Source organism: Phragmites australis, chromosome 2 (assembly GCF_958298935.1).
Source record: "Phragmites australis chromosome 2, lpPhrAust1.1, whole genome shotgun sequence".
Lineage (NCBI taxonomy): Eukaryota > Viridiplantae > Streptophyta > Magnoliopsida > Poales > Poaceae > Phragmites > Phragmites australis.
In genome coordinates, this window is record NC_084922.1 from 40,921,025 (window position 1) to 41,045,345 (window position 124,321).

General features: G+C 43.4%; 13 protein-coding genes, 1 non-coding gene and 1 pseudogene across 18 annotated transcripts; 5 read left to right on the forward strand and 10 right to left on the reverse strand.

Moving 5' to 3' along the window:
• Positions 1 to 7,072: 7,072 nt before the first annotated feature.
• Positions 7,073 to 11,427, reverse strand: LOC133908883 (4-hydroxy-tetrahydrodipicolinate synthase, chloroplastic-like). Its single transcript, XM_062351093.1, has 3 exons — positions 11,117 to 11,427; positions 9,790 to 9,870; positions 7,073 to 8,194 (listed from the first exon to the last, which is right to left on the reverse strand). Exons 1-3 carry the CDS (start codon positions 11,227 to 11,229, stop codon positions 7,267 to 7,269), a joined length of 1,122 nt encoding a protein of 373 aa, XP_062207077.1. The 5' UTR covers positions 11,230 to 11,427; the 3' UTR covers positions 7,073 to 7,266.
• A 5,810-nt stretch (positions 11,428 to 17,237) lies between these two features.
• LOC133908884 (vacuolar protein sorting-associated protein 28 homolog 1-like) lies at positions 17,238 to 18,219 on the forward strand. Its single transcript, XM_062351094.1, has one exon. The coding sequence runs from the start codon at positions 17,429 to 17,431 to the stop codon at positions 18,068 to 18,070; it is 642 nt and encodes a 213-aa protein (XP_062207078.1). The 5' UTR covers positions 17,238 to 17,428; the 3' UTR covers positions 18,071 to 18,219.
• A 2,510-nt stretch (positions 18,220 to 20,729) lies between these two features.
• LOC133907023 (putative disease resistance RPP13-like protein 1) lies at positions 20,730 to 22,129 on the forward strand (annotated as a pseudogene).
• A 199-nt stretch (positions 22,130 to 22,328) lies between these two features.
• On the reverse strand, positions 22,329 to 32,583 carry LOC133908885 (sphingosine kinase 2-like). Of its 3 annotated transcripts, none has more exons than XM_062351095.1 (10): positions 32,104 to 32,577; positions 31,764 to 31,886; positions 31,245 to 31,345; positions 30,727 to 30,799; positions 30,556 to 30,642; positions 30,383 to 30,460; positions 30,217 to 30,287; positions 29,545 to 29,823; positions 23,286 to 23,408; positions 22,329 to 23,004 (listed from the first exon to the last, which is right to left on the reverse strand). In XM_062351095.1, exons 1-10 carry the CDS (start codon positions 32,414 to 32,416, stop codon positions 22,798 to 22,800), a joined length of 1,455 nt encoding a protein of 484 aa, XP_062207079.1. In that variant the 5' UTR covers positions 32,417 to 32,577; the 3' UTR covers positions 22,329 to 22,797. The 3 variants fall into 3 exon arrangements, 2 of the variants coding, with proteins under 2 accessions (XP_062207079.1, XP_062207080.1); XM_062351096.1 differs by having other exon boundaries at positions 22,331 to 23,004; positions 32,113 to 32,572; XR_009908278.1 differs by lacking the exon at positions 22,329 to 23,004 and adding an exon at positions 26,713 to 26,841 and having other exon boundaries at positions 32,104 to 32,583.
• Positions 32,584 to 35,173: 2,590 nt separating this feature from the next.
• On the reverse strand, positions 35,174 to 35,245 carry TRNAD-GUC (transfer RNA aspartic acid (anticodon GUC)). The gene has a single exon. It is a non-coding gene; the product is annotated as a tRNA-Asp (tRNA).
• Positions 35,246 to 35,572: 327 nt separating this feature from the next.
• LOC133908887 (probable 1-acyl-sn-glycerol-3-phosphate acyltransferase 5) lies at positions 35,573 to 39,571 on the reverse strand. Its single transcript, XM_062351097.1, has 4 exons — positions 39,169 to 39,571; positions 37,320 to 38,053; positions 36,928 to 37,058; positions 35,573 to 36,191 (listed from the first exon to the last, which is right to left on the reverse strand). The coding sequence occupies exons 2-4, from the start codon at positions 37,940 to 37,942 to the stop codon at positions 35,749 to 35,751; spliced, it is 1,197 nt and encodes a 398-aa protein (XP_062207081.1). The 5' UTR covers positions 37,943 to 38,053; positions 39,169 to 39,571; the 3' UTR covers positions 35,573 to 35,748.
• Positions 39,572 to 46,522: 6,951 nt separating this feature from the next.
• LOC133910114 (external alternative NAD(P)H-ubiquinone oxidoreductase B3, mitochondrial-like) lies at positions 46,523 to 53,402 on the forward strand. Its single transcript, XM_062352632.1, has 10 exons — positions 46,523 to 46,743; positions 49,464 to 49,725; positions 49,926 to 50,132; positions 50,578 to 50,828; positions 51,198 to 51,414; positions 51,491 to 51,595; positions 52,108 to 52,377; positions 52,502 to 52,623; positions 52,890 to 53,009; positions 53,131 to 53,402. The coding sequence occupies exons 1-10, from the start codon at positions 46,649 to 46,651 to the stop codon at positions 53,216 to 53,218; spliced, it is 1,737 nt and encodes a 578-aa protein (XP_062208616.1). The 5' UTR covers positions 46,523 to 46,648; the 3' UTR covers positions 53,219 to 53,402.
• A 469-nt stretch (positions 53,403 to 53,871) lies between these two features.
• LOC133910115 (cyclic nucleotide-gated ion channel 4-like) lies at positions 53,872 to 54,541 on the reverse strand. The gene is given in 3 exon segments (XM_062352633.1): positions 53,872 to 54,268; positions 54,270 to 54,373; positions 54,458 to 54,541. Coding segments are annotated over 3 exon segments (570 nt in total). The 5' UTR covers positions 54,527 to 54,541.
• Positions 54,542 to 66,801: 12,260 nt separating this feature from the next.
• On the reverse strand, positions 66,802 to 67,327 carry LOC133910117 (uncharacterized). Its single transcript, XM_062352634.1, has 2 exons — positions 67,228 to 67,327; positions 66,802 to 67,111 (listed from the first exon to the last, which is right to left on the reverse strand). Exons 1-2 carry the CDS (start codon positions 67,325 to 67,327, stop codon positions 66,912 to 66,914), a joined length of 300 nt encoding a protein of 99 aa, XP_062208618.1. The 3' UTR covers positions 66,802 to 66,911.
• Positions 67,328 to 70,999: 3,672 nt separating this feature from the next.
• LOC133908888 (pentatricopeptide repeat-containing protein At1g09900-like) lies at positions 71,000 to 73,744 on the forward strand. 2 transcript variants are annotated; one of them, XM_062351100.1, is made up of 3 exons: positions 71,000 to 73,189; positions 73,264 to 73,348; positions 73,516 to 73,744. In XM_062351100.1, exon 1 carries the CDS (start codon positions 71,164 to 71,166, stop codon positions 73,186 to 73,188), a length of 2,025 nt encoding a protein of 674 aa, XP_062207084.1. In that variant the 5' UTR covers positions 71,000 to 71,163; the 3' UTR covers position 73,189; positions 73,264 to 73,348; positions 73,516 to 73,744. The 2 variants fall into 2 exon arrangements, with proteins under 2 accessions (XP_062207084.1, XP_062207082.1); XM_062351098.1 differs by having other exon boundaries at positions 71,001 to 73,348.
• Positions 73,745 to 74,258: 514 nt separating this feature from the next.
• LOC133907029 (diacylglycerol kinase 1-like) lies at positions 74,259 to 80,307 on the reverse strand. Its single transcript, XM_062349010.1, has 4 exons — positions 80,161 to 80,307; positions 75,418 to 75,468; positions 75,123 to 75,242; positions 74,259 to 74,875 (listed from the first exon to the last, which is right to left on the reverse strand). Exons 1-4 carry the CDS (start codon positions 80,305 to 80,307, stop codon positions 74,561 to 74,563), a joined length of 633 nt encoding a protein of 210 aa, XP_062204994.1. The 3' UTR covers positions 74,259 to 74,560.
• Positions 80,308 to 81,108: 801 nt separating this feature from the next.
• On the reverse strand, positions 81,109 to 84,136 carry LOC133908889 (uncharacterized). Its single transcript, XM_062351101.1, has 4 exons — positions 83,671 to 84,136; positions 83,344 to 83,552; positions 82,521 to 82,628; positions 81,109 to 82,217 (listed from the first exon to the last, which is right to left on the reverse strand). The coding sequence occupies exons 1-4, from the start codon at positions 83,966 to 83,968 to the stop codon at positions 81,525 to 81,527; spliced, it is 1,308 nt and encodes a 435-aa protein (XP_062207085.1). The 5' UTR covers positions 83,969 to 84,136; the 3' UTR covers positions 81,109 to 81,524.
• Positions 84,137 to 84,270: 134 nt separating this feature from the next.
• LOC133908890 (universal stress protein PHOS32-like) lies at positions 84,271 to 88,277 on the reverse strand. The gene is made up of 2 exons (XM_062351102.1): positions 87,317 to 88,277; positions 84,271 to 84,737 (listed from the first exon to the last, which is right to left on the reverse strand). Exons 1-2 carry the CDS (start codon positions 88,083 to 88,085, stop codon positions 84,730 to 84,732), a joined length of 777 nt encoding a protein of 258 aa, XP_062207086.1. The 5' UTR covers positions 88,086 to 88,277; the 3' UTR covers positions 84,271 to 84,729.
• A 10,417-nt stretch (positions 88,278 to 98,694) lies between these two features.
• Positions 98,695 to 101,193, forward strand: LOC133908891 (frataxin, mitochondrial-like). 2 transcript variants are annotated; one of them, XR_009908279.1, is made up of 6 exons: positions 98,695 to 99,200; positions 99,675 to 99,747; positions 99,864 to 99,911; positions 100,016 to 100,110; positions 100,573 to 100,754; positions 101,057 to 101,193. XR_009908279.1 is itself a non-coding variant. In XM_062351103.1 (5 exons), exons 1-5 carry the CDS (start codon positions 98,950 to 98,952, stop codon positions 100,700 to 100,702), a joined length of 597 nt encoding a protein of 198 aa, XP_062207087.1. In that variant the 5' UTR covers positions 98,695 to 98,949; the 3' UTR covers positions 100,703 to 100,859. The 2 variants fall into 2 exon arrangements, 1 of the variants encoding a protein (XP_062207087.1); XM_062351103.1 differs by lacking the exon at positions 101,057 to 101,193 and having other exon boundaries at positions 100,573 to 100,859.
• Positions 101,077 to 101,462, reverse strand: LOC133908892 (calcium-binding protein PBP1-like). The gene has a single exon (XM_062351104.1). It carries the CDS (start codon positions 101,460 to 101,462, stop codon positions 101,130 to 101,132), a length of 333 nt encoding a protein of 110 aa, XP_062207088.1. The 3' UTR covers positions 101,077 to 101,129.
• Positions 101,463 to 124,321: the final 22,859 nt, after the last annotated feature.

The following is a 124,321-nucleotide window of genomic DNA, read 5'->3' on the forward strand; positions in this document are numbered from 1 at the left end:
GGTTTTCCTCGGTCCGGCAGGGCCACGCCGGATCGCCGCGTAGTAGACCGGCGGGCGTGCCCGTTGCCCCGTCAGGGGGCTTGCATGCAGGCGGGGCCGCGCACCGGCGCATGCATGTCAAACTGCTTGCTGGGAGTGGGAGGAGTGGGCGTCCGCGGTGGATTTCGCGCAGCGTCTTCACCGTCTCGGATGCACGGTAGGTACTCCATCGTGGATTGGGAGTTGCGACCGTGTGGTGGTCGAAATTGGTATGTGGAGACACTTGTGCCTGCGCTATTCGGAGCCACTGGAAATCCGCGCGCTACTATTGGGCCTGTGTGTGTGCAGTACCAGGGCTCACACGCCCGGCGCAGCGACTGACGCATGAATATTATGCAGTAGGGACCAACTTTTACCTGACCTTCAGTACTTTGATAGTTTAAATCATATTCAATTTTATAAGAACTATGTAAAAATAAAAAATATAGAATTCGACATAAAAATAATAAATTTTTACTAACATGAACTCACAATTCTTAAATCACTCATTAAATGCCTCTAAAACTTCAAAGAACCAAGCAATTACCTTACAAGAATAAAAATGTATGAATTCATATGCTAATTACAAATAGTAACTATAATAAATAAGATAACATTAGGAATCAAACATATACAGTTACAGAACAACACATAATACAATACTTATCATAGATAACTAGATACCTAGAACTCTAGATTAGACAATCAGTATTGAACTACGCCAATTGTGATAGGAACTTATTATTCCAGCGTCAGTGCATGAGGACGTGACATTGGGTGTAGGGGGATTGAACGACATTATGCAACACAATGTCTGAGCTCTTCTTCATCGCCATCGAGAAATCATGGCTCGGCGCCGCGCCAGTGCCACCTGCTCGAGGCTCGGGCGGACAGGATCACAGCCTCACAGGAGTCACCGCCTCACGGGAGAATAGGGTCGCAGACACTAGATACTGGATGGGCTCGGTCACTCGAGGATCAAGCTATTAGAGTGTCAGGCGGATCGGCCGCCAACAAACTGTGGATAGACACCAACGTGCCATGCCGCACCGCCACCTGCTAACTGTTGTCTAACTTAGTCTGGAGAGCACGCTGAACGCTCTAGAGTCAACAAGCAAATTGAGCCTCACCTCGAGAGCATGTTGTAGTGCAGACCACTCGAAAAGCAGAAGTCTAAACGTCTAGAGCGTTGGCCCAGGCACCCGGACGGGCCGCCCCTGCCCGGGCGTCCATGCTTCGAGACACAACCACGGCGAGACAAACGTCGTGGAGGCGAGTTAACAAAACAGACCTAAAAAGGTCGCTGGTGCATGGTGGCATGGAGTTTGAGAATCTAGCTACTATGGTGCATAGTACGCGCGGCTCTCTTTTTTACCAATGTTGTAGGGACATTTTTTAACTCATTGATAAGATGCTAGGAGAGGAGGCATTTGGTACACCAAATATTAGATCGAAGACACAATCTGACAAGGTTTCAAGGCTGTACGTTCCTCGTGCCTCGTGGAGTGTAGAACTGCAAGTGTGCACGCAACCATCCTTTTGAGCTGCCTAGATTATTACGCTACGAAACAATGTCGCATGTTCTTCTGCACAAAGATGCTTTGCGTCAACGAGGACAGAGTTGAGAAGGTATGCAGTGATTAGAGCTAAATCCATATAGTAGTACAGTACAATGATAGGATAGAAGCGAAGAGTTTTTTTTTAACTTCTCAACAACTTCTTCCGAAGATGGTGCGTGCGCGCCAAAATGAGAACCTAAACGCAATAATTGGAGTGGAACCTGTTAGAGCGCCGCAATTGCGATTGATCGACCACGATTTAAATCCGCTGCCACTCCAAGACCGGTGCGTAGATCGGGAAAGCTACGCGCCGGGCCACCACGCTTCTGACGCGTAGGCGTAGCGCACACCGCCGAACGGCCGCACAAGCAAAAACGTCGGATAGCAAACCACGCCACCCAGCGCCGACGGCAGCGGAGCCGCCGCGCGCGCGGTTGGACGATTTGGACGTGCGCGTCCCGTTCCCTTCACGATCACATGCGCCCGCGTGCGCCGCAGAAAAGATCGGCGCGACCACTGATCTTTGCCCAGCTCCGCACGGCAGGGCGTCGGCCGAGTGCGGGGAAAGCGCCTTCGCCTGCGGCCTGCAGCGTGGTAAAAATGCACGTCCACTTCAGTCTCCGGCAGATTTATGTCCACCAGGACAGGACCACCACGCTTTCGTCGTCGTCGTCGTGATAGTTACGAGCAAGTCATTGTTGGTATTCAGTGCCATATTTACTACCGGACGCTCAGGCATGGTATTGGAGCCTCTTTGGTTCGAACCCTACTCCGCTGCCTGGGCCTCTCAGCTGCCTATGAGTTGACTCAGATGTGTTGCAAAATTGCGGCACATGTGATCCCGTGACGTTTGCTTGAAGCCTGAGGCTAGATGAGGAGCTACGCTCGATATGGACTAGCCTGGCTTCCCACGCGATCGGTTTTGTCGAGTTTTTTTTTTATATTTTCTAATATTAATATTTAAATAAATAGATTTTTGATAGAAAAAATTATAAATATAAATGCCTACCGCCCTCTAAACTGACGGTTAGTCTCTTATCACCATCTCAGAGGACGGCAAATAGTCCGACGCGATGTGCAGGTGCTAACAGCCCTCCTCCAGTGGGGTGGTTACAGTGTGTATAAACAGTGTTTCATTGAAATAGTTGTTTACAGTAATATTTCCCCTCCTATCTTTTTTATATAAAATTGTGGTCTTCTATTATTCTAAAAATCTTTAAATTTTTTATACATGTTTCATAATTCATGTGCAACCCATTTTAATTGGATTCACTAAAAATCATGTGTAGAATTTAAACTAGAATTCTTAAAAAAGATTACTTTTATAACTTTTAACAATTGTTAGGGCATCAAATAAATTTCCAAAATTTGGAAAAATTCACTAATATTCATCTTATGTGATGGACTAATTTCTAAAATTATTTCCAGCTCTAGTATATATGTTAAAAAAGTGAGTTCCTTTGTAGTACTCTATTTATATGTATTTTTTTTATCATTTCATGTGAATAGAGCATTACAAAGGAACTCACTTTTTCACCATATAGCTCAGGGTTAGAAATAATTTTAGAAATTAGTCCATCATATAAAATGAATATTAGTGATTTTTCCCAGATTTTGAAAATTTATTTGAGATCCTAACAATTGTTAAAAGTTATAAAGTAGTTTTTTTTAGAATTTTAGTTTAAATTATACACATGATTTTTAGGTGAATCTAATTAAAATGGGTTGCACATGAATTATGAAACACGTATAAAATTTTTAGGATTTTTGGAACAACAGAAGACCATAATTTTATATAAAAAAGATAGGAGAGGAAATATTACTATGAATAGTGGTTTCAACGAAACACTATTCATACAGGCAAGAGGCGGGGTGTTTTCACTATCTGAGAGGACGGTAAGAGAGGGTGGTAGGCATATATATTTGTAATTTTTTTATTAAGAATTAATTTATTTAAATATTAATGTTAAAAAATATAAATAAAAAACTCCGGTTTTGTCAGCAGGCCTGGAGTTGCTGCTTGGGCTTGGGAAGCCAGGGCCCTGACAGCTCCCAGATTGCTCCAGGCCGGATATATTTGTCCAAGGTTGGAACCAAAGAGGCTCTTAGAACATCTCTAATAGACTAGTCAATATTTTCATATAGAGGGCCATTAAAAAAAATTACTCCTTTATATTTCTTTCTACTCCAATTGACTATTCATATTACATCCTTCTATATTTAGTAATTTTTTAACTAACCATATACGTATTTGTAATGGCTACAAGGACGCACGCCGGACAAGCAAGCATACGCTCATGGCGATCAACACACACGGCACACGTGCGGCGGCGCTCGGACACCCAGCCGACGATCTTCGTGAGTCGGCGACACTCCGACACCTAGTCGGCGGAGCGCTGAGGTCTTCGCGAGTCGGCGACACTCCAACACCCAGCCAACGGAGCGCATCTCTCAGCGCAAAAGTACGACACACCTCAACGCTGGCGCGGCCAGACGACCATGCACTCCACGGCAGAGCTCAGCACCGGAAGAGTAAAATAGGGGGAAAAAAGATCTCAACCGCACAGTAAGAGTCCGACCAGAGCATGCTTCGACGACTCGATGGCCGGAGCACCACACATATCATCACAGCGGAACATACCTCGCTGCCAGATACGGGACATAGGCACACACACCGGCGCTCAACATGAACACCTCGACGGCGGCGATTGCAAACCGGGGCACATACCTTGGCAGCGGCAGCATACACAGATCGACCGGCGCCGGCTCAGAGGCCTTTTCTCGGCGACAGCACAAAGGCCAGCAGCGCTGGCAGCGGGTCCTCGCCCTTATCCGTATCTGAGGGCGGCGGTGGCTATGGAGGCAGGCAGCAGCAGTGGCGTCGCCGCTCTTCTTCTTTGTACACAGGGACCTTGATGAAGCAGCCGAAGGGACAGGGATGGCCAAGGAACCAGATGCAACGGCACACGCGCACACCAGATCACTCTGAAGGAGTAGAAGAAGGGGAACACATGGATCAACGCACGACGGTGACGACGACATACCTCGTCGGACCATCGAGCTCCATGGGCGACAGCATGACGGCGACTGGTCTCCATGGGCGACGGCGGCACAGGGACTCTAAAGGGGCCAGCACAGCGTCGCTTCACCAAACCGGCTAGGGGAAAATGGATCAGGATTCAGGAATGGCTAGAGGGTCCTTAGGCCGAGGGCATGGTCTTGGCCTGGCTGGCGGCGGCGCTCGATCACTGTGGAGACCCGCGCTGGCGACAGTCTAAGGACAAATTGAAGCGCACCAAAGTATGGTGGTGAGTCAAAGAAGCTCATCGAGCACTTGATCGACTGGAACAAGCTCTGGAGCAGTCGCTCGTCAGTGTTTGGAGGAGGATCTCGCCGGCGACGGAGAAGACAGTGGTGTGAACGCCGATTCGCCAGGAAAACGACCGGATCCTCACGGCCTCAGCTCGGGATGCTCCTGGGTCCTCTTTTACTTGCTTCCGGGGTTCGAGCTCGGCAAAAATCGTCAGCGACATGTTGGATTTGAGCTTAGCGGCGGCTACGCTTTTGCTTTGCTTTGCTCTCTGTTCTATTCGCAGGGCGAAGAAAGAAAAAGGGGTGCACACGTGAGGAGGACCGTCGCGGTGGGGATGAATGGGCCACTGGTCGATGGTGAAGGGGAGAGAGGAAGACGAGGAAGACGGGAGGGAAGGCAGCGGTTGCTTGATGGCGTCCTCGGGAGGACGCGCTATATTTGACGTGCGGGGACGACGATTTGAAGAGTTTAAAAATAGCGTATGCGATAACATTTCTGTTAAAACTTATTTTTAGCGTTGTGCATGCTATTTTAACGATGGAGTACGCGATAGTTCGTCAGTTAGGATGCTCTTACTTCGCTTGTTCGTTAGACGGCATGGCACTATCAAAGAACTGCATGACTTGACGTCCCGTCGAGACTTGTTCGCTAAAACAAAGTTCACGACTAGGAGCCCTTTTGGTATCCTACATAAACTAAGCGGACTAGATTCCATGCAGGCAGCAAAGCGGATAAACAAGTCGTGCTTTCCAAAAGAGAACCCGAATAAGTTAACCACTCATGTTCCTGTCCTCCCCATTTTAATTATTAGTACTCCTTCCGTCTCAAAACAAACGACATTTTAGCTTTTTAAACAATTTTCAAAATATACGTCATTTACAATTTCGAGTAACTTTAGTCTAGTTTTTTTTAATCTTACTCTTCCATTAAGTCTCTCGTTCCCAACACAAATTTTATTTTTCAGTCATGCTACACAAATACCTATGACCTAGTCTAAAACGTTATTATTGTGAGACATGGGGAGTATAAACTTAAGTATTGGTTAGCGGCAATATGCCTATGCTTGTGTTTGCCAATGTGTATTATTTTTTTATGGAAAATCTACTTTCATAACGCTTATCCATTGATGCAATGAAAGAGCTTTTATCTGGAGTACTAGTATTTGCGTCTTTCACTTCCTTCAGTGCTGAAAAAAAGATCTCATGGTTGCAATGTGGAACTTACACACTGGAGGTATGTATGGTCCAATTAGGCATGAGCATTGCTTGCTTAGATAGATACTATCACGAGATGAAGGAAAACTAGCTTATCAGTATTTCCCTCGTGCTGTCAGCAAATTCTTCAGACTGTCATGACTCGCGGATGGCTGGCACGGCACCCTACCCTGCTGCAAAAAAAGGCTTACGAAGTGCTACTGCCTGCTAGAAATGTTCCGTTAAAGAAAGAAAAGGAAAAGGAAACTTTAGTAGCCATAGCCATGCATGCTTTAGCTTACGCCTTTTTTTTTTGGATTTTTAATGGCTTCTGCTTTTGCCCTTTTTGTTTGGGTTTTTGAAACTAGAAATTAAAACAATAGCTTATTTTTAATAGCTTACGCCTTTTTATTATAAAAATCTGAAAAGCTAGAAACAAATCTAAACATACTGGTACGAGAAGCCACAGCTAGAAATTCAAACAAACAAACAGGCATAGTGTCCAGTGTTCATCTCGGCTAACAGTACGTGCTGCAGGCCTCGAACCCCACACGTTTCGGGCTGTGGATGGATGGTAAACGGGTAAACGATGAGTTTTCTATTTTCGAGAGGATCAACGATGAGCTGTTATGCTGCAAACTCGGTCCAAACCTGTCCTGCCTTTTGGGCTTCTTTGCTGCCACTACTTTCTAGGCATTTTGGGCCTCCAATGGTAGAATTTGTGTACTAGTTGCCGTACCGGTTCGTAGTTCCAGAAAAGGAAAGAAAATCGCAGCAACGCATACTGCAAACTATAGACAGGTACAAGAGTACAATGCTCGACTCTCGTTGCTCTTCCACCCCTTATGATATTTCATGGACCTGATCGGACAGTCTCCAAGCAGTGGATTATGTACCACAGAAGATTTTGGTAGCCGTTACGTGGTTGTGTTGCGCTGTGTCCAAAGATTCCACTCGGCAGCAAGCTACCAGAGTTCGGGCACCAAATATAGTGCTAGTACAAGAGCCTGATATATGCCAAGGAGCCAACAGTGTAAGATTTGTCATGATACAACGGTACCCCATTAATTAAACAGATAAAACCAACGACTGATGAACAAATGTCTCAAATGACTAAGTGCAGATTCTCTTACTACGACACCACTTTTATTCGTCAGGATACATGGGACTGACGAGACTCACACTAGTACCTACTGATCAACACGAAATCATCATCATCCAGAACTCGCGCCTCTTTCTGTCCCACAAAGTTTTCCCGTCCGATAGCCTCGACAATCCGAACAAACTCAATCCTCTTTTCAATAGGAAGAGGAACATACGGTAATCTGAAAACGGGCCTTGCCACCCCAAGCTGAGCCAGAGCGGTGTTGAGAGCAATTGGATTCGGCTGGCAAAACAACCATTTCATCAGAGGCAGTAGCTTCTCGTTCAGCATCGCATTCTCTCCTCTGTACATGAGACTGTGCATGAGACCAGGAACAAGGTTGCTAGCTACCGAAATAACTCCAGTAGCACCATATTTCCACCTGGAATCATGGCATTCATCGTCATTACCGCTCCATATTGTTATACCTTTGTCAGTGTAGCACTTAACCCTCTCATGTCCAACACATTCTTTCACACCTGCCATGTTTGAAGAGCCTGAAACTGCCTCAACAACTTCAGGGGGGATATCCTGGCCACTCCTGGATGGCACGTTGTAAATGATGGTTGGGCCCATCGGGAGGACAGCCTCGAAATGAGAGATCAATCCTTCAGTTGAAGTCTTCCCATAGTAAGGATTGATGTGGAGAGCTGCATGCATGCCGACAGCAAATCCCTGCTCTGTCGCGTGAACAGCCTCTCTGGTTGAGTTACTTCCCGTGTTGCCTATCACTTTAATCCTAGTGCCAAAGCAGTTAACGGTATGCCCAATGAGCATGATATGTTCATCCCAACTCATAAGGTGACCCTCTCCAGTTGTCCCCCCAACTATTACACCTTCAGCACCACCCTCTATCTGCATATTTATCAAAGAATCATATGCTTCAAGATCGAATCTTCCATCTGGCAAATAGGGGGTTTTGACCGCTGTAATTAATCTGAGACTTGTGATGTCACCTGTTGATGTCCTGCACCTCAGACAGAGGAAGGTCAGACCTCAGCAGCAGATAACATCTATCAGAGCACTCAAATACTTGTGTGCAAACAGTAAGATCCATGTGACTACTAAGCTGTAATATCACAAAACTGAAAAAAAATAGCAATTGTAGTTACCAAATATTGTACAGGATCATTTCATTAAGTAGAACGACCTCAACTTGCAATATAAGTACCACCTAACCAAGCATATAGCTATTTAGATATTGTCCAGGCAAGGCAGTTCACATTTGAAATTAGATATTGTCCAGACAAAGCAATTCACATTTGACATTCTGACTAAATTCTTCTACCTACAACAATTTCCTATCTTATAGAGACAAGGGGAGATTCACCATAATTAGGTTTAGTCTTACAGAATTGACTTAATGAAAATAGCAAGAACATATCCCATTTCTCTATTGAACAAACTATTCTTCGTGCCCAAGACTTAAACCTATTATCATTCACCAAGCATGACATTGTAAAGCTTGAAACAGACCAAAGCTTCATTGAAACAAAAAAGATTACTTTTCTTGAACCTACCCAACAAATACAACAAGGATTGATTTGTCTAAGTTCTACAGGAAAGGGATTTGGATATGGGAAAAGGTGGCTTCCAGGTTCCAATCGGTGACTATTGAAAACGGACTATTTCAGGACATCTTAATTTTTCAATGAGACAAGTTCAGAGTAGAAGAGGAAAAAACATTGTTCAAAAAATCGGTGATCGGTTGCTGCTCGGCCAGCCGGGGAGTAGGGATTAATCGGTTAATCGGAGACTAACTGAATTAATCAGCCGACCATTAATCGGTTGGTCAGTAAGGAATATACCTTATTTTTTATGTAATCTAGCAATATAATATACTAGAATAGACATGTATAAGAAGGAAAAATACTAAATAGACATATCTCTCTCTGGGTGGGCCTCTTTCTTCTTGGGCTGGTGGCCCACCTCTCTCCCTCTCTTATCTCTCTCTGCCTCTCCCTTAGCCCCTTTCTCGATCTCTCTCTCACTCACACGCACATAGGACGGCGGTGGGGGCGGATAGGGTTGACAGGGCGCGGTGCCCTTCCAGATCCGGCGACTTGAGGAGGGACGACAGCTTGAGGAGGAGGCGACGAAGCTAAGCAGTACCCGAGCTGCGGTGGCGCGAGGGGTGGGCACCCGAGCGGCCGACTGCTTGGGCTAGAGGAGGGGCGGTAGCGCAAGGGGTTAGCAAAACTGCGCGAGACACTAGAGCTACTGAGGCTGCGATGCATTTTGAGGGAGGAGATTAATCAGTGGTCAAGTCAGACCGATTAATCGGCCAGCCGATTTCACCATAATCGACTCGTTCGCCTGCCGATTAGCGATTAATCACTGATCGGCCGATTTTTTCAACACTGAGAAAAAATAGCCACAGAAAAGATGATAAGTACAATCTCAGGTACAAAAGCGACTTTGTTGTTGTTAGATTCAAGTTTTTGGCTAATTTCACTGGAATTAACAGCTAGTTCAGTGGCATCAGGCTAAAAGTGCTAGCAAGTCTACGATAAAATATGTTAAATAAGAAACTCAGCATTCATTTTGAACCAAACAAGTTACCGATTTTTCACTTCAGAACTTCGCATTGGAAGATAATCATCTAGAGTGATGGCTGCCAATGAAAACTTCCCTTTGCCAGTCCTGCACAAGTACCACCTGTGTTAGCATGTTAAGATTGGAAGTAAGGAGAATATAGGCAGAACAAGTAAACTAAAAACTCAAGGCCACTCCTTGAAAAGATGGCAAGAAAGTTATAGATATATTCGGATAATTGAACACCAATTAGACAGATTTGGATGTTGGGAATACAATATCAGTGGTATCTGGAGCAATTGTTAACTGTGACCTCATGTATTTGCGCAAGCTCATGCGTGAGCTAAGCGTGTCTTATGTGCTCAATAACAATGTGAATTATGTTACTTCTCTGAGAACAAATATGAGTAAATCTGTTTGAGTAGGAACTGATGTGGTGAAAAGAAAAGGACTATCTTTGTTTATCAAACAAAACATAAAGACATAGTTTAAACTAAAGAATAAAACGCAAAGCCAGAACGCCAGCCTGTTTCCTGACCTGCAGGTCTTTGTTGATAGGTAACTCTAGAAGGCTTTGTCAGTCCTAGCAGTACAAACTTTTTTTTTTACTCTAGATGGTTTTTCTATGTGAACATTGTTCTCTTGCATCTACCCTACAATATCACTCCCACCGATCACAAAAACATATTGTTTTGGACATCCACATGGTCTCCAAAACACAAATTTGACCACTAATTTCTATTATAATATATTTATAAAACATAATAAATCTATAACAATATGAAATACTTTCTTAAGACAAATTTATGGATACGATTTTTCATGTTTCCAATGTAAATATATAAAACGACTTTCTTATTTGTGATTTGTCAGTTGTCACTAAGGGACACCCATTTTCACTTTGCCACAGAAAGTTTGCATGTTTCGTATTGCCACTATTGCGTCAGGTGCTAGCAAAATTCCAATAAAAATCAACAGCTCGTTCAGTGGAATCAAGCTAAAAGTGCTAGCAAGTCTGATAAAATAAATTAAACACGGAGCCAATCACTTTCAGGCGTCAGCATTCTTTTTGAATTCAACAAGTTTCCAATTTTTCACTTCAGTACTTCGCATTGGAAAATGACCAGATCGAGTGATGGCTGACAATGGAAACTTCCCTCCGCCAGTTGCGCACAAGTACGGAACCAATTACAGCAACGAAAGTTACAAAGGCAAGCTGAAATATCTGGAGAAGTACGGAGATACTGAAGCAAGGCAAGGTGACAGTGTCTGTCGGAAAATTAAGCTAGATAAATTGACATCGGCCACCAATTCATTAGCATCGACCTCTAATCAAATCCCAAATAATCATCACCTGGTCGCCTGCAGCGCAGCATAGGACGGAGGAACCGCGACGACGGGGCGCGCGGGAGGGATCGGATGAGGGGAGGAGGCGAACAGCTGGGGCGCAAGGGCTCTGCACGCCATCGTATCGTCTCACCGGTAGCCGCGACCCCCGAGGCAGAAGATCTTTTCCACCGACCACTACGGTTAGAGGGCGGGAAGCCTGCAGCGTCGTGGGCGACGGCGAGGGCGGTGGCGGCGTGGCCGCGAGGGCGAGAGGCGGCGGGGGGCGAGGGCGAGAGGCGGCGTGGGGCGAGGGCGAGCGATTGGGCGAATCAGGCGAGGCACGTGCGGGAGTTGGGCTTTTTAGGTTTGCGGGAGTCGGGGGCTGAGCGTTTGGGCCTGTGCCACGCTGGGTTGGGCCGGTTCGCCACTGCGATGGGAAAGGATTTGGGCCAGGTGCAAAAAAATCCTAAAAAGAAAGGCGCAAGACCTTTCGATCCATAGGCTCGTTTTTTTATATTTTTTTTCAAATTTTTCAACATTACACGTCTGTTTAAAAATAATGAAGTCTACCATACCGTCACCTATTTAACGGTTGATAACCAGGTTTTGCCTATTGAACAGGTGACACCTTGTGGACTCCGGTTGGCAGCGCATTTAAAAATCAAGAAGAGCAAGGTTCTCGCCCGTTCAACGAGTGATACCTTCCTCTCACCCGAAGGTCTCGCCTATTCAACGGGCGAGACCTTGTTCTCGCTCGTTCAACAAGCGATATCTTCTTCTCCCCGATTTTTAAATGCGCTGACAGCCAGGACCCATAAGGTGTTGCCCGTTCAACGGGCGATGGTAGGGTAGACTCCATTATTTTTGAAGCGGGCATGTAATCTTGAAAATTTTGAAAATATATATATATATATATATATATATATATATATATATATATATAAATTCCCATAGGCTCTAACACCTAACACCGAACTATTAAGGCCTTTACTCAGAATCATAAGTTGAAATAAATATGCTGATTCTGAGCAAAGTTGGTTTTATAACTAGAATTCCAAAGCTGATTTGAATATGCTTTTGTGGATTATGAGTGATGATCCGAGGCCGACAACATGATATTATAAAGGAACAAGTTTAATTTGCCACCCTGAACTATGCTATCAGTCTGTTTTCCCCCTAAATTCGAATACCAAGAATCTTTCACCCTAAGTTTTCAAAACCAGGCAAATGACCCCTCTGACCCATTTTCAAAGCAGTTTTTATGCCTAATTGGACAACATGTCAGCTCATCCTTCCACCGGGATGATACATCAGACTCCCTCCTTCCTTCTCTCTTCTGTCTTCTCCCCATCTGCCCCTCTCACACTGTTGGCCAACCTGCACCAGTCCATGCTCTCCAATCATCCCTGTCGTAGCACTGCTTCTTAGCTCCTTCCAATCTCAATGAGGTGGAGGTGCTTGTGCTCAGCTCTGGATGGGCATGACGGGGTCGCGTTGATCCCCAAGGGTCTCACCATGGCAGGCTGCAACCTGCACACAAGTGGATGATGCCATATGACGAGGGGAAGCTAGCATAGGCCAAGGGAGAGGCACGATATCTGGAGCAGCTTGGATGGCTGGGTGCCAAGGTAAAGGAGTAATGAGTAGAGACAGGCTACCATGCATAGAGGTCGGCTGGCCATGGCCTCATCTTTTTCCTCAACTTCGGCCGCCACACCTCTCCTTCAATTATTGACACTCCCGTCGATTCGTCGAGCAAAGTCTCACGTCATGGCAGATGAGATGGTCGATTCAAGCCCCACGCCATCCCTCGCGCTACGCACACCATTGCCTCATAGCGCCCCGTTCCCCCTCTCACCATGTCCCCACTTCGGCCCTTCGTGTGTTCTGCGCGCTCCAGGAGCCACCGTCCGCTACCACAGGGGCCGACGAGCGTGGCCTCGCCATGGATTGTGTTGGCACCGGCTATGCTATGGATATCATCGCGCTACGTGTTCACCATGCCGGAGTCCACGACGCCAACCTGCGTGTCCAACTCAAGTCCTGTGCTGATGCAAGCCACCTGCTACGGCTCTACATGAGCCTCATGCTTGTATCCAGCTTGCGCTTGTAGATCCACATGGCCGCCGTGGTCTCGTGCTCATATCCAGGCTGCAGCCGTAATCTCTTGCTCGCATCCAGGCGCCGCCACCACTTGCTCACATTCGAGTGTTGCCTGCTCGCAACCTGGGCCTAATCGAGAAGCTCTACTCCTCACTCCAACACGTTGCTCAGATCCGTCGCGCCGCATGGACCACAAGAAGGCCTCAAAGTCCCTTCCCGATGCACGACATGGCGAGCTCTCCCGCGCCATTTCTCTGTGCCGCCTTATGGCCTCACCGAAGCGACCGTCGCGGGTGGCGAGTAAGGTGAGAAGGAGGCAGATGTCAGTGTCTCGTGTGGCGTCCCCATCCCTGTCCCCATCGTCCAGCATGCGCGAGGCGGCACGAAGGAGTTCACCAGAGAGCGGGCGTGCGTGGAGCAGCATAGCAGAGCAGCAAGGCCATAAGGGGGGAGGGGAAGGGAGAAAGCGAGAGAGAGAGGTGGGCCATGTGACGTGGCATAATATGTAGGCTCCTACATACCACATATGAGCCATATCAGCCAAAACCACCTTTGAAATGGTGGAGGGGGTAACTTGAACGGTTTTGAGAGATGATGGTGTAAGATTTCTGGTTTTCGAGTTAGAGGGCGAAAATCGGACTGACCGGGAAGTTGAGGGGGTAAATTGGACTTTTTCAAAATCAACTTTTTAAAATTCACAGAATTAGCTTTTTCAAAAACCATATAGTCACCATTCTCGAATGGGAGAATTGCTCTAGTGGCCCCATCTTTTCCTCTAATTGATAGTTTGCCCTCATTTTTTTAAAATATTTGCATCATTGCCCTCATTTTTTGGAAACTAGACTGACGTTTGCCCCTGTTTTGGGACACCATTTGAGACTGAAATAAACGTATTAAAAGAATGAAAAAGTGGAAAATGGACTAAACAGTGAAAATGACCGAAATGCCTCTGGATACCTCTGTGTTGTCTCGTTCATCTTTCTTCATCTCGTTCCTCTCGATTTTTTAAAATATTATTAATTTATTAAAAAAATTCAAAAATATTATTCAAATATAGGAAATTTGTAAATTTTGAAATAGACACATATCCGCAATCGAAGTACCGATATCCTATTTGGTACACACATGGAGACATGTTGGCACACCGACTGCCGACAAGTCCTGTGTCTTGATACGATATTAAAAAAATTATAATTTTTTATATGATCTCGGATATAGATGATGTTTATATTAAAATTGTTTATGATAGAACACTTTTTCTAATAAAATTATAACTTTTTTATATTCAAAGAGAAATCGTAACTTTTTATATTAAAAATTTGTAACTTTTTTATTTCTACAAGTACAACACCTTTTCATTTGAATTTGTTTAGATGCCTAGATAGTGACTAGAAATTCTATATTCAGTTAGAGCATCTCCAACCGACTACTCATATTTGACCCCCTATTTCTCTTATTTAGGGGCTTCTCATCCAGATTTTATCCCCTATTTCTCAACGCGTTCCAACCGACCCCTCATATTTGACCCCCTATATTCGAATCACCTCTATTTTATTAATATATGGTAACTCTCTCTCCTCTCTCTCCCCTCTCGCCCCCTCTCTCTCTCCCCTCTCTCCCAAATGAGGGGTTGGATGAGGAGCCCCTAGATGTAGGGGGTGAGGGAGGAGATTTGAGGGCTCCTCAAATAAAGGGGGTTGGATAGGGAGTCGGTTGGAGATCGATTTTCATCGTTTTTTTCTCAAATATAGGATAGAGGGTGAGAAGAGGGCTCGATTGGAGATGCTCTTAGATATAGTTTTCTTAGATCTAAAATTTATAATAACTTTTTGGAGCATCTAAAGTAATTTAAATAGAAAAGTATTCAACTACAAAGTTGTAGAAATCGTTGATAAGTATAGTTTTTATATAAAGATTATTTACATCTGAGATCATATGGAAAAGTTATGACTTTTTTTTAGTATCGTCTGCGAGATACAAGATGTGTCGGCTAACCGGTTGTTGACAAGGAACTAGTCTACATTCTGATTGCCGATAGATGGCTAGTCAGCAATTGGAGTGCCGACTAATATCTATTTTTGCGGCTTTCATATTTTGAATATCATTTTTGTAATTTTCTAATATAATAATATTATTTCAAAAAAGATTCATTCCGAATTTTACTCCACCCTAACCCTGAATCGATGGCAAGCAGTGTGTGGCGTAGACAGCCAGCGACGCACAATGCGGGGGTGAGCTATTGAAACAGTGTGATGTCATGTGAGGCTGCGGGGTATGATCGTGCAGGGTTGCACGGGGCTGCGCAGGCAAGCATGGCCAGGTGGGCGTGGTACTGCGTGGGTGAGGCCTATCAGAGGCTCAGAGCGGGCGCGACGTGCGTAGGGTCAAGGAGGGGTCGACTGGAGGAAGGCTAGATGAACGCTATAGACCTGAATCCTAGAGAAATTGGGTAAAATTTTCAATCTCCCTTATCTATGATGTGATAGGCACTTCGATTTTGCAGAGTGCATTTGTATTTCAGCTTGCCAGACATGGGGCCAAAGATATATTACAGGAGTAGAATCTTGACTAAAACAGTTGACATTTGGTCTCATGCATTTAGTAGATTACATTGGTGAAAAATTTGTTTAGGGTCCCAAGCAGTATATTACTTTATGGCGTTCGCTGGAGGATGTCTCTATTGAGATAAAACCGATGAACAATTGCTAGAGTGGTTTGACCTAAACCGAGAGGAGGGGTAGTGCATATTGATGCCCGGATCAATGAATTCTCTGGCCCATTACAATGCTCTCCCATAAAACTTTGTTACATATTCATGTTTACTAGTTTTTGCTCATTTGCTATCAACTTATTTACCGATGCAATTTTACTCTTTTCAAGTGCTAGTCCAAGTCACATGGGAGGAAGACCACCAACTCGGGAGGGGTAGAGGAAAGGAAAGAGGAAGGCTAGCTGCCTGGTTCGGTGCTTGATGTGATGTATGAGTATTTATGTGCTATCTAAAATACTCTATACCAGTAAAAATACTTTGTGATGTCTAGTTGTTGCTTTTGTTGTACCGTCGAAGAACTCGAGTTATATGATGTCACTATGTGATGGTTGTCATATGTGTTGTGGTTGTTTTTGTTGGACTTATTTCTTATGGGATGTTTACATACTTTGTTGGAGAATTGCCCTTTATATATTATTTGAGTTAAAACATATATTTCCCATATTATCATTACTTGAAACATATATTTCTGATGGTACTTTTTTATGCTATAACTGCAATGGACAACGGTCATACTGTTAGAATAGGTCCATTTATGCATATTTCAACTATTTCAAGGGTCATTCATGCCAAGTATGTGTAATGGTATACATGCATTTTGCCATCTAACTTAACACCTTCAACACAACATAACACATTAGGAGAAAAAGAGTGCTCAGATTAAAAAAGAACAGGGACAATGGTGCAAAGATGAAAAAAAACCGAGGGTAAAGTATCAATTAGAAGTTAAGGTTAGGACAAATATGCAATTTGCCCTTCTCTAATATTCATCGTTCTAATACTAGACAAAAAAGTCGAGAGGATTAACAAAATTGATATTAGTAGATTTATGATGAAAACTACCTTTATTTCATTATATTTTCGACAATTCTTTCTAAGACATAACTATTAAAAATAACGATCAAACATACATGTTGGATATATGGAGACGGTATCAATATCCTACAATAACAAGTAAACAGGAACGAATGTTTAGAAAACAAACTGAATTCTGTAACCCGTACAAACCAGAAAAGTCAGTTAGCGGGTTCAAGTTCGTATTCGGCTCTCGGGCTATTTTTAGCATGGATCACTATGGAAAGTAGCTGCTGAAATCAAACCCTTCGCTTTTATCCTAGTTGAGTACCCCTATCGTAGCAGTAGGGGATTTAGCTCTAATCGAAGCTGCCGTGCAATTTACGTCGCGTTTGGACTGGTTCGCGTGGAGTGATAACTTGAGAAGAAAGGCAAAACGAACGCGCGCATCCTTTCCGTTGCCTTCGCAATCGCATCGTTGTCGCGGAAGCCTTCAAACTCCCTTCCATTGCAATAGTGCAATTTACACGGAACCCCCCGCACTTCCTAAGCCTCACGAACCCTTCCTACTCCGGTCCCCACCCGCTTCCTCTTCCCCCAATTTCGCTCGACGCGAAACCCTAGCCCCCGCGATCCTCTCGCCGGAGTGAGGAGGGCTCGCCGTTGCCGATGGAGGTGAAGCTGTGGAACGACAAGCGTGAGCGCGAGCTCCTGGAGAGCTACGCGGACCTGTACGCCATCATCAAGGCCACGGAGAAGCTGGAGCGCGCCTACGTCCGCGATCTCGTCTCCGCCGCCGACTACGAGGCCGAGTGCCTCAAGCTCATCTCCCAGTTCAACTCCCTCTCCTCCTCGCTCTCCGGCGTTGTCACCATCCCGCGCTTCGTCCAGGCCTACCGCCTCGACTGCCCCGCCGCGCTCAACCGCCTCCTCCAGTCCGGCGTCCCGGCCACCGTCGAGCTCCGCGCCGCCGCGTCATCCTCCGCTCCTGCCTCCACCGCTGCCTCCGCTACCGCCATCGCCCAGTGCGTCCAGAGCTTCATCACCGCCATGGACGCCGTCAAGCTCAACATGCTCGCCAACGACCAGGTCCGCCCGCTGCTGCAGGATCTCTCCACCTCCATGGGGAGGCTCGGTCCCGTGCTGCCGCCGGACTTTGAGGGGAAGGTCAAGGTGAACGAGTGGCTCACCAAGCTGCATAAAATGGGGGCGGCAGATGAGCTCACCGAGCGGCAGGCCAGGCAGCTCAACTTTGACTTGGACTCGGCGTACAGTGCGTTCCTGGCTGCCCTGCCCACTGCCGGCCTGTGAGCAAGTATCTGCCTGCTTGGTTCCTAGTTGGTTTGTTCGTTCTGTTTTGTTACGCTTTTGACTGTGCATCGCAACTGTAGTGCTATAGATATGTGTAATTTTGTCGTGCTATATTGATTGTCAATAATAAAGTTGCCAAGTGTGATGAATTGACCTCTTGTCAATGAATTCGCTTGCATATTTGTCTGCTATATATGGTATATATGTTCCCTGCATGATACTCATTCACAGTAGAATGCTCGCATATGTCTTGTTCATTTGGATATGTTTCTTCTCTGAAGATTATATAAAGCAATACTGAAAATTATATTGTTACACCCAGTAGATGTCATGATCTTTCTGCACACAAGAACGATCCATTTGAAAATTGTCGGAGAGAGGACATATGGTTGCAACGCATCTAACATTTTTTAGTTTTGATGTGAGTTGAGAACTTGAGATGTTCTTTGTGTATTTCATTGCCATGTTTTGTGTGGAATTAGTTTTCTTAAATAGTGAATTCAGTTATGTTCACCGTTTGTACTTCAGTTGTTAACCATTGCAACATGTATTTGTAGATTCACAATGGTAGTATGTTCAACATTATACCACCATAACAAATTTAAAATATCTAGGAAGCAGTTAATTAACTTATATTGAGGTAGCATGCAATGGAACTACTTAGAATAGTTCCGTGTGAATTTGTGAATTGTCATAATGATACATGAATTAGGCACTGTTCTTATCAAATTAGTTTAGTTCATTTAGAGTAATACTTGTATTCAGATGTCACCACTGTGTTTTGTTGTGTTCTTTTTAAAAATTTCTGCTGGGCAACATCATTCATGATTTGTGCATTTGAGTGTTTGATCAAAATAATTGATTTGAGGCATATTTTGGTGTTGCGGTGGCTATAGTTTTACTAGTTTTGGATTTAACTAAACCATCATCTTAGTTTCAGAGTCAAGCGCAAAATCTCCAATATTTCGTTACGTGGCTAAGGCGGCCTACCTCTGGAATCCCACTGTAAAGATTATTTCAGCCTTTGTTTGAATATTCAAGTAGACTTAATATCTGTACTCATCATCATCATTCAGGTATATGGGAAGGAAAATTGTTTCAATGTGATTGTGAGAACATCGAGTGAACCTGTGACCAGGTCCAATCGCATCTATCGTTCCCTTCACCTCTGTTTCACATTTTCAGGCTCGCTTCATTTTCTTCTCATGCTCTCCAAAACTGATGTAATGCCAGAAATATCATCGTTTTGACCATGTAATATACGAGCCCTTTGGTGGAAATCATGTTACCTATTTTGCAATTCTTTATTGTCATGGATTCCTGTAGATTGATGACCAAGCGGGCCATATTCTGTTCTTGGTCATAGTGTTCCGATCTGAAAGGGTGATACTTGGAAAGCATGAAAGGCCAGTAATGATGATGGAAAAAGGAAAAGAAAAAGAAAAAGAAAAAGGAGAAACGGGAACATCATACACCGTTTCATTGACTTTCTTGATGTTTTAGTTTGATGTGCACCAGATCCATTTGGTTTGTTCGTTCTGTTTCTGTTATGCTTTTGAGTTTGACTCCAATAACTACTGTAGTGCATAGATATGTGTATTTTCGGTCATGTGATATTGTTTGCCAATAATAAACTTACTAATTTTGTGATGAATTAACCTCTTGTCAATGAGGTTTGTTGCATATTTGTCCGTTATATGCGTTGTCATATAGCACTTGTGCATGATACCCATTGACAGTAGAATGTATTTCTTGTATTTGGATTATACGAAGTGATAAGTGGAAATTATATTGTTGTCTCCCAATAGATCTCATGATCTTTCTGTCATATGGAATATGAAGTAGGCACTGTGCGCATCGGTTTACTTTGGAACTTTAAGAGTAATACTTTATTCAGATGTTGCTACAGTCTTTTGGTGAGCTTCTTTACTGCTGTTTCGCGTGAGAGGGTGGGGTCTCGCGGGTTCGAGCGGGCGGGCACAAGGGGTTGGTGAGCGAGCCTGCAAGCAACAACGCTGGTCGAGCTGGCGGCTGGCTCCGATATGGAGCTGTGACTGTGTGAGTGTGAGGCCACCAGCCAGCCTGGAACATCGTACAACACTTGCTCCATCCACCATTCCCGCAGCCTCGCCTTCCTATTCGTCGCCGGCTCCGGCAACCCATTTGTGCCGTCGTTGTTCACCTTCTCACCCGTGCGTGTAAGCTCTCCAGTCTCCCCTCTTCCTTTGGTTTCTTTGCTTGTTCTTTCCCCCGGCTTTATCTGAAAATACATCCATTCGAACAGGAAAAGGAGGGGAAAATTGTTAGAATATATAGGCTAGTCCCATTGATAAGTTCTGGAAAATCTCAAAGGACCAACCATGTGAAAGAAGGGTGCACCTTATTAGTCCCATATTGCTGAAGATGGGAGAAGATTAATTAAAGGTTGCCTTCTCCACCCCCATTAGCTTGATGGATAGGAGGAAAGAAAGGACATATGCACGCTCACCTCGCATTGTCGTGGTGGGTTCGCAAATACACGACACCTGTATGAATAGTCAGTCAAAATACTGTCTAGTAGTTTGCGTATGTGTGGCATTTTTTTACAGTTTTATTTTTGCTACCTGGGACGATCAATTATGAGATATGAAGATTGTGTTGGTTAAGAAGCTTTTAGAAAATGTTCGACGCGAGTGCTTACGATATGCTTCCTCTATATTGTTTTCTGTGTTGACATCATGACATCTCCTCCTAAGGGAGATCAATTTTAATCTCTAAGGATTGTGCCGCCACTCAATTTTGCGGCTAGGCCTGCCCCTGAATAGACCTTCTTACCAAGAACACTGTGGACGAGGATAGCTCAAGTACATAGTCGGGTTTGGCGATTGTTGCACACGGAAGGGCAGGAAAATCCACCTTGGCGCAGCTTGTTTACAATGACAAGAGGGTACACGAATATTTTGATGTCAGGATGTGGGTCTGCATCTCACACAAACTTGATGTCCATTGTCGCACATGGGAGATCATTGAGTCTGTCACAAGAAAGGAATGCCCTCGTTTTGACAGGTTTGATACTCCCCGGTGCACATTAAGGGAGACAGTGCAAAAATCAGAAAAAATTGTGTTGGATGATGTTTGGTTTGATGAATCCAGCAGTGGGAGGGAGTGAGACTTATTGCTTGATCCTCTTGTTTCTCAGAAGGGCAGACGCAAAGTTTTGGTACCCTCTTGACGAGATATACTTCCAGCCTCTCTTGTTGTAAAGAAGTAGTTCGTCTGGAAAAGACGGAAGATGCCGAGTTTTTGGCACTCTTCAAACATCATGCCTTCTCTAGAGCAGAAGTCCGAGATCAGAAGTTGCAAGACTAGGTAGAAGAGATTGCAGATAGCTAAAAATATTGGGCAATCGCCATTGGCAGCAAAAGTTGTGGGTTCCCATTTAAGCAGGATAAAGGATATCACTTCATGGAAGGATGCTTTGAAGTTTAACAACTTAGCCGAACCCAAGAGAGCTCTGTTGTGGAGTTACTGGAACATTCCATGACATTCTCATTATCAATAGAAATAAGTCAGTGTGAACTCTTGAAGGAGAGCTGCCAACCTAACGGGGAAAGCTGGTCAAAATTTGCCCATATCCGTTGGAAGCTCATAGAATGAATTGCGCTTCAGATTCTTGAGAGAAAAGGTAAAGCTTCCACCAACGTGTTCTCATGGGCATCTAGTTGCAAGAGTACTCCTTTATTTCATTATTCATTTACTCTTTTTTTTGTGAGACGTTTATTTCTTTCATTCGTGTTATTTCAAATACTCAAAGTTCCCTCCTTTTCTATGTTTGTTCGAAACAGCCAAGGTTCTCTGTTCAACTCCCTCAGCGACACGACGTCACCTACCGGATCCACTCCTGTGTTCCTTACCACAGTCGATTCATGAACCAGGATTGTGCTGTTTGCTTCTATAATTTGGTTATGTGAATAGTTGCCGCCGACCTGTCTATGTTGGACATTGTTGCACACGTCTGTGTGGTATGTACTCGCAACTTCCTTTTTTTCAGATGTGGTGATTTATGCTAGTACACTTTAGTCTTCCTTCCTAATTCTATGATGTGTAGAAATGTCTAGCACTTGTACAGTAGGCATTCAGTACTCCGGTTCATACAGAGGCTAGTTTATTTATATTTGGAAATGTCTGAAGGTCTCAATGCCACCTTCGGTAGCAGCTCTCAGCCGTCTGTTTTCCGACTATTTCTGCGTCTGTTTTCCAACGAAGAGCTCAAAATAAAATAGTTCGGATCTGTACAAAATATATAGACAAATTTCTTTGACGTGGCACATTCCATGATCTTCTCGTCGTAAACGGGAATAGATCACTATGAATATTCAGTGCCATTACACTATGTTCAGAAAAAACTCAGAAATTGTGCGAATATACGCAACAAATAGAATTATTACAACGAGAGATCAATGTTGAACAACAATAAAATTATAAGAACAATTGGCACAAACGAATAAACCTTGGGAGTGAGGAGAAAAGGGGGGGTGGGGGGAGGAATGATCATTTGGGGATGTTTGTTTTGGCATACATGCATGCCAAAGTTGATGAAAATGTTAACTTATATTTGACTTCCACTTGGGTTGTTGCGAAAATTTGGCAAGATTATTTCCCAGTTGGTTTTCAAGTTCATTTTTTGGGCTTAAACTTTGAATTTGTTAGCAACTAATTTGATGATAAAGTTTCGGCTATGCCCATCTTCAGCGAAGTTTGGAAGGGCAGTATACGGTGGCCAATGCTTGGTGCACTGTCAGCTGAATAGGAGGGCCATAAGCCATCACATCTTGATGCTGGTTTTTGCCATATGTTCCTTCTCCTCTGGCAATTACCTCGCCATCCACGTCTATGATGCCACCCCTTTTTGGGTTCTCGACAAGCTGGCCTGGTGATAACTGAAAAGATCTCACCTGCAAAAATCACATTGAGCGGTAGCATTTGTTTGTTACTGATGGACTACTGGACTGAGAAGAGGTAAACAATATGACGTGATAATTTTATCATGTATGCTAAAAAATTAGTTTAACTTCTTTTGTTCAAACTCTATGATATACATCGATGTATAATATAATCAACTATGATTTTCACTTTGGAAAATTGAAATCATGATTTTTTTAATTCACTTACGATTTATGGAATTTTTGGTCTCACTTAACACTAAACTTTTCCAAGGGCTCAGAAAAAAACTAACCTTTAGATATGTAACATACGGAGATTTCACATAGCTCCCATCGCTCATCTTCATCAGCAGAGCTAAAAGATCAGCCTTTGGACAATCTCTGACTATGACTGCATCCATATAGCCATCTGAGAACTGCACCACAATCAAAACATTCAGCTTCCATGAGTCGAATATATATTATATCAAGACTGATACAAATAACTCCTCCAGAAGCAAAAGGAACTGAATACTCAAACAAAATGATACATAATGATTTCTATCCAACCATTCAGAATCACTCAAAGGTTCTGATGGTCTCAGCCTACATTTGAGTTGGATTGGAGGCTTGGAGCATTCCTTTTCTGCAGAGTTTTCTAGATCGAACTCTACCGATCCCCTTCTCCAGTATTTCATTTATCTCAATGTATTTTTACATTCTAGTCCCTACACTAGTACATATTTACATATACATACCAACACTCCCCTTTAAGATGGGCGATAGATATCTATCATCCCCATCTTGCTACAAGTTGTCACACATTCTTTAACTCCTAAGCCTTTTGTTAGACAGTCTACTACTTGATCCCCTGAAGCCACATAACTTAATTTAAGTGTTTCATCATCCAATCATTCTTTGATGAAGAAGCGATCGATCTCCATGTGCTTGGTTGTATCATGCTGGACTGGATTATTTGCAATATTGATCACCGACTTATTATCACACCAAAGCTCTAAAGTGCCTTCTGATAGCTTCAATTCGGACAATAAGTTTCTTATCCATAACATCTCACTTAGGCACACAGACATGGCTCTACACTCAGCTTCTGCAGTTGACTGAGACACCATTGATTGCTTCTTGCTTCTCCATGACACCAGATTTCCTCGAACAAAAGTACAATAACCAGAAGTTGACCTTCTATCGTTAGGACAACTAGCCTAGTCTGCATCACAATAACCTTTCACACTCAAGTGACCATTGCTCTTGAACCATAGTTCTTTATCAGGACTACTCTTCAAATATCGTAGGATCCTATAAATTGTATTCGAGTGTTCACTTCTAGGATCATGCGTATAACGACTTATTACACTCACTGCATAAGTTATATCAGGCCTTGTATGACTTAAGTAAATCAACCATCCCACAAGCCTTTGATACCTTTCTTTATCTACGAGATCACCAAACTGCGCATTTAACTCGTGGTTTTGTTCTATGGGTGTAGAAGCAGGGCGACACCCAAGCATACCTGTCTCATTTAGTAAATCCAGGACATACTTTCGTTGTGATAGAATAATCCCTCTAGGAGATCTTGCTATTTCAATGCTTAGGAAGTAACGAAGTTGGCCTAAATCCTTGACTTTGAATTCTTTGCTTAGATTCTCCTTTAGTTCGGTCATCTCCAAAGTGTCATCACCAGTAATAATCATGTCATCCACATAAACAGCAAGAATAGTGACATGCTTACCAGAGTGACAATAAAACATAGTATGATCTCCATTGCACTGTCTATATCCCATATTACACATTGCACGTCTGAATTGATCAAACCACGTTCTTGGCGATTGCTTTAGACCATACAATGATTTCTTCATTTCAATACTTTTCCCTTAGTTTGATCAGTAGCAAATCCAAGTGGAATTTCCATATAAACCTCCTCATGAAGATCTCCGTGTAAGAATGCATTCTTAACATCCAATTGGTACAATGGCCAATCAAATTTAGCTGCACAATAGATTAGTGTTCTTACCGTGCTCATCTTTGCAACTGGAGCAAATGTCTCATCATAATCAATTCCATAAGTCTAGCTATACCCTTTTACCACTAATCTTACCTCCTTTTACCACTAATCTTACCTTATACCTCTCTATCTTACCCTTAGGGTTTTGTTTCACCGTGTAAACCCATTTTCAACTAACTACCTTCTTGCCCGCAGGGAATGGGACAAGATCCCAAGTCTCGTTCTTCTCAAGTGCTGCCAGCTCCTCAAGCATGGCATCCTTCCACCTTAGATTCTGTTTGGCTTCTCTCCAGTCTTCTGGAATTGTTACTGGTTGTAGTGATGCCACAAAAGCTTGGTAAGCAGAAGACAGTGACTCATATGAGACATAATTAGCTATGTCATTTCCATTTTCATCACTATTTACATCCTCAAAGCCATATATTATTGGAGACTTTCCTGCAGTACTCCTTGTTCCCTTTATGGAAATAGGCAGGTCAATGGAAGATTCAACCTCTTCCCCCTGTCACCAACAATTGATCAACTTCATTATTAGCGACTGGAGATTGGTGTTGCTCCACTACTTGTGGTTTCCCCTCATTAGTCGTACCTTCGTCACCAACAGAAGAAAGTTGTACGGGATTCTCTTTCCTCCTTCTCGTGTACACTCGTAGATTATCCTCCGCACGTGATATTATCCCCCTTTTCTCCTGTACAGGCTTGCTCACGGTAACTGGACACGGGATTTGGCAAGTTAGAACTCCCTTTTTTCTGACCGCTTCTCATCCGAGCCCCTAGAATGCCATCCTCATTCTCCACATCAATACTGTACATGTTAAGGGATTCAAGATCAGCAAATAAGGAGCTCAAATCTGTCCCCCCCCCCCCCCAAAAAGGAACAGATTCTCTAAAAGTCACATCCATGCTCACAAACATATGACGTTCAGATGGACTCCAACATTTGTAACCTTTTTGCCCAGACGAGTAGCCCACAAAGATGCACTTGACGGGTTGAGGATCCAATTTTCCGAATGAAGGTCTGTGATCCCTAACGAAGCAAGTGCACCCAAACATCTTTGGTGGAACAATAAACTCATTTTTCCCAAATAGCATCTCATAAGGAGTCTTCATTCTAAGCACTCTTGATGGCATGCGATTAATATGGGTAGCAGTCATAACCGCCTCACTCCACAAGAATTTAGGTACATTCATAGTATGCATAAGTGAACAGGCTACCTCCAATAGATGTTGATTCTTTCTTTCTGCTACTCCATTTTGATGGGGCGTATCAGGGCATGAAGTTTGATGTAAGATTCCTTCCTTAGAAAGGAAACTCCCAAACTCTTTGTTCACATACTCAGTCCTATTATCAGTTCTGATAATTTGAACATGAGCATTGAACTGATTCTTTACACATGCACAAAAGTCCTTAAAGCATTCAAGTACATCACTTTTATGTTTCATAAAGTATATCCATGTCATGCGAGAGTAGCAATCAATAAAGGTGACAAAGTACTTCGCTCCACTAATGGAAACTACAGGAGAAGTCCGCACATCAGAATAGATTAATATAAATGGTGACACACTTCACAATCCTCTGCTCACGTAAGAGATTCTTGTGTGCTTTCCAAACTCGCATGCATCACATACCAATTTACGTTTATCTTACACATTTCATCAGAAAATGTCTTACTCATAATATCAAAAGATATGTGTCCCAGCCGACAATGTAAAAACATTACCTTAATCTCCTCCTCGCTTGCAACAGCTGACAGAGGAAGACATATTGTTTCACCTGTCTTGCTTCTATCAAGATATCAGAGTCCATTATGTCAAACTCCAGTCCCAAGCCTTCTTCCCGTCTTACTTTCCTGAATTAAACAATTTTCATGATAGGTCGAGATGAACATGACAATCCATCTGATCAACTAATGAACTTATTGAAACTAGATTTACTGAAAAAGAGGGAACACACATCACTGATGACAATGTAATAGATGACATGCATTGCACCATGCGCACACCTCTGATAGGTCGAGATGTGCCATCAGCAATTTGGATTGTCTCTCTATGAAAATATAAATATGGTGTATAAGATGCAAATTCATTTGACATACTTGTGACATGCCTGGATGCACCTGAGTCTAATATCCAAACTGAATTAGAAGCCATCGTCCCTTGATCATCTGATTTTGAGTTCTTCTCATCATTTTTCATCTTTCTTAATTCTGCTAACTCAACAGCCGGATCCGTGACTAGGTTAGATATACCTTCCTCAGTTGTAGCAAGATTAGTTCTATAACTTCTTCCTCCACCGCGGCTCACACCCCCTCTTTGTCCACCTCTATCATTGCCCCTTCCTCTTCCACGATTGGACTTGAAAGGTTTTGGCGACAGTCACGACTCAAATGACCCTTCTCACCACAATTATAGCATGTCCTAGTCTCCTGGGATTCTGTCACCATAAAAGCTGGACAGGATGGAGGTGAAGCATTACCTTTCATTACCTTTAGTCTAGTCTCCTCTTGTGCCATAGCTGCTATGGCTTCCTCTAAGCCAGGCAGATTCAGTTGATGAAACATAGTGACACGTCTTGCCTCAAATTCTGGGCTTAGATCTCTCAGGAACTGAAGGACCCTTTTTTCTCCAAGCACTTCTTCACCCAGGCCACGCATTCGGGGTGTGGCAAATCAATGGGATCATAGTGGTCTAGATCAACCCATAACCGCTTCAACTCAGCAACGTACTCCATCAGAGACTGCCCCCCTGCTTCAAGTGGTAGATTCTATCATCTGTCTTAGCCAACAACATTAAATTTCCCGTGCCTGAATACATCTCTGATAGAGCATGCCATATCCCAGAAGAAGTAGCAATAGTATCCACTGATCTAGCAATTGTTGGAGACATCGAGCTTAACAACCCTGCAACCACCAAGGAATTAGTAGCATCCCAGGCCTTCCACTCATTACTTGATTTATCCTTGGGCTCAGTCATCTCTTCATTGACAAATCCTTCAAGTTTCTTTGCCTTCAACAATAATAGTACCCTTCTAGACCAGGCCAAATAATTCTTAATGCCCTCTAGCTTGATATCATTTGGCATCAATTCCAACTTCTGAATTGTATCTATACGAGGCACAATTTCCTGCTCGAGGATGAGACCTCATCCTTTTTCGCAATAAGCAGCTCTACCAATTTTCCAAGCACCTGCTCGATCCCTTGATTCTCCCCCATGATTCAGTTGCTAAGTTGCAGCCACAATCAACAACACCAGACCAATTCCTCTTCTTCCTCTGAACACACACAACGCAAGCAGAGCACTTTCACCACTTGCACAAAACCACACCTGCAACTCCATTGTAGAGCTAACGTACAGTTGCTGCCCTTCTACCTTCTCTCTTCTCTCAAATCAGAAAGGAAGGCACCAACAACAGCAACTCCCGCTCAAACTTCTAGCCGCAGTTCTGATCTGAGCACTACCACAGATGGAGCTGCACTTCCTCCGGTCTTTCTCCCTTGATACCACTCTAGCAACAACTCTAGCACACACGAGCTACACACAGGAGCGAGCCACCAGCTTCAGCTTCCCCTCAATCAGCACCTACGCAGCATCCGAGCAACAACAACACTCCTTCCACGGCTCTGCACGTTGCTCCATCACACCAACCTCAATATCTCTCTCACACACAAACCCGACACACCTGCTCTGACCATTGCCTCCCGGGCTGATGCCTCCTTCACGCACGCTCGGGCTTGCAAGCCTTCACCACCTCGCTGTTGGGCTCAATCACCGCCTTGTGCACGGGAGCGCCGCCATCGCCTCTGGTGCTACAGAACCTTACTCTGATACCCTGTAGAATTTTCTACATCGAACTCTACCGATCCCTTTCTCCGGTATTTCATTTATCTCAATGTATTTTTACATTTTAGCCCCCTACACTAGTACATATTTACATATACATACCAACATTTTCCCATGTACAAGCAAAAGTGCAAAACACTTGTCATAATGTAAATTTAGCAAATGAAGAAAAGTTTTTAACCAACTCCGCCTACTTTGTTTCAGCATAGTCGGAACCCCACCTATGTTGTATCAACATAGCCGGTCCCAAGCCTGGGTTAGGGGGGGGGGCTGTGACAGGCTTGACGAGCCAACGTAAAAACCCAGCCACTCTTATAGAGATGAAACATAAAAGATCTTGTAAGTTTTTATCTCTAGTTTATCCCAACTTATCTGGGACTAAAAGGCTTTGTTGTTGTTAAACGAGATCCAACCTAGGAGGAACTAGGTGGTTTTTTTATTAAGATGAAATAGGCACTCAAATTCGAGTTGAAGAGAACTCGAACCTGAGTGGTGGAGGTGTACACCCACATCTCACCCAGCTCAGTTGCTATTTTGTTGTTGTTGTTGTTGTAAGAAAAGTTTTTAACCCTGAGAACTTTAGGTCTGTAAGAACATTGTCTGATGTTCATTTGGCAAGTGAATACTAGCTAATCACAGGTTTGAAATACAAAAGGGTACCCTTGACAAAATATTAGTGGAGAAACTATTGGAAGAGCAAAAAATTCAATTACCTTTGCTTCAGGAGCTGCCATGATATCCTCAGCAGCCCATGGCACGTTGTTGATCCAAACTGCAACGAATGGACCGTGAACAAATCTCCAGTCTGAACCTTTAAACCCATCCGAGGGACCTGGATAAGAAGACAGGTGACATTTTCCGTTTTGCTCCTGACACTCTACGATGCAATTGTCGACTTGCTCGACAGGCTCTCCGTATGCCTCATAGCCTGGGGCAGGCACGAACTGAATGCTTCCGCAGTATTTCCTCAAGTTCATTATGCGAAGCACAGCCTGAAATAAGGCAAGAGATCGTTACGATTTCAGGCATTGATTTCCAAAAACAAAAGAAAAGCACAATCAAAGGCTAACTTCCTCTTGGGCGGTGAACTGAAGCTAGACCTGAAATTCTGGAGGACCTAACCATGTCATTACTTGGCGTAACTAATACGTCTAAATGATGTAAGAAGTTGAATACAAGTTCAGGGAAAGAAAGAACAAGAAGCAATGCCTAGACACAGCAATACAGAAGCAGATGCATAAATTATTAGATAAAAGGGTAGCCATCCAAATTTGTTGGGCACCACACTCTACATCTTGACTGTAAGGAGTAAGGGCACATTAACAAGCGTTTCAGAGATGATAAACAAAATAACTGCGAAGAAATGGGAATTGTTGAGTACATACATAGAAGTCAAAGCGCGCACTTCCCATCCACCTGTATTTCTCTGACTCGATATCTATATCAGCCACCAAACCTGAGACGTTTTCATTTTTAGAAAGTTAATCAGATAGCCATCAGAAAAGTTCCATTAGAATTTGAGTCTGTTGTTCTATCAAGTTTATTGAATACCCCAAGTCATTAACAAGACACTGAAAAATTTCTTCTCCCCCTGCAAAATGGTACAGACATCCAAGGACTGCGTGTGACCTGTACAGCGAGAAGTTTGTGTTTCCATAAGATTCTCCATTGGAAATTGACATGAATCATGCAATTTTGTGCGTGATAAAAAATAGAGAGATCACCTTTGATAATGGCAAATACAGCATTCGAAACTGAGTACGTCTCACTGGCAGCATGGAGAAGTGATTTAGCCATGCCGTTCCCTGTACCTGCATAGATGACAAGCTCAGGCCTGTTTGATTGCTTTTCAGAATTTTCTGTGCTACTGTGTCACCTAAGAAGATTGTTGATACCTGCTGGAACTACCCCAATTGGCATCATTATCGCCTCCTCCCAGTCTGTTCGTTGCAGAATTCCATTCACTACCTACATCAGGAATCACAGCGTCAGAAACAAACTGCAGCCTGATTTGCAGAATAGTTTTTAACAGGTTACACGTTTTCGCAGATCTTAACAATGAATGTTGGAAGGCTTCTGCAAGGAAGTCATATCGTGGCATGTGCAATGAATGTTGGAAGGTTACAGCGTTGACCCAGGAACAAGTAGCAACCACTCACCGATATTTTCATTCGTACTATTTTTTAATTTGCTTAAATAATTCACTCCAGATAAGATATGAAAAGTTTATGAGATTTATCAGATTGAAGTCAACTTTCATTAGCCAATTGGGACAACCAAACGCAAGTCAACACTAAACAGTTCCTCGAAAAAGTCAGCACTAAATATTCAAGCCCCGTAACGACAGCCATGCAAATACGTTACACTTAAACATCCACAGCACGACCTACAAACACAGTAGAGTATCGCTAACCTCCACGAGGACACCGTCACCACTAACGCAGACAATGCCGTCGTACTTTGCAAGGTCAAGAGAAGACGCCACCTCCCGGGCATGCCCCTGGTACTGGGTCTCTGAAACAAATCGTGAACCAATCAGATCGATATAACCCCAAAAAACTTAGGAAAAATCACCGAGAAATCTGGAGCAGTTGGTGGGAGAGGAACGACAAATTTTCAGCTGGAACCAGAAGCAATTGTCTCAACTGGTTTTCGTGATTCAAGATGAAGCTCGCACTTGGTGTTCGGCTGGTGCGAAACACCTCGTGGAACTAGTTGTCTGTGTCCTTTGTGTTCTCTTCTCTAGTTTTCTAGTTCCGTAGTCCATTATAAATAGTTCTCTATTATCAGTCTTACTCTCATCTTAACTTTGTACTGTAGATGCATGTAATTGCTTCTCTTCTCATTAATACATAAGCCGGTAATGTTCCGGGTCTTTTGAAAAAAAATCACGGAGAAATCATGGAGAACAATGTACATTTACGTGGCGAACCTTGCATTGTGATGCTGACACCGACAGCCTCAAACAGGGGCCTGATTTCTGTCTCGTAGATCTTCTTCGCGCATTTCTTGCCTCCAAAAGGGTTGACGAAGATAAACAATCTCTTCGGTCGGCCTACGACGGAGGTGTCATGTTCATCACAAATTTTATTAGTTGGTATTGATCTCTCATTAAGTAGAGTAAATGGTTAGTAAAAAAGAGATTAACAGCAGAGGAGTAATTTTCTTTAAGGCTGAAGTATCAATCAAGATCAAAGAATTAAAGGATCTACATCAACTGGTTTTATTGCATAGTGATACACACAGTAAAGGTACCAGGAGGAAGACACTACCGCACGTACCGAACGAGTCCAGGCAACGTCCCAGCCTCTCACCCAAGGCCGCGGCGGCGCCCTCGCCGTCCGCCATCTCGAACACAAAGTCCCTCCTGCACCGCTTCCCTCCCGCGCTCGCCGCCACGAAGGCCCTCACGACGACCTCCTTCCCCCTCGCCTCGACCCCGAGCACGTCGCCCTCCAGCGACAGGCTCCGATCCGCCGCACCGCGGCAGCCGGCAGCGCCGCGCCACCGCAGCAACCCGCCGCCGAGCGTGGCTTCCGCCGGCGCGCCGTCCACGCGGACATTGGCCGTGGCGTGGTCCTCCATGGCCTAGCGGTAGCGCCGGAGGGAAGAACGTGGCGATGGCGGAGGTTTTGGCGCTTGACAAGGGAGTGGCGCGCACGCAGGAGGCAGAGCAGAAGGACACGGACGAGGCGATCGATGTGGAAATGGGCGGACGGGCTTGACGTGTTGGATCTTATGGGAACGAAGGCGACGGGCGGGTGCGATGGTTTCGGGCCTTCTGGGCTCAGGCTTGAGCTCCAGTCCACATCAGTTGTGAACTAGCCAATCGGGTGTTCATGGGTCAACGCTGCCAATGCGCTTCACCCTTCCATGTCATCAGGAAGCGGTTCAAACCGCAGGGCAGCTCGCGTGCCGTCCACGGCGACCTGGCTAGACAGATAGTATCATCAGAATGAAGCGTACGGGGATGGTTATGTAACACCCGAATCTAAGCACGAGTTAAAATAATACTATGCACACTTGAAAAATATCTACGAAATAATCAACATCCTTAGATCTATCGATATCCAACAAATCCAACAACTAATATTCATTTGATGAAGTTTCATTTAATTTAATGTCCGAGAATGAGTTGTCATACACCGTTGAAAATCATATGTCTACCCAACAAACATTCACAGAACTATCTGAATCCTCGGATCTGAATTCAATGGTCGAGATTGCGTTGTCCCTCCACCATTCCCTCACTCAGTTGAGAAATCATTGATTTGCTCCATAAAATTTGCTCTCATTAATCTGAGTTGTTAATTTTCTTAAAAAAAACCATACAATCAACTGGAGATCAGATTTGACTCCTAATATCTCTCAAGGCGTGGTCAGCTTCCTATTAATAAATTTGTAATCACACGTAATCATCTCCCTTCCTAATCAATTATTATATCAATTTAGAAACCATAGCCTCTAGGATTTCTTTCCGCATGCACTGCCAATTTGGAAACTTCAGTAAATCAATCAATTAGCTCTCGTTGACCGACGAGCACATCGTAGCGGTGTCCTCCTCAACATGCGTGTCTAAAGGGGATGGCTGGTGGGTGCTCCATCCCGATGATGACTATGGTAACACGGTTTAAACAAGTGCCATCACGCTAAACAAGATGAGGCACATGCTCTTCAATGAGATTGTGCTCTCCGTGTTGCCTGACGTCGACGATCGAGAGTGTGTGGCTATAGCCATGCTCGCAAGGTCCGTAGAGGTCGCGTTCTACCAGGTCAGGGTCGACAGTGCATGGACACTGCTCGAAACCTACCTAGAATGCTTTGTGGACTCCATCGTACACTGCAAAGAGAGCTTCTTGGCAATCGATTGCACCGGAGAAATCTCCATCTGCAACAACATCATTGCCGGTGCAACCCCGACCGCGAAGCTAATGCCATCATTGTTGCCACCTGCGCAACTCAACCATCATAGCTAACTGGAATACATTGAGCTGCACATGATAGGCGCCATGGTGAACATGTTACACATGGCACGTTGCTTTACCTATCGCAGCGTGATCTATAAGTGTAATCTCTTGAATCGGGGGTCAGAGTGGTGCAGGGTGAACGACATCGGTGACCTGACACTATTCGCGTTGAAGCATTTCAGTGATAACTTTAGTGGAACAAGCATCTTTAAGAAAAGGTGAACATCTACTTCTCAGAGCCTTTGTATGGGGATCAATACGACTTGACCCATCGTTTGGAGGCCGTTGACATTGCTACAGGCACATCGAAAGTGGCAACTTTCCACCAAAAGATACAGGGTTCTGGGGCTCTAGGTTGGATTCGATCGAATCTCTGAAAGTAGGTACATGGATGTTGATTGAAGATTTATATAGTAGGGCAAGTGGTTCAGACGTGTTTGGTTCATAGCCAAAAGTAGCAATAGAAAATGTTAGATACGCTATATTTGGGTATTGCTACTTGGCACATGGTTCCTTCAATTGGTGGTGCTATTTTCGGTGGTTGTAATGAGCTATTTGATTATCTTATACTTCACAAGTTGTGTTATTACATAACTTGATTTGCTCTTAAAACATGCATCGTCATATTTAGTTATTTGATTTACATTAACTCAGAATACAATAGTTGTTCGTATAATTTAGAAACCATAATTGTACAATTGCTCATGCGTGTCGCACGTGTGCAATTGCTAGTATAGAAAAAAACACCAACCGACCTACGACGGTCAACTGCCTCCTTAAAGTCTCGACCAGGCCACCGATAAAAACCCTAGCCCACAACCCAAACCCTAGGAGCCACCCTCGCCTGGGTAGTGGGGGCAGCGGCCGACCGTTGTAGATCAGTTGGTGTGTGTGTGTTTTTTGCTGTAAGATTCGAGTGTTACATGTTCGGTGTTGTATATGAATGTGAGTGAATCTTAAACTGTACGGAGTTTAATTAACTTCCTGGTTAGAGGGGGGCTCTGCATCCGTGTTCGTTTGAATTTTTAATTTACGTCTTGTGACGAACGATCGTGGAGCCATTGAGGAAGGGAAGGGGGCAAACAGCTGAGTGTGTGGTTCATTTCATTTTTTGACTGCAAAAGCTGGAGAATTCAGTTTCAACGGATTTTCTTGAAGAAACGTCTCTTTCCAAGGATTTTCCATCAGATTTTCATGTCCCGCACATGCAGTTTTGAAAAAGAAAGGAACTACCGGACATGTAACATTCATAATTGATTATGTGTCATGAACTGTGACGGGGACATGCTCTGACTTCTGGCAATGAACAAAATACGCATACGTGGAAAAGCAGAAGCGTATCAGGCTCTTAAATTTTGAAAACATGAAAAAAAATCGCCGTTGCCGGGGATCGAACCCGGGTCACCCGCGTGACAGGCGGGAATACTCACCACTATACTACAACGACTTTTTGACCTAGATTTAAACTATTCTATTAAAACGAAAACAGATCTCTTCCAGTTGCTAGTCCTGTGCTCCACAACGTTCAATCCTCCGTGTATGTAACACGTAAATAAAGAAGAGTATGTAGAGAACTTCACGTCAATAATTTGCACCGACCTCTGATCCTCCAGCCCATCGGGAACAGGAGATCCACTGCTTTCTTAAGCACTGAACATATTGGCTCATAGCAATTCAGTTAAAACATGTAACTGAATTACGGATGCAAATGAATTAGAATCTGTGTTATGCTAATGATCAGTCTCTAGATCATAGCGCACTTCACTGCCTTGGCTTCAGATAAGAGCTCTCCTCCACTGACAAACCGGAAGACAGTTTGTCCATGCGTATATATCATAGCTCATATTACAGGAAAGGAACATTAAGATGGCGCAAGCCAAGAATTCCAGCAGTATACATCTTTTGCAGGTATACGGTTTCCAGTTGCAAGTTACAGCAAGTCAGCAACTTCTACAAAGCCTTTTTGGCACGGATATCACCCTCGGATGAACCTATCAGTTGGGGTGGTTGTATGGAGTAATAGGTAACAAACGAGAGGTAAGCGCAGCTTGCTACGACGTAGACCTTGAACCACACAGATGAAAAAAGTGTCAGGTACACGCAGATGCCTGTCAAGCCAATTATTGCGAAAAAATTTGCCAGGCACTTGGGTGTGGATAAATCTCCTTCAGTTCCTTCGTCGGGAAAGTGGCCCTTCACGAAAAAATCTGACAGGAGTTGGTCCTTCTGCCTGAACCTCTCTATCATCCATTCGGTTACTTCATCTTCTGATGTGGGGATGTCACAGAGCTGAACAGTTCTGATGTGGATGTGGACTTCAGAAGGATCCACACCATACAAGTTGTCCAGAAAATCCGGCAGTCGATGCTTGTATGCGATTGTGACATCATAAACTGCATGAATCAGCATGTCAGGAGTCAAAATATCAAAAAGAGCAGACATTCTTAGTCAAAATACACTGCAGTACATAAGAAGCCGAAAAGAAGCTTTGTAAACTACTAAGCAGTTCGGCGGTTGAAAAGTTTCAGGTTTTCAGGGAATTAAAGCATATGTGGTCCTAGCCTCCAAGCTCATGTACTACAGTTCTTTTGGTGAGTAACAATGACAAGATATTTTGGGAATGCTAGTACACACAGGTTCGGCCACTACTAAACTGGACCACACTGACTGCACAACACCCACGATTTGTTTGGTTCGTTCTGAATGCAAAAATGTTCCATTTCATTAACTCAATTTATAATCAGATTACCAAAACAGTGAAGAACACTTTTTATACCATACCAGGAATTGATATCCCATGTAGTTATTCAATTCGATATATTTAAGAAACTTTAAGGGTTCTAAGAAATCATATACTGTCTTTATGACCTACTCAAGACAAAAGGATAAAAAAATTCCCACAAAGTGAAACAGATTTCTCGAATTAACATTATCTGTGGTGAACACAAGTCCTCTTTCTCTAAGGATTGGCTATACCTATTGTAGCTATACAGTTATTTGTTCATAAAGATTCTGCTGCTAACAGAAAAGGAAGGAATTCTCCACTGACACTTTCACATAATGTCATGGTAACACATGTAGCATGCACACACGAGCACAGAATGACAAGAAGGGGGAGGGAGTGTTCACCTGCATCTAAGGAACTCCTCAACTGTTGCAAACAACAAAAGAACCCCTTGGTCTTTGGAAGAAGTACATTTTCTAGTTTCGGCAAACCATGCTCTGAAGCATACTCTTGACTCTTGATGCATTTATTCTCACTAAGATTGAATCACCAATCAGCAACCAAAGAAAAGGGGAAATGAGGAAGAATCATGCACATGCCATAAAATGACAAGCAATTTCTGAAGCAATACATAAAATAAATTTCAAAAACGGTAGTACAGCGAATAAAGTTTGGTTTTCCAATCATTAACTGGAAATTCAAAAGATCGAAAATATACATGATTATTATATATTCCATTTAGGCATGCTGATTATACGAATGGATAAAATGAATTTCATAGATAAATATGCCTTACGTATAATCTGTGCCTTCAGGAAAAACCGCCAACCAGATAGGATCTCTGCAGTTCTTAAATTTTGATAGTTTGTTTTGGATAACTGCTTCATCAATCTCCCATTTCCGTTCTACTGGGATAAACTCAAAAATGTGAAATGCCCAGCTAAAAATTGGCAATTTCATCAAGCTGCTCTTAAGGATGTACTTGATATATCCTAGATGCCCTTTCCTCAATGCAAGATCCCACAAGTACATCCAGTCAACCTCGGTCCTGTGGTTGGCAAATAACAACACACGCCTTTTTGGAGGCACATTTTCACCAGAGAAAACCACCTTGGTTTTGTTGATCTTCTCAAACAAGAATGGCCATAAAGATAACCAAATTCCAAACAGAAAGGAAGTCGCCTTTCGGCTGTAATGCACACTGAACAGACGCACAATGAAAGTAGTTATAGGGGCTAAGTAAACAATCAATAGGAATGCTGTTGACAGTATTATCGCTACACATGCTACACCACGGCATCGTCTCATAGGGGTCAATGGACGATGCTTTGGTCCATTGTTCAGAATGGGTCGGCTAACATGATGCACCTCCTTCTCTCTACTAACATGATGCCCTTGGAAACCACTTGAACCATTCATCTTTAATGACTAGAACTGAATCCTTAGCACAATTTGAAAATTCCAAACAGGGCTAAAGCCTAGCACTGCTCAGATTATCTATACATCATGTAGGGTAGGGAGAAATGAGAACTGCAAAAAAATCAACATTATTGATCAGATGTGAGCATACTGTTGCTATACAAGATTTAAGAGTTAGCATAATTAACTTGAAAAAAATGCTATCAAGCAACAACCTATCACGCTGTCAGCTCTCAAGACAATTCAGGACTTTAGAGCGTCAGTATGAGCCACAACGCTGAATCAGATACAGAAATTAATGCACAAGTCCATCACCTGGCAGCCAAATTAATTCAAATAGCCAGACCGACATATTCCAAAAATGCTACGCAACCGTCCATGTCGTATTGCACAGCATGTATGTCCCAGCACATGCAAGGACAAATAAAAGATTCCCGTTTTTGGCAAACAAGGAATAAATGGATTAGACTAGCTTGGGCTCCAAACAATCATTTATGCAATTCATATATAATTGTCGGTTCTCTACGGCTCCACAAATCTATGAACCATAAAATTGCACCAGAAAGTCAATCTGCTTCTGCAAAGTACCAGCAAGACAATTGCATAAAATCTTTTTGCTTCTGCATGATTACATAAGTACACTCCACCATTCAAACACAATGGAAGAACCACCGGCTGTTCTACATGTGTTCTTTAGAAATACAAGTCCCCTTTGCAGTGAAGCATAGTGTTCCCTTTGCCTCATGCCAACATAAATTGCAAGGTATTGGCACCTCTCGACGATCTATACACAAACATAGAAGGAATACCACAATTCGATGCCTAAGCACCCAATTAAAATTTCAATGTCTACAAATGACTAGCAGCGAAAATTCAGCCTCTGCAATGCTTCAGGGTGCTCCCTGATGTGGCCACCCCTGGCCAACAGTAGTTGCACCTCCATGTTCGAATCAGAGCAATCGACCAACTCACGAGCGATACACCTAACCTCGTCGTGCTTGCTTAGCTAGCTCACGGAGCGGAACCAATCCCTTAACCAAGCAAACACCAATCAATAAACCTGGAGAGACGAACTTAACCGGGATCCCAGCATCGCGGAATCATCCGACCAAGAAGCGGACCTCGAACCTTAAGCGACAACAAAAGACCACCCACTAGCCTCGGTGAAAGCGTAGCACCGCTTGAAAGAAGGAACGAAATAGCAACAGGGTGCAGAGATGCAATACCAGGGAGGAATTCGGTCGTCGCCAGCGGCGGGCGGAGGAGCCTGGATGCGGTCGGGAATTTCGATGGGATCTGCGGGGTCCTCCCCTCGGGGAGGAGGAGAGGGGGACAGGGGAGCACGAGGGAATCCCGGGCCGCACCACGCGATAGAAACTAGGGGCAGACCGAGGCCGCCTGCCCCGGGGGAAGCGGAGCTTTATACAGCGCACGCGCTCTAATCATCAGTCCAGCGCTGACTGCTGGCGGCCGCAGGCTGCTCGGGTGCGGGAGCATCCCGCGTCAGGGCCGTGGTAGCGGTCGTGCGCGGCGGCCGCCCGCCCGCGCGTCGCGACGCTGGGATGGGTGCGCGCGTCGTTCGTCATGGTCCACTCCTCTCCTCCCGCAGCCCCGCGCCCACCGGTGGTCAAGCCTGGATTTTCTTCGGTTGCCAGGGCGTTGTCAGAGTTGTGGGGGCGACCTTGCGCGCGGGGCCGGGGTGGGTGCCGCGCCGGCTCGTGCGGCGATGGGTGTGAGGAGAGGCCGGCTACACTGCTGCAGCACCTACTGGGCCTTGCTTTAATTTGGACGCTTGCGGGGAAGCGGCCACAGGTTCTGGCAAAATAGAATGGTTTGGTTGTGTTTGGCCCAACCCAACATGGTAGTATCTATCCATCGGAATAGAACCCACGATCCTATCCAAAGGAAGGGATTAGGGCCCACGAGATCTGACGTTGGAGACTTGAAGTTTGTTTGACCATGAGGCCATGACCCATGAAAGTTGAAAAGACGAGATCAGGAACAGTGAACAGGGTTTCCGTCCTGTTATTATGCTTGTTATATCTCCTGTTTCGAGAGCAAGTGCAATTTCGAGTGAAATTTGAATTTGACATTTGTGGTTTGCATGAACAAAGGAAAGAAGAGCAAAAAGACTAGCTGACGGAGTGCTGTAATATACAAACGAATCAACATCGTCTGGTGCTATTTTGCTTAACAGGTGAACTTTTGGCCGTGTACAACTAAATTTTTCAGGAAAAAAAACGTGGTTAAAAAGCTCAACGCCATTTACTATTGTAAACGTGGCATTTACCCAAACGACAATGCAGCTCCATATACGAAATCAAACATCGTCCTGGCTGTTCCTGAAACTGTGCACATGCTCCTTTGGCCAAACTGGAAACAGGCCGGGATGCTGGAGAACATGCAAGCGGCTGTCACGAGATCTGAAGGAACTTGCCCCTAACGTGCACTGAGATCCGCTATTCACACCTTCATTGTCATGACCACCAACCATGAACATGCTCAAAGTTGGCCATTTGGCGGCTACTCAAACGATGGACATTCCTTGAGAATTCGGGGTTCTCGTTCGAAGGAATTAGCCGTAAAACCAATTCGCAGGAATGCGTACGATTGTCCAAACACGACATTGGATCGTTGCAGTGCGCGTTCTTAATAGGAATGTGCACGGCGCACACAACTTTTTATCAAAATGCAGAATAAACGAAGCTGAACAGTCAAAGTAGGTTATACATTAATCAGGATCCAAAGCCGGTAAAACGCAGCAGGAAGAATGAAGATATTATTCTGAAATATTAGAGGTTTGAGCAAACCATCTAGAAGAAAACAAGTTACAAAATATATTGCACAAGAAAAACTCATGCAGTGGGGTTACAAGAGATTATTAAGAGTGATTTTACTAGCAAGGAGCTAGCTAAAATCGCTGGATAAAGCCCTTTTAATTGGCAATGGTTGCCGACCAGGGGGCACTCGAGAGGAATACTCATGAGTGTTCGGGATGATATCATTGAGATAGAGGACGTCCATATTGGTAACTATTTTATTAAGTTGATCCTAAGGAACAAGGTCTCTAACTTTTGATGGATCCTTGTGATATTTTATGGGCTAGTGGACCACAGTCTGAGCACTTCCTTCCCGAGTTAGGTTCCTATTGCGAGTGTGACCCCTTGCCCATTGTGATGGGGTGAGTTTAATCTATTGAGGTTTGCTGCAAACAAAAATAATAGGAATGCAAATTATCATTTGATGGAGGTGTTTAATACATTTATCGGTAACTAGTATCTAAGAGAGATACACAGAGCTAGGGTCAATTCACGTAGTCAAATAAACAAGAAAATCTTTTGATGGCTAACCTAGATAGAATTTTGGTCACTACTGATTGGGAGGAAATATTCCCCCTCTGCAGTGCATGGAGCATTACCAGAATTGGCTCTGACCATAGCCCCTGTTACTTTCATATGTCATTGAAGTGCGCGTTCTTAATAGGAATGCGAGGGGCCTCAAATACTTTTACTTTGAGAAGCAATGGATACTTCATTCAGGGTTTAATGAGCTGTTTGAAGGAAAATGGGCTTCCTTCAAAGATAAAATGCCTAAGACAATATATTCCCTGGACTGCTGGCATGATTGTTTGGTTAGAAGCAGAAAATTTCTTGCTGGCTGGAGTAGACAAATAACTGGCCTAAATAAAGTTCAGAAGAATATCCTCATCCAAGAGCTGGAAGGATTAGATAACAAAGCAGATATCGATAGCCTAGTTGCTGAAGAATGGAAAGCTAGATATCAAATTGAGCATGATTTAGAAAAGCTTTACCTCATGGAAGAAATATACTGGCAGAGGAGAGGTGTACATGATTGGATTCTTCATGATGACTCGAATAGCAAGTTTTTCATCTCCATGCCAATAGAAGGAAAAGGAAAAATAATATCAGACAGCTACAGATTGAAACATGGGTGGTGAGGGAACATGAGGACATCATGAAACATATCATAGAAATCTACAAACAACTCTTTGGCTCCTAACCAAATAAAAGTGTGCATCTCAACCAAAACTTCTAGGGTTAGAATGAGCAGGTTTCCTTTCTAGACAAGGAGTCTTTGGAACACCCCTTTGAGATAGGGGGTTTAGATGAGGCAATCCAATCCATGGAAGTTAATTCGACATCTGGGCCTAATGGGTTCAATGTCTTCTTTTTTTCAGAAATTCTAACATGCTATCAAGGGTGATATGTATGTCATATTGAATGACTTCAATGAAGACAATTTGGATATCAAAAGACTTAACTATGGTGTTATAACCTTGATTCCAAAAATAAGAGGCCAATAATATTAAGCAATATAGACCCATATGCCTTCTAAATGTAGACTAAAGCCTTTACCAAAATGATTACTGATAGGCTGAGCCCTGTAATGGGCATGGTGATTGATGAATGCCGGTCGACCTTTATCAAGGGGAGAAATATATTAGAAGGAGTGATCATTGTTCATGAAACTTTAAATGAGCTCAGACGCTCTAAGAAGTAGGGGCTCCTTCTCAAAATTGACTTTGAAAAAGCATACATTAAGGTGGGATGGGATTTTCTCAGGAAAGACATGATCGTAAAATGTTTTCCTCAAAGATGGGTGAACTAGGTTATGCAAACCATTCAAAGTGGACAGATTTTCATTAATGTGAATGGTAAAATGGGCCCATACTTCAGAACCTTTTGAGGCCTAAGATAGGGAGATCCCCTATCTCCAATCTTATTCAATATTGTGGCGGAGGTTTTAGGGTCAATGATGAATAAGGCTAAGGATAGAAACTGTCGAGGGTTAATCCTTGATAGTGATTCCGGGGTATGCTGGACAGTGGATGCATAAATGGTATTTTGGGAACACAAGGAGCTAATGAGTTGTGTGTGTTATGAACTCTAAGATGCGAAGAGTTATACAAGTTCGGGCCTCCCGAAGTATAATAACCCTACATCATGTGTGTTGTGTTTATGGAGGATCTGAATGGGTTACAGAGGGTGTTCTAGCTGGTTGCCAGGTTCCTTCCTTTTTTTGTCTTTACAAACAGGGTCCTCATCCCTTTATATAGGAGGGAGGAGGAGAACTTACATGTAGATCCAAATAGAAGACTCCTGCTCATCCTAATATCTAACCCAAGCCATCATTACAGAGGACAAAATGTGCCCACTTGCCCTGAGGGTTTGATACATCCCCTCATCATGCGCCGTAGCTCTTTGGCTGTCACACCATTTCATCTGGGTGCTCTGTCCGCCACTTGTATGTGGAGTTATCAACTTGCCTAGTCGGTCTGCTGACATCGTCTCATCCGTTATGCGGCGCCATCTCGGGTGTTCTATCTGCCGCTTGTATGTGGAGTTATCAACTTATCTGACCGGCCTGCTGACACCGTTTCATTCGTTGTGCGGTGCTGTTTGGTCTGCACTACCCCATCCTGTAGCATTTAATGCCACGGGACGGGACACTACCCTTCTGCACCGTCCATGACTTTGTTTGTGGGGGAAGACACCTAGGGAAGGAAAAAAGCACTTGAGTAGATATCAATAAATATAATTGGACAGTTTGTGTCAGGTCCGGCCCTACGACCAGTGGGGTTGGTCGCGAGTTCACGCGAGGTCCCAGTGAGGCTAGTCGCGTAAGCCTCGTACTGGTCGCAGGACTTCCTATCCTGGTCAAGCAACTGGCTAGTTTTTAGGAGATACGCATCCTTGATTCTTATATATCCTTGGAGAACTCTTCTTCTAAGGTGCCCCTATACTCCATATACCAACAGAATCCTAGTCTTAGGGCTGATGGATCACCTTATCCCAGAGGGGATTACTCATGTGCAATATGCCGATGATACAGTAATTATGACGGATTGCTCAGAGGCTACCATTTTAAACATAAAGATCATCTTGTATTGCTTTGAATGGTTATCAGGTCTCAAAATCAATTTTCACAAAAGCGAGGCTTTTGTTTCTGAGGTGGACCAAGCAACTAAAGAGAAATGCGCTAATATGCTCAATTATAAATTAGGGGTCCTACCTATCAAATACCTTGGAATCCCAATTGATGATCAACATATAGGGTTGGCCCCTTTTGACCCTTTGGTGCAAAAGCTTCAGAAGAGACTAGATCCTTGGAAAGGGAAACTCACGTCTTTAGGGGGAAGGCTTGTTCTGACTAACATCTACTTGAACAATCTTCCCATGTATATTATGGGCTTCTACCTCCTCCATGCCGGAACCCATGGCAAGATGGACTCGATTCGTTCCAAATTTTTCTGGAGAGAGACACGTGATAAATTCAAATATCATATGATAAGGTGGGAGACAACTTGTAGATCAAAGGACTAAGGAGGTCTGGACATCATAAATACACATATCATGATTCAATGCTTAATGGTGAAATGGATTTGGAAAATCCTCAAAGATAGGCACTCGCTCTGGTGCAGCTTGTTAAGAGCAAAATACATGATAGACAGGGATTTCTTTGTCTCTAAGAGCAAAGGTTCCTCATAATTTTGGCAAGGGCTACACAAAGTTAAACATTTATTCATGTGGGGGGCTATCTACACAGCGCATAATGGGAGAAGGACCAGATTTTGGACAGACATCTGGATTCAGGTACCCCATAAAGATCTAGTTCCCTGATCTATACAAAATGACCTCAGATACAATGGGCAAGGTGGATGATTGTTTTGAGGATGGTACTTTCAACATCAGCTTTAGAAGAGCTTTGACACCCTCGGAATCTCGGAGACATGAGGAGTTAAAGACTCTGTTAAACTCCATTAATTTGGACGATCTGGATGATGAAGTCAACTGGGTTCTAGAGAAGTCTAGGAACTTCACCATGTAATCTCTTTACCGCTTTATTCTCGATGGTGGGATAAGAAGTAAGATCAGTGGGGAAATTTGGAAATGCAAAATCCCGCAGATGACAAAGATTTTTCTCTGGCAGATGTTCAATGATAGACTCCAAACTACTACCACTCTAAAGAAGAGAGTTTGGAAGGGCAGTGAGTACTGTTGCCTATGTGGGAAAAAAAGAAAAATATCAACAACATCTTCTTCCAATGTATTCTTGCTAACTTCACATGGAGTGTAATTAGGGAATGCTTTGGCTGGTCTGAGCAACTCAGGACCCTAAACGACTTTGCTCCTAGTTGGTTGACTCAGATTCTAAATCTACACCCAAATCTGTGTCTCTTCTTATTTGCATGTCTTAGTTGGGCAACTTGGTGTGTTCGTAACAAGATGGCGATTGGAAAGACCTTCCCCAACAAGCTAATTGTTTCTCTACTCAAAGTTCTCTCTTACTTGCATAGTTGAAAAATCCTACTCAAGGAGGGCGATAAGGAGAAAATTGATCCTGCTCTAGAACATATCGTGGAGTGGTGCAACAATTTTCAGCCAAGTTCGATCTCCATCTCTGATGTCGTGGAGCTGTAGTATATCATGGAGTGTTAACTTAGCTCGTGGAGTGTTATCTTAGCTATGAATGTTGTATATGTAAATATGTTTGCCTTGTTTCCTTTGAGACTTTCCTGAGAACCTAGTGGCTATTTCTGTTATATTTCTTTCAATAGAAGCAGAGTTTGTTCTCGTGTAAAAAAAAAGGAGTATACAGTTCTCATGAAAAAATTTAGACTATATTAATATAGTGACAGATGCAAAGACGAAGTATAGAGCTTTCCTCTTCATCCTCCTCCTCTCCCTCTTTTTTCCCTCCTCCTCCTCCACCTCTTTTAGAAAAGGGCTTTTAGTAAGAAAATGTGGATGAATACTTGTTCTTTCCTCAAATTTAGATCGGATTTTTAGGCGACATGGCCAAATGGTAAAATAGGGGACTGCAAATCCTTTATCCCAGTTTAAATCTGAGTTCCGTCTGAACAATAAAATACTTTCAATGATGTTTCATTTAGTAGGGAGATTTGAGCCCCATTAGCCCATGTGGACCCACCCTCGTACTGATAGATAGGTATTCAAACATGATACTGTTGCATAAGATCAAATTTACAAATAAAAAATTTAGCCCCTACCCTTACACCCCAATTAATTATTTAAGTTAGCATGCATAAAAAAGGAAAATATTCACATGTTTCCGAGCACAATGGAAAAAAAGAAAACCCTAGCCGCCGCAAGTTTCCCCGCCTCCTCCCATGTGAGCTGTAAACACCAGGATCTCCGGCTCCCCTACTTCTTTCTTTCTTGGCTCACAAGCCAAAGACCGGCGCCCGACGCATGCCTCCCGACCATCACGGCCGTCCGCGTACACGGCCCGACCGTCTCCACGACGTCGGATCGTAGCCGCGCCGGGCTCCGGGCATGCATGTACGGACGTGGTAACCGCGACCGAGCAAAAAGGAAAGCAACCGCGGCGCGAGCTCTCGTTGCCCTTTTCCGCGATGGCACCTGTCAAATTATATATTTCCAAACAGATCCACCCGTTCTGCCTCTGACGGCGGTGGGTGCATGATTTAGCGTTATGTCGAGGGCTAAAGTGTAAAGTATCCGCGCAGGGTGAGCCCCTGTTCTGTACTATATTAGGCTCCGGAAGGCGAGGAGAGGCACCTCGACCTCGCCCTCGTCCGCCGCCGCGTGTTCGGAAGCGTGCAAGCCGCTCCTCCCCTCCCTTGGAATACCGATCGCCCGGCATTGCCCCGCGCATCTCACGTCTACGCGATCGGGGAGGCCGGCCTATAGCGAGCAAGCGATGGCGAGCAACGGCATGTCGCTGGTGCGCCGCGCCGCCGAGGCGGTGCGCCGCACGCCGCGCTGGAAGAAGAGGCTCGTCGTCCTCACCGTCGGGTGCGTGCGCCGCCTCACCTCCCTCTTATGCATTCCTTCCTTTTTTTTTTCTATGGGCGTGCGCGCGTTGATCGGTCCGTGTGCCGCGCCGTCGTCGTTGTGCGTTGCTCAGTCTTGGTGTGGCCGTGCGCTTTGGTGAATTTTGCCACCTTGTGACGCTTCCTCTGGTTTCAGAATTTTTTTCCCGTGTAGACGTGTAGTTCAGTTTGCGATGGCTCGGAGGAGCATAGTTAATCAGAGAACTTTTTGTTGGGCCGATTGCTCGTTTTTTTAGTTGCTTCGATTGATGATAACCTGTGACTCTGAAACTCTGTTACGGCACCATATATCCCCCCCCCCCCCCCCCAAAGTTCGTAGTCCTACGCTTCGTTGGTTTGATTTGGATCTAATAATTCTGTTGCGTGTTGTATCCGTGATTGGCTATGTGTTCAAATGCAAAAAAAAAAAGATTTAGGAAGCTAGCAACTTACTGTAATATTGCTGTGAATCAGGTGCCCAGTGTATCTAATGCAAATATGATTATCCTAAATATTGCACAGTTTATTCCTGTGTTATTTTGTGAATGAATCAGCACCGTACTGTTGCATTTGTCAATTTTAGAGAACATGAATTATGCAGTGCTGGACTAAATACATATTACTGTCATGCCTGATATATTGATACAAAGAGTACAATTTTGTAGGCGACTAGGCATTTAGGGGCTCTGGTCATTTAAGTAGATTATAATATCAAACTTTTACTAATGAGAATGTAATGACGTATTATCTTTATATATTATTGTAATGCTATATGTGTATGTGCTTATTATTGTTGGCCATGTAGATTGAATGAGATGATACAAGATGAAGTTCTTCCCTCATTTTTCATCCTGTAATTATGCAGCAGTACAATATAGTTGTTGTTCATTTCGCTGTTTGACCACCAAGGTAACTAAGATTTTACAGCAGTTTGCAATTGTTGTGCTGTGTTGCACAATGTACTTAGGAAAATAATCTTTAGCGATTCTACTAAAATGCCTTTATTTGGAATCTCTTTTTCTCGAACACATAGGAGAGCTGTGCGCCATTGCGTTAAGAAGAAGAGTGACCTAGTTTACAAGGAAAACCGGGTCCGAAAACCTTACAAGCAGTACATTACAACCTGCGAAGCCCAGCTCACGCGCAAGACAGGTAGAGAAGGAAAGAAGAAAGAACCCCAAACCTTCTAAACAACCAGTCGATAGGCTCGGCAACAAACAACCCGGCTAACACACAACAAACAACCTAGCACAGCGACACCATCCGACACACCAGGTGAACCAACGGCACCCACACCAAGCAAAGCAACCCAGCAAGAACTATGCCCAGCTAGCACCTCGACTAGAACACGCGGACAACCTAACAAGCGGAGCCCCGTTCACACGCCTGACAACCCAAACGGTCGGCAGCTCCCACACTGAACCACAAGCAAGACGGAGTCCTAGGACGACGGAGCACAACCACTGATGAGATGCGCTGCAAGATGAAGAGAACACCAGCCGAACATGAGAACGAACGGGTCGAGCAGCAACAGTGGGAGATGCGTCCTGCAAATAGCGCCACCAGCTGTAATGTCAAAATACAGGGATTCTCCAAAGCGACGCCTTTAGGAAGGAAGCGGTAAGGAAACCGCCGTCGCTCGTCTAGATACTGAACAGAGTTTTCACCTGGAGAGATCCTGGTGGGGAAACTACGAGACGACGCCTCCAGGGAGGTAATGACGTCCGACAACGCCACCGTTGTCGGCAATGGCATAAAGCCAGACCGGGCTTTCGCACATAAGTCCCCGAACCACGACACAACCCAACGAACACAGAGATTAGATGGGTCGACCAGGGCACGAGGCCTCGATAAGAGACGACAATTACAACATGCAGCGCTAGGCACAAGGGCAGCACAGGAGCACAAGGACACCTTCAACAACAAGGGACGGTCGGGGCGAAGCCCGGCCAGCAGCGACGCATGGGTTGAACCACAAGTCGACGGTAGCAGATAGCGACCGCAGACGCACTGGAGTATCTCACCCAGAGAGCGTCGGCCCCGTAGCCACAGGAGAGCAGCTGGCCACCTCGGAACCACACTGTGGTGGCGAGAAGCCCGCAGAGCCCAGCGACGGTGGAGCCCGAAGCCCTCGGCCAAAGAGGAGAGGCGGAGCCCGGATTCGGACCATCGAAGGCGGATCCGCCTCTACCGAAGACGGATCGGGCCCAGGACACCCGGATTTGCCCAGTCGGAGGCAAGGACAACCGGGAGTCGACGTGACCGACGATGAAAAGCTAGAGGGGGGGGGGGAGTAGGAGAGGAGGGAGCTCGAGGAAGGAGAGGAGCAAGGCCGCAGTGGCCCGGCTTCGGAGCCGCCGCCATCGGCGTGGGCGGTGGCGGCCGGAGCAAACTCACTTTGGGTGGGTGTTGGGCTTAGGGCTGGGTCGCCCCGCCCCGCCCCCCCCCCCCCCCCCTCGCCAGAGCGGGCTACACGGGGGCCTCTCTGCGGACTTCCTTTTCAAAGAGAGTTTGGTTCTGAACCTTATTTGGAATCTTAGAAGTGGTTATCAATTGGTATATACATCCAGAAATATTGTAACAAAACTGCAGCTTTAATGTTACTGTATTGCCACAAGCACCCTTCACTCTTCTACTTTTAAAATAATTTATATAACCTATATTTCAGGACTCTGACACGCTTCTTTTGTCAACCTTTTGTAGAGTTGGAGCTTTAACTTATGCTTGTCAGGATAATCGGCTTCTTCAAATTTGTGATGGGACTGGAAACAAGAAGAAGGTGGTTATCCTTGGAACCGGTTGGGCAGGCGCAAGTTTTTTGAGAAATATTGACACCTCTTTATATGATGTTCATGTGGTATCACCTCGCAACTACTTCACATTCACTCCTTTGTTGCCAAGCGTGACATGTGGCACAGTTGAAGCGCGTAGTATTGTGGAGCCTATTCGCAATATCGTGCGAAAGGTATGTCCTTATTACTAATAGAGAATATGCTCTAATTTGCAACTGTCTTATTATTATGACTTTTGACTTAAGATGCATCATCTCATACCTTATAGTGTTTTTCTTCTGTGTTAGTAATTTGCTCTATTTTGAACAGTTGAATTGATATGTCCAATTAAATGCAAGAGTTTGGCAACTAATGTGTGCATATCCCTCTGCAGAGAAATGCTGCATTCCGGTTTTGGGAAGCTGAGTGCTTCAAGATTGATCCAACGAACAAAAAAATCCACTGCAGATCAGATGTTGGGACGAACATCGATGGAAATGGTGAATTTGTTGTGGATTATGATTACCTGGTTGTCAGTGTTGGAGCTAGACCTAATACTTTCAACACCCCCGGTGTTACTGAAAATTGCCATTTCCTAAAGGTAAGTACCACGTAAGGCCTAATGCAGCATAGAATTGTCCCTACATTGAGTTGATGATCAAAGATAATCTTCAGAAACAAAGTTGTAGTGTTTACTGCTGGTCTATCAGAATCATCTTTTGATCGATGCCAACATTACCTTGGGTACAATTTTTTTGGTTCCTTGTTGTGCCTGCTGCTTTGTTATTCGTTGTCTCACACCACCCATGCCAATTGAACGTGGTAGAACCAGTCTCTTTTTTGTCAATCAACGTAACCCTTAGCTGTTGCAGTAGGATAGTAGATTCGGTCTACCTGTTGTGTCATTTCATCATAATTCGCTGTATTCTGCTGCTCCTAGTTTTTTATGCAACTAAGCGTCATTATAACATGTGTTTAACGATGCAACTGTTTTCTATATATGTTGTGCAATGAAATGCTTTTTGATAGAGCCATCACTATTGTAGGAAGTAGAAGATGCTCAAAAGATCAGGAAGAGTGTCATGAAATGTTTTGAAAGAGCCTCCCTTCCAAACCTTACTGAGGAAGAGCGGAAGAAGAATCTCCATTTCGTTATTATTGGTGGTGGCCCAACAGGGGTGGAATTTGCTGCAGAGTTGCATGACTTTGTGAATGAGGATTTGGCAAAGTTATATCCTGATGTAAAGAAGTATGCGAACATTTCAGTAATTGAAGCAGGAGGGCATATCCTCACAATGTAAGAGCTTTAGATGCTTTGTATATCGCCCCTTTCATGCTCAACTAATTAGAACTTTCTTGGCATACAACTACAACCTGCAGATCCAACGGAAATGCATGGGTATATTATATTGTGGATCTTCAACTAAATTAAAATTGTCATGTCTACTTTAATCTTAGTCTAACAATGCAGCATTTCTTATGTTTATACAGTTAATGTAACAAGTGGTTAAAAAAATCTTGGTATAGAAGTTGGCTCATAGTGGTGGATGGCGCGCTCTGTGTGTGTGTGTGTTTCAAAATCACTGACGTTTTATATTCTTACTGCACTTTTTGCCTCCTGATGTCTTATATCTATTGTGATCTTTATACTATATCTTTCATACAGGTTTGACAAAAGAATCACCCAATTTGCTGAAGAGAAGTTCAAGAGGGAAGGTATAGATTTGAAGACAAATTTTAAGGTTGTAAAGGTGTCTGATAAGGATATTACCATGACCAATCCTGCAACTGGAGAGATCGATGTTCCTTATGGTATGGCTGTTTGGTCCACTGGAATTGGAACCCGTCCCATTATCATGGATTTCATGAAGCAAGTTGGTCAGGTATATCTCCTCCATCCAGAAGAGAAACATATTTCCTTGTACACACCTTTTATTCAGTTCGATACATTTTTTGCAGGCGAATCGACGTGTGCTAGCAACTGATGAGTGGCTTAGGGTTCAAGGGTGTGAGGACGTTTATGCTCTTGGTGATTGCGCAACGATAGCTCAAAGGAAAGTTATGGTATGTTCTACTACTCAATTTAAAAAATATCATGTTAGATCACTAATCTATAACCACGTCATGGGTTATGACACTATTCTGTTTATCAGAATCTGTACATTCAAGTGACACCTGCGTCTAGCTTTTTCTGGAAGAAATGGCAACTGTGTACCGTCTTTACTTTTCATAATGTGTGTCTAACTTGCTCCACCAAAAATATCTGCTTTCAGATTGCAAGACATGAGAAGAACTTATTAGAAATTTGTTTGTTGCTTTTTGCCTGTAGTTCTTTACTGCCAGATTTGCGGACTTTATGTTTTCTTGGTAATACATTCTGCCGTTAGATGGTTGAATCAAGAAGGCTTTTTTTACACAAAGGGGTTTAGCATGTTAATGTATACTCTGTGATTAGCGCTAGATATGCCCTTTTTGTAAATACTACATTTTGTATCAAATAAATTTCTTGTCGTAACAGCTAGCACTTGTTTGTAATGTTCTTACATATTTAGTGGTGTGTATTAATAAATTTTCAGGAAGATGTTGCTGCAATATTTCGAGTAGCAGACAAGGATAACTCCGGCACTTTAACTGTGAAGAAAATAAAAAATATTCTTGGAGACATCTACGAGAGGTACCCTCAGGTGGAGTTGTATCTTAAATCCAACCAAATGAAGGACTTCCATGATCTACTCAAAGATTCAGATGGGAACTCCAAGGAGTCAAAAGAACTTGACATAGAGGAATTCAAAAAGGCCCTTGCTCGAGTGGACTCGCAAGTCAAGATGCTCCCAGCAACAGCTCAGGTAATTCACCTGTAGCATTAGATCTGAGCGACTCCAGAGTACTGTCCAGAGAGTGCGAAGATAACTTCTGCGCTGTTATGTGCTAGCATTGCATATATTATATGAATGCTTGTTGGTGCTTCAGGTTGCTGCACAAGAGGGAGATTATCTAGCGGACTGCTTCAACAGAATGAGGACTTGTGAACAATACCCTGAGGGTCCTCTAAGGATCAGAGGTGCAGGGCGTCATCGGTTCAAACCTTTCAGGTTCGTATTCCATGCTTTGATATGCTTCCGCAAGAGGGAACAACTCATGCATTGTTCTAAATTACTCCATCCTGTCCAAAAAAAATGCATGCAGTTTTACTTAAAAAACACATGCAGCTTTGGCCTACTTGATGTGCGTACGGCATTTAATTATTACCATAATATGCTATTGGTAAGGATGCATACGTAGAAGTGAATTCCGTTAGCATGGCTACGATTGATCATTCAGAACCAGTAGTCACAAATTTTTATCGTTTGGTGTACAGGTACAGGCATTTTGGCCAATTCGCTCCACTGGGTGGAGAGCAAACAGCTGCGCAATTGCCAGGCGATTGGGTTCATGTTGGCCACAGCACTCAATGGCTGTGGTATTCTGTCTATGCAAGGTATTGATCTCACTCTTCCGTATTATTTTCTTTTTGCACCTTCATATTGGCACATATGTACCATTATGCTCGTCATATCTGACTGGATACTGGTTTTGATGGTTGCTCTTATTAAATACAGCAAACAATTCAGCTGGCGCACAAGGATGCTAGTCGTATCTGATTGGGGGAAGCGGTTCATCTTTGGAAGGGACTCCAGCAGCCTATAAATTCAAGTCGCCCGATTTTGTAGTTCAACTCCTACCTGTTATTCCCGACGCTACTGTTTGATTCATTCCTACTGTTCCTCTATTTTCGAATATCAATTCTTTCCGTAGCCTAGCAAGGGTTTCGTTACCAAATTTTGACCTTGCATATACTCTTTTCCTATGTTGTGACGCACTGAATGGATGATTCTGGTTCATATGCTATTCTGTTTCGCTTCTATTTGCATTTTGCACTTCTGCAGTTCTGTATGCCATAACATATCCCAGCAGTATTTTCCCCACCGTGTCTTATCACCTTTGCTGCTTATAAATACTTATAAATTAGTTTTTTTTGTTTTTCAGTTCTGTAAATTTTATGTAAATTAACAGTCGTCACTACTCTAGAGGGGAGAATGGAAACAGTTTTATAGGCCTGTTGCACACGCGCTAGGACTAGGGAAAATGCTGTTTACACAGCACAAGCCATGGAACCAACTTTTTTGAAAGTAGAGAGAAAAGGCTGAGGGCACAGGAGGGCCATAGATGGAGCGGGATGCTTAAGTTCAATCTGTCGTTCACCTCCTTAAGCTCAAGCTCATCGGTAGAAACAGAATTTTGGTTGGAATTTGCTTCTACTTGACCCAGTGACCCATACCCCATGGTCGCATAGGCTTATCTCAGAGCAAGTCGTCCTGGTTGGGCTTGGGCGATGTGAGCAGCGCGGTGTAGAGGCGGAGCTTCTCCTCGCCGAGCGACGAGCATCGCGACAGCGGCCGGCGCGGGCGGATGAATGAAAGCGACGCGAGCGTCTTGCGGTGCTTGTACCGGCGCCACGCGAGCTGCACCGCCACGGCCGCCCAGGTGCGCCACCCGGGCGAGTAGTAGTAGCTCGCGCTGTGCCGCACCTTCTCGTTTGTGAAGGTGTACCGGAAGTGCTGCGTCTCGTATTTGACGTCCGCGGCGTCCAGCCCGAACGCCTCCGTGCTCTCCAGCGTCGACGACGACGCCGGCAGCCGCTCCAGGAACGGCCGGCGCAGGCACAACGACAGCAGCTCGTTGCCGCTGAAGTTGCCCCAGCATGCAACAGCTCTTCGCTCCGTTGCGGAGCACCTGGCTGCTCTGCCGGTGGCCGCGCACAATGAACAGCATCCGCTGCACCGGGTCTCCTTCCCTGACGATCTGAGGAAACATATATCACTTTTGGTCGTGCCATCCATTGCCTGTTTCCAATCCAAGAGAAAAAACTAAAGTACGTGCCCTTACGACTTCTCCTTTGGGAAATATTAGGGACTTGACCCTGTCGCAGATGTTCTCGAGCACCAGATCATCCATGTGCTGGAACAGCGGCACCTGCAAGTGTGCAACAGTTCGCCACGATCGCGTCATGCACCAGAACTGCCCAAAACAAAAGGGTGAACTGACGGACACGACGACGTTGTGTTTTGCGTTCCCCTTCTTGCCATTCTAGTCGAATACCTGTTAACTAACATGCAAAAAGACATCTAAATTGTCGAGAGGTCGGTATCGGGAAAACTCAAGAATTGCACTCTCTCATTCTTTGAGTACATATATTTAAGAGTACATACATGAGCCTCCTAGGCTGAGCCTAAACATCTTACTATATGCTAAATAAAGCTCAACACTCCTCCTCAAAATGGGGTGATAGATATTTATCATTCTCATCTTGCAACATGCTAAGTTACATTCTTTTACTCTGAACATTTAGTTAAACAATCTGCTATTTGACTACCCGAGTTTGCATAAGTAAACTCTAGAATTTAAGCTAGATTATTAGCGATGTTGATAGATGACTTATTATCACACCAAACTCTTAAGGGGTCTTTTCTTAGCACATTCAGTTCTGATAAGAGATTCCTTGCCTATAACATCTCGCTCACCACAAGAGACATAGCTCGATACTCTGCTTCAGCGGTTGAGCGAGATACAACAGATTGCTTCTTGCTCCTTCATGATACGAAATTTCCTCTAACAAAGACACAATAGCCTGATGTGAATTTCCTATCATCAAGACATCTAGCCCAGTCAGCATCATAATAGCCTTCCACATTTAGATGACCATGGCTCTTGAACAAAAGTCCATTTCTAGAGCTACTCTTTAAATATCCTAAAATCCGGTAAACAACATCCAGATGTCCACTCCTGGGATTATGCATATACATGCTTATAACACTCACAACATAGGAGATATCCAACCTTGTATGACACAAATAAATGAGCCGATCAAGCCTTTGTAGCCCTCCCTATTCACTGGATCGTCTGATTCAACGCATAACTTGTGGTTGGAATCAATAGGTGTTGATGCAAGTCGACACCTAAGCATGCCAGTCTCACTAAGGAAGTCTAGTGCATACTTCCTCTACTAGAGAGCAATACCTTTTGGAGATTGAGCAATCTTAATGCTAACAAAAGTGCCTGAGTGGACCAAGATACTTCACCTCAAATTCCCTACTCAAATTCTCCTTTAGATGTTAAATCTCTATTTCATCATCACGCATGATGATGATATCATCTACATAAACATCCAAAACTGTGATGTTACACTCTGAATGTTGATAGAACACAGTATGATCCCCATTGTATTGTTTATAGCCCATGCCACACAGTGCGCGTCTGAATCGGTCAAACAATGCTCGTGGAGACTGTTCGAACCCATACAAGGACTTCTTCATTCTGCATACCTTCCTAGCTATTTCAAGATTAGAAAAATCAGGTGGAGTCTCCATATACACCTCCTCTTGAAGATCTCCATGCAATAAAGCACTGACGTCCAATTGATGCAAGGGCCAACCCAAGTTAGTTGCACAAGAGATCAAAGTTCTTGCCGTACTCATCTTTGCCACCGATGTGAATGTCTCATCATAGTCAATATCATATGTCTAACTATATCCCCTTGCAACAAATCTTACTTTGTACCTTTCTACTTTACTTTTTAGGTTTTGCTTAACCATGAAGACCCACTTGCAACTTACAGCTTTCTTTCATGTAGGTAGCTTTACAAGGTCCCAAGTTTTATTCTTTTCAGGAGCTCTTAGCTCTTCCAACATGGCCTCACACCACTTAGGATCATACTTTGCTTCTTGTCGATCTCTAGGGATTGTTACAGACTTTAACGATGCAACAAATGCTCTATATACAGAAAACAAGAAAGCATAAGAGACATAGTTACTAATGTCATGCTTAAATCCATACCTTGGTGGAGGCACTTCGGCCTTAGCTCTTACTCCTTTCCATAATGCAACGGGTAAATCAGCTAAAGAAGAGCCTTCAATCTCAATCTCAGAGGTCGACAACACATCAACAATATCTAGTGGAGCATGTGAATAATATTACAGGAGTTGATGATAGAATTGTTGCTGGAGCCTCTGCTTGAGATCTAGACTTTCTCCTCGTATACACTTTCAAGGGACCCTTGTATCGCAGGTCGCTTGCAGAGTTATCCTCATGACAAGAAGTTGTATTCGAGTCACCGATCACTGCCTCCTTTCTTGGCTGAGGAGTTAAGCCACAAATCACTGCTTACATTCTCATTATATTTTGCTCAATTGAACTACTTACCGCACCATTGTTCTCCCCCTCTAGACTAACATCATTTGATCTGCTACAATCAAACTCAAACATATAACCCAGGTCAATCTTTTCTCCATAGAAGGGAACGGATTCCCTGAATGTAACATTCATGCTTATGAACAAATGTTGTTTACTGGTACTCCAACATTTATAGCCCTTCTGTCCTGCAGAATATCCCACAAAGATGCACTTTACGACACATGGATCTAGCTTTCCCACTGAGGGTCTATGGTCCCTCACAAAGCATGTACATCCAAACACTTTAGGTGGAACCACAAACTTATTGTTGCCTAGCAGCATCTCATAGGGGGTTTTTATCCCAATTATTCTTGATGGGGTACAGTTGATAAGATATGTATCTGTTAGCATAGCTTCACTCCATAGAAACTTAGGCACATTCATAGTAAATATTAGTGAGCGAGCAACCTCTAAAATATGGTGATTTTTTCTTTCAGCCACATATTTGTGTGGAGGTGTGTCTGGGCATGAAGTTTGATGCAATATAACTTTTGCCGATAGAAATGCATTGAATTTCTTGTTCATAAACTCAGTCCCATTTTCTGTTCTTATTGTTTAGACCTGAGCGTTGAACTGAGTCTTCACAAGAGCACAAAAATCTTTGAAGCATCTCAGCACCTCATCTTTGAGCTTCATAAGATATACCCATGTAATCCAGAAAAAGCAATCAATAAAAGTAACGAAGTAATTCATCCCACTAATAGAAACCACAGAACATATCCAGACATTTGAATGACCTAGCACAAAAGGAGACATTCCTGATGCCCCTACTCACATAAGATGTCCTTGTGTGTTTTGCAAACTCACAGGCATCAAAAAAAGTTTGTTCTTATCCACCCCACATATTACATCAGGAAATGCTTTGCATATTTTATCAAAAGAAAGATGCCCCAATCTATAATACAAGAGCATCACCGTAGCTTCCTTCTCTCACACCGTTGTTGCTAGTATAGTACATAATGCATCATTTGTTTCTTCACAATCCATGTACCACAACTCATACACCTCGTTGCACTCTCAAGGCTCCTCCCTGTTCGTTTCTACTAAATTGAGCAATTTTCCGGTCAAGTATTATCCGACAATCCAATTGATCAGCTAAAGCACTTAATGAAACAAGATTGACCAAGAAAGCTGGCACATGCAAAACTGATGATAATTTAATAGATGGAGTGCATTGTACTGTGCCAACACCTCTAATGGATTGTGGTGTACCATCAGCAGTTTGTATAGTTTCTTTATGTGTGAGGGGATATTATGTATACAACATAAACTCACTAGATGCGCCTGTGACATGCCTTGATGTCACGGTGTCTAAAATCCAATTTAATCTTAATATTTGTATGGGTATGGATGCATGGGCACAATTACTTTCATCTGTGTAGGTGAAGTTGATGAAGTCACCACTGTAAGCTTCTTGATCTTTATCTCTAGAGCATTCAATATTTTTTTCAATTGTCTTCGCTCATAAAATTCCATCGATGAAGCCTCGATTGACTTAGACAGTTCATCTTCTGTAGTTGTTGCATTTGCTCTGTAGCCACTTCTACCTCCATGACCTCTACCACCTCTTGGAGCACTTCTGCCATTGCCTCTTCCTCTTCCACAGGTGAACTTGAATGGTTTAGGACAATCACGAATCAAGTGTCCCGTATCACCACAATTGAAACATTCCCTAGTCTCTTTGATCCTTGTTGATGCAAAAACGAGATGAGATGGAGATGAAATAGCTTTCCTCATCACTTTTAGTCACAACTCCTCTTGCGCTATGACAGCTATGGCCTCTGTAGCATTCTGAGTTTTAGTATTGAGATTTTAGCAAAATTCACTACTTTTTATAAAAATTCTAATTATTTAAAACAACATAAAACCAAGGAAATATACATTTGAATATATATTATTTTGGCTAAGTATTCCAAAGAGCATCAAATCAAATTCTAATTTAATCCCTGCAATAATTTGAATCATGTGCATTTTCATTTATTTGTTTTTATGGTTCTTTGGGTGGAGATTTGTTTTTTAATGTCTCTCAAATTCAAATCTATTTCTTAGATTCAATTCAGCTGAAATCCAATTTAATTCAAATCCAAATCCCTAAATTCAAATACATATTTGAATTGATGCCAAGACAAAAGTCAAATTCAAATTCAAATACTTCTTTTGGAATTTAACCTAATCATTTTCTAAATCCTTTTATTCCACTCAGGCTCCCCTCTCTCTCTTTCTTTCGACACAGCCTAGCCGCACACCAGCCCGTCCCAGCACTGTCTCTCTCCCTCTCCCTTGCGCTTGGGCCGTGATGCGTGCTCGACCCAACTCACGCACCGTGCGCAAGAGCGCCTGTGCAGCCCAGTCGCATTGCGCTCTCCCTCGCTGACATGTAGGCTCCACCGACCAGCATCGTCTCCCTCCTCCAGAGCACCCGTCACGTTGTCCTCGCTGCCCTCTCCTGCTCTCAAGCTCTCTCTCACTCTCCCACTGTCCGCACGTGCAACCGAGCCGCCCTCTGATACACACGACTTCGATGACCACTGCACGCCCTGGCCGACGTAGAGCCGCCGCTGCCATGCAAAATCCAATAATCACCACCATCAAGAAGTCGCGCCACACCTTTTCCCCATCACCACCTCTCTGTTCCTCCCCCTCGCCCAAAGAGGAGCCCAACCCTCTTTTCCCTTTTCTCCCTGTCTGCTCCGCCGCCATCACCCATTTCTCTGTCACCACTACCCTGTCGTCGCCACCTCTTCCCCACGAGCTGCTGAGAAGCACAAGGAGCTCATCGCCTTCCCCATACTACCCTTCCTTGCCCAAAAGTCAAATAGGAGTGTGCACGAGCTGGAGAGCGAGCAACAGTCATCACCGATCGCCATCCCCCCCTCACTGTCTATGAGCTCAGTGATCATCCTCATCCCCTCCTACTCCCTCCTAGCTATCTTGTCGTCAAACTGTGTTCCTGAAATGCCGTTCACTCACCTACTGTCCAGCATACCCCGAAAGCACTGTCAAGGATTAACCCTTAACAACCACCCAAATGTGAATCAATGGTTCGTCACTGAACGAAATCCATCAAGTACTGCATCATTATGTCACTCTTACGACCTTTCTTATGCTAATGCACCAATTAAACCTCTTTTTCTAATGGAAAATAATCGTGTTAGATGGGGAATTATAGAAAAATCACACCAACTTCTTAGGAGACCCTTTACTTTTCTTGCCTCCATCCCTATCACTATCGTCATTTCTACGCTTATATCGATAGGTTCCACAAACAAGGCATTGATCCAACTCTGCATACTCTCCACGAAACAACATACAATCCTGCTTATATACATGTATTTTTTTTCTATTTTCAGTCCTAAAGAATGAATTATCTTATTCGCATCGTAGATGCCCTCGGGCACCAAGTTTTCTTTTGGTGGCATGTCTTTTAGTAGATCCAATAATATTTCAAAACTCTTGTCAGTCTAACAATGGGTTGCCTTCAGCTGTAGAAACTTTAGGTCCCTAAATAACCTCGTGTATTTTTTCTTATAGTTAAGATAAAAGGGCACCTTGGAATCTCAAAAATTCTTAAAATTTAGCAAACTCACCATTACTATACTCATCGTGCCGCTTAACATCCCGCACTATCTGGTCCACATTCTCCACAAAATCTAAGAGATCGTTATCACTGAAACTTAATATGCCCTCATCACTGAGATCATGATCCATATCACCGGGTGTAAGTCCTTAATCCACACTGTCGGTATGGAGGTCCCGATCCATCTTTTCTTCGTTAAGACCTTCCTCACCATGTTTGTTACAAGATGTATATTTCTCTTTAAATCCATGCATAACCAAACGTGCATGTATATTGTCTGGTTTTGAAAACTTCTTATCATTCCTACATTCGCGATATGTGATAATACATTGTCGTTTTATCGTGATCTTTTATATCCGCCAATACAGCACTCATGAAATACTTCACCCCGCTCAGGTACTCCGGACAAGTCTGGATATCAAGGTACATCCAACTTCTATCCATCATCTACAATGTAAAAACATTCATCTTCATTAACATTCAACGTCTGCCTCCTTGGAAGTGCTCACATCACCTTAATTGCATCATTAAGCATGTGATTAAAAATTCCATGCAATTACACTAGATTTGTGTCATCTCATGGTAGATCGGTCAAACCTAGTATCAAATCTAATATAAATACAACTCACTTATACTAAGAATTTACATAAATATGCAAAATAGTTGATTACAACTCAAAATATAAAAAATCTACTAAATAGGAATCAGAGGAGGAGGAAAGGGGAAGATGCAGATCTTCAAAGATCCAGTAACAATTTAAACATTAAATTAATAAGATATTAGAGAGTCTCTAACAAAACTAAAAAAATCACTAGAAATTGACGTCAAGATCGCGCTTTATAACTGTTGGGCACGCAATAGCTAGACAACTCTAATAACAGATCTGAGTCATCAGTGATGGGTCATAACAATACACGTCACTTATGATTTGTCATCAGTGACGGATCCTAATATAACCCGTCATTTATAACTGGTTCAGAGAGACCTGTCACTAATGTTATTAGTGATATGTGTAGTTATGACTCGTCACTAATATCATCAGTGATGTTTAACTCTATAACTCGTTATCAGTGATGGATCATATCCAATCTCGATCGATACTATATAAATGACGAGTCGTAAAAGAACTCGTCTCTAAAAAATCTTTAGTGACAAGTCTAACCATCTATCACTAATTTCATATCTTATTTACCTATTTTTCACCTAGTGCACATGTTAGCAGGTTTTGGCGTACGCAGGGCAGACGTGCGTTCCAAAGAGTCAGTGTCCAGAGAACCAGAGATCTATCAGAGATGCAAGGGAACTGAATGGAGCTTAACGTTGCAGCATGTACTACCTCCAAACGGTCGCGGCGCACGGTGACCCTCGCGTCGGTGAGGGTGACCGCCACCAGGAGAGAGCGCGATCAGAAGAGTGGCGGCGCCGTGGTTCCCCATTGAAAATGTTGTGCACGTGAAGAAGGAAGGAAGAGATAGGTATGAGTAAGCTTGAGCCTCGAGGTGTGCTTTGCTGCTGCGGTGCTTCGAGAGGCTTGGTTCGCGCATTCTTATACCGTGGCGTCCGGCGAGTGCAAAAGTTGATCGAAAATGCGCGCGACAGAAATCAGGTGGGCCACGGCATTGGGAATGGTGTTTGGTTGAGGTGTTTGGATCAACCAGTGATTAGTGCTACTCTCTTGTTCACAACAACTAACGATTTTGACTGACCAACGATTTTATCTTGTTACACCAAGAGGATTTTACGAGGTTTGTGCAAACTATTCAGAGGTGTGTCGTGGTTAGCGCTACTACCCTGTTCACAATAACTAAGCCCAATAGTCCGTGTAGTGGCGTGCCAATATTCGAGTAAATGGTATTTTATCTCAGAACACACAGTAAATGGTTGTTTCGTTACATGATTCTAAAGTCTATGATTAAAATGCTATAGCATCTAGACTCTTAGTAAATGTATGTTTCAATAATTAATGATAACTGTATTATTGTGTCTAACAAGTTTATTTGAAATGTATTAAAATTTTAGTTTACAATGATGATTAAGTATTCTTATCCCTAAGTTGATTTTATGAATAATCAAAGGATATGAGCATCAAGATTAAGAATCTTCTAGTTCTAAATATTACACGGAGATGAATGACACTTAGAGTAGTATAAGTCTATTTTCTTAATCTTTTCACCATACAATAGAAAGGCTAGTAATAGTAGCTTGATCTAATTGAGTCTAAACTTGATTATATGTATATTTGTAAAATTCCAACACTAGGTAGCTCAAAGACTATGGTTGAGCTGTCGAGAAGTTAGAGCTCAAGAAAGTCTAAATTGGACGAGTTCAGAAAAAATTGTTATCACCGGATGGTCCGGCGTTCAATGAGTTTTGGCTAATATCAGAGAAATGATAAGTACACCGAATGGTCTGACAATCGAAAATTTACTTTCACCAGAGTATTTTTTGCTGGAAAAATCACAAGTCAACATTAGATGGTCTGGTGTTAGGGTGAAGAGAACGTCGGAGTATTTTATAGGATTTGTGCAAATTCACAGAAGATGGAGTTGAAAACGTCGGATGGTTGTAACATCGGAGTATTTTCTAGGAGATTGCTTTTCGGCACAGTGGAGATGCTACTCACCGGATGGTCCGGTGTGTAGACATCAGAAGCGTCGGAGCATTTCTCAGTAGTAACGAATAATGACAGCTGGCACAGTGTGTGTTTTAAAAATTATACATATCGGATGATCCGGTGTGTGTGAGATGGTGTACACTGGATCATCCTATGTTCACGGGAAATGTAAGTGGTTAAGCAACGGCTATATTCGAACCTCTAGCATATAAATACCCCTTAACTTCGTCTCACTAAGCATTCTTGCTTATCCGAATGAGCTTATACACTATGTGTCATCAAGAAGCAAGAGAGTGCACTAGAGTGATTTGCAAAGTTAGGACATCATTAATGTATAGAGAGTAGCAAGTGTGCAACTAACTATAGTTTAGGTTTGATCTTGATCAAGTGAAGCTATTAGGTTGTTACTCTTTGTGGTTGACAACACTTAGCCGGTCTTTGGTGATTGGATGTGTCTTGGTGAGCTTTTGGAGTTCCTGTGGGAGCTCTGAGAAGAGCAATGTAATTAGTTTGATGCCAACCAATATGGAGACGAAGAAGTGACAATCATGCAGGAGCACTTAAGTCTTGGTGTCTTAAGGGGGAGCGATATCTTTAGTAGATGCTTCAACAATGACTAACGGAGAGTGCCAACTCCTTGATACCTTGAGAAAAATCGGTGTCTTCTTGTCCATCTCTTTACATTCCCTCATTTACTTTGAATATTTACATTTTTACAAGCTTTTAATTCTGTATTTACTGTGTGTTCTTGCTTGCTTGATTACCTAATTGTTCATATAGTGTATTTCTTTCCATCTAGACTAAATTTACTATTTGTTTAAGAATATGATACAATTAGTTTTTAATTAGAGCCAATTATAATATTTATAATAAAAGATATAATTCTACGCATTGCAGCTGCAATAACTTTAATTAATATATACAATTATAATATAACACCATCAAAATAAATACAAGTCGTCCTCTTCTTCTAGAAGTTTAGTTTTTTTTTATTTTTCTTGATTAAGGACCAATGAGGCCCCTCCATTTTACACATTTTCTTTTGATTTCTCTAGATTCTCAATGGCCCAGGCAATTCCAGGTCAAGTTTTTATACAATTTTATATAATATCGACAATCCCAAGGTTTTCTTTCATCTACTTTTTTTCTTCTTTAAGGGTTGCAGAGCTGTCTTGACTTTTGGATTTAAGGAAATTGTTTACTTTCTAAATGTTCTTTCTTTCTGCATTAAAGTCTACGTGTTATAATTCATAACCTTTTTGTTTATAAATTTGAAGCTCGGAAAAAAATATCTATGTGTTCTTAGTGGATCCCTTTTTTTGGAACCTTGCTTAAGTTGGATATTGGTAAAAGGGTTCTAGTCAACTGCTATATCTCTTGGGCATTTTCATGAATTATTGTCATCAAGTGGACCCAATTCGACTATCTGCGTCTCTAGTGGATCTTTCTTAAGCTGGCCGTTGGTAAAGAGTCTTTGTTTGTCGTGTGAATTAGTTGGGTCGGCCCAAGTTTATTTGGATCTGTAGGTTGTGGTTCGATCTTAATCGAAGTTCACCAAAAAAAGAGGCAAGTTATACTTTTGGCTCTGTAGCGTTCGCATATTCCCGTTGTGCAGAGCAATTGGTTTCTCGAGAGTCTATCACTTACTCTGAGTAATAAAAAAGTTCTCTCTTTGTTCGAAAAAGGCAAGTTTTATTTTACATTTTCTACTCTAATTCTCTTCTTTTATTTTTCAGGAATGTTTTCCTTTTTCTCTTAGTCCCAATAAATGTGGGTCATCTTTTTTTATTTACGTAGAAAAATACCAAATTAAGCCACCACAAGCTGCGGCTGTGTAGCCCAGCCCGTCCCCTCCTGTGAATGGGGATCCGCACAGCTGCCCATGTTGGATATAAGGGTGCAAATTAACTCATCTAAAGATACATGTTGACTCTCTTTAGTTTAATTAATTATATTAATTTTTAAAAAATTTATCCAATTTAAAAAATTAGTATTATTAGTTGAATTAAAAAAATCGATAGGTACTAGGGCCACCAATTTGCACCACTGGTTGGCCATGAATGGCCACCAGCGGCACCGTGGGCTGACGTAGATTAAAGTCGGAGCGAGTAGCCGAGTAGCGAACAAGCATGGCACTGGCCTGGCGCCAACACGCCACCAGCCAAACCTTACCTGACGCCGCTGTGCCCCTGAGCGGTCAGTTTGGATCAAGCCGAGCACGGCACATCCCCATCAGAGCACCAATTCACCAGGCACGCTGGCCGAAATCCGCGACCAACTCCCTACAACGAATCAATCGCTCCGATCCAAAGCTCCAAGTCTCTCAAGCGGCACAACAACGGTAGCGCAGCGGACGCCCGGGTCGATAAAAGGAAACCAACTATGCATATACTCATGTCATCCGGTCCGTTCAATCCCTACGGGGGAACAGAAATGATGCCTCCCACGTTACATGCCCGCTGGGCCGCGAGGGAAACTAGCTCGTCCACCCATGAGTACCCTCCCCCTGCCGGTTACTGCAGTACAATTACATGAATAGTGAAAAAATTATGTACATGGACATTTTGTTGAAATATATATGTCTACAAATTTTGGTACAAGTCGCGACCACTCCCACCATCACCATGGCAATATGGCAACTAGAACCAATTAATAGTCATAGCTAGATGGTCATCCGACTTCGTTGTAATTAACCTCGGTAGTTTGGAATCATTTTCATGCCAAATCTGTTGTTGGGATGTGGCAGTTCCAAGTAAAATCTGTCCACACAAAACTGTAAATTCAAAATATAGTCCATTCATCAGTTGTAAAAAGATGAATCTTGATATTGTAGATGTAAGTTTAACCTGTACGGAACTTATACTAAAAGATTGGTATATTAACAGCACTATAATACAGTGATCTTTTTTCCTTCTTTTTCTCGTTTTGACATTGGTGGGGGATTGTTAGAATGTAGCCCATTTAAAGCTCATTCATGAGAATGCAAAGCAAGAAGGTTTAGTCTCGTATTGCCAAGCAAGAGTATGTAGATCAACTTAAATACTTGAGTTCTCTGGTCTTTTTGAAATAGAGAAAATGAGAAAGAGATAGTATACTTTGCTATATTCACACGCACACACGCGCGTATTCGCGTTTTTTTCGCGCGAATATCCGCGTGGCAACACAAAATTGCAAGCTCTTTTTCTGCTCTCCCTTTTTAATTGTGATCAATACCATAATCAGCCGTTTTAATCGCGATCAATTCCTTAATTCTGAGGGTAATTGGTCAGTTATGGAGGCAGCAATTGTGGGTATTTTACGAGAGAAAACGGCTCTAAGAGGGCAGCCATTTCCCTATAAATCCTGAAGACGTCCAGGCTTTTGAGTACACATCTCTCTGCTCCATATTTTCTTCTCCACCCATCCATATCACTGTCTTGTGTGCTGTGCTGCCGGATCTCGCCGGCCCTTCTTCTTGCCGTGCACAAGGTTGGAGGGTGAGCAGTATCTCCGAGCCTCTGCCGTCGTGAAGCCCGCACGAGGGATGACAATAAGGTTTCTGGGCAGCGCACCTGTACGACCGCTTTGCACTGCTTTATCTACAATCTGCACGGCCGCGAATTGACACATCGTCAACTTCATCCCTTCATCAACCCGACTGTGAGTTCTTGATGAAACTGATGGATTTTTGACACTGTTACTTGCTGCTAGGGTTAAAAGTATATTCATCTATTATAGATTGTGAAATATGCTTTTATATAGAATCTAGAATTAGATTTTTACGTATATTACCAACATCTGTTACAGTCTACAGGGAAAGTGGCACAGCCAACCTTAGCATGTTTGGCTTGTGTGGAGGTAAACGTACGAGGAACCTCATTATTCGTAGTCATAGCACGGTCGATCGTTGTACGCATGCAGGGTGAGAGCTAGCAAAGTGATCAAGGGGAGGTGGCAGCAAGGCAGACCCACTGGCCGACGAAGACCTTCTCGCAGTTGATGTTGGGGTTGAAGCCGAGGAACTGCTTCTGGGTCAGCCCCGCGGTCTGCGCCACGGAGAGGCACGTTTCGCCCACCTGCACCCCGTGCACCTTGCTGCAAGTCAGCGCCGGCACTGTCGCGGCATCCATCGCCACGTAACCTGCAAGGGTTTTCGCGACGCGCGCTCCAAGAGTCAGGCGCCGCACAAATGCGTGCGTGCTAATTTTTTGTATGGAGCTCGTAAACATTGCAAGCTTGTAACCGTATGCACGCTACCTCCAAGCGCGTCGCGGTGCACGGTGAGCCTCGCGTCGGCGACGGCGACCGCCACGAGGAGAGACGCGATCAGAAGAGCGGCGGTGCCGTGGTTCGCCATTGCGCGGGTGTTGCCGCCGGCGTGGAGAAGGAATGTGTAGGCAGGTGGATATGTGTACGCTTGAGTGGTGCTGCGAAGAGGCTTGGTACGGTCCTCCCTTATAGCGTGGCGAGCGCAAAAGTTGATGAGATGCACGCGACAAAAAGCAGCAGCTAGAAGCCCACGCGGCCTTGGAAATGGCGTCACAGGGACGGGTGAATTGGTGATACTACTCATGGACGTGTCGTTCTTGCACATTCCCAAGCCGGCTTATCTTTTGCAGTTTGGCCTGGGACCAATTGTGGCCGAGTGAACATAAATGGGGTGTCTGTGATTCCAATGGAGCTAATTTGGGATATTCTATTATCTATACAGTGGGGTATTGACTGAGCAACGATTTTAGTTATTTCTACTTTAATCGTGTCCCTATGGATGCACTATTGGGGAATTATAGCGAGTTCGTGCGAGAGGTGAGTCATGGTTAATATTGTCCTCTCTCCGATTAACAAACAAAGAGTGTTTGGCTTAGATATCGACATGATCTGCAAAACATATTTCAGACACTAATTTCTATTACACACGTATTTTGTTGGTTTTGCCGAACTGTAGGATGATGGTATCTCGTTTTTTGCTATATTTGTCGGTTCAAACAAGGACGACCATCTCGGGTCCTGAGTTAAACCTAGAGTATCTTGTTCATTGCCTTAGCCCAGTCTACCCTTTGTGAGCTTGAGTTGTCTAGTCCATATGTCTAAGTCTTTTGCTTCCCGGTCTTCCATGCAACATGCTTTCAAGATAAAGCCTAATTTGCTTGTCGACTCCCAAGTGGTCTACGTGCAACTACAACGTGCTTCGGAGACCGAGCTGGATAGCAGTTAGCAAGTGATGGTGCGGCATGGCATGCCGACACTTATCCACGGTCTGCAGGCGATCGATCTGCTTGACGCTCTGGTAGCCTGATCCCTGAGTGCCCGAGCCCGTCCAGCATCTACGACCCCATTATCTCGTGAGGTGGTGAGGGCGTGACTCCCGTGAGGCCTTGATCCCGTCCGCTCTAGCCATGAGCAGGTGACACTAGCACGATGCTGAGCAACTAATTGCCCGATAACGATGCAGAGGAGCTCAGACACTATGTTGTCCAATGTTGCCCGATCCCCTGCGCTCAATGTCCCATCCTCCCACATTGATGCCAGAATGGTAAATTCCTCCAAATCACAATTGACGTAGTGTAATACAGATTGTCTAATATAGAGCTCTAGACATCTGATCGTTTGTGATCAGGGGCGAAGCTAGGCCTAGCCCAAGACCCAGGCCACGTCCAGACATAAGCCCATCAAAGTCCGGTGACCCATGGGAGTTACAGAAGAATTAAGGGCAGAGCATGAGCCGCGACCTAGGCCATGGCCCTGGTTGCCTCAGTGGGAGCTCTGCCCCTGTCTGTGATGAGCATTGAGAGATAATTATTGTATTGATATATTGTTCTGTAACTGTGTATGTTTGATTTCTTATGTTATTTTGTTTGTTGTAGGTATTATTTGCGACTAACATCTGAATCATATATTTTTGTTTTTTAAGGTACCTGCTGGATTATAAAGTTTTGGGGTATCTAATGAGTGGTTCAAACATTATGAATCCATGTTAGTAAAATTTATTATCTTATTTTTGATATTTTTAAAATTGAGTGTGATTTGAACCATTACTTGTATTGAACGGGGAGTGTATTGTGCTATAATTTCTAAGGTACAATTTTACACTACCTAAAATTCCTATGTCCACCACTGGGTTCAAATAAATGGCAAAAGGGAGATGATTGTTTGCTTACCAATAAGCACAGGATGATTTTGTTTCGTTAGTAACAAAATATTTAATCCCGTTAGTGGAACATCAGTTTCGAGACAAATCGTCACATATCTATTTTGTAGGCTTCATAACAATATTCAAATATACCGATAGTCGAAGTTTTAAAAGTTGGTGTGTATCTCAAATTAACGTTCTTTTATGCTTGCGAAAACGCTTGTAAATACGCTGTAGCAGACTAGCAGTGCGATACTTACATCGTCAAACACGTAAAGGGGCACGACGAGAAGTAAATAGGATACTGTTTAAAATGATTCTTGTGAGATCTTATTTATATCATCTATCTCGTGATACAATGATTAAGTTGAAGAGAAAAGAGAAGAAATAAACACGTATTATCATAGAGAAGACGATCTTTTTAGACCAAATTTTATAGAATTTACTTCAAGCGTGACACCTACATAAACAAACCAAAAAGGCAGCATGATGCTTACATCAGCAATCATGTAAAGCAACGCAAAGCTTGCATCAGCGACACACTTGCTTGAATCATGCATTCATGCTACAATGTTTTATTCGGTGGAATTATAGAATTGCCCAGGGAGGAAGGATCGATCCATCCATTGGAGCATCAATCCAGACATATACCTCCTCCTTCATACATATATGTTGTAATTAGAGAAAACAATAAGATTACAAGACTCTTTCTCTCTACATCCTGTGTTCCACTTGTGCGTTTGATTATATGTGTTCATACCCTAGAATCGAATGGTTCCTTTTTTTTTTTGACACAAATCGAATGGTTCCTTAACAAGACAATATCGTAGCGTTATTTTGCACTACTACGGAGTATTATCTAGTGACAGTGGTCATCGTTCAACTAGCGAGATCAAGGCTAGTGCCGTCCGTATCATGGGATTGAGGGAGAGAGGCTAGATCGCGCATGTGTCTATTATCTCCGCTCTTTTTCTACTTTTCGTTTAAGTACATCGACACTGTTTTTAATAAACATGTTTAATTATTATCTTGATAACTATTTATTAGTAAAAATTGATAAAAATTACTCCCTCTAATTACAAATATAGGTCGTTTTAATCTCCTCAACTATTCTCTAAATATAAATCATTCTTAAACTTTTATACATTTTTTTTTCTCTTTTGTTCCCTTCTTACCCTTATTTAATAAATACTATCACTCTCACAAATTAAAGAGTTATCTTTTCCAACGCAGAATAAATAAAAGTCAACAAGATCATTTAATCTACTTTATTAATTCTTGTACACAAGTCTAAAACAACCTATATTTGTTAGTATTCATTGAACAAGAGCAAAAAGAGAATAAAAGAAGAAAAAAAAATATATAGAAGTTCGAGAATAACTTATATTTAGAGAATAGTTGAGAGGTTAAAACGACCTATATTTATAATCAGATGGAGTATTAAAGTATTTTTCATAACAATTTTATTATTATAATTTTATATATTAAATTTTAATAATTTTATATATATTAGTGATCGTTTCTAAAATTTAATTATATGTATTTTAATATGATATCTATTTAAAAATAGAAGTAGTAATAATTAGGGGCAGCAACCGTGGGGCACGGCCCGTTTCTTCTTGTGAATGTGCGCCCGCGCGGCAGCCTATGGATGACCACCAGCTGCTCGGCGCTGGCCTAGGCTGCGAGCCCGGCACCAACCGAAACCGACGGCGCCATGCCCCCTAGCGGCCAGATTGGACGGAGCGCCTCGCACGGCTCGCCCCGAGTGATCACTCCCGCGGCCAGTGGGCTACCGCCTACCAGTTACCACCACGCCGGGCGGGCAAACTGGCCGAAGTCCCCGTGATCCGACGGCTATAACTCGGCCAACCTTACCGCTCCGGCGCGCGGCACGGCAGTTGCAGCCCAGCCCGGGCCGAGGAAGCGAGCCAACCGTTACTCATCTGATCCGGTCCCGCCCAATCTCCACGGGGAGTCACCGAGACGATGCCCCCCACGCCACACCACACGCCCGCCCACCCGCCCGCCCTGCCGCGACACCTCCCAACGTCGTCGTCCCCATGGCCGCGCTCCTCCCCTCTTTCCCCTTCCCGCACGCTTCCTTCGCCAGCCCCAAGCCCCACTACCACCGCGCCCACCTCCCCGCCGCCACCACGAGGCCCGAGGCGCCCAACGCGGCCCCCAACCACAGCCCCGCCAGCGCCCGCCTCCGCCGCCTCATCGCCAGGGAGGACCTCGCCGAGGCCGCGCGCCTCGTCGAGCGCTCCGTCTCCCGCGGCGGGGAGGCCCCCGACGTCTACCTATGCACCAAGCTCATCCGCAACCTCTGCCGCCGGGGCCGCACCTCCGACGCGGCGCGCGTGCTCCGTGCCACCGAGGGGTCCGGCGCGCCCGTCGATGTCTTCGCCTACAACACCCTCGTCGCGGGGTACTGCCGCTACGGTCACCTCGACGCCGCGCGCCGGCTCATTGCGTCCATGCCCGTCGCGCCCGACGCCTACACGTACACGCCCCTGATCCGCGGCCTCTGCGAGCGCGGCAGGGTTGGCGAAGCGCTCAGCCTGCTCGACGATATGCTCCGCCGCGGCTGCCAGCCCAGCGTCGTCACTTACACCGTACTCCTCGAGGCCGTGTGCAAGAACAGTGGGTTCGGGCAGGCCATGACGGTCCTTGACGAGATGCGTGCCAAGGGCTGCACGCCCAACATTGTCACCTACAATGTCATCATCAATGGCATGTGCAGGGAAGGCCGTGTCGATGACGCGAGGGAGTTCTTGAACAGGTTGTCGTCTTATGGGTTCCAGCCCGACACTGTCAGCTATACCACCGTCCTGAAGGGCTTGTGTGCTGCTAAGCGGTGGGACGATGTTGAGGAGCTCTTTGCCGAGATGATGGAGAGGAACTGCCCGCCGAACGAGGTGACGTTTGACATGCTAGTCAGATTCTTTTGCCGAGGAGGTATGGTGGAGCGAGCAGTTCAAGTTATTGAACACATGTCGGAGCATGGATGCACAGCCAACACTACTTTATGCAATATTGTCATAAACTCTATCTGCAAACAAGGTCGAGTCGATGACGCATTCAAGTTCTTGAACAACATGGGTTCCTACGGGTGCAATCCAGATACCATTAGCTATACCACTGTGCTGAAGGGCTTGTGTCGTGCCGAACGATGGGATGATGCCAAGGAGCTTTTGAACGAGATGGTTCGAAAGAACTGTCCCCCAAACGTGGTGACATTCAATACATTCATCTGTATCTTGTGCCAAAAGGGGTTGGTCGAGCAAGCTATTATGCTTATTGAACAAATGTCAGAGCATGGATGTACGGTGGGTGTTGTCACATACAATGCTCTTGTTAATGGATTTTGTGTGCAAGGGCGCATTGATAGTGCCCTTGAGTTGTTTAACAGCATGCCTTGCAAGCCCAATACCATCACATACACAACTTTGCTGACAGGCTTGTGCAACGCTGAACGATTGGATGCTGCTGCAGAGCTCATAGCTGAGATGCTTCGGAAAGATTGCCCTCCAAACGTAGTGACTTTCAATGTACTCGTGAGTTTCTTCTGTCAAAAAGGATTTGTTGAGGAAGCAATTGAACTCGTGGAGCAAATGATGGAACATGGTTGCACCCCTAATCTGATTACATATAATACATTACTCGATGGGATTACCAAGGATTGCAGTTCAGAAGATGCCATGGAGTTGTTGCATGGCTTGATCAGCAAGGGAGTATCACCAGATATAATTACCTTTTCTTCAATCATTGGTGCCCTCTCAAGAGAAGATAGAGTTGAAGAGGCCATTCAAATGTTTCACGTAGCGCAAGATATTGGAATGAGACCCAAAGCTGTGGTGTATAACAAGATACTACTTGGGCTCTGTAAAAGATGTGAAACAGATAATGCTATAGACTTTTTTGCCTATATGGTATCTAACGGCTGCATGCCCAGTGAATCAACCTTCATTATACTCATTGAAGGCCTTGCTCATGAGGGTTTATTGAAGGAGGCCCAAGATATACTGAGCAAGTTGTGTTCAAGAGGAGTTGTAAGCAAGAACTTAATAGAAGAATGGCATTAAGGTTGCAGATCAAACTGTGTATATGCCTTGAGTCATGATGAATCAGAGCACTAATTGCTTATTCACCATTCACAGTAAGGTGGATTGATGGCTGCCTTGTGTGCTTCAAGCTGCAGTGCTTCATGTAGATGATTGGTTAAGGCACAGGAATCATGACAATGTAAGTTTCTACTTAGATATTCTTTAGGAATAAAAAGTTTCCAATTTTAGATTACTCGTACACCAAAAGTTTTTTGTACACAATCATACATATTGTCACTTAAAATATTTTATATTTGAATAGGCTTAGGCTGTAGAAATCCCACTAACAACAGTAATCTTGTTCAGGAACCTCACTTTGAAATGTCAAGATCAAGGAGAACAAGAGAAGAATCTGGAGTATAACACAAGCAAAAAGTTTGGTGCTCATAGATTGTATACTGTTGCAGTAAAGAATACATTCCGCTTTTTTTTTACTTGACACTTTTGAGATTTCGACATAGAGACTAACACATTGACTTATTAAACTGTAATGCTTCATGCTTATAATTATTGTGGGCTTGTCTTTCTTGAGCAATGTGTATGGGTACTGTTGCTTTTCCCTCCAAGCCTTTGTGAAACTTTGCCTTTTATTCTAATTTCATTCTGTCATTCAGGATTGCAAACTATAATGGTCCTCACTGAATCATATTTTTACCCAGGATTCCTTCACTTGAAATTGCCATGTCAAAGAATAATATGATTTAGAATATAACATCGGTCGGATGCCGTTTTTGACTTTCAGCAGGCTGGTACACTCTTACCATCTACGTTGCCGAGAATTTGTATGCTGTAAGCTTTTTAGCTTCTTTTTAGTAGTTATAGGTTTGCGCATCATTTATTACTGGCCTGCTGGAACCTCAGAATCCAGCACACATGCTTTATCCTCAAGAGTCAAGTCTGGTATCAGATTCTAATGTTATTCTTCTGTTTCAATAGGTGATTGTTGGCCATGACGGAGAGGTGACATACCAATCAACTTGCAACAACCTCAAGCAAGTCTTGGAGGTGATCGAGGACCTTTTCTGCAGTTCAGCTCATGGTTATGCGGAGATAATCTTTTATACTTCCACATCAACACACTTAAATTGGCTGGTAAACCAACATGGCAGCCATCGGACCTTATGAGATGCTGAAAGATTAGTTTTCCTGTTCTGTTTTTCTGAAGAAACTGTAGAAATTTCTCTGCAGCTGTCAGGAGGTCTCACAGGTTTCACTAATACGTTGTCATAGCAAACCAACTTGTCAGCAAAAGGATCTTACAGGGGGCAAACTTCCAGTCTTCAATATATTAGTGCAGCAATCTACCTCCTACGCAAACAAACTGCACAATGCTCAATAAAACCACAAGCTTTTATTGTTTGTTCACATCACCCATGTACCGAAACGACAAGGTTGCACCGAAGTTCCTCCGCTCCTCCTCAAAGTCATCTGTGTCGTCATTGGAGCTAGACTCTGGATAAACCGTTGAAATAGTTGGGGATGGCTCATGGATGCCTTTAGCTATGCAGTCTTTGGTTGCGAGCATCTTGACCTGTCCAGCATGGGAGATCTCTACCACAACCTTGTCGGCATCCGTTGGAAGAGGCTGCTTCCAGGGCTCCCCATCAATTCTCATGTAAGCGTGGTCAGCTGCACCTTTGTGGAATTCGAATCGAACACGGTGAACCTGGGATGATAAGAATTTCAGTTTGTCCATGAACTAGTTCATTTTGAATTGGTGGCTGAATATGCAGAAGTAGAGACTCCAGAATGGAGCTTCAAAATTTTCATACGTCTTTGAACATTTTTGAGTCTGGCATGTCCCTAACTATCGTTATTGTGTCACTCAGATAATTCTACCAACTGGTTGCAAGACAAATGAGAGGGTAGATGAGGAGAATGCAGCAAGTAATAATCAAGCATGCAGTTGTAACCTGAGCAAGACGAGTGCCATGGCCTTTCGGGGATAGCAAGACAAGCCCATGCCAAGCATCTTTGAAACCCACAATCTCCAGAAGGCCATCATCAACAAGTGGAGGTATTACCAAGTCTCTCTGCAATAGTATAATTCACATGAGAGATCCAAACAGGAACCACGGATTGTTTTGTCAGTCAGTTTAAAATGATTCGCATAAGGTTTTTTCTTTTTTTATTATGGAATAAACCAAGTTCGATAGTTGAAAAAGAAGTGGTATACAAGGAATGATATTAACTTAATGTTAAGCTCACCTTTCTTTGCTTCCTCTTGGTGTTCCCCAAGGATTCAGTCCACCAGAGAAGCTGGGTAAATTAAGACAAACAATGGACTGAATACTGCATTTGTGTAAAAGCTTGCTCAGAACATAATGGATTAGTATAGGACACTGGAAGTAATCTGACACCATGTCACAAAGAGCAAACAAATTAAAATATTGTAATCATCTGCTGCTTTCACCATGATGTGCACAATTTAGACAGATGGTTTAATAGATAAAAGAAAAACATGAAAAAATTTGTGAGGTGTATAGACTGTATTCGCCCAGAAGACACATAACCCTGTTAGCAACCTCCTGAATTGATCTTAGAGTCATAAACCAGTTTAAGCTAAGCTGAATAAGGTCCTAACATTAAAGCTGAGAGAGAGAGAACATATGCTATTATTGGTACTCCATTGTCTATGGCATTACTGAAACTTCAAAGTTCCATCAGTGCTCAGCAATGGCCATGTAACTTCCAATACTCTTTGATACGTCCACACAGTTTCTTTATACTACTTAAAAAGACTGAGTTGGTGGTGGTAGGATTTACCACCATCACCTTTGAGGGGTTTTCTGCGGATTGATTTGGAACTTTTTTAAATAATGGTATTTTATTGGAAATTTGCAAAATAATAGGTGATTTCACCAAATTGCAAGAATAGCATATTTTCGCCACGCCAGTTGCCGACATGTACTAATCGTCAACTGGCCGCAAGATGTGAAACTTTTTTAATAATAGTGTTTTATTGGAAATTACAAAAATAATAAGCGATTTCGCCAAATTGCAAGAATAGCATACTGTCGCCACGCAAGTTGGCAATTAGGGATATGTCGTCATACCATATGGCGATAGGTACTAATTACTAATTGGCGTGGCGACATGTTGTGGGCCACGACAATAAATTTGACGGTAGTTACGACAGGTTCCTTGTCACCATACCATATGGCGACAGGATGCTTTTAAGGCCTCGGGAGCGCGACCGACGCGGCCACACGCCACACTGCACCGCCTTCTCCCAGTGTCGCGCCCAAGCACCGTCGTGCCTGGGGGTTAAGATGAAGAGAGCACTGGAGTATTTCAGCACAGAAAGAAAAGTGGGAGTAGTGCACCGGATCGTCCGGTGAGGGCAAACGACGTCACCAGACTAATTCTTGCAGATATGGTTTTGGAGTGGGAGAAACATGTTTGCTTGTTTCATAGTGTGTATGTGATGAATACAACTTGGCGGTCAACCGCGGGATGATCGGGGCCAAACGAAAGGTTTGGTGCTAGACGATCAAGGAGGCCAAACGAAGTCAAATGTGATCCTAGAGGTACACGTGGAGGTCAAGCAAAGCATGTATGGAGAAAGATGAAGACGGCGTGTTGACAAAGTCAAACGAAGGGGATGCTGGTGCAAATGACAAGACGGCTCAAAGGATTGAGAGCGGGAGATTTGTTCACGGTCAAAATCAGAAGACGGAGTACACTTGTCAACATCGGAGTACCTGCTTGAGGCAAAGCAAGTGGCGGCTAGTCACGTTTTGAAAATCGTATTAGGGTTTCGTGGTTTGGCCACAAAACCACGGGAGGACTAGAGGGTCACGTGGCATCATCGTAAAGCTTACGTCAAGGCGAAGCTAAGTCATAAAGAAGTCGTGACCGTTCGATTGACGGAGAAAAAATAGACCAAAATAACCTGGTGATAAGTATAAGTGTATTATCGAAGAAGTATTTTGGGAACAAGAAAACTTAAGAGCCAAGGTACCTCCCTAGACCTATAAATAGAGGGGTAAGGGTGTAGAGAGATTGTAAACTAGCCACTTAAATCCCTTGTGCCACCCATTTGAGAGTCTAGTGCTATAGTTTTAGAGAAGAGAAAGATGAATGCTTAGACTATGTAATAGTTGAGAGTTTTTTAGAGAAAAATCTTGTAATCCGTCTAAAATAGGGCTAACCTCTGAGTAATAAAGTTTATATTTTTACATATGCTTGAATTCATCTCCTTCTAGTCTCTCTCTATTGATTGTCTTGCAAGTTTGTAAGTTTTTTTTTCTCGATTGTGATTTTCTTCTTTTTTAAGCTTCATTTTTTCCACATATGTAAAGTAATTCTTCTTGTTGCTAGAGATATAAACATTTATATACTCATGTATTTGAGAGGGTCTTTAATCCTCTTGTCTCTAGACCATCAACTTATAGAGTTTTTTTACTGTCTTTTTCTTTGATTCATTCAAGTTTTACGCTTTTGTACATAAACACATATAGAATGGTCTTAAATAGAGTATATGTTTCATATTACATCTGTGGAGTTATGTTAAGTTTATGTTTCTGTTTGCGCGCTTTTAGATAGTCAGGTGAACTATCTTGTCCTACACTGTTGTCATTGATTTTCCAATAAAATCACGCCACCTACCAATATTCTAGAAGAATCTACAGCTGGTAGCCATAAAATGATCCCCAATCATTTCGTATCATGCCCAGTAAAGACGGAATTGTAAAACTTAATGCCAGTCGTAGATTCTAATATTACCTTTAGACTACTCCCAGTGGGAGTATCAACTCCCAGACTTGCTCCGCAGTACTAGCCCCATACAGGGCCGCGCCCTCTTGATATGATAAGAAGAAAAAGGGGCTCATGAAACTGAAACCAGATACCAGAAACTAGAAACACTTTTTACAGACACTAAACGTGTTGCAACATATGACTATTTGCTGAGTTGGCATAGAATTATGTATCTTATGCAAGATACAACCTTGGCAAGAAATCTAACTCATTGGAACCGAATGAACAAGTGTCCTCATAATTCATCCCATAATTCATAGTCACAAACACATGGATGCGCATCCTCTGATATTGCTTCACAAAGTCACGAAAATATACAGTAATATGAGTCTAGATGAACAGTATCCTAACATTATTCTACTATAGCAATTTACTATAACAAAATACTGTAACGATTCTATTGTTCATGAAGTCAATGTAGCGGTTTTGATTCCGGATTTAACCGCTTGGAAGGACTAATATCATGGCACTGTTCATCCTTTGACTTTGCAGAAGAAAAATCAAAAGATACGAACTAATTGCTTTGAAGGGCCTAAGAAACAACTCAAGAGACTATGCATCAGAGGTGTTGTATTTTTCTTAGTTTCATATGGCATGTCATTTTTGGAAATTGTGATATGATACAAAGGATTGGGAGTAGTCTAAACAAAAACAACGATGATTAATAGGTTTCGAAAAGTTCAAATCAATCGAAGGGCTCAAATTGAAGTTGCGGATCAGTCAAGATGAAGTCATGCACCCGTCATGATAACTTAGAAACTAAATACCTCAATAAACTATACGGAAACACACGGTACTTCACGATTTAATCCTTCTCCTACGCGCAAAGCAATTGGATGGAACCAGCATACAGAATTAGAAATTTTTGACAATTTCCCACCTAAACATGTAAACCACAATGGAATACACTAGTTGAAGTCCGGAAGAAGCATTCAAGCAGCAAATCGACATCAATGACGGATCGAGGGTAGAACCACTACCAATGCTACAAAATTCGAAACACCTTTACCAAAGCATCGAAACAAGCAATAAAGTGCACTCCGCAAAGAAAAAAGGAGCGGAAAATGCCACCCTTACTCGGCCAGGTCAGCTCGAATCCATTTTGCAGAGCTATTCTGAACTCTAAACAGGGTGCATAAAACCCAAACAAACAAACAAAACGCGCTTAGTTTTGCGAACCCCGCAAAACCTGCGCTATCACCGCGTAAACCACAGCATCCCGCCGCTCAAGCCAGCAAACGAGACCTCGCCACATAGACGAACAGGGGAGGAGCTTCGGGATCACTCGCACACGCACCTGCGCTCGGGAGAATCCGAATCGCTTGGGGCGGACGACGCAAAAGCCGGAAAGCGAGCGGCGCTTTGGGGCTCGGAAGCGAGCCGCGAGCGGAGGAAAGAAATGGGAACGGGATTCTCTCTCTCCGCGCGTGTGCTGTGGAGAGAGCAGGGAGCAGACTGAAAAACAGACGGACGCGCGAACGCGTCCGAGACCATCCAATAACATTCTAGTTCTCTTTATTTTTTTCATGAATTGTCTAAAAAAGAGATTAATAAAGAAAGAGAGAAAATCTCATCCTAAAAGAATAAAAAAAGTCTTAAAAACCCTTTGTAACAAGAATTATAAAGAAAAATTATTAAAACACTAAAAAAACGAAAATAAGAGACAGAAACTCTATCCCTTCGTGAAGTGATTCTATTACGGAAAGGGACTCTATGTCTTATAAGCGCCAGGCGGGCCGCGGCGCTTGGTGCACGTGCGGCGCCGACGCGTGGATTCTAATTTCCGCCCACCGACAAGCGGGCCCAATAGAATGATGCAGGTGCGGGGCCGTTGGTCGGTTGGCCCTTTCTCCAGTCGCGCTCCCGAACCTTTCCGGCTCCCACAGGTACCGCGACTGACATGTGGTCCACATGCAGCGTGGGGCCCTCGTGTCAGGCTCGTGGAGTTGTACTCACTGCTCTCCTTTTCGTTGGAGTAGTTGGCTCGTTTCATCGTTTGTCCGTCCTCCGGCTGCTTGCTTCCGTGCAGGGGCGGACCCAGCGAGGGTAAATTTCAGTGGACTTAACTCTTTTTTTTCTGAAGCTGTAAAGTCTAGTGACTGATATATTCCCGTTCAATTTTTAGGCTGCTGCTGCGATTTTCTCCAAACCGTTTCGGGTCGCGCGGTTCGGCTGTGAACGTTGCGAAACTTTGCCGCGCGCAGCGCTTCCCCTAGTGCGCGCCGTTCCTTTCCAGCGATCCACCGGCGGCGTGGTGAGTGCGCGTTGCTCCGGCCGGGACAGGTCGAACCGGCAGAGCAGGGCAGTGTCCCTCGCCTCCCCCATCTCGATGGGCATCCAGGAATCTTGGCAGATACGTGTGTACGTATGTCTTGTTCACCGCGTGGCCTGGGTCCTGTACGTGTTTTTTAGTTTCAACCGCCTTAATAAAAGGGCAGGGCTCATTACATCTTACGTCAAAAAAAAGTTTCAGCCGTCGTACTTAATGTACCTGTGTACTCTCAGTTTCTCAACGGAAGATCGGACTTTTAGAGAGCGTGCATGCATGTTATCAAATGAAAATTCCCCATGTCTTGAGTGCAAACTGCAAAGGTAGAACTGTAGAAGTGCCTCTTCCTCATCTCGGGAGCACCTCTAGTTCGGTGATAGAGCCATGGCAGTACCTCTCCGCCTATTCTTGTTAACAGATTATCCCACTCTCTGTGTCAAAAAACGTACATAACTGTTAACAGAGACGGAGCTAGCAGGGGCTAGGGAGCCATGGCTCCCTCATGCTTCGTGTACACCCTTTGTACATATGAATTTACTATGAAAATAAGATAGCAAGTTAATATTTGGATTTTTTTAAGTACACCCAAGTTGATATGAACCGTCCATTTTAATTGATCTAATAGTTGATATTTCTCTTACCCCGTATGAGATAATAGGCCACGCGGTATCATACAAAAGTTATTAATATCAATAACCACATAGTAAATAAAGAAAGAAGAATATTTTCTGCGTATGTTATTAATAACATGGCTTTTAATATAGTAGTTAGTGACAACAATAATACCACTTGCTATAGTATTATACATCGTTAGATTTGATCTAACTGCCTAACCAAACCCAAGGTTTTGGCACGGCAAGGCGGTTAATTTCCAGGTCTCATTTAAGTCTGGTTCCTCTAAAAAAAAGAGGGTCTGGTAGGCTGTGGGCCTATACCAAGACCAAGGCTAATAAGGTCCACCGAAGTTATGTGTATAAGTTGGTGTCCACTGTTCCAGTCACCTCCAGTGATGCATACATACAGCATAAGGTATTACGAGTAACAGGTAGACGAGGCTTGCATCAACTCAACTACTGGACAGCTAACAAAAGGAGTAATACTCTACAGCACAACCGAGTCTGAATGTATCTTGCTAGCACAACAGAGTTCTAACTTCCAAGGAACAGATGGCAGCGGTAGCATCCAGACAAGCAAGCTGGTCAGCTTGAACCCACCGCTCCCAGCCTTCCTCCATCCAGTTGTTAATCTTTACATGAGAAAACATTACTTTACTTGGGGAGATAACTCAGGCGACACCGATAAGGTCTTCAGTATCATCAATCCTTGCACCGCAGCACTCCTTCCGTTTCATTGTAACTTTGCTTCTATACAGATTTGAACTGGAGATCCTGAACTTCCTTTCTTTCGGAGTCGTTGAACCATTTGGCCTTCTCTTTGGTGTCAAGTTATTTGTATCTCCACCCTTGTTCTTTACAGGCGTCCTGTCGGTATGAACATCATTGTCCCCAAAAAGATGCCTGAAGTGGTGGCGAGGATTTACATAACAGAACGATGAGCAGACGATTCCTATGACCGTTGATGGTCGCACTGTTTGCATAAAATCCTCTAACTCTGAAAAACAAGCGTGCTCGGAGTATGGCAAAGTGTAAGAATCCTTCTCAAATAGCTTTGGTGGTGATAAGGGATCATAATCCATCTCTATGCCATCATCTCGCCCTTTGCACCTGATAGACTTTGCTGGTGACCTACCGCTGTACTTAGCCTTTCCTTCGCTGCTTTTCCAAAGCCAAGGAATACCAGAAGGCATGATTCCTATAGTGGGGCACACTGTGTTCAAAGCTTCAAGACTCTCGATGGTGAAACTGTATCTTGGAACAGCACGGACCCTAGTCAAACTGGTCTGTGTGGTAAAGAGCTCGTGGTTTTCATCAATGCCTAGAAGGTGTATTGTCTGCAGGCGCTGGGGCCAGACCCAAATCTGATGGAAAAAAATTAAAGGAGAATGTTTCAATATTAGGAAGGTGAACGTGTAGTGTTTAGAATATCAGATAAAACAGCAGTTAACACACTAAGCGTTTGTAGCTAAACTGAATTATAGACTGCATAGGCTGATCACGACAAACATTGACAATGAAGCAAGTTATTATTGAACCATAGAACATCAATTGGAATTGCATGTAAGAAATCTGCCAAGGTTATGTCAGTTATATCTCAAAAGAAATCCATTAAGGTTCTGTGGAAGAGTAGAACATGGAGTATATTGAGAAAGGGAGGCTACAACCTTTGTTTTTAGTGCTCTGGATATATGAAGCAACAGGTCTTCTTTTCCAAGAGTGTCAACACCAATAATAACTTCATGATCAGGATGTGCCTGAATAATATCAACCATCTGCATCTCAAATCTAAGAACTATGAGTATAGAGCATCCAATCACAACATGATTAATTACATTGGCTTCTATTTTGGCCAGTACAGTACATTCAGCACACAAGAACATAAGCATAGACAACCTGCTTACAAGTTGCGAGCGACATCTTATTGCAGGTGGCATGACATGTTATTGCAGGTGGCATGTTGACAATGGCAGCACTAGCAGGGAATCCATCCCAAATCATGATCAATTAATTTTTTTTCTCCTGCTGCAGCTTTAGCAGCCAATGTATGCACATTGATTTCACATTTCATTTGTGACATTTTGGTCTGAGTAGCATCAACATCAACATGCTATAAATGTTTGAGGAAACACTAATTATTAGTTGCTTCATAAGTCAAGATGGATGCTCATTGCTCAAGCTGCGTGTAACGAGATATAAGCAACACAACTAAACTCTTAAGATTTCTCGTCGAGAAATCAGGATAGGCTCTGAAAATGTGCGCAGAAGTGTATCTACTGATTCTGATGACCTTCAGACTTCAGTCCAAGAATGTGTTGAGGACTCCACAGAATTTAATCTTGCAACTTATTGAAGCCATCCTAGATGCTAGATGGTTCAAGCGAGCGCATCATTACGCGAAACTGGACCGGATGGGTTCGGTAAACTGAATCATCATGCGAAGAAGGCATAATACGGCACAATCATCACGCAGGTTTAAGCGAAGCTCACCTGCTCAGCCACGATGGGGCGCGGAGGGAAGTTGAGCGACGGATGGCAGTAGGTGTTGTCCAGATAGAGCACGTCGACGGCATCCCCACCGAGCGCGTCGAGGAGCGCCTGCTTCGCCCGCCGCGCCTTGTCGCAGCCCAGCTCCCAGCGGAAGTCCCCCGTGTACAGCATGCAACCGAGGTCCCCGCGAAAGAGGTACATGAGCGAGCCTGCGCGCAGAGACGAGACGAGACGGCCGCCGAATCCCGCCGCAGATCAGTAGTTCAGTACCAGTCGTGTAGAGAAGAGTGTGAAGCGAGCGAATCGGGGTGGAAGACGGTACCGTACCGGGGCAGTGGAGGGCGGGGATGGCGGTGACGCGGAGGGAAAGGGGCCGGTCGGAGGATGGGGAGGAGAGGGAGAGGGATGCGGAGGCGCCGGGGGCGAGCGGGCGGAGGAGGGAGGCGTCGATCCCGGGGAATCGGGTGGGGAGGAGTCGGGCCGTGGTCGGGGAGCAGTAGAGCGGGCCGTGGCGCCACCCGCCCGCAGCGCCGAGGCCGCGGGTGTGGTCCTGGTGGAGGTGCGTCAGGAAGTAGGCCTGGCTACCGCCGCCGAACTTGTCCACCGACACCAGCCCCTCCTCCATGGCTTGCCGCCTTGCCGAATGCCGATGCCTCGCCGCGCGGTTGGCGGTTGCTGCGCTGCGCGCCTTTTTTTCTTTTCTTTTGGGCCTTCGGGCGAAGGGAGGGAAAGAAGCCACACCGGCGCGCCGAAACGAACAGTTCACTGCTGGCGTACAAGTGGTTGGTTTGCAAATCGCGAATTGGCAGCAAGGACATAGCAATATGGCATTTGTTTTGACAGATTTATTTCTGAGTAATTCTTAACAAACCAGTCTAACAAACATGAAACATGTAAGCACAAGCTCACGTTATTAACAACAAGAAGTATCCAACTAGGCAATTATTCTATCCAATATCCGAGTAGTAAATACAGAAAGTACTCCATTAACCAAGTATCCAATACAAACCAGGCTGAATAGAGCAGATGATAGCGTGTTGAGAACTACGAGAGAATACAACGGTCTTGCAAAATAAGATAAATTTAGGAGCCCAGCCCCAGCATAAACATCCGTAAGACAGCTCCTACCCACGGGACGTGTACTCTACATGGCGTCCGACAATATAAACATCTCGCAAGCAAACCAACAAAGACTCCGATGATCTAGGACTCCGATATGAAACTCAAAACGGAAAGCAGACTGCTGGTCAACCCAGTTTATGATACGCAGCAGATATAAAAGCAAAGAAGCAAAGATAAGCAACCAGTTGCATCTTCCAAATACACATGGATCGCCTGGCTACAAGCCTCATGTTTTCCTTCCTGCTTCAGCTGCATGCCATTGCCTCAGTTTTCTGCAGTGCACCAAAAAACAGTGGAATCAAAATCCAGCAGCAGCATATGCCCGCAAGCAAACTTTCTCAGCATAGGAGAAGTTGATATCAGGCAACCATGCGACGTACATAATCAAATAAAAGTGACTTTCAAGAAAGTGAAAATTGGATATGAGGAAGCAATTGAAAATATCTATGTCGAATAGGTACACTCGACATACAAGACAAGAGATCAATTGCATATGAGTCATCAAAAAGATGAAACAACAAGAGAATACAGTGCTAATGCAATGATACAGTTCCTTCAAAATAGGAGTTTAGAAGCATTGGCCTCATGAAATATCAGCACCAGCATTCTACTCAATGAACAAAAATTTCTCAAAATTCCTCCATATAGTTAAAAAATACTCAAATGGCACCACAGTAGGTTGGTACGACAACAAAAATGATGAAATGTGATTTGTCTCAATGGATAATTGCATTTGAACAACAAATTAATGTACACAAGGACCAATGCATTTTTTGCATCTCAAACCATCCCGAGTAAGTTATCAACACTCAGAAGCCACTAGGCAGGCCATTTCTAGCCCAAACAAAAGCACTTAGCACATCATATAGTTCAAAACTATAGAGAAATGTCTCTGTCTAATCCTTTTGTTATTTGCTGCAATATTTTTCTGCAACCAAGTGTGACATGCTAAACTCCCCATACCTATTGTCACAAGTTGCCCACTAGTCAGCCCACATTGCTAAGCAATAAAGTATGGCAACTGGTAACAGTGTCAATGAACTAAAGAGGCCCTAGTCCAGATCCATTTGTTCCAACAACATCCAAGTAAGAAGACCGGTTGATGTCCTAGAGATTACACTATAGTACAGACAACAGTAACTACATCTATTATGAGGTCACGTAGAAATGAAGCATAATCTGAACAAATATGATGTTCCGATCAATAATCTGAGGATAACGAGGTGTAGTTTGAAGCAACTGGATGATCTACCATTATGCAACGCAGTTACGAAGAAGTAACAACATGATACATTGAAAGTAATAGATAACATCAAGGCAATAAAAGAAACAACGATAACATGTGATGTGAATGAAAGTAACAGATAACCTCAAGGCAATAACAGAAAGGAGGACCCCTTATCAGGGCACATGTATCGAAAGACAAGGAGAGGGAAAACCAAATATAAAAGTGCCACATAACTACATCAGAAGAGTGAACTACATCAGAAGAGTGCAGGATCAGAGTGGAAGACAATCGAAATATATTTACTCTGGAAAAAAAAACTCTAAATTTCTAAAGTACGCATTATTTTAATTGCATGTGTCCCTAAACAAAACCTTCCACAAAGCAACCACTTTGAAGTGGGAATGTCTTCCATGAAGGTGACAATGAGCTATATTTTACTTTAGTGAAAATCTTAAAAGTGTGAAAGATTGGACCTTTCGAAAGAGAGATTAACTTTAGCACATAATCTTGAACTACTTCGATTAAATTGCAAAGCAGGCTAAGTAACTTTGAGCAATTATTCCACAGCATCTAACAGGTACATGTAGCTAAAAACACATCCCAGGATGCAAAATTCCCCTGTGTATTCATTAAAAATTGTGGTAAGCATATTCTACCATTTTGAATTTAGCACTGTTAATTTCTACAACCTTCAGTGAACTATAGGAAATTTTAGTCTAAAATAATGATGAATTAATCATTGTATCCACATTCATGAATAAAAATTAACTACATATAACATAGCAAGACAATTGTTTTAAATTCAGTTGTTCGGTAGAGACATAATCAGGAGAGAAAAAAATCCATAGAAGCTACATATAACCATAATATAACTAGTGGCATTACCCCTTTATATGGTAGCGTCCTTGGTTTTCTTGATAGCTAGGAAATTGCTGTGATCACAATATTCATTCACTGTGCTATCTCTAAACAAGGCCTAATTCCAAATTGAGCTAATATTTCCTTAGTTTCATGACGTGTTCTTCACCAAGTAAAATGTAGTAATTATGCCAATGGACACTACCTAGCATAAGCATAGTAATGTTTTTTCTTTCGAGAATGCACAGGATATCTGAGTATCTTTGTATTAAGCAAGGAACAAAACAATGTATGAACACTGAAAAATATTAATGCAGGCTGCAGCAGCAGAGGCATTTGAATCATATTTCATGCACCTCTGCGGCTTCCACACTACAATTTAATTGTCCCGGTACAATTTTAAGAGAACCGGCAAACATGTAGTAATAGAGACTATCAGCATTCTTAACAGTTTACAACAGTTTCACACATGTTAATTGATTCAGCGCAAACTACAGTGGATGGCTGAAAAAATGATCAAACTTCAAACCCAACAGGGTCATCAAATAAGACTGGGAAAGTGAGACCATGAAACAATTTTAGACAAAAGATCAACGATTTACACACTTATCAAAGGAAATTCCTACTGAATCAGCTATTTCTATACTAACTTTTCTTCCCTATCAGAATTTGTTTACTAAATCATTTCATGGAACACTTTGTGGCAAATTAGTCGAACAGCATACAAAGTCAAAACTGTGGACTTAGCAAAGCAAAAGGGCAGACCTTTGTGAACCTCAGGGGCATCGTGATACACAGGTTCATCCTCGGGCACAGTGTGCAGCTCATCTGTTGCCCCTGCTGCCTCCCCACCAGCACCTGCAGCATCATCGGGGTAGCGAACAACCACAACCGGGCAGACACAGTGATGCACGCAGTAATCACTAACACTCCCAAGCCTCCCCTTCCCGCCCTTGCGCGAGGCGCCGAAACCGCGGCTTCCCATGATCATAGCGGACAAGCCCAGGCGCTCGGCCTCGAGGCAGAGGCGCTCCTTCATGTCGTGATCCTTGACGACGTGGATCTTAAAGGGGATCTGCGCGTCGACCAGCGGCTGCGCCAGGTCCTGCGCCTTGGTGGAGGTGAACGCGTCGTAGTCCTCCTCCCGCTTCTTCTGCAGCTCCTCCTCGGAGGCGCCCTCCTCCCCGTCCGCGCCGGCGCCCTCGTCGGAGACGGAGACCGGGATGGAGCCCCAGTCCGCGCCGTAGAGCACGGACGTGGGGCGCACGTGGAGCAGCACGACGGCGTCCCCGGGGCGGAGGTAGTTCTGCACGGCCCACTTGACGGCGAAGGCGGATTCGTCGGAGAGGTCGACGGCGATGGCGATGCGGCGGTGCGGGGAGGCCGGGTTGGTACCGACCAGCGAGGAGAAGAAGAAGCGCGGGGAGGAGGGCTGGATCGCGGCCGCCTGCGCCGCCGCGGAAAGCCGCACCGGCGCCGGGGGCGCCGGAGAGGAGGAGGCCATGTCGGTGCCGGAGGAGTGGTTGGCCGCCATGGGATGGATGGGAGTCAGAGGGTGGGCGCTAGGGTTCTGCCGCGTTTACTACTGCGAACTGCTGGTTTTTTGGGGGGATTTTTCGGTGGCGGTTTGATCCGGGCCGGAGGCGAGAGCAGAGAGAGGTTTTTGTTTGAAATGGAATGGAGTGCAGAGCAGCCAGAGTGCGATGCGAGTTGCGGTGTGATCCGGGGAGGAATAACTTCTTGTACACGTAGCGGCCTAGTTGTGTCCCACTGTCTGCCCCTTTTCTTAATCTATTTTTAAAAGTTTCTTAAATTTTCAATGTGTTTTTATTTGAGATAAGATTAGATGGGAGGTAACTATCTACGTTTAGTTGGATAAGGTGATTTAATTTCTTATTTAATAGTTTGTATATAGCGATCTAAAAATTTTGTTTGGTTAGACGAATAAAATTTAGATGAAATTAACTAAAATTTTATGAAATTCTCTTGTCATATATTTAATTTTATAATAAAATACAATCATACGAGATCTTGTTTTATTGATTTAATAGATATAAATACAACGATATAATCAGATCACAAATCAGATTAACAGGTCAGGAGACAATATTATTTAAAATATGATTTAAAAAAGTGTATTTATTATATCCAATTAGAATATAACACATCAGCAGAAATAAAGCTTATGCAGGACATAGACGATTTCATTGAGTAGTTTTTGACAAATATGCTCATCCAGCATCTCAAAAAAATATTCTCTATAAATAGTATCACATCCCGGTTACCCCTTCTAACCAAACATCTCAGAAAACTAAATAGTCGTCTACCATATAAAAATATCCTTCTAACCAAACTCACTTTTAGCTCCTCCATCCGTGTGCTTATCGACTAGTGTTGAAAGTAATTGAGACTAGATAATTGAGATCGAGAGAATAGAATTCATTATTTATTTCATTGATTTTTGGATGTTTATATACGTGATGAATGGGTGTTGTTGGTGAGACATCCTCTCTCCAACGGATGCCAACACACAATCGTCATTGGCAGTTAGGAGAAGATGATGAATCCGCAACAACTAGAACCATCTCCAGTATTAAGGGCTCTTTTGAAACGTATAATTGGAGAGTAGGAAAACATAAAAATATGATAAGATGACGGGTAGAAAATAAATTTGGTAGAAAAAAGATGATCGGAAAACACAAGAATAGTAGGAGATGAATTGTTCGGATGTACTACACGGAAACACGGGGGAAAAACTACACGGAGCAAAGCCTTCATCCACTCCGAGAAGATTCTTTTTTTTTTCTTCTTTGGAATTCCTCCGGATTCACTAGAAAGCTTCATAAATCTTATGAATTTGGATGTAATTATTCCTACATTCCAAAGACAGCAACAGTAACAATTCCATAGGAATCGGTTTTCTATAACTAATCCTGTGAAAAAACTGTGTTCCAAAGGAGGCATAAAGCTGGTTCAGTCTTCATTGGAGCTGAAGCACTCTTGCGGCTACATAATTTCTGAACGATCAGTTTCAAATTTCATCCCGTGACCATGCCTCAGGTCCACGATCGATTTACCCGCTCTGGTCAATTGCCACGGACCGTACGTGAGCGCATGACGTGGCTCTCCAATCAAGGCACTGTACAATACAGAGACGTTTATACAGGCTCTGAAAAGAGAGAAAAATGTTACTGTACATATCATGCAAACTACTTATTTTATCCTAAAATATAGGATGTATTAGGATTTAGAAAAGCCTTTAAAAATATATTTTAATCATTAGTTAATTTTGCAATATATTATCGATTGCTATAAAATCAATATTATATTAAAGGACAATTTAGGTTCTTGCCATCGCATCAATTACGGTTTCGACATTTGCCACTGCTTGCGTAATATTCTGGTGCTTGCCATTGCCTCCGAAACCTGTTCGGATTTTGACATCGCCGTTTCATTCCGTCACAACTCGTTACTACTTTGCTAAGGTGGCATGCGTGGTCAACCGCCAACCAAGCTTTTATACCTAGATTACCCCTCTATATCTGTGTAACCCTTCTCTTGAGCAACAAGTTCTCTCTCCATCATCCCCCTTCTCTCCTACCTGAGCCATCCCAAACCCTAGACCCGTGCAATGATAGCGACTGAACCCTAATCCTGACCACATCCCGAGTGTCGAGCACTGGATCTGGAGCGCGACGAGGTGGATCGAGCAATGGATCGCTCGTGGGTTCCTCCCAGGTACACAAATCTCCCCTTGAGTTCTTGCGGTTCCCCTTCTGAGATTTCATCTAACATGAGTAGAATGCGGTAGATTGTGAATGTAGTAATGCTTAGTGCTTGCTTGTAGCTTGGATCCTGACCACGCGATGTGGATAGTATTTTGTGTTCCTACTTTCCTAAGCAAACCGGATGATGAGCCACCAATGTGGAGGAAGGGGAAGACCCTGCATCTGGTGGTCGACAGCAGGAGCACACATTTGGTTAGTCTATTTGACTATTTAGTCAATGAGGTCAAGTGAGGATCAAAGCAGATGGTTCGCATGTTTTTCAAGGCTAGTGAAACCTCTAGGTTTGAGCCATTGCTGACTGAGGATGACCTACAAAAAGTATTCAGTCTTCATAAGGATTCACAATTCTTGTACATTTCAGTTAAAATAGAGAATTTTCATGGCCCTTTGCCTTTTATTCCTAGCCCAGAGAAACCGAGCAATAGCAAAAGAACCAAAAAAGGTACTCCAGATGTAGGTTAAGATGGTATTCCTTGCACCCCACTGACCAGAGATGCAGCTCCACCAGATGTACAAACTGAGACTACAACAACTGTAGGTGCTAAAGGTGAGGCTAATGCAGATGCTGAGAAGGTAGAGGAATCTGATGCTGACTCCATTGAAGTACATAGTGATAGGAGCTGTCTCACCAGAGTCTCCAAATACGCATTGAGCTGATCCTCCCACAGAAAAAAAAAGCACAACCCCTGACTGCACTAGAACATAAGGATGACCAACAAAACAAAAAACCAGTAAAAGGAAGAAAAAAGGATATACAACAAAACCCCCCAAAAAAAAAGAAAAAAGAAACTCACCTTCCAGTTTGCACACCTCAAAAACCAGCATCCAAGATATTTGTCGGTTACACCCTTCACTCTCACTATATTCAATCCATAATCACACCTAAAGCTTTTTTTTTGGCCTGTTGTGAGCTCCCAGAGCGATAAGAGCTCATCCCTCCCTCCCGTGACATCCTCTCTCTTGAAAAAATGGAGGTACGGTCCTGCTTATATAGACCCAAAATGTTTCTGCGTCAAAATTTCCCTCCAAAATATCAAGTTTCCCTTCAATTGTGCCCACAGTCAGCCAGTGGCATATACTGAATAAGCACAAAGGGCATCCTATGTCATTTGGTATGGGCAAACGGCTTGACTAGACGGTGTCTGAGTTCCGTTTCGGCGTGATGTCAAAATCCGAATAGGTTTCGGAGGCGATGGCAAGCTCCAGAATATTACACAAGCAGTGGCAAATGTCGAAATCGTAATTGACGCGATGACAAGAACCTAAATTATCCTATATTAAAATATCTATATAATACAAATGTATTAATATAACTTTTGAATATTAAGATATACGTAGAATTTAATTAATTATTGATTAAAATTTATAAAGTTTGACTTTTTTAAATTCTAATATATCTTATATTTTAGAGTTTAGACTAAAATTTTTAGTGTTGCTTTCCATCAAGCGCCACCCCCCTCCCCACGTCGGTGCGTTGTACGTGGCCTCAGGTAGCTGCGAAATCGCACCACACACGCGTGGCTCACACAGTTCAAAAAACCGACAGTAACTGCTCAAAAACCATGATAACCGACCTTCTCGATCCGGTCTGGTTTCAGAAACCGAGCGGTAACCGAATTTGAATTCAAAAAATTCGAAAAAAATAAAAAATTCAAAAATTCAAAAAAAATCTTTAAAAAAAACTAGACACAATTCTAAGACCTTCGGTGATTTTTTTTTTCAAAAATAATGTCGTTTTCATCATATTCTATAGGGAGGAAGTTTGAAAACAATGAAAAAAATTGAAACGTGCGACTCAGTTATTAACTCATGTTAAGAAAAAGTTTAACATGCAAACACATAATTTTTTTTGTGTAAAACATATTTTAGGAGAATCTTTAAAATTGATTTCACTTTATTTAGAGTTTTATTAATTTCTCTATAATTTTTACAAAGTTCACAAGCATAAAGTGAATATGTTAATAAACAGCACTATAATTAACTTTTTCATGTCTACTATTATTTTCTCTACGTAAATCATAGTATAAATAAGCTAATGAAAGTGGTTTCACTAATTTTTGAGATGTGATGAGTCAGTTATGAATTAATCTAGTCGCAACACATTTACACAATCATGCATGTTACAATAACTAATTTATGAGTTCATGTATTTTTAGAAGACATGGGATCATTTAAGAAGACTAACAAAATTAGTTTCATGATTTTTGGATTAGCAAAGAGTAAACTATGCATTTAACTTGGTTTAACAAATACAATTTCTCACATAAAATTTTGGACTTTTTTATGAGTATAATACTTTTATCATGTAGATCATGTTACAAGAAAACCAACAAAATTTGTTTCACTTGATTTGAAGCTTAGATGAATTAGTTATTGATTTTACAAGATTGAGATAATTTTTAGATTTTTTGTTAAACTTCACTAAAAATTGAAAAAACCACTCAATAAATCGAGAAAACCGAGTGGTTACTGACAATACGAAAAATTCGAGAAAACCGCTCGGTAACCGGTCCAAACCAAATGGCTAAAATCGCGATTTTTTTTTCAAATTTCAAAATTTACCAAATAAATTTTTTCTGAATTTTTTTTAAATTTAGTTATCGCGTAATCGAGCTTCGATCGGTAACCTTAACATTGGTGGCTCATGTGGTTGCCGCCAGTTCATACGCGTAACGGAAGAATAACGCATTGATTGGTTGGGACTCGAGGGTGGACTCCCACCTCAACGACTCGGCCAACACGAAGCACTACGGCAGGTCAACAACCGTTGGAGAACTCGCTGGGCGCCACATCGCCAAGCTCCGCCGTCCGCCGGCGCCGGCCGAGCTCGCGGAAACTGTTGCTCGAACGAACGCGCGCCTGCCTGGTCCCGCTCGCGTCCTACCAAACTCTGCCATCCTGCACGTCTCGCCATTCCAAACCGGCGAGGCAGGCGGGGCCTGCGACGTGGGCGGTTGCAGCGTCTGGTGCCGTCCGTGCACGTGGACTTGGCCAGCAGGCCGAGGAGACGGCCATTCGTGCGTGCACGCCTGGCCGCGCGCGCTCGATCGCACTCTGCTGCTGCCAGCCAGCGTTACTTGATACGTGTGTGCAAATTTTTTTATAGAATCAAACACCTTGAATCTAAATCAGATTTCGACAACCGTGTGTAATTAACACCTGTGTTCATGCTGCTGCACGAAGCCACGAACTAATTTGACCAAGCCATGGCTTGTAGTCTTCTAGATGCTGCGCTGATACCATTGCCATTTGTTTGCCCACTTGTTCAGGCACTTGCCTAACAATCTGCAGCATCTATTCATCCGTTTCTGCATGCTTGTGCTGTTGGCTGTTGGAGATGTTTCTCTTGCGAAAAGCATGAGATGCCCGCGTCTCTCTCGCGATGCAAATCCTCACAATACTCCCCGTCTCCGAACGAGCAGAAAATACCCCAGGAGATGTTCATGCATTGAGCTACTGCTCGCTTTTACGCTCTGCATATTGTCCCTTTCTTTTTCACTTTTTTAAATGCTTTTGCGTATATTATTGTATGCTCCATGCGGCGATGATGACCTATAAGGATCTCTTATGCATCTAGATGGGTTGGGTCGAGCCATGAGCTGAGACGCACTCGCTACAGGGTATATCCCACACGATGCAGTAGCGTCGTTACAAAGAGCTAGAACAGACACACGAGGCATCAATCAAACAACATAACAGCTAAGTTGGCTCCTTCTCTCCTCCTATTCTTCCTCCTCTAGCTATCTCTAAATGTATCTCTAGTCTCGTTTCTCGATTCCCTTTCTTACCTATCTCGAACTCTATCTCTCCCGGTTGTATTAAATCCTATCGTGATGTATCCAGTATTGGTGAAGATTAGCCAGTCGACTGTGTTGCGTGCAGTCAATGACGTTCTCGTGGTGAGTTGATAATACTGGTGGAGGTGTCTGCGTAGTCTGAGTAGGTTGTGTGAATTAAGGGGACTGGGAACCCAGTGTACACTCCTCGAGAGTAGGAGCATCGGTCACCTCCTCGGCTTCAGCACAAGAACGTGTCACATGATGGGCGGCAGACGAAGGTGCCTCCCGTGAATGTGCCTCATGAGCACTGGACGAGCGCTTGCTGTGGGAGGCACAGGATAGGTCCATGACGGGTACGTCGTAGCCCCTAGAACACAAGATATAAACATATGTTTGTGCCAATAAAGGTGATGAGGAGTTAGGCTATGAACCTCGCATCAACAACCCGGCTCACATTCCTAACAGCCTCTTCGCTGCATATATGTGGGGTGTGTCTACTCAGTATAAAATAGTTCTCGTGCTTTGGCTTATGTGCTCGTACGAAGTAAGGACAATTCGGATGTTAGACCGGACGCACTTGTGGTTCCTTGTTGTGATTACAGTATAGTTCCTGATAAAGTGGATGACCTCCTCCCTGTTTCGAAACCGTTGTCCCACCCGGATGTCGTTATTCTGGTATCCCCAGTTAGATAGGGTGTTATACTCAACGATGATACAATCTAGCAGTCCAGCACCATGAAAGTACTGGATCGTCGGCACCGGGTCATCGTTGTCAGCACCTTCTTCGTCCCCACTACCAACGGCTTCATCATTCATGCATTCTACATCTACCTCACCATGGTTCACTTCAGGTCCCTCTGTACCGGAAGTGCCCTCCCCGACATTCCCTCCCGTCTCATCATGCATCACATTATGGTCTGATCCTTCCATGCTAGGCACCGCTTCACCTTGCACCAGTCGTGATACTATGTTTACGTACACTCCTATTTCAAAGTTCTCCTCTAATGCCTTGCGTGAGTACAAAGCCCATGCATTGTTCCTTCTCTAATTGAACAACGTATGAATAATGAACGAGCTGTTTGGCACAAGCCGTGGTCGCACACCCTTAGGACAACATTGCAGGATTGCTGGTTCAGACGCAAAAGGCTCATAACATGTGATTTTAAGCCTTCTCGATCAATAGGTACCTCAACCGTACTCTCTACATGTTGTCAGTTCTGAATTGACACGAGCCTTCCATGCAAAACAGCGGGACGTTCTCAATAATAAATATGGATAGTCATAGCGTCTCTGCTAAACAAACGTAAATGAGCAAATAACTACTTAGATGTATGTTCTATACCTACTATATTTTGTCAACTTAATATTATTTAACCAATGTATTCGAACAGAATAAATACTTTATTTTCTCTAATTACATTTTTTATTCTAAATATTAAGTACATACATAATCTACGTACAAAATTACTGTTACACTATAATAAATTCTGTTACGAGACTATAAAATATGCAAATATTATACATACTATATTTTATCAATTTAATACCATTTAACCAATGTATTCGAACGAAATAAATACTCTACTTACTCTAATTACATTTTATAATCTAAATATTAAGATTATTGTTACACTATAGTAGATTCTGTTGCGAGACCATAAAATATGCAAATATTATACCTACTCTATTTTATCAACTTAATACCATTTAACCAATGTATTCGAACGGAATAAATATTCTATTTCCTCTAATTACATTTTTAATCTAAATATTAAGTACATACATAATCTAGGATCAAAATAACTAGATGATTCTGTTACGATATCATAAAATACGCAAATATTATACTTACTATATTTTATCAACTTAATACCATTTAACCAATATATTCGAATGGAATAAATACTCTAATTCCTCTAATTACATCTACACATCTAAATATTACGTACATACATAATCTACGTACTTAATATTACGGAAGACTATCATCTTCACGCGCTGCTGCACTACAGCTCCTCGCGCTCGACTTTCAAATGTTGCTCGCGCTCGCGCTCACCTGCTGCTCTGCTCACGTAGCGAACTCGCTCTGCTCGCCGTCGCTCTGCTTGCCGTCGCTCTGCTCACGCTCGCTCTGCACGAATGCAGAAGATGGAGCTAACGGAGCCCTTTTATAGCTGCGCGATGCGAATCTTCAATTCCGGTCGGCCGACAGCGAGCATAAAGAAAAAGCAACTGGCTGACAGCAAGCATAAAGAAAAAGCAAAAAGAAAAAGAAAAAGTAAAGCGCGACGCGATACGATGTGACGGGAAAAAATATATTTTGGCACACTGTGTGTCAAATACATGTGATTTTCGGTACACGGTGTGCCGAATACACTTTTCACTGTATTCGGTACACAGGTGATTTTCGGCACACCGTATCCCCAAAAACCATTTTCGGCACACCGTACACCGAATACAGATGCTAGAATCGTAAATACAGAAAAATATTATCCATTTTATTAAATATGCTTAAGTATATTGTACAAATTCGTATTTTTGCATTGTATGGCAGATTTATGCGCAAGTGAATTTCAGATTAGGGATTGCTAAGGGGCTGTTACTCGAGCACATGATTATTCTGACTGAGATTACTCCATGGCCACCACCCCAAGACAGGTTGATGGAGCAACAATTATGCACTAATTCTATGCTGAAGCCATGGCCACCTCCTAGTAGTACCAATTGCAGAATTTGAACTCCAATGGCCAAGGTGACGGTGACTCATTGTATGCAGTTCAGACTAGAAATTGGACTGCTTCTAATATACATGAATACTAGAAGAAGGGAAATGAAGTTGCTACATGCGAATCGGTATGTATTCTTATGCAGGAGCGGGTCACGTAGTGCAAGTTTTGCCAGTATTACAATACACGACCTTGATAGTGCTTTAAGGAAGAATACAATGTACATAACCAATTTTCAGTGTGCTTTTGTTGGTAGTAAGATGATGCATCATGCTAGTGTGTTTCGGCTTCTACTCACAGAATTGGTTCTTCAAATGGAGTTAATGGAAAAAATTGTGAATCAGAACCTTGATTACAAAGAAGGAAAGTGACTAATGATCATCAGCCAGAACAAGCATTAAGTCATTTACCAGAGCTGCTATTCTGATGATCCTCAACATAATATTAGTGATCAATTCCTATTACACATGTTCAAGTGGCTACAACTACCTGAGGAGAACTGGCAAGATGTTGACTGCTTGGAGATGACATTTTTTAGTTGCAGTAGAGATTTCTATTGTGGGGAATTTTACTCTGATGTTCTTGTGCCCTGCCAATCAGGAGGAGATATCAATTGCAGTAGCCCTCTGCTGCATTTCATTCCTCAAGTGCAGAATTGTGCTGGCAACTGCAGTTTAGCTCCTGACCTTGGACAACTACGCGCAACACGGGATCCTGGCGGCTACGACAAATGCGGCTTGGGGGCAAGCACATTTAAGGGGAGGAAAATATCAGGATCTCTTATGCATATGAATCGGTTGGGTCGGGTCATAGGCTGAGGCGCACTTGATGCGGGTCGCAGTCCACACAATACATTGGCCTCATTACAAAGGGCAAGAGCAGACACACCTCGTGGGCATCGATCAAATAACATAACAGCCAAGTTGGCTCCTCCTCTCTTCCCGTTCTTTTTCCTCCATCTATGTTCTTCCTCCTCTAACTATCCCCAGATATATCTCTAGTCTACTTCTTTGATTCCCTTGCTTGCTTGCTACCTATCCCGAACTCTATCTCTCCCAGTTATACTGAATCATACCGTGATGTATTTAGTATTAGTGGAGATTAGCCACTGTGTTGTAATTAGGGTTGCTAACTTGACCTTAGTTTTCTTTTCTTGGCAAGAGCCAGAGGTTCTCGAACTCCTTTTCCCAAAAGGAACAAAATCTTTTAGATACAACCTATGGTGCTTTCGTTATCTTTCCCTTAAAATTCTGGCTGGCCACTTGGTCTGCTGGAAACGTAAAAGTATGAGCAGGCTGGTAGAAAGCAGTTTTGGATTGCAAAGGAAAACTCGTAGAGCGTCTTCTGGGGTACCCATTAATTCTAGAACAAACATGTGCGCATACCAGCCTTACCAGGCGAAAACGAGCTGGTTATTGAAAACAATGTAATTTTATTAAATATCATATGTAGAAGGCTTTAAATTATCAAAAAAATATCACATGTAGGTTCTAGTGTTCATTTGTGTTTCCAGCTATTGCCGATATGCGTAACTCATGGAACTAGTCTTGATGATGTGGCTCAGCATGTCTTCTATATCCTAAACTCCTCTTCTTAATTAAACGGCAGAGCTACTGCCCTTCTCGTTCAAAATATCACATGTAGGTATATGGGTATATCCTACATCCAGAAAAATCTTGTCGAACAATTTACTCCCGTCGCGAGATAAAAAAAAAGGATAAATGGTAAATGTATTATTGCAGAAGAGGCAAGTGGGCTGGGCTGTCATGCCCTCGGTCGGACCAGCCCAAAATGGCGGGCCCATAAGTACACGCTGGGCCAGCGTCCAGCAGGCGCACGTTAGTGTTCCACTGGACCTGTAGCCGCCGCCGTCGCGCCACGTGACCCGATTGCGGCCTTGCGGGCACAGCCCGGGAACCTCCATCGCCGTGCCGGCACCCCACCACCTCCCGTGGCTGTCGGAGCAAGGTTGCGCCACCGCTCCGCTTTCCGGGGGCTGCTGCGTAGATTTGGCCCCACCAGCCAAGCGCGGGTCGGCGGAGGCCTCCACCATTCCTCTGGTAGGCGAGTGTCACCAGTCACACACACAGGCGGCAGCGGCGGCCATGGCGTCGCGTAAGCTTCTCCTGGGCCTCACTGCCGGAAGGCGGCTCCGGTCTCGCACTCACCAGCTCTTCTCGGTCGCCAATCTCCTGGAAGCTAGCACCTCTCACTCCCCCGCGGCCGCCGTTGCCTCGACGCAGCCGTCGGGAGGGTCCCCGGCAGCGCTGCTGTTCTCTTTGAGGACCATCTCGTCGACGCGTCAGGCGACACAGTCCGCCGGAGATGCGTCCGGCCGGTCTGCGGTGGACCACAAGTTTGTTTCTCGCCCTAGCAGTCTTAGCTCGTTGCGTTAATACATTCTAGGGTAGTTTTGAAAGTTTTCAAGTGGGAATGGGACCATGGAGAAGAAGTTATCTAGAGCAAACATCTAGGAACGTTTGATAGAGCAGCTTTTGTTTGGATTTTGTGGTCATTATCTGCTTGCAGCAATCGCTAACCCAAAATTAGATACTCAAAACGCTGTCTACTGGCAATGGATAATGGAGTTTTAGAAGGGATTATTATAGTGACTGAAAGAAATGGGCATGAGAATACTGAAATGTGGAAAGTTGGGCTGGCTACAGATAAAAATTGATCTCAACAATTTAGAATAAAATATGATCTTTCTATGTTTAATTGACCATACTGCATACTTAGTTCTAGTTTGGTTATGTAATCATTTGTTATATGTTATATACTTTGTTGTGGCATTGGATAGTTGGTGATTATGAATTTGTACATTGAACAGGTTGATAATGCCAGAGGATGAGTTTCATAAATTAGCAGATGAGACGATTCATGATTTGCTTGAAAAACTTGAAGTAATGAATCCTCGTTGATATGATCTTCAAATCTCTGCACTTAAGCAAAGCCTTGCTGAGAAAATATTAAGTCAACATACCATTGGCTAATAATTCTCTTCATATCTCTGTTTTAGGAATACGGTGACTCTATTCAGATGGATGGATTTGATATAGACTACGGGGTTAGTTGCAACCTGCAATGGAGCTTCGTATGGCTTCTTGCCATTGTGTGTTTTTTATATGCATTCGTTTATTGATGCATTGTTCTTTTCTTTTGACATTTCAGAATCAGGTTTTGACGTTGAGGCTTGGGGATTTGGGGACATATGTTGTAAACAAGCAAACACCAAACAGACAAATCTGGCTATCTTCACTGGTGAGGTACGATAATGCTATCTTATTTGTTGTTTGTTTAACTGTATGTATTAGGCACTTGAATTTGATTGTGTCATTATCTTGTTTGTCATAGTCTATATCCTCCTTTTCAAGCTAGAGATTCGATATTATGTGACACTCATAGTTAATTAACTAGTATCAGGACGCGAACCCATTAGTGCTGGTGAAATGCATCTCTTGTCCCTGTTACCGTTTAAGGAGTACATGTCATGTTTTGAATAAAAGAGAGTGAACACTCATGATATGTGGTTTGGTATTTATTCGACATGGCTATGCGTCTTGTGATGTGTCTCTTAAATTTATTCATACTTGATTTCCAATCAAGTAGATGCCACACTAACAAGTTTCTAGTTGTGTATCTTGTAAATATAATACGCAAAAGCTCTTCACTGAATTTGTTTGCCAAGTTGATTCGTATATAAAGATGCTATCTGTATGTGAACGCAGTGGGCCTTCTAGGTTTAATTGGGATGCGGCAACAAATGGTTGGATATACAAGAGGACTAGAGCAAATCTCGTGCAACTTCTGGAGGAGGAGATTGGTGAGCTCTGCGGTACTCCAGTAGAACTTTCATAACATTACAAGAAATGTCACACTGCTAGGTTGGATGGAGCGTAGCGCCCTGGAGGTACAGTATGAATGAGACAATACTTTTGTAATATGGTTTGTCACATTTTTTTGTTGTTCTGAACATTTGCACACTATTTTGAATAAGTAACCTCCCTTTGTTAATGATAGGACATAGCCACATAGGTAGTATATTTTTTTGAGACAAATCGGGCATATATTTTTGTTACAATAACTGATAAGCCATATGGATGAAGTAATCCTACGATGTAGTAAATCATGGTGGTTTGTTGTCTAATTATTACCTTTTGTTGGTATCATAACATGAACAGTCAAGAGTGACATATTATATTCGGAATGCAGAATCATGCTAGACCAACAAATTGAAGACGATCACTATACTCTGTTGTATTCAAGTAAAAGGGATCAGATTACATTAATATTGAAACATCATGTGTGACTCTTCTTCCATCAGCTCTGGGCTCAATCTGACCATGAGAATGCAGAACTCCATCTGATCCAGCGCCCCGTCCCCGTCCAGGTCCCCTTCCCTCATCATCTCCGAAAGCTCGTTGTCCCTGAGCTCACCAAGCCCGAGCCTGGTTGCATTCCTCTTCAGGCTCTGGAAGGTAATCTTGCCTGTCCTGGGGTCCATGAGCAGCTGGAACCCCTTGCAGAGCTCCTGAATCAGCCCCTCAACACCGAGCTTCCTCGCCATCGATGGCAGGAAGTCTTCAAACTGCACGGCGGAGCCCTTGTCTGCACCCATACCGGAATTGATCCGCGCCGATGGTGAGGAAGGTTGAAGCACTAGCAACGGTTAGCTAGATTGGTTGATGGGAAATATGGAGGAGAATGGTGGGTGTTTATATAAGGGGGTGGTTCTTGGAAGCAGTCTCTCCATGCATGCCAACCAAAGTACAGGTAATTTCAGGCATCCTCCTTCCTCCTTCCTATCTTTAGGCGGTTGCTGCGTCCGACGGTTTTTTGCTTGGTTTCTGCGAAATAACACGCAAGGCTGGCTTCCTCAAATCTCAAGGACTCGTTGCTTGAACGAGTCATGTTTCTTATTGCTGTACACTTGTCAATCAAGGATTCAAATGGATAAGGGTGGTGATCGGAAGTTCAGGCATGAATGGAAGCTTTGGTCAATGTGGCTGGTAATAAACAACTGGAGTGATCCGGAGTCCGGCGGCATTTGTTTCTCGCTTTTTTTATTGTTCCGTGACGATGGATCCTGGACGGTTACACGTGTGGGCCCAACATGTCAGTTTTGCTACGCACAAGGAGTATGACTGGTGGGGATGTGGCTGCCTATGATTCTAAGCAGGATACGAGTGGGTATTACTTAGTTTTTTTAATCTTAATTAGATGAAAGTAAATCTTTAATTCGTTTTTTAGTTTTGAGTTGATCTAATGACCCAAAAAAATATATAAAACTTCATCTCTAATTCCAAGACAGGAGACAATTTGGAATCAACCTATCTAGTGTGAATCGATGAGGCTGCATTCTGGAGCGGTCTTCTGAACGTAATCGATAACTATCAGGAAATTTCGTTCCAAGGCTATGTTCGACTTGGGATTTTGCTTACCGTTCGTTGTCAATTGAAGCATATTTGCTATGGTTGACGTGCTCTGTGTCGCGCACACGAATCGAAGAGAGCCGGCTCCAAGAGACCAAAAGGTTCTTTCCATACTGCCATTTCTGCATCGTTATTAATTGCGTGCTTTCTTTTTCATGAAGCCAAAGAAGCTGCAACGCGAAAACGGCAACAGGAGTCCTCATCCTTGACCATCACTTTTAATCCGATGGAATTCGGTGGAAATTTCTTGCCGGTCTGCTTTGTGATAGCCGGCCTGTTTATATCGCGAATTTGTCGTGCCGGCCGACTACATGGTCCAACGTCTTCCGTTAGTTTTGCTCGGCCCGGATCTCACGTCTGTACTTGCTGGACCATCCTACTCTTCTGGTTCTTGGGGACCGTCTCGTAGGGGGACGATCGGGCGAGGACGAGGCCCTCGCCTTCCTCGCCTGTGCAGCCGTACAGGCATCGACTCCACAAATGACTAGTGGCCGGCCGCCGGCGGCGGCGGCGGCGGGGTGATCGTCTTGTTTCGTCATTTTTTCTTTGGAAGGATTTCAAGATCGATTATGGAGTTAATTTCTCGAAGCTTTCGCTCTATTGCTAGGGTTCGAACCGTGGTGCGCCATTTCTGAAATTAGAGTCGTGGTTACTGAATTCGATCTATGTCACTATGTGCTTAGCTGCCGTAATTAAAGTCATGTTTGTTTTTCATTTTGATTATGAATTCTAGTCTCAAAAATAAAAGTAAAAATAAATTGTCTTAGTCTAATAGTTAATTATCACAATTTACAAATCGAGTTATACTTATAAAATTTCACAATCCATAATCAGGTGGGGATAGACTTCTCTACATACTCGAGATTACGATGATCCACAGCAAAAACAAATCGAGTCTAAGTTTTCTAAGCTTCCTAGTAGCTTATTCCTGCGATCTTTGGCATCGAATGGTTGAAAGGGATGGAAGAAAGGAGTTTGGCGGGTCATGCAAAAATAGAGCCGGTCTTGTCGGTGAAAGATGAAGAAGCGAGACCAAGTGAATCGATAGTACAGTCGACATTATTGGCTTATCCGCCCCACTACCCCGTGGTTCCGAAATGTTGGAAGCTGGTATTTCACTCGGTTACAGCTCTCAACAGGATTTCAGCGTCGCAACAGCATTTTGGGATACAGATGCCCATCGGCAGCTTGGAGGGACACTATCAGATGCATCATGCACACTTCCCACGAAATAATGACAATTTAATTCTTTTGATGGCACTACTGGTTTGTTCGTAGTATCTGCAATACACACTCAGTTTGTTTCATAGGATTCAAATGGAAAAATAAAGGTAAGCATCAGAAGTAATAATAACTCCTTAATAGTTAATGAAAAATCCATATTTTAATAGCAGTGCAGGTAAAACCAGGAGAATAAGTATCTTTTTATGAATCAGAGAAAGGAAAAGAGCATGATCACCCCACCTTGATGACCTCAGGTACAATCAAACTTTGGGAAAGTGAAGAGATTGGTACTCATTTTGTGACAATATTTTCCTTCTCACAAGTAGCAAATGCCACAAACATTTTTTCAACTGAAAACAAGCTTGGAGAAGGGGCCGGGTTTTAGCCTTGTGTACAAGCTACCAGTGTTCTTTAAACTAATTTGTTAACATGTCTGCCAGAATTTTGAAGGCAAAAGAAGAGTGCTGATTATAACAATTTTGTCTGAAGCATGTGGTCAACATCCATAGCTGTATGTTTTTTGGGTAAGTAACAGTGTATGCTCCAATCTTCTGATCGCAAATAATTGAAATAGTTTATATGGAAAAGGAAAAATAGAGAGAGAGGATATTATATATTGGGATAACTGACATGGCATGACGAGAATACTATACTAGATATACCGACATAGTTACACAATTATACTTATACATATGGTAAACGATAAAGTTATTTATTCCTTGGCATCTACACTAATGCTATGATGATTCTTAGTATTGACTATACATTTGAAATACATAAGTTTTGTAGAAGTGTAGTTTTCTCCACTTTTGGATTGTCTTTCTATGTAAAATAAAGAACACTCTATGTAGCAAGTATAAAAGATCAAGAAAGGTAGTCTATTAACAATAGTATATCTAACTAAGATTGACCTCGCACATTGTCATGGTAGTTCTATCCTCCTTAGACGACTTAGAATGGAAATTTTTTATTATCAAATTGTAGCCTTCTAGCTAAGAATAACGGATATAGTTGCCTTTCAGTTATGTGTTTCTAGAAATAGTTGGTTTTAGATAGTATTATGATTTATTTAATGTATACCGTAGCAGGTTTACAACGCTTTGTGATTTATTGAGTTTTTTTTAATGCATTTATCTTTATAGGATTATAATGTTTGAATCCAACTGCAAGAAGATTGTACAATGATTGCATTATCTGTGTGTGTTGCACTTAGATTTCATAAACAGTGGATGTCAGATCTAGCGTAAACTAGCGAAATATTTCATCTGACTGTTAGTAGCATGCTGGGCAGATTCTTCCCTTGGACATGCTTGTGGATCTGAAAGTTTTTTTTTTCCTTCTCACTTTTCTTCTTTTTTTGGTTTGGGTTGAACCCTATCCGCGTGTTCTCCTGTCTAGTTAACTACTAAGATACATTTGCCAACTAGATGTTATACGATATTTTTTTCTATAGCCGGGTCCTCTTTCCGGAGCCTACATTGGAGGTCTTAAATGTGGTGCGCCTTGCCAGTGAGCCGATTGCTCGCATGCATACAATATTCATGGTCTCATGGATACAAATCCTCTACTTATGCATCCAGTTGTCAATCCTGTGTCGTGAAGTAAGCTGTTTGATCAAGCAGTTCAGGAAATTCAATATATGTTAGCCTGAAATGATGGATCACGGTATTTTGGGAGTTCTTTCCTTCTTTTTTTTTTCTAAAAAGCTGTAATACCAAGGACGGTTAGTCATCTTTTATTTATAACAGCACTGTCTAATGTCTGACTATTTTGAAACCATTCTATGGGGAAACTTACAAGATGGTCAGGATATTGCTGTTAAGAGACTAGCAGCAAATTCAGGGCAAGGGTTACCAGAGTTTAAGAATGAGGTCCTACTGATTGCCAAGCTTCAACATAGAAATTTAGTTGGACTTTTAGGTTGTAGCATTCAAGGGGAAGAAATGTTACTCGTTTATGAGTGCATGCCAAACAAAAGCTTGAATTTCTTCCAATTTGGTATTGTTTTTCATTTTTTATTCTCGCTGCTTCCTATCATTCTTCTCGGCTGCCTTCTTGAACTACTGACTGTATTTTTTTGTTCTTCTTCAAGAACAATCAAGAAGGGCTTTGTTAGACTGGGACATGCGGATTAACATAATTGAAGGGGTTGCACGTGGTCTTATTTATCTCCACAAGCATTCTCGGCTGAGAATTATCCATAGACCTGAAAGCAAGCAACAGTCTGTTGGACAATGATATGAACCCTAAGATCTCGAACTTTGGAATGGTGAGAATATTTTATCCTAAAGGAACACAAGCTAACACGAAAAGAGTTGTTGGAACATAGTAAGTACTGGCTTACTATTTGCCTCTAGCCTTCTATTTGCATTTGACATATGAAGTTAATGTTCTCTAGATTGAAAAATGGATATTAGCTCGAAAAATATTTTGTGCAAGAATCCTCTGTACGTAGGAAGGAGCTCTCCTCTCACTCGCTTGCGCCTGCGGCGCCTCACGACTCCACCGCTGGTGGCCACTTTGGCCCCGGTGTCCATAGCCTCTTGCCGGCGGCCGCTCTGGTGCCAGCGGCCACAGAACCATCCACAACCCTTTAGGATCTTCATCCTAAGCCACCAGAATGACCCCCATCTCTCCCCCGCAGCCAGCCCTGAACCCGTCGAGGTCCTTGATTGGGAGGACAACGACGATGACAGCCCCTCCCCGCCGCCCTCGCCGGTTGCGCCGACTGACTACTCCCAAGTAGGATGCGCAGCACCCGATGGTCACTCCACGGAAGCTTTCCTTCTACGACGTGGTGTTGTCTCCGGACTAACGCAACGAGCATCGGCCCGTGGTCCAGGCGCCGCCCCCCACCAAGGATCTGAAACTGGCAACTACCCAACGGATCTTCGAGGAAGGCGTGTGCAGCAAGGCCGCAGCGGTGCCCTTTCTCACTTCCGGTGAGGCGCTCCATCAGGCTCGGCCTCCAAGACCGTCCGCTCGTCTGAAAGCAGTGGTGGTCGCCCCTCATTGGACCTCTGGTCAGTCAAAGTGAACTACCCATGCTGCCACGGCTCAACCTTGGCCAGTGGTGAAATCAAAGTATTGGTGGTGTCAGAAGAACCCTCCCCTCCGAGGCATGGAGTCACACCCTCGCCCCGCACGCCGGTCCGACACCGACGCCAAGTCCAGCCGTGCGTTGGGCTGCTTCCGGTGCTTAGCCCGCGATCACAAGCGCGCTGACTACCGAGACTCCCTCAAGTGCCTCTCTTGTAGTGTCAACGTGCACCCATCCAGCTCTTGCCCCGCTCATCGCTGGAGCAACTCCACTCTCCGGTAGGTGAAGGAACGCCTCATCACGCCACCCCTAACCCACCGCACCCCTCAGCGCAGAACATCCATGCATGCCTCACCTTCCCGCCGCCACTGCCACAACCTTCGCAGCCCAACGTGCCACCAGGCCAGAAGACACTGCGTGAGCGCCTCACATTTCCTCGCCACGACTCGGCCATGGAGTACGTGGTCGGCGCCCCAGTGCAGTAACCATCGTACGTCCCGGCGACTGTCATCTACACCCCGGAGATAGGCCAACACCGCCTGGAGCTCCGGGACAACACCATTGTGCTTACGGCCCTTGGCGCTCGATACCGGCCCTCAGTCGCCGAGGTCAAAGCAGAGCTCGAGCGCAAGCTGCGCCGCAACAATGCTAGGGTGACCCACCACCAGCCGGAGGACTTCTTCTCCTACCTCGAGTCCTCCAAGCTGTGGGATGCTGCGCTAGACCTCGGCTCCATCACCATCAATGGCACCGAACTGCTCATCATGGCGCGGCGCGAAGGCTCCAGTGCTCTGTTGTTTCAAATTACGTTTTAGCAACTTTTCGAATGAATTGATTCTGAATGTATAAGAATGTATAAAAACATAACTGACAACATATTTTATATAGGTAAACATGAGCATTTCAAAAGCATATATGAAAACACATAAGCTACTCATGAATACAAATGAATCAAGACTGTCAGTGAAGCAATATAACTCATGAACATATATTGAAACAAAGTCATGTCTCTCAGAGCGAGTTGCCGACTTAACGGCCATCAACACATACTAAGATGTTACCGATTAGTGTATCAAATCTCCTCTAAAGCTAGGCCAAGCTACACAAGTCTATGATCAAGAGAACTCTTCTGGAAAGCACAGTACCCTTCGGCAAACAGAGAATGACAGCCGAACACAGAACACACCAGGGCGCCCAAACCATCAAGATCAGACAATATCAAATACAGCCGATTACAACTGATCAGAGCAGAATGCCACAAAGTGACACCAGATCAAGGGTAACATACAAAGGGCGCCCAAGCCAACCGAACCAGACAGCACCAAAGCTTTCCAGAGTTCTCTTTTCAACACAGAACCACTGAGCAGAGGGTGGCAAAGCCACACCACAGTGGACACAGAGACTAATAACATGATTTCAGCTAGATCAATAACCGGCAACTACAGCCCAGCAAAAGAGCTCAAATGATACACTAATCGCACTTAGCTCGCATTCATCACAGAGCAGAATATTGCCAATTCTAGCATGCATATACAGAGTATATAAATATGAATCAAAATTGCACGCTAGAATGTAAAGATAGGATTGGAACGGGCTTACTGTCCGGGAGGATGAAGATGGCAAGGCACGCAAATGCGCTGACCCAGAAAACTGAGATTCCTCCTCTATGCCGAGGTCAACTGGGAATTGCTTTCGGAGATACAATGCCACAAAGCCGGCTGTGAGGCACACCACAACCAACTCGCAAGAAGCAGAGAAACCACAACAGCCGAAGTCCAATCACCGGGCCAAGGTGGATCCGCCGAACACTGCAAGCAATGGCGTGCTCGAAGGCACAGCCCAGAAAATACCAATCACCACACCACAGATCTCCTCGCACACACGCGCAGCCAGTCACCGAATCAGCCGAGCACCAAACAAGCAGAAGGTGCGGCTCCAAAAATCCCGCACGAGGCCGGCGACTCAGAGCCGACGGGAACTCACCCAGCGGAGAGCTCAACCGGGTCGGTCTACGCCCCACCGGAGAAAGCCGGAACAGCCTCGCGCAAGAAGAAACGGAGAGAGAGTTGAAGATCAGAGCAAGAGGGAAAAACTCGCAGAAGGAAAAGCTTCGGGGATTAAGAACAGGTGAGAGCCCCTGCCTTTTAGAGAGAGGAAGAAGCACGGCCGCCACCCCATCACGCCTCAACGGCGCGCCGAAATCGCTGGGCGACCAACGGAGAAGCCGAGAAGGGCGGAGCCCCCTCCCAGCACGCCTCTGTGGCGGCTGCTCTCCAGCACACGCGCAGCCAGGCACCCTATTAGGGCAGGCAGCTGGCCGGGTGGGCTGCTCGGCTTTTGGGCCTTGAAGCGGCCCATTCGGTCAGGCCAATTCCTCCTTTTTTTTCTTTTTCAAGGGATTTTACTCAATTCAAATTTGACTCCAACTCAAATTCGAATTTTAAAGGAAAAACCTCTTCAAATTCCAACATGCTCACCATTATATCCGGTGGTACCGTTGCCGCCTCGTTATCGAGCGCCTGCCGATCCATGCCTGGACGCGTAGCAGAGTCTAGCAGGCTCTCGTGCGACGCGTGCATCTTAGATCGGATGGAGAACCGGCTGGAGTCGCCTTTCGTCACCTACTGGGTTTGGGCGTTCAATCCAGACTACATCCCGATGGTGAAGTCGTGCTTGTTCTTTCCCCACGACTATAGCCGCATCTTGGACCAGCATGGCCTTGGGACCGTTCGCTCCACTCACATCCTGGACCAGGCGCCACTACAAGGCTCTCATCCATCGTGACTTTAAGTGAGTAACCGTCTAAATAGTATTTTAAATAATCATTACAAAGATTATTAACTTAGTCACTTTTATAATGATTATTTGGAATATAAATACGACAGTTTCCGCACTCCCGCACCTATTTTGTGCCTAAAATTGAAACACATACCTTTCTAACATTTAACATCACAATAAAGAGCGAGTAATTAAACTTATGTTAGAAGTTCTTAAACATCCATAATTTCTTACAATTTATAGCAAAAGAGAGCTAGGAGTAGATAAAAACCAATTCAAGTCATAACAACAACAAAAGACTACGCAGCGGAAGACTAAAGACTATACGACAAAAGAAGGATGAAGCCACATATCCTTAGGTTCCATCACAAAAGTACAACCTCTGAAAAGTTGCCTACTCACGCCCGCCACTACCCTCGGCAGGCGTGAAGTAGCCCAAAACCAACTCCTCATCGGTAGCACCTGAAAGAGCAGCGTGAGTACGAAGGTACTCGCAAGTCTTAATCTATAATTGATACTTATAGATAACCCGACTCTAAAGATTATGCATTTAGATATTAGCAAGAATACGACCATATGGTTAAATAAATTCATATGCGAAAGCAAATTTGACATGAACATGTGTGAGCATCGATACTAGATCAAAGTAACATTCTAGCCCAAAAACCTCAACCGAACATACATGTAAAAGGAACTATAGTAATAATATATGTAAAGAACGATCTCAATCCATCAACCACCTCAATCCATATTCGTAACTCTACGACTGCTGCATATGAGTAAAAGCATGCTTATGACCGAGAGCGCGACATTTCAAAAAAAATTTACACCCTGCAGGAGGTAAAACTTTAACCACAAGACTTGAGGACTATACGGCTCGTGTAACCACACAGATCTACACAAGGGATACTCATGTAAACATTTCTTATACGAGAACTACCCACTTGCACATGCCTCTATGACACTGGGTTACCGCGAGCGTGTCTTGGACTCATCTGGCTCCCCGCCACCTTGTTTCTCATTTTCTTTTCTTTTTTCTTATGCGTCATAGGGCCGCACGGCAAGCGTTAGCACAACGTAAGATATTCGGCTTTCTTATCAAGAGATCGACATGTGGTGAGTATGGTAAGTGCTAGAGCCAACTGCAACAATGATCGGTGCTTAAACGATACAATCAGCATACGGTGTTTGGGCTCCTCTCCTGACCTACCACAGGGAACTCCACATCAGGGCAGGAGAAAACACCCCTAACACCACCCACATCTTGCCTCATCCTCACTACTCAATCAACCAACACCATCAACCTAACATGGTTATCAATGTGACAGTAATTAAAGCCTATAGCTCACAAATGAGCGTTGACACCGCTCGACTTCTACCGAAGAATCTATGCATGACTAAGCATTTCGGTTAACTTTTAAACTAAACCATCATCAAGTTAAACCCTGATTACAAGGAGATGGATCACAAATAACTCAAGACAGTGTGTAATGCATCAATATAGGTTCTACCCATACAAGACCTGACATCGAGTCAACAATATGCATAATATACATAAAGCATATTTTATCACATTAGATGCATATGATCCAAATTAATATGAGAAATACGCTTAGATGCTTGCCAATCTGCTCAGACGACTGTCTGATGCTACCTACACATAAATCACATAACCCGTGTGGCTCAGTGTCACCTTCAAGGCTTCATCTACACCCACGTCACACTTTGAATCCTCTTTCACTAAAGAAGAACGCGTACAATGATGAGTATGAATGAAGTGCAATAATGTATGCTACAATATGCATAATAACAAGGTAAAAGTGCAAGACATGTGAAATAATAACAAACTTTATGATCTAAACGACTTCGAAAAGCTAATAGGAGGCTGGAGACTCCGGGTTGAACTCGGAACATCCGGGTTGTATTCCAGACGGAAGTTCTCAGTTAGCCATTTTTTAATTAACTCGGATGGTACGGGCGGAGTTCGTATATTCCGGGTTAGGCTGGAATATCCGGGTGGGGCTTCGAACGGGGCTCTCTACTAAATCTAAACCGAATTAACCCAGAACCTCTGGGCTATACCCGAAATCTTCAGGTTGGGCGGATTATCCGGATGAGGCTATGAGCGAGGGTTCTCGGTTAAAATCTCTCGATTTAACCCGGAACCTTCGGGTGGTACCCGAAACATCCGAGTTCCGGCCGAGTTGAGCTCTAATGTGTTTTCCTCAGCCAATTCAACTCGCATACCAAATCTATCCCACCTAAACATAGATAAACATATACAAAGGGTTCTAGACTCAAATTGCACCATAATCCATCACAGTTTTTAAACACAATTCAATGGAGTTTTCCCCCCGTGCTACCCAGAACCTCTGGGTGAAATCCGGATTATCCAGGTTGCTACAAAGAGCAATTTCCATGGGAAGAACTTGGCCGATTTGATTTGCGAGCCTCTACAATCAAAATGAAAATATGTTTGAGATAGTTCATATAGCCTAGACCTCACTTACCAACCTAGCAACACGATTCTTAACTCAAATCTCACCCAAATCCTCCAAATTGCTCCCAAGCTCAAGAACTTGAGACATTTTCAACCGTAGCTCCAAATCCGAAACCGATTAACCAATTCACGCATTCTTGCCGAGGGAAGCCTAAGTGACTTACCCACGGTGCTGGTGGAGGTTGGTGACTGTTGGGTGACCAAGGGAACAGAGGAATCGCTCGAGAAGAGAAAGAAATCCGCGGCTTCTCGCGCTTCAACCAAGAACACCAAGAAACATCAAGAACAGCTCGAATCTTCTGGGAAAATGCAAATGAATTGGATGGATGGGAAGCTTAAGAGCTTGTGATCGCGTGTATACCACATGCGTACATTGGCTTCATTTCTAGAGAGAGGAATCCAAGTGAGGAGTGAGAGAGCTCAAGAGGGAGTGAGAGGAGGGGGAGCTCTCTGCTGCCTTGGTTGGTTGGGAGGGACTAGGCGCATGGGGAGGGGGAGATAGTGAGGGGAGTGGGTGAGGGAGTGGTTGGCCAACACATGTGGGCCCCATTTGCTATAGAAACAAGACATTTTCAAAGCAAATTTGATTCTTTTCTATCTCAAAATTATTTCTCTCAACCAATTGACTCCAAACAAAGTGCTCTAGTGTGCAAAAATAAATTGCTCATATTTAAGCATGATGCTAATGACACACGATTATGCTTAAGCACATGATTACGGATTTGGGACATGACACGCTAGCACAACTATCAGGATCGAGAACTCGGTGGCCACGACCTCTGAACCCATGCTGCATGCAGGGATAGAGGATGACACCCTTGTTGGTACCAATGGCGGCACGGTGCCGCCACTGAAGACACTTGTGGACCCTACTCTAGGCGGTGGTGCGATCAGCCAGACCGATAGCTTTCTCTAATGCTTGCACGACCCCGCGCAAAGCTCCCGTCATCCACATCCCGCCCGCACAGCTCTTGAATGCACCCCCAAGGCTATTAAAGTTATGGTGCGCTCCAGCTATCGCCTAGCTGTGAGGTCGAACACCATTCGAGTTGCCCACCGTGCCCAGGCCAGGATCTCCAAAACCTTCAACCTCATCGATGATGAGAAATTTTTTGACAAGGGAGCGTCCAAAGCTTATGAGCAGAAAGTCAAGAGGCCTCTGGTCCAAGAATAGGTGGATGTACTCTCTGCCCTTTGTGGAAAGGGGTCACAGCAGAGGTCAACCTTGATGATGCTGAGCTCGCTCCAATTATCAGCGGGTTGCAAGGTGAGGTGGCATGATCTTCTAATTCCTTATATATGTCGTTGTTGGACTGTACCCCATGTTGATGTCCACAGTCGAGTCCATGGTTCCCTCTATGGCTTCTCCATCGAGCATGTGTTTTGTTGCTCTAATTCATCCAGGCCCCTTTTGTAATGACCACTGGCATCATAACTACCATTGCCCACGGTGGTGTACCAAGCACACGCTCTATCCTCTATTTTGTAATGTCATCCATGTTAGTCCCAAGCACTTGCGCAACCGGGGCTAGCCAACTACTTGTTACAAATATTAGAAAACATCATCAATTGGAATGTTCGGGGTCTGAACGATCCAGCCAAAAGAGAAGTGGCGCGCGACCTCCTCATCAACTCCCGCAACAACTTACTGTGCCTTCAAGAATCTAAGCTTGCAACAACAACTACTCTCCTCGCTTCAGAGGTGGGGGGCCCTCGCCTTGACCAATTTGGAATAATGGACACATCGGGCTCACTGTGAGGTATCCTACTCTTCTGGGACAACACAATCCTCTCTCTGGACCAAGTAGTTCATCGAGATCGCTCCATCTTTGCCTGGGTGCTAACGGTGCAAGATGATACGCCATGGACCTTAACGGTCATCTATGGCTCGCACCTAGATGCTGAGAAGACAGTGTTCCTAGCCGAAATCAAGGACATCGGATGCGCGGTGATAGGACCATGGCTAATGATTGGTGATTTCAATTTGATCATCAAGGCAGTTGAGAAAAGCAACCTCAACCTCAACAGACGCCTCATGGAGAAATTTAGACGCGCACTGGATGACTACGCTCTCAAGGAACTGCCCCTCCTAGGCTAACACTACACATGGAACAACGAACAACCCCCCCCCCCCCGACTCTAGTCTGCCTGGATAGGGCTTTCTGCAATTCAGACTAGGATCTACTCCACTCAGATGCCATTCTACAACCACTCTCCTCGCTAGCATTAGACCAATGCCCGCTGCTCCTAATGTTCAAGGTTGACATCAAACCGTAAATATGCTTCCGCTTCAAGAATTGGATCCATATTGATGGCTTCTTGGAATTGGTTCAACAAGCATGGTTAGCTCCCTGTGACCTAACTGACCCCTACAGAATTGTGGAAGCCAAACTGAACTGGGTTGCGAGGGACTTGCAATCATGGCATTCACAGAACTTCGGAGAGCTCAAGCTCCAATTCGCCATCTCCCAAGAGATAATTTGGCTTTTTGACCTGGCACAGGAGGTGTGTGACCTCACACCACATGAACAGGAGCTATGTACTTGGCTCAAAACCAGGGTACTTGGACTTGCAGTAGTGGACATGTTTGTCATCGTGAGCGATCTTGACTGTTGTCACTCAAGGTGGGGGACACAAATTTCAAGTTTTTGCATATACGCACTAATGGAGGACGCATAAAAAAATTTACATTCACTCACTCCAAACAACCCTCCAGCTTGGCAACCAACTCACTCCAAACATTTCACCTCCATTCTCAGCACACTTGCCAACAGCTCAAGGACACCAACTGGGAAGTGCTAGGGTTGCAGACACTTGACCTCTCCTCTCTCGAGATCCCTTTCACCGAGGAGGAAATTTGGAGGACTGCCAAGGCTTCCCCAACGAACAAAGTTCTAGGTCCATATGGTTCACGAATTGTTTCTACCAGACCTGCTGGCCATCATCAAGACAAACGTCATGGCAATGGTACATCACTTCTACACTATGAACCATCACCACTTTGACTGCCTCAATGGCACCCTCATTACACTGCTGCCCAACAATGATGGAGCAACAACAACCAGGGATCACAGACCAATCAATTTGATGCACAACATAGCCAAGCTCATCGCTAAGGCACTCTCTTGCGCCTCGCACCACACCTGAATAGTCTGGTCTCCATGGAACAAAGCACGTTCATAAGGAAAAGGTGCATTCAAGAGAACTTCCTATACGTCCAACACTTGGCAAGGGAACTGCACAGGGAATGAAAGTCTTCATTATTGTTCAAACTAGACATCTTAAAAGCTTTTGACATGGTCTCGTGGCCTTATCTATTGGATCTCCTGTGTGCTAGAGGTTTTGGCACCAGATGGCGCAAATGGATGACCATCCTCTTCTCAACAGCATCATCAAGAGTTCTTCTCAACGGCGTACCCGATCACAGCCTCCAACATCATAGAGGGTTACAACAAGGGGATCATGTATCCCCTTTTCTGTTCATCATTGCCATCGACCCCCTCTAACGTCTCTTTGAGTTGGCAACCACAGCTACTTCTCTATGATAAACCACTGTGGGGCGCATATGAGGCTATCACTCTACGCGGATGACACTGCTATATTTCTGGTGCCAATCAAAGAAGAACTAGAGATCACTAGACAAATCCTAGACACCTTTGGACAAGTTTGAGGATTATGAGCAAACCTCACTAAAAGTTCTATGGCAGCCATCTTATGTGATGAACTAGATATGGCCAACATTGTGTAGCTCCTGCAACTTTCGCCTCTGCCCCTCCCTTTCAAATACTTGGGAATGCCCCTGTCACTTAGGAAGCTGTGATGGGTGCAGCTGCAACCTCTAGTCAACCGAGCGGCGGGTCGGATGGCCGGTTGGAATGGCTAGTTTTTCAACCCTACAGGATGTGTAACACTCCTCAAAAGTGTTCTGACTGCCCTACCAATCTACATTATGACAACACATTAGCTGTCAGTCTACATTCGCAAATGTCTAGAGAAAATCATGTGAGCTTGGTTATGGGTAGGCACAGAGGAGGCTAGTGGGGCCAAGTGAAAGATTTCATGGGATCAGGTTTGCCGGTTGAAATAGCTCGATGGCCTCGACGTGCTAAAATTGGAGAAATTTGGTCGCATGCTCAGACTGAGGTGGCTATGGTTCAGTTGGATGACGCTTGATAAACCATGGGTGGGACTGGAAGTGCCATGCGATGACACCGATTGTCAACTCTTTCATGCCCTCATGGTGGTGACGATAGGCGATGGGTGCACCAAAGATTTCTGGTGGTTTGTGTGATGATAGCATTAATGAGCGTCATTAGCATCATGTTTATTATTTTGAGCAATTTTTGGCATGTGTTCTAAATTAAACTCAAATTGTAAAAGTTAATATTAAGTAATGCTTTGTGAAGAAACTCACATATTTGCTATGCAACATAAGGTTGGAAACAATTTTAGAAATTAGTCCATCTTAAATTAGGAATATTAGTGATTTTCCCCAAATTTTTGGGAATGATTTTGAAGGCATAAAAATTACCGCAAATTAGAAAAGCTTGCATCTTTGGAGAATTTTAATTGGAAATTGGCTCAGGCTATTATGGTCAAATAAGTTAAAATGTATTGCACGTGAATTATAATTTCACACAAATTTGTCCCATAATTTTTGTACCATGAGAAGGCTTTCTTTTGAATAGAAGAAATGGTGGGGATATTTTTACTCGGCTATCACTGTTCATCGACCCCACCAAGTCGGCTTAAGAGTGCCGAGAAGAAGCTCCTTGAGGAGGAGTGTTTTTTCCTCGCTTACACTCATAAGTCCCTAGTGTTTTTTAGTCTCTTCCTAAAGGTGTTGTCTAGTATGGATTTTTTCATGACTCATATGGTTTTGATCCATGTGTAAGAGGTTTTGAGTCTCAGCGCTTTGGCAGACCATGTTTTCCTCATCATGGTACTTGCCATCAGCATACTAGATTTGTTTTACTTGCACCCATGTTTACCACTTCAGGGCAGATGACCCAGTACTAGATTCACAAGAGCTTTTTGACTAAACCCAGTACTAAGCCATCCATCTATTATTCTTCTCATATGTAGGAGGCAAGCGAAGACCTGGAGAACAAATGGCCCATTGACTCCAGTTGTTCGCGCCACATGACCGGAGATTCATCATAGTTCTCCTGCCTTACCCCTGTGAAGCGACACGAGTACATCATATTCGGGGATGATCGAAAAAAAAGGGTGAAAGGCAAAGGTATGGTAAGGGTGAATTAGAGTTTCACTCTCAAGGATGTAGCTTTAGTGGAGCATCTGGGATACAACCTTGTTTCTATATCTCAATTGTTGGATGATGACTTGGAAGTGTGTTTCAAACGCAATACTTCTTGAGTTCTTGATTCCTTTTATGCTTTGATGTGCAAGATTTCTTGAGTTGGGAGATTTTTTGGAGCTGATTTTTCTAAGTCTCTTGGTTCTTCTTGTTGTTTGATTGTTCGATCTTCTTCTGATCTTTGGATGTGGCATATGAGACTAGGGCATATGAGCTTTGATTTGCTTACTCGTTTGAGTGTCCTAGGCTTGATCCAAGGATTGCCTAAGCTCAAGTTTAAGAAGAATATTGTTTGTGCTCTTTATCGGTATGGCAAGATGGTTGTTACCTCCCACCCACTAGTTAATCTGTTGATGACTGAACGATTAGGAGAACTTCTCCATATGGACACTTTTGGTCTTTCTCGGGTTCGTTCGGCGGTCGACAAGTGGTATGTTCTTGTCATTATTGATGACTTTTCTCGCTACTCTTGGGTCTTCTTTCTTGTGAGCAAGAATGAAGTCTTTTCACAATTTCGGAGCTTGACTTTAAGATTGTTCAAAGAATTCACTGGTGCATTGAAAGCAATTCACGGTGATAATGACACTGAGTTCAAGAACTATCTCTTTGATGCTTTCTGTCTTGAGCATGACATTGAGCATCAATTTTTTGCTACACGCATTCCTCAGTAGTATGGTGTGGTTGAGAAGAAGAATCATATTTTGATGGAGATGGCTAGACGATGCTCGATGAGCATAGGACTCCTAGAAAGTTTTGGGCTGAGGCCATTAGCACGGCGTGCTACATCTTCAATCGAATTTTCTTACGCATGATCTTGAATTTGACTTCTTATGAGTTACGTTTTGGGAGAAAGCCGAAGGTTTCGCATTTGAGAATTTTTGGGTGTCGTTGTTTCATCCTAAAGTGTGACAATCTTGATAAGTTTGAGTCGTGTTCTTCTGATGACTTTTTCTTAGTGTATTCTCTTCGTAATGATGCTTACAAAGTTTACAATCTTGACACTAACACAATTATGGCATCCTGTGATGTGACTTTTGATGAGTCAACTCCTGTGCTAGTTCTGTCTTTGATTGTGCAGGTGATCAGGAGATCAGCGTGAGTATCTCTATAGACGGTGACCTTTCAGCTCTTGGTGATGATGAGGATGATCCACTACTTTTCTCTATCACACCTGCTTCAGAGCTGACTTCTGTTTATTCTACTCCAGCAGAGGGTGGGTCCTGCAGCCTCTATTTTCACTTCAGCTGCTTTCGAACCTGCACCAACAATGTTTGAGGGGGAGGTACATTCACAGCGTGCGGCCCCTCAATACATTCAGCGGTGACACCCTCCACAGACGATGATCGATGACATCAATGAGAGGGTAACGAGGTTTAAATCTGCTTCTCATGCTCATTTTATTGATTCTGCATTCGTTGTTTCGTTTGAACCTCATGATGTTAGACATGCTTTATCTGATTTGAGTTGGGTCAATGCTATGCGTGAAGAGCTTGAAATTTTTGAGAGAAACCAAGTTTATGTCCTTATAGAGCCACCCCCTAATGTTCACACCATAGGCACAAAATGAGTTTTCAAAAGCAAACAGAGAGAGGATGGGTCTGTAGTGAGAAACAAGGCTAGACTAGTGCCTCAGGGTTTCACTCAGGTAGAGGGAACAAACTTTGAAGAGACATTTGCATCGGTAGCTAGACTAGAAGCTATTAGGATCTTCCTTGCATTTGCGGCATTTCAAGGTTTCAAGTTGTACCAAATGGATATTAAGAGTGTTTTTCTTAATGGTTTCATTCAGGAAGAGGTCTATGTTAGGCAACCTCGAGGCTTTGAGCACCCTAAATACGTACATAGAGTTACAAGCTTAAAAAGATTTTGTATGGGTTTAAGCAAGCACCTAGAGCTTGATATGATAGGCTTAGGTCCTGCTTGCTAGAGTATGGACATGTGATGGGGTTAGCTGATAATACTTTATTCACTTTTAGGCATGTCAATGATTTTTTCTTTGTTCAGATATATATGGATGATATCATTTTTTGTGGCTCTTCTTATGCATTTGTGACCAAATTTACAGAAACTATGAGTAGGGAGCTCAAGATGTCAAAGATGGACGAGCTCAACTTCTTTCTTAGGCTGCAAATCAAGCAATGCAAGCAAGGTACATTCATCCACCAGACGAAGTACACCAAGAATTTGCTGAAGAAGTTTGACATGAGTGATGTGAAGCCCTTGGTAACACCGATGACTACCTCGACCATGCTTAATCCAGATAAAAATGGCGATAAGGTGGACCAGTGAGAGTACAGAAGCATTATCGGCTCTCTCCTGTACTTGACGGCGATAAGACCTGATATCCACTTCACTGTTTACTTGTGTGCTTGCTTCCAAGCTTTACTGAGGATGTCTCACCATCAAGCGGTGCAACATATTCTGAGGTACCTCAAGCACAATCTTGAGTATGAGCTTTGGTTTTCTGCTTACTCTTTGTTTTCACTTCGAGGTTTTTCAGATGCGGATTTTTTTGGTTGTAGAATTGACAGGAAAAGTACCTCCGATACTTGTCACTTTTTGGGTACTTATCTTGTGTGTTGGTCTTCTCGCAAACAGTCTAGCGTTGTGTAGTCTACTGCTGAAGCTGAATATGTAGCTATTGCTAAATGTTGCTCATAGATTTTGTGGATGATTGCTACTTTGAGAGATTTTGGGTTGATTTTAGAAGTGTGTCACTCTTGTGTGACAACATCAGTGCCAAAGCTTAGTTAACAACCTAGTTCAATACTCCAGAACCAAATACATAGATGCGAGATTTTACTTTCCAAAAGACCACAATAAGGAGGGAGATATTGAGTTGAGCTACATAGATGTCCAATACCAGCTAGCCGATATATTTACCAAGCCTATAGATTTGTCGAGTTTTGGATTGCTTGGGATTGATTTGAGCATTTTGATTATGAACTAACTAGAGTTGGAGTTGGAGAAATGTGTTTTCTTGTCTTATGGAATGCAGCTGACGAATGCAACTTGATGATCGATGGCGGGTGATCGAGGCTAAGCGGGTGTTTGGTGCCGGATGATCAAGGAGGCCAGACAGAGTCAAGGGTGATCCGAGCTATACATGTGGAGGTCAAGCAAAATATGAAACGGATGATGAAGACGACATGTTAACAAAGTCAAGCGAAAGGGATACCGGTGCAAGTGATAAGATGGCCCGAGAGATCGGGAGCGGGAGAAACTTGCCGACGGTTAGGAGTGCAAGACAGAGTACACATGTCTACATCAGAGTGCTTACTCAAGGTGTAAGCAAGTGGCGAGTCACGCTTTGAGAAGCGTGCAGAGGGTTTCGTGGTTTGGTCTCAAAACCGTGGGAGGACTGGAGGAGTACGTGGCACCATCGAGAAGCTTGCGTTGAGACGAAGCTAAGTTGTGAAGGCGTCGCGATCATCCGATAAATAAAAAAGAAAATGGACCAAAATACACTCGGTGATAGGTAGGAGCATACTACAAGAGATAGGTATTTTGAGAAAAAGCTAGAAAATTTAGGGAATAGAGGGGTAAAGCAATGAGAGAGGATGAACCAACCACTTGAGCCTATTGTGCCACTCATTTGAGAGCCTAGTGCTAGGGTTTTAGAGGAAATGAATAATGAGTGTTTAACTTATGTATTAACTGAGAGTTTTGAGTGAAAAATATTTGTAATTCGTCTAAAATAGGGTTGATTTTTTTGAGTAATGAAGTTTATATTTTTGCATATGCTTGAATTCCCCTTCTTCTAGTTTTCCTCTATTGATTCCCTTACAAGTTTGCAAATTTTTGTTGTTTCGTTGTGATTTTCGTTTTGGTTTTTGGGCTGAATTTTCAACACCTTGTGAAGTCATTTTTCTTGTTGCTAGAGGCATAAAAATCATGTACAAGTATACTCATGGGTCTTGAACTCCATTACCTCTAGATTATTAACTTAGAGAATTTCTTCAACCGATGATCTTATCTTTGACTTTTTAATCTTTCTTCTCAAGTTCCAAATATTGTATGGGAACGAGTTATGAATTGGTTTTTGAATTCTCTAAGTTTCTGTTCTGTTCTATACGGATCTTTTGGTTGAGTTTTGTGTTTTCGCTATGTTTTGTATTACGCTTTGTTTTTAATATACGTTGGATGACAAAATAAAAGAAGATCATCTATTTTAAAAGAATTTTTTTTAAAATCTATTTACCGCTCTCTAACTATCATTCTCAGTCCTACATTTCTTTTCAGGGAACTGCCGGAATTACTTGGTTGTTCTTGTAGCTGTCCTGAATACGGAGGGTGCCTTAAGGCTGAAAAAGGACCATAGAAGGACCCGACCATACTTAAGGCATGCTCATTTCAACCTGTTATCGATCCACCCAACCAGTTATTCGCTCACTATACCTTCAGATATCATTATATTCTTTGTGCTGATACCAGATAGTCCTCAGTGGCAAAGGCCAGTGTTCTCGACAAATTGTAACTGTCTCCAATGGTGAGGAAAAAATTTATTTCTTATGCCAAACCCAAGCACCACACAGTAAGTGTCGGAATCAATTTATATTGCTTCCATTTACAAAGTGCTCTGTATAAGAAATTCAATATTCTCTGCCTTGTTAGATCTTAACCTTGCTTTGATGTGAAATGACAGATACAAGGGAGTGACACATCAACTGCTGAGTCTGCTCTGAAGCTGACGATGTTACTTCCCCCAAAGCTTTCAGAAGTTACATCTCACATCCGAAGTCGACCCCAGCTTCGAATCCCCCCCCCCCCCCCCACGCCTCCTGTCCCCGCGATAGCCGCGCACGTCGCCTTGCTTCACGGGCATTCAGAGGTTAAAAGAATATCTTAGCTGATACAGGTTTAGAGTTTTCAACTGTACATTACAGGAATTTATTGAAAAATTTGTTTAGTTTCATACACTGAACTATATTATTTTATAAAAAAATTTTGACTCCCGTTACAACGCAAGAGCATTCAACTAAGTGTAAGTAAAAGTTATAGCTAGCTCCTTAAAAAAAATGTTTGAGCACTTCTAACTTTCTAGGCTTGGGAATTGTGGAAAGAAGGCAGATGCTGTGAGCTCATTGATAAATCATTGCACGGAGGATATCCTGAAAATATGGTACTAAGATGTGTTCATGTGAGCTTGTTGTGTGTTAAGGAGAATGCTGTGGATCGACCCTCCATCACTGAAGTTATTTAAATGCTTACTAATGAAAATACCACCTTACCAGACCCAAAGCAACCTGGTTTCCTCTCCATGTTGCTTCCTACTGAAACTGATATCCCTGAAGAAACCTGCGCCCTGAATGGTCTTTCGATTACCAATCTGGATGGTAGATTATCCTGGGGCATTTTCTTATATGTCATCGTAAAAATTTATAAATTTTTGATATGTTATTGATGTGTTTATATTAGGTGGCTCACCTCAATTACTGATAATGACATACCAATGATTTAGGTTTTATCTAGTGGTATATGAGGAGTTATCTCTACTATCTTAGGTCTCGTTTAGCATAGCTTTATATGTCATTTGGTATGGATTCAAATCCTGGATGTTTAGAGCTATCATACCTAGCTTTAAAAAATTTAGATACGAAACTGTGAGTGGATTAGCGTATTTGGTTCAGTTATCTGTTCTTTATTTTAGAAAAAAATTAAATTAAATTATTTTATTTTATTATACAAACTTTAGATCTAACATATATCTTGGATCTACACCTGTGTCAAATAGGACTTTAGATCTTTTGAAAATGGTCAAACCTAGCTCAAGGAACATAGGATCTAAAGGTGTGAGTGTATGAGGATATTTAGTTGAGTTATCTAATTTTTTTATTTTAAACTAAAAAATAAAAGTTAAAAACACATTATTTTATTATACAGATTACAAATCCAGTATGAATCTTGGAGGTGAGCTATACCAAATAGGCTTTTAATCTGCTGCTGCTCTTTGCTTGGTCAATGTAAGTGCAGCAATTACTCGAACTGCACGTTTATTGCGCAAGTTATAGCTCGTGAACCTAAAGTTTAGCATAGCTTATAGAGTTGTTGATCTGATCATCTGAACCGTATTCCCTTCTATGCTAATGGCCTGCATTGATTTTTGGTAAAATTAGGTAGATATTATTGTAAAAATATTTATATTAAAAAATAATATTAGTTGTGAGGATGACATATAAATTAGGAAGCCATGTATTAGGTCACCAAACTGCTGTGTATAATCTCTATCCGGAGGCCACCTGCCCGTTCTTTGTGACGGTTTCTCGCTGAGTGGCCGTTACTGCCTTATTTTTCAATTTAAAGGCATTTAATTGCCTGCAGTTTAGTTAAAATTATGCGCTCGTTTACTCAGCACCTGGGGTATTTGAATGAGAAGTATTGCTGCGGCAAAATTTAGGACCTAAGGGAATATTCCTTTTCATGGAAGAAATATTCATGAAGCTTTAATTACCTATTCATTCGTGTTCCATCGCGTACAAATGAATTTGCATATTGCTGATGGGTACCAGCTAGATGGAAAAATTCAGTTGAAACCTATGTCAACCGTTGCATGTTCGGATGCATGGCTGGCCCATTTTGACTTTTCATCGCTATGTGGAACTAGAGGATGGTTGATCTATGCCGACACATTGACGCACTTAGTCGAAAGCGTCTGTTTGTTTACAAGTTAGAAGTCTAAACAAACAATCTGTTTTTGTTGATTTCTAGTTATAATTTTTGAGAAAAAAAAATAGTCTTTACTACTACAGAAGCTACAGAACTTAGAAACAATCTCTTATCAGCTTCTATCAGCCACATATATCTGAAGAACCAATAGCTTAAAGAAGGCTAAACAAACAAGTCCTAACTATGACATTTGTTTGGTTTATGGCCACACTATTGGCATACCTTGTGAACCTATTTGTCAGTCACACATCATATTTTTTCTTGGTTTTTTTCTGAAATAAAAGCATGAGCTTTACATGGTTTCGTTAATCAAAAGAATGAATATTTTGCTGCCAATTTTTGCCACAATCGTCGCAAAACTTCCATCTGCCAAAAAGATTTAGTATGCCACCCTTGCCAAAAAAAAAAGTGTCAATGTGTGCAACTGCTCAAATTGTCAGCTACATGACAAGGATGATGGTATTTGATTATTCTTTGTTTGACTTGAATTACGGTGCGTTAAAATTTACAGTGTGACGAT

Coding starts and splice junctions, on each gene's coding strand:
- LOC133908891 (XM_062351103.1), top strand. CDS start 98,950: ATGGCGTCGCGTAAGCTTCTCCTGGGCCTCACTGCCGGAAGGCGGCTC. Junction 99,201..99,674: donor CGGTCTGCGGTGGACCACAA/GTTTGTTTCTCG, acceptor TACATTGAACAG/GTTGATAATGCCAGAGGATG. Junction 99,748..99,863: donor ATTTGCTTGAAAAACTTGAA/GTAATGAATCCT, acceptor TCTCTGTTTTAG/GAATACGGTGACTCTATTCA.
- LOC133908888 (XM_062351100.1), top strand. CDS start 71,164: ATGGCCGCGCTCCTCCCCTCTTTCCCCTTCCCGCACGCTTCCTTCGCC.
- LOC133908883 (XM_062351093.1), bottom strand. CDS start 11,229: ATGGCGTGCAGAGCCCTTGCGCCCCAGCTGTTCGCCTCCTCCCCTCAT. Junction 9,871..11,116: donor GCTGCGCTGCAGGCGACCAG/GTGATGATTATT, acceptor GTACTTGTGCAG/GACTGGCAAAGGGAAGTTTT. Junction 8,195..9,789: donor AGTTCTGAAGTGAAAAATCG/GTAACTTGTTTG, acceptor TCTGAGGTGCAG/GACATCAACAGGTGACATCA.
- LOC133908887 (XM_062351097.1), bottom strand. CDS start 37,942: ATGAATGGTTCAAGTGGTTTCCAAGGGCATCATGTTAGTAGAGAGAAG. Junction 37,059..37,319: donor CCTGAAGGCACAGATTATAC/GTAAGGCATATT, acceptor ATTCAATCTTAG/TGAGAATAAATGCATCAAGA. Junction 36,192..36,927: donor GAGGAGTTCCTTAGATGCAG/GTGAACACTCCC, acceptor TGATTCATGCAG/TTTATGATGTCACAATCGCA.
- LOC133908890 (XM_062351102.1), bottom strand. CDS start 88,085: ATGGCGGCCAACCACTCCTCCGGCACCGACATGGCCTCCTCCTCTCCG.
- LOC133908884 (XM_062351094.1), top strand. CDS start 17,429: ATGGAGGTGAAGCTGTGGAACGACAAGCGTGAGCGCGAGCTCCTGGAG.
- LOC133908885 (XM_062351095.1), bottom strand. CDS start 32,416: ATGGAGGACCACGCCACGGCCAATGTCCGCGTGGACGGCGCGCCGGCG. Junction 31,887..32,103: donor GGACTCGTTCGGTACGTGCG/GTAGTGTCTTCC, acceptor CCTCCGTCGTAG/GCCGACCGAAGAGATTGTTT. Junction 29,824..30,216: donor GTGCGCGCTTTGACTTCTAT/GTATGTACTCAA, acceptor GCCTTATTTCAG/GCTGTGCTTCGCATAATGAA.
- LOC133907029 (XM_062349010.1), bottom strand. CDS start 80,307: ATGCCCATCGAGATGGGGGAGGCGAGGGACACTGCCCTGCTCTGCCGG. Junction 75,469..80,160: donor GAAGCGCTGCGCGCGGCAAA/GTTTCGCAACGT, acceptor TAATTTACCCAG/CTTCTCTGGTGGACTGAATC. Junction 75,243..75,417: donor CCAAGAGGAAGCAAAGAAAG/GTGAGCTTAACA, acceptor ATACTATTGCAG/AGAGACTTGGTAATACCTCC.
- LOC133910114 (XM_062352632.1), top strand. CDS start 46,649: ATGGCGAGCAACGGCATGTCGCTGGTGCGCCGCGCCGCCGAGGCGGTG. Junction 49,726..49,925: donor TTCGCAATATCGTGCGAAAG/GTATGTCCTTAT, acceptor ATCCCTCTGCAG/AGAAATGCTGCATTCCGGTT. Junction 52,624..52,889: donor CATCGGTTCAAACCTTTCAG/GTTCGTATTCCA, acceptor TTTGGTGTACAG/GTACAGGCATTTTGGCCAAT.
- LOC133908889 (XM_062351101.1), bottom strand. CDS start 83,968: ATGGAGGAGGGGCTGGTGTCGGTGGACAAGTTCGGCGGCGGTAGCCAG. Junction 83,553..83,670: donor CCCCGCCCTCCACTGCCCCG/GTACGGTACCGT, acceptor CTCTGCGCGCAG/GCTCGCTCATGTACCTCTTT. Junction 82,218..82,520: donor CCAGAGCACTAAAAACAAAG/GTTGTAGCCTCC, acceptor TTTTTCCATCAG/ATTTGGGTCTGGCCCCAGCG.
- LOC133908892 (XM_062351104.1), bottom strand. CDS start 101,462: ATGGGTGCAGACAAGGGCTCCGCCGTGCAGTTTGAAGACTTCCTGCCA.
- LOC133910117 (XM_062352634.1), bottom strand. CDS start 67,327: ATGGCGAACCACGGCACCGCCGCTCTTCTGATCGCGTCTCTCCTCGTG. Junction 67,112..67,227: donor GCACCGCGACGCGCTTGGAG/GTAGCGTGCATA, acceptor AAACCCTTGCAG/GTTACGTGGCGATGGATGCC.